We start from the raw sequence: 126,393 nt of genomic DNA on the forward strand, positions 1-126,393 counted from the left end.
ATCTCTATAGTTTTGCCTTCTCCAGAATGTCATATAGTTGGAATCCTACAGTATATAATCTTTTCAAATTGGCTTCTTTCACTTAGCAATATGCATTTAAGATTCCTCCATGTTGGGCTTCCCTGGTGGCACAGTGGTTAAGAATCCGCCTGCCAATGCTAGGGGACACGGGTTCGAGCCCTGGTCTGGGAAGATCCCACATGCCGTGGAGCAACTAAGCCCGTGTGCCACAACTACTGAAGCCCGCGTGCCTAGAGCCCATGATCTGCAACAAGAGAAGCCACGGCAATGAGAAGCCCACGCACCACAATGAAGACCTAACGCAGCCAAAAATAAATAAATTTATATATTAAAAAAAAAGATTCCTCCATGTCTTGTTGTGGCTAAGTAATTCATATCTTTTTGTAGCTAAATAATATTTTATTGTATGGATGTAGCATAGTTGTTTTTGTGTGCTCATAGGTCTTCAACACAAGTAGGTAAATATCTACTAGTCTCATTGCAGGATCATATAGTAAGATTATATTTAGTTTGAGGATATTATTTTTATGGATATTCTTATTCTAGAAAAGAAAAGCATTTCATTGATAGCCTTACTCTTTTAAGTAAGAGAATTCAGGTGCTGTTTTAGCATCTGATTGTCTTCTCTATGCCTTTTTATTCTCCATGTCATTTTACTGCATAAGCAATAAAATCTTGCCCATTTGCAAGACCCAATTTGAAATAAGAAAAACTCTGAATTAGGTATTTAAAATAGTTTCATTACTTTCACATATGTAGAGTTATGAAATTAATGGTCAAGTTTGCACTGACTAATAAAGTTCTCATTGACTAATAAAGGAATTGCTTTTCACTAATAGATATGAATTATCAAACATAGTACAATATGTGTAATTTGAAAACTGTATGAAAGCAATATTCTTACTAATATATGCCTAACATTCTTTGTATTAGGATAACAAGTTTGCCTCTATTTCTCTCCCCGACCACCGATGGGTTAAAATATGGCCTACAGCCTGCTCCCATTATTTCCCTTATGCATAATTAATGTTATATATCTCCTCCTAATTTCCTTGAAGTGGGGACCATAATCTTTTCAATCCTAATTCTTAGTCCAATCTGACATATATTGGCTACTCAATAAATGTTCATTAGGAGGATGGATGGATGATCTTGATGTTAGAAAGAACTTTATGAGCCAGGGCATCTTTCAGATAAATAATCATCATCCCAAACCTTTCCTGGACTATCATGTATTCTAAATCAGTGGAGTCTGAATCAATAAAGAAACTTGAAGAATTTGTGACTCTACACTCAGCACCTTTTACATTTTACTTTTACTCAGTATTTATTGTCTGTTATGAACTCAGCAATGTATAGTCAAACACAACCTGTACAGCATACCCCCCAACCACAAGAAAGCCACTGCACCTGTGGTAATTGACTACCTGAACATCAGATGTCTGGGCTAATGGGATTCCATAAAGATCACGCTAGCCAGAAAGACTCTTGGAAAATGGAGGAATTTTCCAAAAGCCAGAGAAATGTGAGATTAGTAGAAAGAGAGAATGTAGAAGATCCTTAAAGGCCTTGCCACTAGGACAAGGGAAAACCATGAGAGAAGAGGAAAGTTAGGCCAGAGCTCAGATGGAGATCAGCTTTCATCTCAACTGAGGTTGACCACAATGGGGGGGCTCAACCATCTGAGGAGGCAGGCTGGTTGGCCGCCTGCAGAACATTCAGCAGCTGACTTTGACAATGCACATAATAGGAAGGGAGAGACAAACACTGTATTTCAGGATTTCTCAAATTTTAATGTGCATACAAATCACCTGAGAATCTTGTTAAACTGCTGATTCTGATTTAGGGACTACTGATAAAATCTTGATCCTGATTCAGAAGATCTGGGGTTGGGGCCAAGAGTCTGCATTTCCCACAGAAAAAAAAGTCCATGGACTACACCTTGACAAGCTGTGTTTGACTGAATTGCAATGGAAATTCATAAGAACTCTCTACATTTGTCTGAGTTTATCTGGAAGTGTCTAGATTAAATTTTCTGAAATCAGGCAGAAAGGGGGGCTTGAGATAAAAGTTCAGTTTTGGGGTAAAAAACGTTCCATTTTTATACACCAGATTTTATGACTTGAGAAATCCACACTCACTTTTACTCTTTACTGTCTGATTCAAATATGCCCTCTTCCCCAAAGTCTTTCCACATATTTCCATGGTTTGGATTAACTATTCTTGAAAACTCATCTCTCATATGTTAGGGACTGAATGTTTGTGTCCCCCACCAAATCCATATGTTGAAATCTAACCCCCAATGTGATGGTATTTGGAGGTAATTAAGTTATGAGGGTGAGGCCCACATGAATGGGATTAGTGTCCTTATAAGAAGAGGCCAGAGAACGCAGCTTGCCCCTTTTTCAGCCATGTGAGGATAAAATGAGAAGTCAGCCATCTGCAACCCAGAAGAGGATCCTCACCAGAACTTGACCAAGCTGGCACCATAATCTGGGGCTTCCAACCTCAAGTACTATGAGAAACAAATTTCTGTTGTTGAAACATCATCGAATTGATGGTATTTTTTTATAGCAGCCCAAGCTGACTAAGACATCATGTTTCTTGTAAAACTCATTTTAGTATATATTCCACACATTTCATGCATCAGTGTTAGGGAGGAAGAATTTTCCTCTACCCCTCTAGGATCTTCTGGCTGGTCTAAGAATTAAATTGACATGAGACAGATTAATACGAGGAAATCAAACAATCATTTAATAACATATATACAAGGGAGGGACCCAGGGAAACTGAAGTAACTCTTCCAACTGGCTGAAACTCTCACTTTAAATACCATCTTCAGCTAAAAACAAAAGAGGATGTTGGGGGTAGTGGTTTGGGACTTCAAGGGGAGGAAGGCAATTCATGTGGAAATGAAAAAGCAAACGTTTGGTAAACAAATGTTTGCGGGCAATGCAGAGACAATGGGACACAGAAAGGAATTTTAACAAACAGACTGTGTGCTAGGTTCCACCTTGTCTACACACCTAATTCACACTGTAGTTATATCTATGGTGATACCACCCTTCTGGTCCCGTATCTACATTCTTCTAGGCAGTTAGGGGGAAAGTCAAAGGTTCTTTTGGACCTTGACTGTTTTCAGTTTGAAATAATTAATTGTTATTAATTAATGACTTAATGACAATTAATTATTATTAATTGTTGTAGGGCAACAACAAATTTTGTTCCCCTGCAACAGTTATTTAGTATAATGGCAGAGATGGGGTTATCTCCTCTCTTTTTCCCCAAGCAAAGTGATTCACAGAAAAGTAGTTGGTGATTGCTCCTTGAATTGAAAATATTGGTTTAAAATATACTAGCGATAGAATGAGAATAGTATCTCAAAAATTAAGTACTGTGTCATGAAATCAAGCATTAATCAAAAAACATTTGAAAAGACAAAAATGAAAACAGTGACTGTTGGCTGGAAATTTCTCTAAGCAACAAAAGAAAATGTTCTCACAGTTTGGGGAAAAAGGATGATTCAGCTGAAATAAGTCCATAGTTGTTTAGGTAATAAGTATTTAACCTTTAAGACAGCTAAAAGACTTTATTTTCAGTAAATCTAAAATTATCTTGTAAAGACTGTAAAGCTAATGACAGTTATCACACGTAAACTTAAAAAAATACATATTATCCAAGTTAGTTTATACCTTACAGAAAGCTGTTAAGCTTCAGTTTTCTTTCAGCAATCGTATTTCAAAAAATTAGGTATAGTAGAATTGTTCCATACATGAAAGTTAAGTTCTAATATACAAGACCAAAACTGAGGTTAATCCAAATTCCTCTTTAAAATCCTTTAAGACATCAGTAAGATATATGTATATCGTTGTAATCAATTTTCTTATTTTGTCAAGTACATGTAGTTGAATTCATATAATTTAGATTCACGCAGTAAGCTAGATCTCCACTGTATAGCATTGGGAAAATAAGAATGTTAAAAATGTATCTCATTAATATCTATTTATAATCTGTTCTGTCTTTGTTCAGAACAGCAAAGAGCTGTTAGTCATTTGGCAAGTAAATCTAGCATGGACAACAAAGAAGAAAAGCTCTTCTTGGTTAGAAAAAAATATGCCTCCATTCCCTGACATTAAGATTATGTGCATTGGGGCATGAATTAGGTAGGCCTCAAAGGATCTGAGCAATAAATTGTATACAAATTCATGTGCTCACATAGGATGGGAAGACATGAGCTATGAAATGATCATTGAAAATCTAGAACCTGTTTTGTTGACCATAAAATCCTGCCATAATGATCACAGTCCTTATAAAAAAGATAAAATATTCATTTAAATGGTTTACTATCCTTACCAAAGTCAAGAGTGAAATTTAACTCTGCTTTTAGGATTTCCTGCTGTCCACCAGGGAGCTTTTCTGAAATTGTTACTGAACAGCTGCACCTACTAGACCATAATCTAATAGCTGGAGAGAGCCATCCATGGTTAGCCCTGACGGTTAGTAAAACCAGTTTGTTTGGTTTTTTTCCCCTGGACTTTTATTTCTTTTGATCTATTTTCTAATTCTTGTGACAATATCAGTGTCTTAATTGCAGTAGAAATAGCAGTATCGTCATAGCTGATAGAGCAAGTCCTTCCTACCTATTCTTCTAGTGCCTTTGCGATATTGGGATCTTTTATTTCTATGTAAATTTTTTAAAATTTAAAAATGTTAATACCACTTTAAGGGTTATTTTCCATTTACAGTTATTACAAAATATTGGCTCTATTCCCTGTGTTGTACAATACATCCTTGAGCCTATCTTACATCTAATAGTTTGTACCTCCCACTCTTCCACCCCTATATTGTCCCCCCCAACCACTAATTTGTTCTCTATATCCGTGAGTCTGCTTCTTTTTTGTTTTAGTCGCTAGCTTGTTGTATTTTTTAGGTTCCACATATAAGTAATATCATACAGTATTTGTCTTTGACCAGTTTCAATTCACTTTCAAGTGCACGCAGGAGTATGACTGACAGTAGTCAAAGCGATACCTCTGAGAACCGGAAGGTGTTGAAATGAGAAACTGTTGGTGAGAAGGAGCGACCTCTGGGGCTCCGGATCCACGGGTCTCCTCATTCACAAAGCCCCCTAGAAGCAATCCCGGGGGGCCCCAAGGCCTTCGCCGCTCAGACAAGAAAGGATTCCTGGGCTCATATAGAAACCTTGGTCGTTTGTTCTCCGGGCCCTGGAGCCCTGCTGGCAGAAGGGAAGTGACTGGGAGTCTCCACAGCCCCGCCGCCCTCCCGCAGCATGAAAACCCTGCAGACACAGCGGCTAGAAGCACTGAGCGTCTACCAGTACGTGCGCACTTTCCCCTTCATGGGCCCTTTCTTTTCCCTTCTCCTCCTCTTCCTCCTCTTCACGCCGCTCTGGTGTTTCTCTGTTCTCTACTTGGTATGGTTATTCCTGGACCGGGACACACCCCACCAAGGCGGAAGGCGTTCCGAGTGGATGTGGAACCGGACTGTTTGGAAACACCTAAGGGATTATTATCCCATTAGGCTGGTGAAAACAGTAGAGTTGGCCCCTGACCCGAACTACGGGCTGGTCTCTCACCCACGTGGGATCAAGATCATCGGAACCTTTTGTAACTTCTCCACTGAGAGCACCGGCTTCTCCCGGCAGTTCCATGGGCTTCGGCCCTCGACAACCGCCCTCTTCTAGCTCCCAGTCTATCGAGACTGCGCTCAGTGTCTGTAACCATATAGTGGAAGTGGGAAAAGGGAACAGAAGGCATACATACACTTGTTTCTGTAGAGTTAATTCCACTCCTAAGCCACCAGCTAAATTCAGTCACGTAATCACATCTAGCCCGAGGCAGGCTGGGAAATGTAGTCTAACCGTGCCATTTAGGACGGGAAATGCATTCTCTCTGAATACCTAGTAGTTCCATCACGTCAGACAATTACAGTGATTTGGGAGACTATTTTCTAGGTTTGAGAGTTATTCAGATTAGGATTTAGGTGAGCCTTTCACTTTGTAAGATTTGAGTCTGGGACTGTGAGTTTGCTTCCACTGCTGAAACTAGGACGCATACCATGGAGAGACACGCAGACAGACGCAAAACCAGAGCTAACAAGATTGCCATTCTTTGGTAAGAGGGACTGCTGCCACCTGGAGGATGAACACCAGAGTGCAAATCCAATTCCTGGGAAGCTCAGACAGCTGTGTGAATGCATGCTCTTACGTTTTAAAATTTCAGGTGAAATGGTGCATAGGCACAAAGCCTTTTCCTTCCTAAACTCTACCCAAGCAACCAGGATTAAAACGGAAATATAATAATGAGCCAAGTCAAACTGTGAGGGAAGAGCTTTGAGTGCTAGCTCCAAGGCTTTGCTGTGGGGCTTTGAAATCTTCACATTAGGACCTGGCTCTCCCACTATCTAATTGGTCAAATTCATCTTCTTTTTTTAAGTGCATAATGAAATAGAGAGCAATAAGTTCCATTATAAACTGCTCACTTAAGAATTCCCTGAGTCAGAGACCTGTACCAGAGACCTGTACCAGGCAAGGATCCAGCTCTGATGTGCAGCTGTTGTATGCTGGTTTGGCATGTACCTGAATGTTCAGGCATCTGCCATTTACATAGTCAAACATTTTTAATATCACCCTTGCTAAGATCCCCAGTCAAGGATCATTCTCCCAGACTTAGGGGAAGAGACTCCTGGCCACAAAGGAAGGCCTCTTTAAAGTCAGAGTTTGATAGGATGCCTCTGCTATGTAAATGTTTTTCCCCACCTTGGTAAGGAATCTGTTCCTCCAGGGTTGGAAGGGCTATGTCACACTTTTGGTAAAGGAAATATGTTTCCCTTGAAAGCTATCTTTGAATAAGATAGGACGGCCCACCTTAACAGAGAATTAGCAAGTAAAGTTGTATAGTCTCAAATTCAGTGGAGCTCTTATTTTGATTGGTTCTAGACACTACCAAGTACACACTAAATCTAAAATAAGAGGTGTCAAAGACTCCCAGAAAACAAAAGTAAATAAAACAAATGAAGTCAAAATATGTATGCTTTATATGAGCGTAAGTTTGAGAAAAACTTTTCAGGATGATAGAAATAAAAGTGTGGACTTCATGAAACAACCAAGCAATAAATTATATGCTATAACCTGCCCAAATACTTTGAAGTAGATTAAAGAGATGGGTCTTTAGAGACCTAAATTTTATAATTGTTTTATACTTGGAATATATTCCTTTTCTTTTCCAAGTGAAAATCAATTACCCAGTTGAGTTATGAAACCTTTGCTTAAAGGTAAATATTGTCTTTACCAAATAAAAATGTAACTTTGGTTTATTAAAGTATTCCTCAGTACCCCTGCTACAGAATTATAAGATTAGGACCAAAGAGATACAAATTGGCGCCCTTGGCATTGGACAATCAGTAGCTGTAAAAATTCTTTAAAGAACTTTTCCTTGTACTAGGATCTTGTACTATAATTTACAGGGCTTTAATACTAGACCATAAAATTAGTTTGAAGAATTTTGTTTTGAGCATTAGTGAAATTTACTTATATCTTCTAATACTGAAAAGCTCCTAAACAAATTTATTTTTATGAATTTGAGTAAAAGGATGGATAGACATCTTCACCCTGACTTTTATCACAGTGCAAAAATGAAATGCAAACATAACATTGTAGTTTATGCAAAGTTTGAATTTGTTTTAGGCAAAAGTCTAATTAACTGTAACTTCCTAAATTTGTTACATTTATTCTTTACACCATTATTTAAAAGTACTATATAAAAGAAAACATGGATTCAATTAAACCGAATTTTTAAAACCATTGTTATACAATTGGCTCTGGTAAATTTCCAACACTGCTGAATTATGTGGACCTACAGAGATTTTCCATTTACACTATCCGGGTGATGTTTTAAGGTGTTTTATTTTTCTGATATGTTCTTAATATTAGCAGTGATTAAATGATTTAATGTCAACTTAGATTATACGTTCTAACTGGCTTTGAGATCTTGGAATAACAGTAAATTGAAGTAAATAGTGAGGATTCTTAGGTTGCCAGGAAATTTTCTAAAGGTAACATTTTAAGGGACAGAGAAGATAAATTATGTCTGTTGTGTGTGTTTTAATGAACTTTTTTAGATAACTGTAGATTCACATGCAGTTGTAGGAAAAAATAGAGGTCTCATGAACCCTTTACCCTAATGGAAACATCTTGCAAATATCAATGCAATATCCCAATTGGGATATTGACATTGATGTAGTCAAGATACAGAACAGTTCCAGCACCATGTTGCACTTTGAAAGTCACAGCCGCTTCCCTCCAGCCCTCACCCCATTCTCGACCCTGGGCAACCACTATTCTGTCCTCCCTTCCTATAATTTTGTCATTTCAAAAATGTTATATAGGGCTTCCCTGGTGGCTTAGTGGTTGGGAGTCTGCCTGCCAAATCAGGGGACACGGGTTCAAGCCCTGATCTGGGAAGATCCCACATGCCTTGGAGCAACTGAGCCTGTGCACCGCAGCTGCTGAGACTGTGCTCTAGAGCCCACGTGCCATGACTACTGAAGCCCGCACGTGTGCCTAGAGCCCGTGCTCTGCTGCAGGAGAGGCCACCGCAATGAGAGACCTGTGCACCGCAACGAAGAGTGGCCCCCGCTCACCACAACTAGAGAAAGCCCACACGCAGCAACGAAGACCCAAGGCAGCCAAAAATAAAAAATAAATTAATTAATTAAATTCAAAATTTTATATAAATGGAGTCATATGGTATGTAACTATTTTGACTTATTTCCATTCAACACAATTCTCTGGAGGTTCGTCCACATTGTTGCATGTATCAATAGTTCATTGCTTTTTATTGCTGAGTTGTATTCTGCAGTACAGATGTATCACAGTTTGTTTAACTATTCACCTCTTGAAGGACAACTGGATTGTTTCCAGTTTGCAACTATTATGGATAAACTACTATAAATATTTATGTACAGGATTATGTGCGAACATCAGTTTTCATATCTCTGGAGTAAATGCCCAGAAGTGCGAATACTAAATTGAAGGTTAGTTGCTAAATTGAAGGCTAGTTGCATTTTAAGAAACTTCCAGTTTCCCAGAGTGACTGTACCATTTTACTTTCCCACCAGCCATATCAGGTAATCTAGTTTCTCTGCATCTCCAACAGCATTTTTTATTTTAGCCATTCTGTTTAGGTGTGTGGTGATTTCTCATTGTGGTTTTTATTTTCATTTCCCTAGAGGGTAATGATGTTGAACACTTTTCAAGTACTTGTTTACCATCTGTATATGTTCTTCAGTGAAATGTCTCTATATGTCTTTTGCCCATGTTTTTATTGTATTGTTTGCTTTTTGTACTGTTGAATATGGAGAGTTCTTTATACATTCGAAATAGTATTCTTTTGTCAGATTTGTGGCTTGCAGTTGTTTTCTCCTAATGTTTTTGCATTCTTTTATCAGGGTCTCTCACAGAACAAAAGTTTTCAATTTTGATGGCGCACAATTTATCAATTTTTCCTTTTTTGGATCAAGTCTGAGAACTCCTTGCCTGGTCCTAAATCCCCAAAATTTTCTGCTATGCTTTTTTTCTAAAAGCTTTATAATTCTATATTTAAGTCTGTAATCCACTTAAATTCACTTTTATACAAGATGTGAGTCTGAAGTTGAGGTTCTTTTTTTTTTTTTGCGGTACGCGGGCTTCTCACTGCTGTGGCTTCTCCCGTTGCGGAGCACAGGCTCCTGACGCGCAGGCTCAGCGGCCATGGCTCACGGGCCCAGCCGCTCCGCGGCAAGTGGGATCTTCCCGGACCGGGGCACGAACCCGTGTCCCCTATCGGAAGGCGGACTCTCAACCACTGCGCCACCAGGGAAGCCCAAGGTTCATTTGTTTTTGCCTGTGGGTGTCTAATTACTCCAGCATCATTTGCCGAAGAAGCTATCATTCCTCCATTGAATTGCTCTTGTACTTTTGTCAAAAGTCAGTTGACGTATCTGTGTGACTCTATTTTTAGTTTCTCTGTTCTGTTCCATTCATCCATGTGTCTGTCCCTTCTCAATATCACACCATTTTTATTACTGTAGCTATATAATGTCTCGAAAACAAGTAGACTGAATCCTCCCATTTTACTCTTCTTTTTCAAAATTGTTTTAGCTAGTCTAGTTTCTTTGCTTTTTCATATACATTTTAGGATAATTTGTCTATATCCACCAAAAAAATTTGTGAGGTTTGGATAGAAATTATGTTAAACCTGTATATCAGTTTGGGAATAATTGACACATTTACTACGTGGACTCTTCCAATCCATGAACACAATATGTCTCTCAATTTGTTTAGATCCTCTTTGATTTCTCTTATCAACACTGTGTAGTTTCCAGCATATGAGTCCTGTACATTTTTGCTGAATTTACACCTAAACATTTCCCTTTTTTGAGCAATTGTAAATGGTATCGTATTTTTAATTTTGGTGTCTAGATGTTCACTGCTAGTATATAAAAATACAATTGATTTTTGTACATTTACCTTGTAATCTGAACTTGCCAAACTTACTTATTAGCTCTAGGAGTATTTTGATCAACTTTCTAAGGAGATGATCATGTCATCTGCATTAAGACAGTCTTAATTTTTTCTTTCCAAACTATGTAACTTTTATTTCCTTTTATTGCCTTAATTGTATTGGACTTACTACTTAGAAATTCCAGTACTATGCTGAATAAGAGTGATGAAAACAGACATTCTTGCCTTATTTCCCAGTCTTAGGGGAGAAAGTATTCCTTTTGATATCTGCAGGGTTTGTAGTGATATTCTCTGCTTCCTTCTTAATATTGGTAATTTATCAACTTTGTTGATCTTTTCAAAGAACCAGCTCTTCGTTTCTTTTATGTTCTTGTTTTCCTATTTTAAAATTTCATTGATTTCTGCCCTTATCTTTATTATTCCATTCCTCTGCTTTCTTTGGTTTGTTTTACTTCTTCTATATTCTTGAGGAGGGGGCTTAGGTTATTGATTTGAGACTTCCTCTTTTCTAACGTATGCATTTAGTGCTATACATTTCCCTCTCACAGCTTTAGCTATGTTTCACAAATTTGGATATTGTCATTTTCATTCAGTTCACTGCATTTTAAAATTGCTTTTGAAACCTCCTCTTTGACTCATAGACTATTTAGAAATGTGTTTAGTTTCCAAGTGTTTAGAGATTTTCCTGTTATCTATCTGGTATTCATCTCTAACTTGATTCCATTCTGGTCAGGGAATACACTCTGTGTGGAGTTTTTGTATGATTCCAACTCTTTTAAATTTGTTGATTTATGTTCCATGGACACTTGAAAAGAGGAATATATGTATTCTGCTGTTGTTTGGTGGAGTATTCTGTAAATGTTATTTAAATCCTGCTGGTTGATATGTTTTGGTGTGGATTTCTTTAGGTTTATCCTGTTTGGGATTCACTCAGATCTTGAATCTGTAGGTTGATGTGTCTTGTCAAATTTGGGAAGTTTTCAGCCCTTATTTCTTTCAGTACTTTTTCAGCCCCATCTTCTTTCTTCCCTCCCTCCAGGACTCCAATGACACAACTGTTAGATCTTTTGTCATAGTCTCACAAGTCCCTGAGATGCTGCCAACTTTGTTTCAGCCTATTTTCTCTCTGTTGTTCAGATTGAGTAACTTCTATTTTTCTATCTCCCAGTTCACTCATTCTCTCCTCTGTCCCCTCCATTCTGCTGTTCAGCACCTCTACCAAGCTTTTTACTTAGTTATTGTGTTTCCCAGTTCCAAAATTTTCCTTTAGTTCTTTATATCTTTATCTATCTTTGCTGAGATTTTCAATTTCTTTGCTGAAGCTTTCAATCTTTTCATTTGTTTCAAATGTGTGCATAATTGCTTATTGAAGCATTTTTATCATGGCTGCTTTAAAATCTTTGTCAGATAATTCTAACATCTCTGTCACATCGTGTTGGCATGTATTGATTGTCCTTTTTCATTCGGTTGAGATCTTGGTTCTTAGTATAATAAGTGATTTTTTTGAAAACTGAATGTTCTCCTATTATGCAATAAAACTCTGGATGTAAATTAACCCCTCTGTTTTGGGAGGCTTTCTTTGCCACCCCTTCAGCAGGAGAAGGGGAAGATGCTATCTTATTACTGCTGGGTAGAAGTAGATGTCCAGATTCCCCAGTTGGCCTCCATTGACACCTGAGGCGGGGCTACCTCGGTACTACTGGGCAGGTGGGAGTTACCTCACCTCACATGATCTCCCCTGACAGTCTCCCCAGTGAGGAGGGGGAAGGGTATCTTGTTACTGCCAGATGTGAGTAGAAGTCCAGACTCCTTCTGTGGTCTCCACAGGGGCAGAGGTGGAGTTTGGTTGCTGGAATGAAATTTTCAGCTCCCTACTCGGCTTTCTCTGCTACCACCCCTGCAGGGGGTTTAGGACCCTAGTCTAGGCTTTCTCCTCAGATTTTACTGGTGTGGGTGAGGGTGAGGCCACAGTTTTTTTCTATGGTATTTGGCTGGAATAGAGTGGTTATTGTCTAAAAGTTTTCCGCTTTGCCTAGCTGCCCTTTCCCTTATCCTTTGGCTAGAAAGAGCAGCCTTTGGTTGGGGCTATTTTTGTTTGTGCACATTGATGTTTCCAAGTTGCTGACTTCTTTAGCTCCAAGTCTGAGATATACGAGGCCGAAAGGAAACGCAAGGAACTTACTGCCGTGTTGTTCCTTGGACCCTGTGGCTCCTAGCTGGTCTGCCTTCTTCTCTCCACATATCAGAGTCTTCTTATGTTTATTTTATGTATAATTTTCAGGGTTTTTATTTGTACTTAGTGAGAGGGATCAAGAAAAGTATGCCTACTCCATCATCCCAGAAACACAAGCCTCTAGTCTGTGTTTTTCTTTTTTTAACCATGTATTTTTGGACAGATATAAATTTATTTCTTCTTCATAACACTTAAATTATGATGGTACAATCATTGCATTTTAATCATTATCTTATATATGCTTGGAAAGATCTATTACATTTTTTGAAAACTGAAGTTTTAAAGCTTTTTACTGTCATTTAAACATTGCTTGATATGACTATATACATGTTATTTATAAATACATATCAGGACATATAAAAATTAATGAATAAACTCAAACGTAATGCAGAAGAGACGACTGGAAGTTCAGAGGATTGCATCACTGAGTTTGCAGTCTGTTTCAACATGATTTAGTGAAAAATTCGTTTTGCCTTTTGTGCAATCTTCCCAGGTGGCAGAACTTACTGTTAGACCCATATGTATAATCTCACTTTTCAAAAATCTGTTAATATTTGTACTGACTCTAGTTATGCCTCTGGGTCCTTTGCCTTCATGTCCATATACAGTTGCCAAAAAAAAGCAAAAAACAAAACCAAAAAACCTCTAAAGATTCCTTACTTTTGGACAAGATAAAAATTCCTAATAGCATGTCACATTCTGCTGTGGTTGTTATAAAATGTTGTTACTCTCATCAATAATCCAGTCACAGCTATAGCCATTCTTTGTTCTTAAACATGTTAGCTATTCTCCAAAATCAGAAAACCGACAGGCTGTCCTTGCACCCAGATTGTCTTTGGTGCACACCGATGGCCACTTGGTAACACAAAGGTGTACTCCCTTCCCTGCTCAGAATCCAAGAGAGGGAAATGCTAGAAATAATTAGGTAAGATTGGTAGGCTCCCATCCCCAGTTTTTGTTTCTGTTTTTTGTAATCGCTCTACAGTATTGTCAAAGCTGCCCCACTTGTCCACGAACTGGGACCAGATGTCACAAAAATTTCTGAGGTAGCCTGATTTACCGGTAAACATCTTTTGGTCAGAAACTGATTAGTATTCATTTTCATCTGTCCTTACTGGGGAACTTTTACACAATGCCAAGACTGAACAAGATTATTAATCCTCTCTTTTGTATTGACAAAGATTGGAACAAAGATCATTACTGGAATTAAAAGTGTGTTTCAGTAATCCAGAGTAATCCAGTACCTTGATACTTGATCAATACTAAGCAGCATTCTACCTGGACTTTAAGTTGCAATTTTAAGATGAACAGGGTTCTCTGTCAAGAAAAGAGTAAAATTGACCTTCACTAAAAATGATGGGCCCAAACTGGTAACTGTGACTGTTTGCATGATTTGGTAGCCTAAGAATACAATAATAATACATTTTTTGATTGTCATATCAGTGTACAAAAAATGTAAGTATCTCTAATTTCTGTACCTGTTTTTACACATCATTCATCACTGTGTGAAGGATCACTAAGATGTTTTGTCTTTCACCTGGGATGATAGATGTGATGACTGAGCAGATGAAGGCAAACACGTAGCTGAATATTGAGCTGGGTATGGCAGAGTTCTAACTTTGCAGACTGGCACTTCTCTGTTTTATCCCGTTGAGAATATACTGGGTTCCTATATTGTTGCAAAATGTCAGTAGCAGCGACAGACCCTAGACTGTGCTAAAAATATGACCCTTGCATATTTCCATATTGTTCCTGTGGTGAAACTTGCAGTTTCCCCACTTGTTTGTTTTTGCTTTTGATGCCTGTGCTTTGGGTGTCAATTCCAAAAACTCATTGCCAAGATCAATGTCAAGTAGCTTTTCCCCTGTGGTTTCTTTTAGGAGTTTTATGGTTTTCGTTTTACATTTAAGTCTTTAATTCATTTTGAGTTGATTTTTGTGTACGGATAATGGTTCAGTTTGATTCTTTTGCATGTTGATATCCAGTTTTCCCAACACCATTTATTAGAGACTATCCTTTCCCATTTAATATTCTTGGGACCTTTGTTGAAAATTAGTTAACCATATATGTGTAAGTTTATTTCAGGTTCTCTATTCCATTGGTCAATGTGTCTCTTTTTATGTCAGTATCACCTTTGTAATATAGTTTAAAATCAGGGAGCATGATGCTTCCAGCTTTGTTCTTTTTGCTCAACATTGCTTTAGCTATTTGGGGTCTTTTATGGTTCCATAGAAATTTTAGGATTGTTTTTTCTATTTCTGTGAAAAATGCCATTGGGATTTTGATAGGAATTTCAACTTTAAAAAAATTACAACTCATAAAGGTACCTATTTTATATGTGGAACCTATGCTTTCCCATACTTGCCATGCATTTGGTCCATTTCTTGCCTTATAGGTTTAAGTTTGCACAGTACCATCCCAGTTTACACCTAATATTTTGGTATAATTATTAATAGCACGCCTTTATATTCTCAGAAGTATCCCAGTTTGGATGAGAAATTATATGTTCACCTTATACATACATGTTGTAATACCTCCAACATGAATTATCTCCCAACTCTCCATGTTGAAAAGGTTCACAGCTTCCATGACATAAATAAAACACTACAGTTGGATAGAATAAAATAGTACAGTTTTTACCATATGGAGTTTTACACTTTATTCAAAGATTGAGGACTAAGCTGGCCTTTTTGGAACAGGGCAGCAATCCTTGGCTACATCTAAAATCTGTTCACTACTGCTATGGTGTCCTCTGGAATTTCATGACTCCAGATTTCACCTTTGTCAACAAACGATGAGTATGTGCTATTATTTGGCAAGAAATATGAGGTCAATATTCTTGTTAATTAGAATTTGTTTAGGATTATCATGTACTCACATAGATAAAAAGAAGCTGCTACATTGCAACAGTCTGAGAGATGGGACCTAGTTACATAGACAGGTTGACTTTTGGGGAAATTTAAGGGTAAAAATTGAATATTAGCAATATTGTGAACTATGGTAAGCCTGTATATAGTGATAATAGTGAGAAAATGTTGCATATATTGTAGTCTTGAAAGAATGCATCAAAAGTTTTCTTTTAAGGATTGAAAAGTGCTCATTTTGTATTTAAGAGAAAGCAAATCTGAAGCTCAAATGTTAAGAGATCTCATGCAGATTTAAATCTGATTAAAAAAGAACAAAACTGAGAGACTGGCAAGTAAAAATGCCATAAGCTCCTTATTTTGTTGTTTTGTAGGTAATATCTTATTCATCCTTTCTCTATATCTGGAAGTAAATTCAAAACATAGGCTTTTTAAAAACATACTAATTAATTTAAATCCTCATAATTAACTAAAAGCCTATTTAAAAAATAAAAGTGATGTACCATCTCCTCTGCAGCTATAAAGAGAGAGAGAATTTTATTTTGCATCATAAATGCAAAGGATCTTATTTAATAAGATGTTAAGTTGAAACTTTCACAAAAATACCCATCTTGTTCTCCTTGTGAAATATGGAGACTTGTGTGAATTTGCATTAACATTATTTAGGTTTTGTCCTCTATGAATGTAAAGTCTTCCAGGAAATATTATTTGACCAGAGTCCTTTTGAAAAACCCACTAGAAATTATTGTCATATCCTTTGAAAATAACCTCCAAAATATTCTATATTTTTAATTATTCTTCATACTTGATAAATTGTAGCTCTGAGTGTCATGTTGACTTGAAGATGCAATGTGGCCACTTTTTTAGGAACATCTCTGTATTCCTAAAGTATAAAAATACTTGTCAGATTTCTTTATCAATGCACAAAAAGATCATTGCCAGCTTGATTCTGTTGGCACATAATTGAGAATCTGTTTTTCACTTAATTTAGCATGAGACTGGTGATTTTGAGAGGCTTTTCATTGGTAACCTACATGCATTTTATTCAATAATGTTTTATATTTAGATTTTTGTGTTATTTTTAAAATACCATTTTAGAGAATAAACTTAGTATAAGGCAATAGCTCCAAAACACCAATCTGTACACCTCTGTTTCCAGATAATCAAATTTTCACTGATTCTTGATGAAAGGAGAAAAATAACACAAATTACTGAACTTTACATAATACTGATTTATCCAATGTAAAGGATCTTCCTTTATGAGATTATGTCCTTACTGATTTTTTGTATCAGAATTCTTTCATTTATGAAATAATGATGATGGTTAACATTAATTTTTATTATTTTTTAATGTACTTGGTAAAATAAAATTTTCCAATTTTATGTTTATTATTAAGATAGAATTTTTATGTTCTGAGAAATTAAGAATTTCAAGTCCTCTGTTATCATCAAAAGTCACACATTACTACCATTTTACTGTTCATAAAGTGTTTAAAATAACATACATACAGCCAAAATACCTGCACCAAGTTAAATTTACTAATCAGAAATACTGATTTTAGTCCAGAAGTGAAGATGCTCAGTGTACCTGTAGGCTAGGCTTCTCTTCTACTTGACTAATACTGCCATTGATGATCATAAAAGCTGGACAAAATATAGAAAACATCTGCTTGAAAGCACCAGAAAGATAACGTAGTAAAGAATTGCTGGGCCAAAGAATTGCTTCCAAGAGAAGACAGGAATCTTGGCAGTTGGAGTCATTTCCTTCTGGGACATTTGTCACTTGAAAGTCTGACTGGTGCTTTTGACAGCTTTCATGTAAAAGAGGGACAAAGATTTTCACCAAGGGAAAAGTCTGATTAAATCCCCCACTTTGGGCCAATACGGTAAAAGATGGTACCATAGGAGTAATGGTGAATCAAAAGCATAACACTCCTTACTCAGAGTAGCTCCCAGTTATTTAGGTGGCCCATAAAAATCTTAGTCTCTGAAATTGGATTAAGTAATCCAAGATGGCAGTGGTCATATGCACCTGCTCAAAACAAATGAAAACCTTTTCTGGGGAAAGATAACATCCTAGGGCTCATTCAAATAAAATGTTCAGCACATACTCATAGAGAGCCAGGCACATAAAGAGACAAGGTAACATGAATGAAGACCAGTAATAATCATAAGCAACAAAACTATATCCACAGGGATTCTGGATATTGAAACTAACCATGCTTACTATAGGCAAGTAAACAAAACTTAAGATGGAAAATTCAGCCCCAAAACCCCCACAAAACCCTGAAAACTGTACCGAAATGACATAGAAGACTTTTTGAAAGAAGTATCCAGAAATTTTAGAACTGAAAAAGTACAGTAACTGAAATTAAGAATTCAATGGGTGGGTTTAACATCCGATTTCACATAGCTGAATAGAGAATTACTACAAGATAAGACAGAAGAAAAAGAAAATAACCAGAGTGAAGCATAGAGAGAAAAATAGATAAAAATTACGGAAGAGAGAATAAGAAACCCAGAGGAGATGGTGAAAAAACAAATCTAACATGCATTCCACTGGAGTTCCAGAAGAAAAGGAAAGAGGATGTGGGTCAGAAGAAGGGAATATAGTTGAGAATTTTCCAAGCCGATTGAAGACATTGTTATTACCCAGATAGCCTAGAAAACAGAGCGTGAAGCAAATGCTTATTTGTTTTAACACTTTATTGGAGAGTGTTATCCCACAGCAGCAGAAAGGAGGTAAAAGTGGTGTGAGACAAAGAAGGAAATAGTACAAATATAAGGACTGTGTTTTTACCAACGTGGCCATAAACTCACGACAAACTTATTATTTAGTCTCACAGGGCATCTTTAGAGAGGGTACATGAGCAACTATTATTACAACAGTCTGGTTGGGAGGAAGAAGGAAGAGAAGATTATCCACCAGTTCTCCTCTTACATTGGGTAGAGTCCACCACAGGGTTGATAGCTCATAAACTTCAGGATTGTGTGTGTGTGAGTGCCCAGTGGGTACAATGTTCTCTCTCACCTCGGCCACACTGGGAAAGCCCCAGGGCAGGATATGAAAGTGCATGGTGCATGCATGATGTGCGACAACTGCAGATTGTGCCCAAGTGTGACAAGGGATGGGAGTAGCCACTACAGCGGGCAGGGGTGGGGGTGGAACTGGGGGCTTTGACCTGAATCTGTGACAGAAAGGCTAGTGCATGGATCCAGGGTGACACACAAAGTAACTCTTGTACAGATATCAGTCCAATCAATTCAAGAAGTCCTACAACCCTCAAGCAGGATAAGAAAAACAAAGCCCACCTATAGGCACATTGGAGTAAAACTACCAAAACCCAGGAAAAAGAGAAAAATCTTAAAAGAAGCCAGAGGGAAAAAAAGGCAGATCACCTTAAAAATGAACAACTAAAATGATAGTTAACTTCTCAGTAGAAATAATGGAAGTCAGATGACAATGAAATGGCCTCTTCCACTGGCTGAAAGAAAATAACTGCCACAAGCCCGAAACTGCATGTTGTAATCTCTAAGACAGCCGCAAAAGAAGAGTAAAATGTGTCTAACTTCCTAGCAAATAGAGAATAAAAGTAAAATTTAAAAAAAAGCAATCAATCCAGAAGAGGTAAGAATGGAGAGAAAATAAAACATAGAGCAGATAGAAAAAATATAAATCATGTGGTAATTACACAAATCTATAATCACAAAATCAAATATATCAATAATTACAATAAATGTAAAGCGATTAAAAGCTCCAATTAAAGCACAAAGAATGACAGGCTAACTTAAAAAATAAACCCCAAGGAAGAGAGTTTAGAGTTCATCTCCTCTCAAGTTATCTATAAAATATCTATCTATCTATCTATCTATCTATCTATCTACCTATCTATCTATACATACATACAACCACTTGGCTATGGTTTGAACTTGTAAACTATAGGAATCTCACTATATCACTATGTCCTGATCCAGATAATTTTTTCTAATTCAGCTCCTTTGCCTCCAAACGTTAGAGCCCTTTCATTAATGAGCCAAAAAATTCATTCTAGTTTTACTTTATGGAATTCCATGACAGTCCTTCAAATATATAAATATTGGCTACCTATTTTTTCCTTTTACATATCCCAAATTCTTTTCAACAGCTTTTACATGATCTTCACCATCTTTTTATACTGTTTATGAAAACAGCCTCCTCTATGTTTGGCTCGCTGATTCAGCTTGCTGAGTTATTTTTGGATTCTGCTTGAGTTGCCCATCATATTGGCACTTTCTTTAGTTTCATGTCATTGGGAAATGATATGAAGCCCTGCTTTCTGTGTTTTCATCTTATTCAATGAGAAAAATATTGAATAGAACATGTCTGATGACAGTGCTTTAAAGCAGGGATTGGAGAGCTTTCTTTAAGTTGACGTTCATCCATTAATCAGCATTCTGAAAGTCTCAGCATTTAAATATTAATATCAAATATGAATCAATAATAGCAATAACAAATGTAAATCAACAAGCAGCTCACTTTTCTCCAATTTTTCTACAAAGTCAGCACAAAAGGCTCTGTTAGACATCTTGCTGAAATCCAGATACCCTAGGTCTACTTACCAGACTAGAGCTAACAATTTCCGTTGTGATGGTAAATCTCATTACCATTTGTTTATGGAGACAGATAGGCAACTATAAAATGCAGCCTGCAGGTTTAGATTATTTTGGTACAATAATCCGGCCCCTCATGCATCTAGAAGCACTGAAACTGCTGGATATTACTTTTCTAAGAAGAAGCCACATTGGAATGTACTGGATCTTTGAACCCCTGGAGAAATTCAACTGGTCTCAAAGCATGAATAATCAATAAGTAAAACCAGTCATAGCTTTCAGAGACCCCAGGGACCACTGCAAAGAAAGTCAAGCTAGACTAAGGTCTCCTACAGTCCAGAAATTACAAAGAGGTTTATCTGAGGCTCAGAGGGCACTGGTCTCAGAATCTAGGTGAAGATGCTCCATGGAGCATTTGATTTATGTGGTACCAGAACTCTGAGGTCCTTCTTAGTGAATTGGAACCATGGCAATGGACTCTTTTCCTAGGGGACCTGTATGCATTAGAATGCTTTATGCTGTGTGTAACAAAACCCTGACTCAAACTGGCTTCAACGATAGAGAAATTCAGGGACTTCCCTGGTAGCACAGTGGTTAAGAATCTGCCTGCCAATGCAGTGGACAGAGGTTCGAGCCTTGGTCAGAGAAGATCCCACATGCCGCGGAGCAAATAAGCCTGTGTGCCACAACTACTGAGCCTGTGCTCTAGAGTCCATGCTCCACAACAAAGAGAAGACACCGCAATGAGAAACCTGCGCACCGCAACAAAGAGTAGCCCCTGCTCGCTGCAACTAGAGAGAAAGACTGTGCACAGCAACGAAGACCCAACACAGCCAAAAATAAATAAATTTATTTTTTTTAAAAAAACAGTGAAGACATTCATTATTCCGACTGTTAACGGCAACCCAAGAAACTTTTCATCACTCCACTTTGGAAGAGAAATAGAACTACTGCAACTGACTTCCAACTATTTATCTGGGATTGAATGGAGGTGGATGAATCAACCAGTGCCCACGACAGTGTTTTTGAACACTGAATGTAGAATAGAACTCCTAGTTCTAACCCAGGGTTTCTTTCCTAACTTTTAAGATAGAGCAATAAAATTGAAGTTAAGGGTGTAAACTGGCTGGCCTGAGAACATCTAATAGGCTGTAACTTTACCCCCACCTACCTACCTATGTACAGTCCTATGGAGACTCTCCAACACGGCGCTGACATAGTTCTTAAATTCTAGACAGAGGCCTGGGGTGAGGTGTCGTGGGAGAGCACGAGTTCCAAAGATATGATGCTTGAGAAGAAACCTATTTATTCTTTTGGAAGCTTGTGGCAGAAAATCTACCAGAGGGGAAAGACACCTAGCTTAATTTTCATCAACCTAGCCTAATTTTAACAAATAACAAAACATAAGCTGATGGATGATTCTGTATTTCACTGGCTATTCAATAATGGACTTAGTGAAAAGAAACTGGAACTAATGAATAAGCTAAGAAATGGGCATTGACTTCATTAGTATATGCTATCCTTACCTTTGATCAAGAATATATGAGCTAGCTAGCTATATAATACGGGCAACAATACTTTTCTTTTTTCTTTTTTTGGCCATGCCATGTGGCTTGTGGGATTTGGGATTTTAGTTCCATGACCAGGAATTGAATCCGGGCCCTTAGCGGTGAGAGCATGAAGTCCTAACCACTGGACCACCAGGGAATTTCCAGCAATATTTTTCTTAATTTATTTCTTACTTATTGAGGTGTTTTGAAAAACAGGGAAGTATTTTTGACAACCCAATTTATTACATATACTAAAATTTACAATGTATACTAAAAAGAGAAACTATTAGATGAATTACTGAAAATGAAACATTGATTTTACCATAGAATGATTTCAGTGTTCTTGGACATGTACATTGGTCTCAGTCATGGGGATTGCTCTTTCAAAGAAAAGAGGATTGAAAGGAAGAGAATTTCATTTCTAGAGGAAAATGAGTGAGTAACTTCTGTTGATTAAGAATAAAAATTGCCTGAAATTGAAGCAACTCTCATTCAAGCCACATACTTTCTGTCTGGTCTCTCTACCTTTGGAGAGACTCAGCATATAAATTTCTAAGAAACAGACAGGGAGAATGCTGGATTTGCATACAAATGTTGATGCTTTTGCCAAATGTAGCTATGCAATGTAGGAAAGCCATCTCAGGAACTGACAACACGTATTTGGATAATGGCATCTTGGGATTAGAAAAGACCATGTATTTCTATCTGATGCCTGCACTGCATTCTACAAATAATTACAAGTTAATTATTTTTGGAATTTAATATTTTAAAGCAAATATTTCAATGAAACTTTGAGACTCACTCAACCTCCTATGTATAGATAATTAATTTAGCTGACTATCCTTTTGACACTTCATAATTTATTAATTTGCTCAACAAATTTGATATCTGCCAGACAGGCACTGCTCCAAGCACTGGGGACAGAGCAGAGAACAGAATGGGTACAATCCTTGTGCTTGGGGAGATTACATTCTTGCGGGGAGGCAGGATAAATAACTAAGCAAATGAAAACAGGGTCATTTCAAATAGTGATTAGGCAATGGGACAGGATGATAGGATAGAGAGTGATATAGGAAAGCAATACAAGTTGGTCAGAGAAGGCCTTTGAGGAGGGGATCATTGAGCTGAGACAGAAATGATGCAAGGGAGGCAGCTATGTGCAAAAAATCTTCTTTCACATCAACTGTCCAGATCTTTTGTCTATCTTGAAACTGAATCATTTGTCTTTTTATTATTGAGTTGTAGTAGTTCTTTATATACAAGTCCCACATTGGATATATAACTTACAAAAATTTTCTTCCATTCTTTGAGGTCTTTTTACTTTCTTCAAAGCTTCTACCACTGTTGTGGCACTCTCCTTCATTCTGGCTCATGGTTGTACTTAGTTGTTAACATGCAACTCTCTTCCTTGAAATCAGAAGCTAGTTGAGGGGCATGCCTTTATTTTGGCACACCGTCAGAAACCTAGATAATTCTTTGCCCACATTTGGGATTTGAGGACTAAATTCTAGGTCCTGTTATCTGAACTATTTCAAATAATATCACTAAAGCCAGAGATTGTTTTTCAAGCAAAGATGACCCAACTGCATTGTATCTGGATGAAATAAATAGATGAACACAGTTGATTCTATCCATTGACAATTATTCCCTTTAACAAGGAAAAATAACATTACTATGTCAGTCAACACTTTATAAATAAGTCATGTTCCAAAAATTCATTTGTATGGCTGTTATTTGTAATGCTGAACATATTTTCACCTAGTACCAATTTGATAACAATGGTTTAGTTTATGATTCTGGTGTCTGAAGCCAATTAAACTTTTGAAGAAGCATAATGCCAAGAGTGCACTAAGTACAACATAGGCAAAAAACAAACAAACAACAACAACAAAAGAAAAAAACATAATCCTCATGATCTGGACTGGTCTAGGAATTGAAGATTATTCATCATGTTATTTCTATGGGAAAGTGTGTCATAGCATTGGTCAATAGCATGAATACAAGTCTCCTTTCTGTGTGAGTCTGTTATAGACCCAGTGACCTCTGATCAACAAGTCTGAAGTTAAAAGATCATTTGGAGCTATAAGGAGCATGTCTCACAAACTCCAGGGTAGACCAGTTATTCCTAAGGATGGGATATGTGAACCTGAGGTATTACCCAATTGCCAGTGCCAAGAAATAATAAACATGTGAGCTTTATAGACTATCAAAATGATGGCCATGAGAATTATGCAGTTACATGGACACATATTCACAAGTGCAAAAATGTAGGACCTAGTATGTTAAACAACACCTCTCTCTCCCCACAGCCATTCACCCAAAAGGGAAAACAACGACAAATTCTGACAGAAGAAAAAGAAATAGAAACAAGGAGATAAAAATGCTAACAATAATTGTGTTTGGCATGAATTAGTGTTTCCTGCTTTTCTTTCTTCTCAGTTACCTCTAATTTGCTAAATTTGCTTTATAATAAAACACCAGAATAATTTAGCTTCATAAATTATAACTTCTGTGAGAGCAGGGATCTTATCTGTCTTACATACAGAGATATCACCACTGCATATAAGAGAACATGGTGCAAAAAAAGACACTTAATGAGTATTTGTGTTACATAAAGTAATCAAAAAGTTACAGAACTGAAAAAATAAGAGTTTGTAATGCAGTGATGGTAAAAGAGGTAATTTTTCTTCTTTGCACTTTTCTCATATGGAGTAAAGAGAGACCAGCACCATGTGAAGATGCAAAGAATCATATAGGTCTGTGTTGTGGAGAAAGAGTCTACAACATGAATGCAATCTGCTGTTAGCAGAACAAAAAGGATGTGCAGAAGTGAAAATTGTACACAAAAATCCTAAGAAATAGACATGTCCTATCTTGCTCAGTCTACTTTAATTTCCAGGAAGGATGAGCAAATAAGGAAAGAAGAGGAGTGCTTGCAGACATTTTAAAATTGTATCTGTTTGGTTGTAATATATGTGTGTAGAACGGTGTATCTCATACCTTAGATTCTTGAAGAACCTTGAAGTTATGATGCTCCTTTGAATCTTTTAGTACAACTCCAGGTATTCTACCACTCGTGTGTTGACATTATAATGATAACCCTAAATTTCATATATTGCCATTATCTAGTTCTTAAATGTCCCTAAGGACATTCCTAGTTCTTGAAGATCTCTAGGGAGAAAGAGAATAGAACAGTACTGCAAAATTGCCAATCTTAGTTTGTAACAGACCTTTTTTTTTCCTACACCCTTACCAGTATATTTTATCTGGATTATTTTCAAATAATTTTGGTAATAATTTTGTAAGAAAGATTGCTAGAGTAGATTTCATTTTGCATTCTTTTTGGCTACTTTGCCTTCCAGTTTTGAATGAATCATATTATTAGTATTAACTTCTTGTTTTATATTCCTACTTAATATTACCAATGAATATAAATCTCTTTTGTTTGTGCTAAAGTATACTTTAAAGATTATCTGGCACACAGTGATGGAAATATTGCTATTCTATAAATAACAACATTCTTCTCATGATTTTCTACATTTGGGTCACCCAAACATGTTTTTTTACCTTTGACAGGATTCTCCAAGGACTTCAGATGTCTAGGGACAGTGCAGGTTAAAGTACTATTTCATACTTCTTTTCTAAAAGGTAAACATGACCATTTATAGCTCTTAAAAAGTCATGTCTAGGGACTTCCCTGGTGGCGCAGTGCTTAAGAATCCACCTGCCACTGCAGGGGATACGGGTTCAAGCCCTGGTCCAGGAAGATCCCACATGCTGCAGAGCAACTAAGCCCAGGCGCCACAACTACTGAGCCTGTGTTCTAGAGCCCACGAGCCACAACTACTAAGCCCGAGCGCCGCAACTGCTGAAGCCCACGCGCCTAGAGTCCGTGCTCGGCAACAAAAGAAGCCACTGCAATGAGAAGCCCGTGCGCTGCAATGAAGAGTAGCCCCCGCTCGCCACAACTAGAGAAAGCCCGCGCGGAGCAACGAAGACCCAACGCAGCCAAAAATAAATACATAAATAAATAATTAAAAAAAATAAATATATAAAAAAAGAAAAGTCATGTCTAAAGGATAGGGAGAAATTTATATGTCTCACGTAAGCATCTACATTTTTGGTTCAATTTAGTTTAGAATAAAGGTGGTTTTACATTTTATCTCAGGGCTGATAATCATAAGAGGCTTAATATAAATCTTCAAGCTTCTGAATGGCTGCATTTTAGGCAACTAAAAAGTACTTCTGCAAAGTGCTGAAACTGAAGCATGAGTGCCTTTATAGTTTTATAAACTCAAGTCACTGAAATGTTTTTTTTTAATTAATTTATTTTATTTTATTTATTTTTGGCTGCGTTGGGTCTTCTTTGCTGTGCACGGGCTTTCTCTAGTTGAGGCGAGCAGTGGCTACTCTTCGTCGTTGTGCACCGGCTTCTCCTTGTGGTGGCTTCTCTTGTTGTGGAGCACAGGCTGTAGGCGCACGGGTTCTAGGCGTGCAGGCTTCAGTAGTTGTGGCACACAGGCTCAGTAGTTGTGGCTCACGGGCTTAGTTGCTCGGTGACATGTGGGATCTTCCCAGACCAGGGCTCGAAACCATGTCCCCTGCCTTTTCAGGCAGATTCTTAACCACTGCGCCACCAGGGAAGCCCTGAAATGGATTTTTGAACAGATGAGCATATAAAATAAAGGTCCTTTTCCTCAAAGATGTTTAAAAATGGAATAAGCAGACATGAATCTGGGTGTGACAAAAGTGAAGTCCTGGAACTTTATTTTCAGTACTAGATAAATAGCTTTCTAGACCATGTAGTCAAGTAGCACTAAATAACTGAGATACCAGAGGAATGAGAAAAAGGATTACATTATGTAATTTTACAGTTCTCTAAACTTTGATTCTCACAACTGTGTAAGCAATGTAAAGTCATTGCTTTACGAATGAGGACATTGGAATTTAGCATGTTCAAGAAACTTGCTCCAGATCCCTTCCTCAGACTTCCTGTTAAATATGGAGGACTGGACACAGGTATCAACCTCCACAAAATGAAGATGAAAAGGTGCACACTCACAAGGACAAAAGAAATGGATGAAGAAAAAACAATGCCTTTGATGATATGAAGCAGATGGATGAGGGCACTTACGTAGTGGACCCAAGAGAGTTGGATCATGAGCCAGTGATGGGGAAACCCAAGAAACCACCCATTCTGTACCACAGAAACACCTAGAATTTCCAGGAACAGATGGAACCAGCTACCTCCCAAGGTGGAGGTTAGGATGAGGCTAAAACAAGGGGAATATGTTTCAGAAGTACCAGGACCTGACATCTCCTCCCTAATGGGGAGGCTGTGACAGCCCCTCCTCAATCCCTATGGAAGACTGGAAAAGGTAAAGGAATCTCTGGCAAAGGGGGTGCTTATGAAAAAGGGAGATTAAGTGAAAATATTATAATGGATATTGATTCTCCCTCCCTCATCTCCCCGTCTTTTTCCTCCACTCCAAATGGCTACTCAGCTAGTAGATTTTTGGAGCAAAACTGCTAAGTTGCACAGCTCTGGGGGAGCCTTACATACACACAATTTATGTGAAAGACACCCCTGGTGTGCAGTGCCCAGGCTTGCACAGCCACACCTGAAGGCCCTGGATCAGAAGCACCTTTGAGAAATGAGACCAGCCTAAGACACAAGACCCAAAGTTGATGCTGTCAAAGATTCACCAACTGAATGGCCCAGCCAGGTCTTCTCATAGTGAAGACAACATTTGAAAAGCCCTTCCTGGAAGCACAAACCCTTAGAGCTACTCTTTGAAACACCATGCTTCAATATGAACTTCTAGCCAACAATCACCAGACTGAAGAAATTTCTCATATGAAAGACAGAGACTGAAAAAATTAGAAAAAAATAAGGTATGGAGGGAGAAGAGAAAATTATTATTTATGTTATCAGAAGATAATGCATATATGGAAGATAGTATTATAAGAAACATTTAGGGAACCAAAAGGACGTCTTGGAAAAGCATCTGACATTTTCTCATTATTAAATACAAAGAATGAAAATTAAAGGAACCAACTACTCATCTTATTTTTAAAATTTATTTTATTGAAGTACAGTTGCTATTGAAGTTCAATGCTGTGTTAGTTTCTGCTGTACAGCAAGGTGATTCAGTTATACATATATATATAATTTTTCATATTACTTTCCATTATGGTTTATCACAGGATATTGAACATAGTTCCCTGTGCTACATAGTAGGACCTTGTTTTTTATCCATTCCATATATAATAGTTTTCATCTGCCAATCCCACAATTCCAATCCATCCCTCCCCACCCCCCTCCCCCTTGGTAACCACAACTCTGTTCTCTATGTCTGAGTCTGTTTCTGTTTTGTGGATAAGTTCTTTTGTGTCATATTTTAAATTCCATATATAAGTGATATCATATGATATTTGTCTTCGACTTACTTAGTATGATAATCTCTAGGTCCATCTATGTTGCTGCAAATGGCATTATTTCATTCTTTTTTTATGGCTGAGTAATAGTCCATTGTGTGTATATACCACATCTCCTTTATCCATTCATCTGTCGATGGACATTTAGGTTGCTTCCAACCTAAATGTAAATAGTGCTGCTATGAAACTTATCTTATGAAACTAGAAAAGGACTACCAACAGAGCCTGAGATGGCATTAATGAGGAAAAATAAGAAATTAATTAGTTAGAAAACGTACAAAAAGGACAAAACTTTAAAAGCTGTTTTTTTTGGGGAAAAACCTACAAACAGAAAAATTATATGAGTTAAACTTCTTACTAACCTGAAAAGGAAAAAAAAATGTTCAAGATCAGAAAATCACAAAGGAGAAATAACACAGATATGAGTAAGATTTAAAAGAATCCTATGAGGGGAAAAAATACTTGTGTGTCTGAATGTTCCACAATACTTTTTATTAATGTGAAAGATATAACTCATTTGGAAGTTAAATAGAATACAAAGCAATATGTACAATGAGAATCCACTTTTAATAAACAAAACAAAATAAAAGCATATATATGCCTGAAAAATGAATGAACAGTATAAACAAAGGTCATCTTTCAGTCTGGGATTATGGGCGATTTTTATATGCTAGCTTACATGCATGAGTAATTTTTTATATTGGTTTTATAACAAGAAAAATACCCAATGGTTATGGTAGTAAAATTTAAAAAAACATTAAAGAATTTAGGTCACTGAACAGTAACTGTTTAGTGTAACATTTAAGGGAAGACAATTTTAAATTTCCCAATTTACTTTGCAGTTTCCACACCAACATGTTTTATTTGGTAGCAACATACTTGTTGCAATGTTTCATGTTACTCATATTGCTAGGACTATGGTAATAAAGAAGAATAAAGACCATTTTGTCCTTCAATGAGATGAAGCCGTTAGGGACAGATATTTGGCTACTAATTTCTTTCTTCAAGAAAACTTTTATTATGAAAAAACTAAACATACACAAAAGTAGAGAGAATAGTATAATGAACTGTTATGTCCATCAATATCTTCCATAATTATCAACAAATCTTATTCTCTCAATCCATTTACCTCCAAACCCACTGGATGATTTTGAAGCAAATACAAGGCGTCAAATATTTTCACTTATAAATATTTCAGTATGCATCTCTTAAAAATATTAAGACTGATGTTTTTAAAAGATTACTACAATACCACTATACTACCTAAATTTTTAAAAATGTAATATCAAATATCCAGTCAGTCATCAGATTTGCTCAATAGAGTCAAATTGTTTACACTATTTTAAATAGCATCTAAAGTTTATCTAATTCATACTTTTTCACTATTTCTTCTCTCATTTTCTCTTCTAATTCATTAATTTCATATTCTATCTGCAACTGGTTGATATGTCTTCTATGCTCATTTCCCATTTTGATAGAAGTTTCAATATTTATGCATTAGACAACTATTGATGGCCTTGTAAGTAACCTATCTATGTAGTTAATCTTTTTTTTTGTAAAAAATTGACTTGATAGGTCCCAGGAAACTGCTTGAGAATCATCCATAAAAAGGAATTTTGAAAAGATTTTCTTATAAAGAAAGCAGTGTTATAAGTTATGTATGTGTGCTGTTATTAAAGGGATAATTCAGCGTTAACATCTCTTTCAGATTCAGTGAACCACTCCCCTGGTTTTTCTCCTGCTTCAGCCTTTGTTCTCAGAGTCCTGGATCCTCTTCCTCTACTTGATCTCTAAATGTTGAGGTTCCTCAGACTCAATTTTGAGCCTACTTCCCTCTTGATAGCATCTTCTTATGTGATCTCAATAATTCCCATGTTCTAAATGACATCTTTATTAATAACTTTGACTAAAAAATATTTTCAAATAGCAAATAAAAAAATAAACAAAAACTAAACAACCAAAAACAAAGTAAAAAGACAAAAGACACATTGGTTTAAAAAATTTCAACTTAAATAGAAAGTGAATATATAGAGCATCTTAAAAGAAAAAGAAAATAATCAATCCTATAGACAAATGGGCTAGAGATGAGGACAGACAGATCACAGAGAAAGGTGCAAATTGTCCTTAAAAAGATAAAAAGATTTTCTACCTCACTCATGATAAGAGAATACAAATTAAAACTATACTGAGATAGCATTTTTATCACTTAGCAGTTTGGAAAAATTCCAAAAGTTTGGCACCTACTGTATTGATGAGGTTATAGAAAAGGGAGCACTCTCATATGTTGCTAATTGCAGGGAGGGGACACTTAATGGGGGGAATTTGGCGATAGCAAAATTACATGTGCACGTATTCTTAGACCCCAAATGCTGCTTACGGGAATTTATCCCAAAGATACACTGGCAATATTATAAAAAGGCATACGTACACTGCTATTCATGGTAGCACTATTTATAATGGAAAAACCCTGCAAACAACCTAAATGTCCATCAACAGAGAACTGGTTGAATAAATTATGGTGTATTCACTCAGTGAAGTGGGGTGACTATCTTTTTAGATTGTCAATCCAGGACACAGACACATAGGAAAAAAGATGTATAATAAATATACACATATGTCTTAAACATAAATTTATGAAAAATAGATATTTGAAATTGTATATTCTGTATTTAATTTTCTGTTACTTAAATGCCGTTTTAAAAACAAAATAGGACTAATTAACAGTGGTGATCAGTAGTAATTGGTAGTAGGAACAACTATTTAATGTGTGAGAAAAATATAACTAGAAACATCATACAGAGGATACTTATACATTATCCCTTAACACAGAAGTTTACTTTAACTTTTTTATAACTCTTTATTGGATTACTGTATCTTTCCCTTCTCAGGGAAAATGGTTTCTAAAGCAGAGAGATAATTAGAAGTTGTGAAAATAAATTTGAATTTCAAATAAATTACAGTTTTAGTAAAGAAATAAAGAAAATCCTGTTTCACTTGGCTACTCTGTTCTGGTGACTTTTCTTTTTCTTTTCTTTCTTTTATTTTTCAGTTATTTTGGATGCAGTCTTATTTCAAAAATTTGGTGTTTTGCTTTGTTTTTTTGTGTGCTGTATTGGTTTTTGTCACAATCTACACATAATACTGAATAACTCAGATGCAGTCAGTTCATCCTTTTCTAGATTTCTTATGGCCTCTGAAAAGATCATCAAATGCTTTTGGAGAAACAATATAAATTTCTGTTTTACTGTCATTCTTTTCTATATTCTTATCTTCAGTGTATTTAGTGAGTACCTACTATAGGTCAACCACTGCTTTTTATGGTAGGGATACAACTTTGATCAAAATAGTTAAAGCTCCTGCCCTTAGGAAACATTATTCTATATGAGACATGAAGATGTATATTTTTCTGTTTTTAAAATCAACTTTACTGAGGTTTGATTTGCACACAGTAAAATGCATACGTTGTGTGTACTTCAATGAACTTTTACAAATGAATTCGGCCATATAACCACCACCATAATCAAGATACAGAACGTCTCCATCCCCTCAAATTACCTAGCCCTATTCCAATTAATCCTTCCTTGACACCCACCTCGTCTCCTGGCAGTCACTGTTCGGTTTTGTCATGAGAGATTAGTCTTTTTTAGAATTTCATATAAATGGAATCATAATCTTTTGCTCATACTCTGATTTCCTTTGCTCAGAATAATGTTTTATGAGATTCATATTTTTGCATGTCAAGAAGTCATCCCTGTTTGCCGAAAATTACTATTCATTATATGAATAATTACATATCATTGTATGGATATGCCACCAGATGATGAAGATTATGGTTGTTTCCAGTTTTTGATCATTAAAAATAAAGCTATAAAGAGGCAAAAACCAGAGCCGATCAGTGGAAAGTTAACTATGTGGAAACATCTGCTAAAACACGAGCTAATGTTGACAAGGTATTTTTTCATTTAATGAGGGAAATTCGAGCCAGAAAGATGGAAGACAGCAAAGAAAAGAATGGAAAAAATAAAAGTTTAGCCAAGAGAATCAGAGAAAGACGCTGCATTTTATAATCAAAGCCCAAACTCCTTTCTTATCTTGACCATACTAATAAATATAATTTATAAGCTTTGCCATTGAAGGCTCAATTGACTGAAATTACTTTAACATTTTGGAGATCATGTATGTCTAAAAGCATGAATTGGAACTGCACTGAAAGTCAAATTCACTTAAAAAAGAAATTAATGTGGCTTCACCAAGAGAAAAAAAAAAGCTTTTGTGTGTGCACATTTTCATTCCTAAGTAAATACCTAGGAGTGTGATTGCTGGATCATGTAAATGCATGATTAATTTTATAGTAAAAGACAAACTGTTTACCAAAGTGGTTGGACCATTTTGGATTCCCATCAGGAACATATGAGATGTCCAGCTGCTCCATGTTGTCAACATTTGATACCGTCTTTTAAATTCAGGCTATCTTAATGGCTATGTAGTGATAAGCATGCGTTTCGTTTCCTACCCATACTAGTCTACTTATGTAACCCCACTTGAAAACTGATCATTAATTTCAGGAAAAATCTAAACCATGTAAAGGATCTAAAAGAAAATAACTGGCTTGATTCTGCTTATATTTTGTTTCAATTTTTCCGCATGAAATCCCCAGGCTCTCTAGGAAACATAAAACCGGTGTCAGGCAGCACCAGCTCGATGGAGCTCTCGTAACTGGGCTCTTCATGCAAGGCCCCAACAACTAACCCCTGCGCGTACTTCCATCGCTTCCTCGCGCCTCCCCGGCACCTTTCTAAGAATTTCCCAGAGAACCGCGCGACGCGAAGCGGGACGGGCTCTGGGCCCTCAGGCTCCGCCCCTTACCGGCACTCACCCACTACCCAGGACAAGGCCGCAGCCTGGAGAAGGAAGGTAGCTTCCGGTCTCGCGATTGGCTCTAATCCCGCGAGAAGAGAATATAGCCGCCCCGGCCTAAGGCTGTCGGTAGCGAGGAAGGGGGTGTGGCCGGGGAGCGCGAAGTCCCAAGGCGTGAGAGAGAGGAGGCGGGGTCGCGCGCACCGGGCGTACGCATGCGCGCACGCGGCCGGTCGGGCTGGGCTGAGAGGGGAGGGGTTGGCTGCGGCGGCCCAGGCGGCGTCGTTATTTCCGCGAGCTGGGCGGTGCGTGGCAGCGCGGGTGGCCACGGGAGAAGTAGATAGGGACCGCTGTTCGGAGCCATTGAGACTTCTTCCCTCCCGTGTCAGAGAGCCGCAGCACCCCGCGCGCGTGGCGGACCCTGGGGACGCCAGGTCACCCTGCGGCCCCTGCCCTCCCGCCGCGCTTCAGGTAGGAGCTGCGGGCTTCCCCGTGCCCACTGCCCGCCGGGGCCCTGGCCTTACTCGGTGTTAGGGCGACGACCTGGCACCGGGCGTGCCAGTTCTCCCGCGCGACGACAGCCCTGTCCTTGCCTCCGTGCCCGTGGGCTGGGGCCGGGCCGGGCAGACCCGGGTGGGGCGGTCCCCTCCTCAGGTGCGCCCCCGCCCTGGGCCTGGCGACTGGGGCCCGGCGGTGCGCTCCCTCACGCTATGCCCCCCGGACAGGCTGTGTAGGGGTCCGGCCGGGACGGGAGAGGTTGGCCCGGCGAGCTCCGGGCAGGTGAAGGACCACCTTGACTTGTGTAGTTGCTGAGGTCTTGGGCTTCGAGAGGGGACCCTGAAGAGTGCCTTGGTTATTTGTGGCCAGTGTTGAAAGTAGGAAGCTCTGGAGTTGGTTCTCTTTGGGCCAGCTGTGGGATGGTTTGTGATTTTTTCTTCCTAAATAGGCAGAGCAGCAGCAGTGTTAATTGACGTGGGATTTAATTGCAGTAAGGTAGGTTTTTACAGTGCGGTCCTCAAACTCAGAAGAGCTCTGCTTAAAGAGTTTAGTAAGACTTTCATCCAATACTTAAACGCACATGGTTTGCAAATACTCTTGCCCTGAAAGCTACATTCTCTCTTTTACACCAATATTAATTTTATAGGAATAATGGTTATGAAAGCTTCTGTAGACGATGATGATTCAGGATGGGAGCTCAGTATACCAGAAAAGATGGAAAAAAGCAATACAAACTGGGTGGACATAACTCAAGATTTTGAAGAAGCTTGTCGAGGTGAGTTTGAATTTTTGAATTAGAAGTTCAAAATTTGGGAAAGGGTGCAATAAAAATGTGGATTGTGATTTCTAAACTATCTCAATAAATGGAAAAAATCAACATGTGTGGTTTATCGAGTTTGTTAACCACACTTATTCATTCTCCTCTGATTTTAACTTTCATTTAAAGCCAGTTTATGTAGGTTATAGCATTAAATACAGATGTTCAGGCAGTTTCTTGGGTTAAAATTTTCTAACTTTTAAAAAACAGGTTAGAGAGCACATAGCAGTAATTTCAAACTGTGGAAATACGAATTCTGTCGCCCTAAAGACGGGAGTATTATTGTATATTTGAGGTTTGAAAATAATCGGATCATGTCATTCCCTGCTTAAGATCCTCCAGTGGCTTCCTGTTACATGTAGAATAAAATTCAAACTTCTTCCCTTTGGCCTATGTGATCTAGTGTCTGCCTCAGACTTTTTTTGTACCACTGCTTCACTAGACTCATTATGTTTGGTCATGAGATCCTTATCTCATTAAACACACTAAGGTCGTGTCCCCAGGTCTTTACATAGCTGGCTCCTTCCTGACCACTTAAATGTTACTGTTCCAGGGACTTCTCTGGTGGTCCAGCGGTTAAGACTCCGTGCTCCCAATGCAGGGGGCCCAGGTTCCATCCCTAGTGAGGGAACTAGATCCCGCATGCCGCAACTAAGACCCGATACAGCCAAATAAATAAATAAATATTAAAAAAAAAATGTTACCGTCCCAAGTGAGGTCTCAACAGCCAATCTAAACAGATTTATCCCCTCATTCTCTTCTATCCAGCTCCACCTCAGTTGAATCACCCTGCTTTATTTTTTTCATAGTACTTATCTACTGTGAGAAACCATCATTTTCAATTATCTTTTATTGTTAGCCTCACCCACTGAAATATAAGCTCTGTGAGTGCAGAAATCCTGTCGATAACGCAAAACGGGAGAGGCCACGGCCGTGGGAGGCCCACATACCGCAAAAAAAAAAAAAAAAAATGTTTGTTATTCATAGGCCACCCAATTTATGGTATTTTAGTTATAGCTGCCTGAGTGGACTAAGATTCTCAATTTAATTTTTCTTTTCTGCTGTAATGTGTTTTGGTGTTTTTTTTTGCGGTATGCGGGCCTCTTACTGTTGTGGCCTCTCCCGTTGCGGAGCACAGGCTCCGGACGCGCAGGCTCAGTGGCCATGGCTCACGGGCCCAGCCGCTCCGCGGAATGTGGGATCCTCCCAGACCGGGGCACGAACCCGTGTCCCCTGCATCGGCAGGTGGACTCTCAACCACTGCGCCACCAGGGAAGCCCCTGCTGTAATGTTTTTAATTTCTAAGATTTTTTCCCTCTGAATGTTTCTTTTTTTAATAAAAGTAGAGTGTTTTTGTTTCAGGGTTGCACTATTTTTTCTAAGATTAATAATAGTTGTTTTGAAATTTTGTTTCCCAACTTAGTGTCTTTCCTCCAACTTGCCTTTTTTAGTTTGTTTTCTTTGGTTTCTATCTTTCTTGTTAGGGGATTACTTCAGATATCTAAGAATCCTTTGTTACCTGTTGAAGGTGGGGGGAGGCTGGCTAAAAGCCAGCTGGAAGCTCCGAATTTTTGAGCAGGACTCCTCTGCTATGAACGCCAGTATCAGGTGATCTGACTTGGCTTTTGTGTTGGAGAACCTCTGGTGTCAGTTATTTAGCTCCTTCTTCTTGGAAAGATTATATTCTGTAGAGAAAAATTTATCTAATCTCCTGCTTGAGGTTGAAGATTTGACTGTTTGCCTGTGATTTAACAGTTAAGTGGGGGAAGAGGTCTGGAATTTTTACATATTCACTTAATGCCCCCTCTTTCCAGTACTGAATCCTACCCTTCAAATAACCTTCTGTCCCTGGAGATTTTTTGTTTTGCCCTTTTCAAAGAAAGCCTTCAGTATTATCCAGGGTGAGGGAGGGGTAGTTATCTTGTTCTGTAAATTAGGGCAGGGCTCTGGGCTGTCTGATGGCTCAGTTTTCTATATTTTAGCCCATCTTTATATCCTCACTTTCAGAGGTAAGTGGTAAATCGGGTTGGTTTTGGCTTTCTCCACTGCTGGTTTTATTTTTCTTGGGTTTGCTAGGAAACGACTTGTCTTTCTGTTTCCAAGTTTCCCTAATTTTGTTGTATTATTTCTGCACCAATTTTTCCTCTTCCTTTAGGTTCATAGCTTTCTTTAAAAAAAAAAAATTTTTTTTTCCTTTAATTGTTTAAATGAGATTTCAGGAGGGAGTTAAAGGTTGTTGCATGTGTTCAGTTGGCCACCTTTACCCAGGGGTAAACTTTAATTCATCTGTTTATCACTGTACAACGGTACTGGATTCCAGCTATATCATAGATTCAGTAGGGTCTTCATAGCGACCCTAGCAGTGAACTTAACCATGATTTACAATGTTATGTGTAGAAATATATTCAAAGATCTGTAACACCAGTTCTCAAATTATCTTCTCATTTATAAGAGGGTAAAATGTATTTGCGTTGTCAAATAGTTACATGTTTTTCTCATCCCGTTAGATTACTTTTCTTCAGGGGAATGATAGTATGCTTCAAGTGCTTAGCGCTGCTGCAAACCCAAACTCCAGCTACAAGTTATAGTTCATTGTTCATTTCCAAGGCAAAAGGGAGGATGTCCTAAGGAACTTTAACAGAACCATCTAGTACAGGCCTTCATTTTACAGATGATAAAATCAGGGCCCAGAGTGATCGACTTGCTTCTAGGTCTGTGGAGTGTTCAGTGAAGCTATTTGGTACCCAAATCTACCCTAAGTATGTGGTAAATTATTACAGCAGTTCTCAACTTTTTGGTATCAGAACCCCATTATACTCTTAAAAATACCCTCTTATGCTTTTAAAAAGTATTGTTTATGTGTATTATATGTATATTGATATTTACGGTATTAGAATTTAAAACAAATTTTAAAAATACTTGTTCATTTGAAAATGGTAATAAACCCATTGCATGTCAACATAACATTTTTAAAATGAAAAATGTATTTTCCAAAACAAAGAACAACTTTGAAGAGTGGCATTGTTTTATACTTTTGAAAATCTCTTTGATATCGGCATAATAGAGGACACCTGAATTCCCTATCTGCTTCTGTGTTCAGTCTGTTGCCACATGTCGTTTTGGTAGAAGTATAGGAAGTATATCAGGCCTCACCAAATATGTAGTTAAAAGATGGTGGAACCTTTTCAGGTAATTGTGGATATTCTTTGCTACTATACCAAAACTTGGCAGGTGGTAATTTCTTAAAGATTAAGATTGCAGTGTGGAATCTGAAAGCATATCAGTGGACCTTTCATGCTGTGTTACATAAAGTATATTGGTCTGTCTAGAACATTGAAGGGATCTTTTATCCATGCCTAATTTTGTAACATGCATTGCTATTTGCAAAATATTGGTTTAGTGAGTTAAGCACATTTTCCAAGTGTTGACACACTTCATTATTCAGTATTAAAAAGCACATTTGTTAATATCACCACAGTATCCTCAGGAAAGCCTTTTTAAGTATTGGGACACTGTCAAGTTCACAGTGGCAGATATATGCTTTCCAAAATTCCGATTTTTCCTTGAAAGCTCAAATTTTATCACTGGCAATAAACCTTGTCAGTTATTTTCCTAAAGCGACAAACTCATTTATTTTCAAGCAAATGCCATATTGTCAAGTCTGAATAACTATAATTTGTCACTGTTCTTTCAAGTAAAAGTGGTGTTTCATGATAGTTGTGCAAGAGCTTTTCCTTGAGACAGTCTCTTACTTTGGTAAGCAGAGGAAGTGTTTATGTATACTTCCCATTTGTCAAATAGAATATTAAAAAGGTGTATTCAAAGACTGAAATTTAATTAGGTATATCAGGACCAGCCCTAGGATGAAGTGAGTGAGGCAATTAGGGTACAGAATTTAAGAAGGCACTACTTGAAAGTGCCTTCTTAAATTTTGCAACCTACATGCCTTACTTGCACTCTGGTCCTGGCCCTGAGATTAATAATTTTTACTGTTCCATCAAGGACTTCTTAAGTGAAAGTGCATGGAAGTGAAGAATACACTGTTTAGCTTGGGGCCACTGTCTTGATTTGTGCTGAAGATAGAGTTTTGCCCTTTTCCTCTTTACACCATTGCTTTTGCATCATCATTGTAAATGTCAACACAATGAAAAAAAGTTTAGTATTATTTACAAAATGTATTAGTATTATTTTAGTAATTTAGTATTATAACAAAATGACTTTAACATCACAGGCTCCTGGGTTCTCAAACCATCTTTGAGAACCACTGTATGTTCTATTATGCTTCATTACAGTATTTTGATAAATGCTTCTCATTGATTTATCTGTTTTGGTACATGGAACTTTAAAAAATGAATGTCATTTAACTTATTAGCTAGGGAGATTAGTAATATTCTGAGAACTGCTTCTTTATGTCTTCCACAGGAGTTGACCATCAACATTTAAGCTACTTTACTTGCACATTGAAATCATCTGGAGTACTTTAAAACCACTCTATGGGTCCCACTCCTAGAATTTGATTGGTTTGGGGTGCTGATTGGACATTGGGGTTTTCAAAAGCTCCCCAGTTGATACTGATATGCAGCCAAGGTTGAGAACTGCTGCTTTATGGAGGATTAACACTCTTTTGATCAGCTGTTTATGCAAGTGTTTTCTACATTATTTAAATAAAATGTAATAAAAAAAATAGTTTCAACACTGTTCCTGGGACAAAAGGAGATTAGATTATGATGCCAAGTAGTTTAAAAACAACTTGAGAGGGCTTCCCTGGTGGCGCAGTGGTTGAGAGTCCGCCTGCTGATGCAGGGGACACGGGTTCATACCCCGGTCCGGGAAGATCCCACATGCCGCGCAGAGGCTGGGCCTGTGAGCCATGGCCGCTGATCCTGCGCATCCGGAGCCTGTGCTCCGCAACGGGAGAGGCCACAACAGTGAGAGGCCCGCATACCACAAAAAAAAAAAAAAACAACTTGAGAAATAGCATACAGTTCTGTGAAAAAGTTTACTTAGGGAGAAATGTATTACTGGTTTTTTAAAAATGGGCCTGATAATTCTGGTTGTATTATTGTTGCCTGTGATGGGTCACTTGTTAATCCTCAGAAGTTCAATTTATAGTTAGTGTTTAAATATTCACTGTGTAGAAGACATTATATTAGTAATTGAGTAAAAATAATATGACCATTTCTTAGAAAATGAAGTTTAAAGGACTGCAAGCACATTTTTCAGGTGCTAATATTTTGTTTCATTTTTTTTTTTAGAATTAACAGTTAAATATAAATATGGTATTATTCAAAAGATTTTTCTCTTTGTTTCTTTTAGAATTAAAGTTGGGAGAACTGCTTCATGATAAGCTGTAAGTATTTGTGTCCTTTGAAATAGTGTAGTGTAATATTTCCATCTATTTTGTCTCCTGTGCAATAGTATTCCTTGAAGTCTGAGTAATTTTACATTTCAAAGCTGTAAGAATAACACTAATTATATATTTTTAACCTTGGTCAGCTGTTTTGGGGCAGCTGACCTTAGTCGTGATAGGAAGTGGTTGTACCTAGTGAAACTGTGACTTATGGTCATTTCTTGAGGGTAGGTATACAGGATGTGGAATTTCTTGAGAAAAGGTATTGGTTGCATGTTGTATGTGATATGCTGGTTGATGACCAGAGGTAGGTGATTAAATGCCTAGATGAAAGTAGATTGAGAATCCCTAGAAAGGTAAATGAAAGGAAATTCTTGATTATATTTATATTCCCATAGATAGCCTCAGTTCCTATACTGCTGTGGCCAGACTCAATTTTCAAGGTTGGGAGTATGAAATTTTAAATTAGTAAGTAGACAAGATTGGACGTTTGTTAGGGGAAGTAGAAACTTGAAATTTAGTTCTTCTCAGACTTTAGTGACATCAGAATCATCAGAAGGGTTTTAAAACACACATTTCTGGAACCCACCCCCAGAGTTCCTTATTTAGTAGGTCTAGTGTGGGGTCACAGAAGTTGAATTTCTCAAGTTCTCAGGTGAGATTGATGCTGCTGATCTAGGGACCACACTTTGAGAACCACTGTAGGTCATCATTTTGATGTCACAGGCAATGATAGGAAGGATATAATGAAATCAAACCATAAGCTAATGCAGGAAAGAATGTGGCTCCTGACTATGGAATAACATTTGAGAGAGGGCCGCTAGAGGGACATAGCCCTCTTCATTTCCCCAAGGTTTTAGACACTGAGCCCAGGGATCATGATTGCCAGCAGCCTACACTGGCCATCTATTAAATTTGTATCCTTTTAATCCATATCTTCTTTAACTGTCATTTTTTTCCCCCTAGCATGTACGGTGTTCTAGCCTTCTGTGTCATTTCCTTATCTTTATTGTTTGTTTCCTTCCACTAGAACGTAAGCCCCATGAGACAGGCAGATTTGTTTTGCTCACTCATGTATCTCAAGTGCCTAGAACAGTGCCTAGCACATAAGCAGGCACTCAGTATTTGTTGAATGTGTGGAATAGCTAACTTACTGCTACTCTGGTTTCTATAGCAATTTTACTAGTGAAGCAAATACCTTATTTTTTAAAAAATTTTTTTATTGGCGTATAACTGCTTTACATTGTTGTGTTAGTTTCTGCTGTACAATGAAGTACAATGAATCAGCTATATGTATACTTATATCCCCTCCCTCTTGAGCCTCCCTCCCACCCCCCACCCCACCTTTCTAGGTCATCACAGAGTACCGAGCTGAGCTTCCTGTGCTTTATGGCATGTTCCTGCTAGCTATTTTATTATGCATGGTAGTGTATATATGTCAATCCTAATCTCCCAATTTGTCCCACCCTTCTCTTCCCTGCCACCTGTGTCCACGTGTCCGTTCTGTACATCTGTGTCTCTGTTCCTGCCTTGCAAATAGGTTCACCTGTACCATTTTTCTAGATTCCACATATATGCATTAATATACGGTATTTGTTTGTCTCTTTCTGCCTTACTTCACTCTGTATGACAGACTCTAGGTCCATCCACATCTCTACAAATGACCCAATTTCGTTCCTTTTTATGACTGAGTAATATTCCATTGTATATATGTACCACATCTTCTTTATCCATTCATCTGTTGTTGGACATTTAGGTTGTTTCCACGTCCTGGCTATTGTAAATAGTGCTGCAGTGAACATTGGGGTACATGTGTCCTTTTGAATGGTTTTCTCAGGGTATATGCCGAGTAGTGGGATTGCTGGGTCATATGGTAGACTTTATTGATCTAGGGTTTTAATTGTGCCATTAACAACTTTTCTTTAGTTGTTTTCATATAAGTAATAAACGGATACTTTGTTTTTAACAAATTTAAACATTAGAGATGAAGCAGAACTTCTCCTGACACCATCTCTCCAATACAATCTCTGTTCTTTGCTTGGAGATAGTCATTGTTATAAGTCATCAGATTGTTACATGTCCTGGACCTATAAAGATATATATTCTTATATACGTGAATGAAATCTGTAAAACTAGTTAACTGTAAGTGGGGATATATAGTACAGTATTCAGCTTTGCCATTCTTTATGTAAGGGACTTGAGCATCTGTGGAGGCTCCTGGAGCTAACCCCCTGTGGATAGCGAGGGTCGACTGTGTGTATTCTGCAAATTCCCCACCCCCACTTTCAGTATATCTTGGAGATCTTTCCATGTTAACTCCACCTTGTTCATTTTAACTGCTGCTTTTTATTTTATAAAATGACTGTACCATAATTTGTTCTATGGTATCCCTATTGATGGACATTCAGATGGCAACATATTTTGGTAACGTGGGAAAATTCAAAACATTTAATTTATACAAGCCTGTTTATACATATACACGTGCAAATGAATTTTAGAAGCCTAGAAATCAAATGACTGGATTTTAATGTATTCAGCCAAATTTTTTCCCTCACAAAAGTCTTTATCAGTTTACACTAACACCAACAGCATATGAGGGTACAAATTAAAAAAAAAAAGGGCTTCTCTGGTGGCGCAGTGGTTGAGAGTCCGCCTGCCGATGCAGGGGACACGGGTTCGTGCCCCGGTCCGGGAAGATACACATGCCGCGGAGCGGCTGTGCCCGTGAGCCATGGCCGCTGAACCTGCGCGTCCGGAGCCTGTTGCTCCGCAACGGGAGAGGCCACAACAGTGAGAGGCCCGCGTACCGCAAAAAACAAGAAAAACAAAAACAAAACAAAAAAAAAAGTTTCCTTACTCCCCCCCACCCCTGCCAAAAACCAGCATCATTTTGTTTTGCATTACTTGATTACATTAGAATTTGAATAGCTTTTTACTTTTTTATTAATAGTTTATATTTTCTCTTCTGTTAATTATCCATTCATGTCCTTTGCCTACTTTTCTTTGGATTATTTGCCTTTTTCTATTTGTATGAGTTATATATTATGGATATTAACTTTTTCAAAATTACCTATATTAAAAATATTTCCCCTGGGCTTCCCTGGTGGCGCAGTGGTTGAGAGTCCGCCTGCCGATGCAGGGGACACGGGTTCGTGCCCCGGTCTGGGAGGATCCCACATGCCGTGCAGCGGCTAGACCCGTGAGCCATCGCCCTTGAGCCTGCGGGTCAGGAGCCTGTGCTCTGCAACGGGAGAGGCCACAACAGTGAGAGGCCCAAATACCGAAAAAAAAAAAAAAAAAAAAAAAAAAAAAAATATTTCCCCTAGATAATTGTCAGTGTTTTAACTGACTGGTTTATTGCTACATATAAATTTTTAATATTTTACACAGTTGGAGTTACCAGCTTTTTTCTTTGTGGCTTTGTAAATTATTAAAAGAGTTTTTGTTCGTTTGCTTATTTTAGGTTTAGAACTTAGATCTGCCTGGGGTTTGTTTTATTAAATTGCATAAATCAAAGATTTCACTTTTTCAGGATGGTTAGCCATTTGTCTTAATAGTATTTATTGACTAATACACTGTTTTTCCACTAATTTGAAATTCCACCTTTATCTTATGTACTTCCTACAAAAACATGGCTTTGGATTGTTTTTTCTTCATCTGTGTATGCTAGAATGCTTTTAATTACTACAGGTTTATAGTATCTTTGATATTTGGTGAATCCCTGTTCTTTTATTGAAAAGGTTCTTTTCCATTTTTGCATATTTTCTCTTTCGACTTGACAAGCTCATTGAAAAATACCATTTGGGTTTTGATTCACAACATTGCATCAAATTTATAGATGAGAGTTTTCTTCAGTATGCTCATATTGTCAGAGTATCTTAAATTGAAGCATTAAGAGGTTTGATGGATTTCAGGGCGTGTCTCCTTAAAGCTCTTCTTTTTTTTTTTTAATTGAATTATAGTTGATTTACAATGTCATGTTAATTTCTGCTGTACAGCAAAATGATTGTTATACGTATGTATATATATATTTTTTATGTATCCTTTTCCATTATGGTTCATCATAGGACATCGAATATAGTTCTCTGTGCTATACAGTAGGACCTTGTTGTTTATCTATTCTCTATATAATAGTTTACATCTGCTAACCCCAACCTCCCACTGCATCCTTCCCCCAACCCCCTCCCCCTTGACAACCACAAGTGTGTTCTCTATGTCCATGAGTCTGTTTCTGTTTTGTAGATAGGTTCATTTGTGTCATATTTTAGATTCCACATATAAGTGATATCATACGGTTTTTGTCTTTTTCTGTCTGACTTCACTTAGTATGGTAATGTCTAGGTCCATCCATCTTGCTGCAAATGGCATTATTTCATTCTTTTTTTATGGATGAGTAGTATTCCATTTCATTTATGTACCACACCTTCTTTACCCATTCATCTGTCAGTGGACTTTTAGGCTGTTTCCATGTCTTGGCTGTTGTGTAATAGTGCTGCTGTGAACATAGGGGTACGTGTATCTTTTTGAATTAAAGTTTTGTCTGTATATGCCCAGGAGTGGGATTGCTGGATCATGTGGTAATTCTATTTTTAGTTTTCTCAGGAACCTCCATACTCTTTTCCATAGTGGCTGTACCAACTTACATTCCCACCAACAGTGCAGGAGGGTTCTGTTCTCTCCACATTGTCTCTGGCATTTGTTATTTGTAGAGTTTTTAATGATGGGCATTCTGAGCAGTGTGAGGTGGTACCTCATTGTGGTTTTGATTTGCATTTCTTTAATAATTAGAGATGTTGAGCATCTTTTCATGTGCCTGCTGGCCCTTTGTATTTCTTCTTTGGAGAAACATCTGTGTAGGTCTTCTGCCCATTTTTCAATTGGGTTGTTTTTTGTTGTTGTTGAGTTGTATGAGCTGTTTATGTATTTTGGAAATTAAGCCCTTGTTGGTTGCATCATTTACAAATATTTTCTCCCATTCTGTAAGTTGTCTTTTCATTTTGTTTATGGTTTATTTTGCTGTGCAAAAGCTTCTAAGTTTGATTAGGTCCGATTTGTTTATTTTTCTTGATGTCTTACTGCTGCTGCTTTTCTGAGAGAAATGATTTAATGTAACAAGGTAGGTGCCTTTATTTTCCTGGTAATCTAATGGCTTAGACTAAGCAAAATAGGAAGTCAGTAGCTTGATGGACAATCACTTTCTTTTAGGCTTTTCTTTTCTCATATCTCAAAGATATACTAACTAATCAGTCCACACTACATCACAACTATCTGCTTCTGTGGCTAATAAGCCACAAACACCAGACCATCAAAATTTCTGGATTTTATTTTTTTCTTATGTAATTGCCAAAACTTTGGGCATTATAGATGGTAACATGGCAGGTTTTTAGACTTTCAAGATGTAAAGAAAATGAAAAAAATCTAAAAGTTACATTTGATAATGATTATTCCAAACATAACTTTCTAAGTGTTAAATAGTTAGAGAAAATTATTTAAAGAAGGCAAAATGAAATCCATTGTAGATCAGTTGATCTCTTTTTTTTCAAAAACTTCTAACTTTTTGAAGGAAGAACTAAAACAACTTTGGTTTTAATTCTTTTCTTGCCTCATAGTACATGTAAAATAATTTGAGTGACAAGTACATGGAAGAATTTTTATGTTAAAGGAAGATTATCTAATTGAAGTAGAAGTGATAGCAAGTTGGAAAGACCAAATACATAAAATAGGGTAGTTATTTAAAGTACTGTAATAATTTTTGTACCATTGTAGGAATCTAGGTAAGCTTATTAGTTCATAAACAATTTGTAGAGTCAATTTTTTTATTTGCAGATTTGGTCTTTTTGAAGCTATGTCTGCCATTGAAATGATGGATCCCAAGATGGATGCTGGCATGATTGGAAACCAAGTTAATCGAAAAGTTCTCAATTTTGAACAATCTATCAAGGTAGTCACCATTGTGCCGTTTGTGTTTTCTTTTATTGTTTGTTATTCATATGTTAAAACATTTTGATTAATAATGGAAATTAAACTTAGTATGTTAAAGTGTAATTTTCTTAAATGTCTCTCAGGTATGTAAACAAGCGTTGGTTATCTTTCTCTTTCCATTGAAATTTTTATTGTTTAATGTCTCCATTAAAAGCTTGCTCTAAATTTGTGTCTGTGCGCACTTTTTAAGTTAATTTTTGAAAGCATTTGAGTATGTATTCACATACCTGGGTAATTGGCTTAGGGATTAAATTTTATGTATTAATATATTAAGTAAAATGCTTGTGGTAGTGAACTAGCTGTTTAACTCAATGAGAATTGATTTAGAAGTTCATTCATAGTTGCCTCAGTTTAATTTTTGCATATTTTGTGAAGAAAGATTTGCTAAGTAAGTGGATAGTGTTAAAAAAAATTATGAGTAGTATAGTTAATTAGTTTAAGGGAAATGTTTAAAACATTTTTTTTCTTTGTAAGTAGTTTTATTTTCTTTGTGAGTAGTTTCAGTTTATTAAAATGCTTCATACTTATTAATGTTTAAAACTAATTTGAACTGTGCTTTTAAAATGCTTGTTGGTTTGACTCTATTTATTTATTTATTTATTTCTGGTGGTACGTGGGCCTCTCACTGTTGGGGCCTCTCACTGTTGTGGCCTCTCCCGTCGAGGAGCACAGGCTCCAGACGCGCAGGCCCAGCGGCCATGGCTCACAGGCCCAGCTGCTCCGCGGCATGTGGGATCTTCCCGGACCGGGGCACGAACCCGTGTCCCCTGCATCAGCAGGCAGACTCTCAACCACTGAGCCACCAGGGAAGCCCTGACTCTCCTTTTTTATAAAGGCCTTTATTCTGTTTCAAATTCGAGAGGCTTTGATTTTTCATATTGAAGACCCATTAAGATACATTATTTTTAAGAATACAGAGTTAATTTGGCACCTTAGTTTTATCAGATGATAAGATAGTTTCCTTAGAATTGATATTTTAAAATATTTACTGTACATAGTAGCCATACATATTTTAAAAATTTATATGTCATATTTCTCCTTCTTTTTAGGATGGCACCATTAAAATTAAAGACCTCACCTTGCCTGAATTGATAGGGATAATGGATACATGTTTTTGCTGTTTGGTAAGAGTTAAGATAACATGTTGGTTAATTTAAAAACTGTGACTTACTTGAATTTCAGTTTGAAAGTATATACAACAACATTGAATATGAAATATATGTAATGCTTGGCCTAGTAAGATGTGCATAAGATTAGTAGGCCAAGTTATGCTGTAGGAAACAGCATTTTATCTTTTCATCTGGGTGGTTTTAGGTTCTCATTTTCTGGAAGGATATTTTCTTTCCAAGGAAGATAATAATATATAGGCATTATCCAAAGTACCCTTTTTATTCTCAAGCTACCCAGGGAAACAAATCTGAAATTGGGAGGTTCCATTAATAAGCATGAAATTAAACCAAAGAGAATTTTGGATTGGCTTTGGATACGTTTTTTTCCTAATCTAAGGTATATTGAAGTAAACTGACCATTTTCTACTATGAAGAAAATTTTTTAGTGATTTATATATATATATGCTGAATAGGTTGTCTTCCCTGGATCATGTGGTTTAATTGTGGGAAAATTCTCATTTGTACAGCCCTTTTTTCTGCCCCCTTCTTTCTTTTTTTTTTTTTTTTTTTTTTTGCGGTATACGGGCCTCTCACTGTTGTGGCCTCTCCCGTTGCGGAGCACAGGCTCCAGACGGGCAGGTTCAGCGGCCACGGCTCACGGGCCTAGCCGCTCCACGGCATATGGGATCTTCCCAGACCGGGGCACGAACCCATGTCCCCTGCATCAGCAGGCGGACTCTCAACCACTGCGCCACCAGGGAAGCCCCTGCCCCCTTCTTTCTGACTGTCCCTTTCTTTTTTAAACTTGATATTAAATCATTGTCCTTAGAAATAATATAAAATTTCTTCATTTGTGCATCTAGTAAAATACTCATTGATTGCCCGTGTGTATGAAATACTTTTGTTATGTATTTTTTGTGTGTATTTTTCACTTAGGTCTTTTTTTTAAAAAATAAGTTTATTTATTTATTTTTGGCTGCATTGGGTCTTCTTTACTGCGTGCGGGCTTTCTCTAGTTATGGCGAGCGGGGGCTGTTCTTCATTGCAGTGCATGGTCTTCTCATCGTGGTGGCTTCTCTTGTTGCAGAACACGGGCTCTAGGCGTGTGGGCGTCAGTAGTTGTGGCATGTGTGCTCAGTAGTTGTGGCTCGCAGGCTCTAGAAGGCAGGCTCAGTAGTTGTGGCTCACGGGCTCTAGAGGGCAGGCTCAGTAGTTGTGACGCATGGGCTTAGTTGCTCCGCAGCATGTGGGATCTTCCTGGACCAGGGCTTGAACCCGTGTCCCCTGCATTGGCAGGCGGATTCTTAACCACTGTGCCACCAGGGAAGTCCCTCACTTAGGTCTTACATCAGCTCTGCGAGCTATCTGGTACCACTCTTTATCTATTTGCCTAGGGTTACTTTGCTAGTAGGGGGCATAACCAGAATCCTGATCCTGATTCTTCTTCCTCCAAAGCTGTCTGTTTCTCTCAGAGATGTTTTTTTACTCTTTAGCCATTTACTGTCCTAGTGGAATAGAATAAAAGGAGGCAAGGAGGAGAATTTTTGTCAAAGTTGAGGAACAATTCTATGAGACTCGGGGCTGTATCTAAGTTTGAACTTTAATAGGCAGATGGTTTTCAGTCTGGAAAGTCTTCTGCACACTAGTAACGCAAAATACACATCTTAATTGGAGCAGTTTTCATGTGCTTTTCTCATTTTGTAATGTAGCATTTTTTATTTTGCTCTATTGCAGAATTCTTGGACTTAGTGTAAGTTATAACTAAATAAACTTGGACAAATTATTTACACTCTCTGACTATTTCTTTATATGTAAGATGAGAAAAATACCGCCTTCCTCAAAGTGTTAGGAAAAAATGAGATAAGATATATGAAAATACCTAGCATAGTACTTAGATGTCATGATTACTCAGTTTTGGCTGCTGTTCTTCTAGCTTCTAGCACATGGCACTTGCCTCATGGTAGTCACTCAAAATAGTGTTGCCTGATTATTTTTGTGTTTTAGAAAGATCCCTCTGAGTGGGGGTACTGAAGTAGAGGGGGGAGGCAGGGAAATAGTTGCATAGTTTCTTGTAGTAATCTAGGTGAGATGTGATGCACTTGACTGGGTTAGTAATAGTTGGGATGAAAAAGAAGAGTTGAATGAGTGGCTAAGAACCGGGTTAGCTATAAAGTTGTGAATTCCTTAATTTCATAGGTTTTTATTGACTGCTTTGTAGAACTGATAGCTTTTGGATGTGATGTAAGGAGGCCCTGTAATTTCATTAATCTCCGAATATTTGCAACAATTATATAAAAGAATGCTTCCCATATCTATTACTTTAAGGTAATCATGTTTTTAATTCTTGAAAGACTTTAGTTAATGAAAGTGAATTCTAACTGTACTTTGTCTTTTCTGACCTTCCTTTTAATCATCTTTTAAATCTTGTGATTAATCATATTTATTTGGGCCTGTGGCACTCTGGCCTTTGACTGTTGGATCAGACTTTTCAGACTCTGTGTATCACCTTAAACATGTGTGTTCTTTTATTTCTTTATAGATAACATGGTTAGAAGGCCATTCCTTGGCACAGACAGTATTTACGTGCCTTTACATTCATAATCCAGACTTTATAGAAGATCCTGCCATGAAAGCTTTTGCTCTGGGTATCTTGAAAATCTGTGACATTGCAAGGGAAAAAGTAAATAAAGCTGCTGTTTTTGAAGAGGTAAGATTTTGTAATACAAAAATTCCTGAAGCTCATTGACTGCCTTATTCACTGTGAAGTATTTAAATGATTGTGTGATATGTATTTTTTTGTCAACATTTATAGTTAAAAATAGTTTTTTAAAGTAATATGCTGTTGATGTTTACAAATATATTGGCTAAAACAATCCAGTTTTCTCCAAGAAAGAGAAATCTTCATCTTAATGTGTGTTCATCTTAATGTGTGTTCCTTTTGTCAGTACCATTTATTGAATATCCGTTACGTACAGACGTACTTTATTTTGGATGTTGTGGGGATTCACAAAGAAAATAGAAGAGATAGCCTCGTCCCTCAGGTCTCTTATAAATTATAACACGGAAGTTAATCTCAGTCTTTGGATAAGAGGGAGCTAAGGAAAACAAAGTTATGAAGATTCTATAATTTAGAATATAAACGTTTTCTTCCACTTAGTAATAAGTACCTCAGCCTGAGGAAGTGTTGTGCATTTTAGACATAGAAAGATTTTTTCTCCTTATCATAAAAAAAAGATTTCAGATACTGATCTTTTAAGGGGAGATGTGATAGCATTTGAAACTATTGATAAGTAATTATTTTTGTTTAATTCTTTCCTTTGTTGAAACTGGTTTTATTTTTCACACTGTTACTGATACAGAATAAATATCTTAGGCTTCAGCAATGGTTCAGTGTAAAGCTTTTCTAAATTTATATTATGTATATGAGAATAATGAAATATATGCCTAATGTGATTTTCACATTTGAATGTGTAGCTTATGAGTTGTTTTTGAAATACTGTGTCCTTCTTATATACTCATTGGTTATTTAGCTACATATTTGAATTGATATGGATATCATGGAAAGTCTTATCCATTTGGATGGAATTTTTTAAAAGATTAGTTTGAGTTAAAAAGTGAGAAGAGTCATACAAATTATTTTAAGTACATTCTCAAAGTATACCCAAAAAGACATAAAAAATCAGTGGGACAGAAAAAGGATTTTTTTTACCAAATAGTACTGGAACAATTAGTTAGTACCCTTGAAAATTACTTCATCAGCATTTTACATCTGCCTTAGTCCATTTAGGCTGCCATGACAGCATACCATAGACTGGGTAGCTTATAAACAATAATTTATTTCCCATAGTCTGGAAGCTAAGAAGTGTAAGATCAAGGCAACAGCAGATTTGGTGCCTGGTGAGGGCCTGCTTCCTGGTTCATCTTTGCACTGTGGCCTCACATGGCAGAAGGAGGGGTGGGGAGCTCTCTGGAGTCTCTTTTATAAGAACACTAATGCCATGTATGAGGGCCCCAGCCTCATGACCTGATCACCTCCTAAAGGCTCCATCTCCCAGTACCATCACATTGAAGGTTAGGTTTCAACATATAAAATTTGATGGAACACATTCAGTCTGTTTATTGCAGTTGATTGATATGTCTTAAGTCTCAATCTATAGGTTCCCCCTCTTTTTTATTTTTTTTTAAGCCTTGTGACTTTTTGTTAAACAACTCTGTGCGTTCCTTCCAAAGGCCTCACCTCCAAATAACTATCACATTGGGCATTAGAATTTCACATATGAATTTGGGAGTTGGGGGGACACAAACATTCAGTTTATAACAACATCAAAGTAAATTGTAGATAGAAAAAATATTTCAGGTGTAAAAAGTTGTTTAAAAATCGGAAGACAGTTTACGGAAATCAAATGACCATTAAACATAAGATGCTTAACCTCACTTTAGAAATGCAAATTAAAACTGTGAGACACCATGTTCTACCTGTAACAGGCACTCACATGCTCTGTGTGTGTGTGTAGGATATGAATAGTCATTGTTTCCCTCTTTTTAATCTTTAAAAAAAAGTTTATTTGGAAATATTTTCCAAATAATAGCAGTTACAGTAACTGCACAAAGAACACCCAGATTCACCTGCTATTAACCTATTATCTCATTTGTTTTTTCAGTTTTTCTCTCATGCATGTATGTATATATGTATTTTTTTTCTGAATCATTGCAGAGTAAGTTGTGTACATTATGATCTTCTTCCCTGAGACACATCAGTATGCACCTTGTAAGGAAAACGGCACTCTCATACACAACTACAGCACAATTATCAACCTCAGTAAATCTATAATACCAATCCATTACCCATGTTCCATTTCTATCAGTTGACTCAGTAATGTCCTTATCTTTCCCTACGGTATGGGATCCATTCTAGGATCATGTCCTTCATTTAGCTGCATATCTCTTTAGTGTCCTTTAATCTACAACAGTTCCTTATCCTTTTGTCTCTAATGACAGTGATATTTTTGGAAAATGCAGCCCTCTCCTACTTTCCCTTTTTTAATAGAATGTTCCTCACTTGGGGTTTGTCTGTTCTTTCTTCACGATTAGATTTGTATTATGCAGTCCTGGCTGGCATATGATGTGAGTGATGTTGTATCCTTCTTATGGTATCACATCTGAGGCATACAGTGTCCATCTGCCCCTCAATGGTGATGTGATTTTATCACCCCATCAAAGCGTTTTCTGATTGCTATATGGTTACTTTAAAAAAATTTTTATTTTACTGAAGTATAGTTGATTTACATTGTTTTTGTTTTTGTTTTGCGGTACGTGGGCCTCTCACTGTTGTGGCCTCTCCCATTGCGGAGCACAGGCTCCGGACGCGCAGGCCCAGCGGCCATGGCCCATGGGCCCAGCTGCTCCGCGGCACGTGGGATCCTCCCGGACCGGGGCACGAACCCGTGTCCCCTGCATCGGCAGGTGGACTCTCAACCACTGTGCCACCAGGGAAGCCCGCAACTCTAGTTTTTTGAGGAACCTCCGTACTGTTTTCCATAGTGGCTGTACCAGTTTACATTCCCATATGGTTACTATATCTAACCTTGCATACATAATAAGCAATCTGTAGGGAAACACTTTAAGATCATATAAATACCCTGCTCATTAAAGTCTCTCCCTGTATATTTAGTATCCATTCATGGTACTTGCTTGGATTAATCTTGACTGTGTTGGCTGCAAAATGATGATTTTGAACTCTAGCACTTCCTCCACATTTATTAGTTAGGACAGGATTCCATTATAAGCAAGATTCGTACATTTTTTGATGGGAGTGTAAATTCATACAACTTTTTAAAAGAGCAGTTTGGTAATATCTGTGACTTAAAATGCATGTCTTGTTTCAGCAGTTTCACTTTTAGGAATTTAGCCTATAAATATATTTGTGCTTATCCCCAAAGGTCTACGTACAAGGACATTAATTGTAGTAACTAAAGTCTGGAAGCTAATGTCCATCAGTAGGAGACTCATTAAATGACACTACATTCATGCAGCCAAGTAAGCGCTGTGTAACCTTTACAAAGGAGGAGGTAGGCTTACTTACACAGATGAGATTAGATCTCCAAATTAATGTAAAATAAGTCAGGTGTAGAAAAGCATGAGTAGCTTGCTACTGTTTTTGTTTTCTTTTTTCTAAAGAGATAGGTAGTTAAATCTTCATACACAAGAAGATAACTAGGGTATTTGAGGGTCAGGGTATATACTTGTTTTTACTATTGGAATTTTTATTATATGCATGTATTACTTTCTTTTTAAATAAACTAAAAAAATTTTTTTATGATAGAAGTAATCAATCAAATTTCTGTATAGTCTCTGGATGAAGAACTTACTAAGAGATGGGAGAAATCCTAAAGGAAAGGACTAATAGGAAGAAAACTGATAGAAAAAAGTCCTAGGAAAAATATAGACAACAAAATAATCAATTTTTATGTATTAAGATCCCATTCAAATAAAGCATAACACTAATACCCGAATGAATAAATGTGCAGTAAAATAAATAGCCCATTCATAGAGGAAGGTTATCAAATGGCCATAATATTTTAAAAATTTAGGCTCAGTGTAATCCAAGAAAAACAAAGTAATAATCAGTTCACTTTTCATCTACAAAGTTTTTAAAATGAGAATATTCAATGTTGGTAAGGATGCAATATGTTGGAACATTTTTTTTTTTAATAGTGGGGGGTATGCATTAGCATAGCTGTTTAGGAAAACAGTTTAGCAGTGTATATATCAAGAGTCTTAAACATATTGACACCATTTAAACTACTTAGTTCACCTTTAGAACTCAGCCTTAAAGAAATTATTAGAAATGTGGACGCTTTATACCCAAATACATTAATCAGTGTTTTTAACAGTGAAAATTGGTATCAATCAAAATGCCACCATTAGTGTTAATGGTTGAAATAAATTATGGTTAATTTATTACACATAATTGATTACGTGTAATGAATATATAGTGATGACAAAGTAATATCATGGAAAAAGGCATACTTTAAAAGATTAAGAAGGCAGCACACAATGTAATCAATTATGTAAAAATAAAGAAAACTGAAAAGAAACATAAGTTAGCTCCTAGGCTGGAAAGATGATATTTTTCCTGTTTTGCTAACCTTTTCAGATTTTCCAGATAAATTTGTCTCAGTTTTAATAATTAAAAAAAAAATTGATCTAGTAAAATCCTTAAGAGGCCTGGTGATGAATAAATAAGAGCAACTTAAATAATTTGCTTGTTTGAAATGGATGCTTCAGAAGTTCCTAAATGATTATGTATTTTGTCTCTGCTTTGTTTTTACTCCTGAACTGGAGACGTTTTCAGTTGCCTAAAGATGTTTCTTTCTCGATATCTTGCTCACGTGCAAATGGGGACCACAGTTCCCCCATCAGGTGGCTTTTCCTCTTGGATTCTGTATCTTGTAAAATGGTGTCTTTAGTGTTATCTTTGATTACTTTTTTTAACCTCCAACATCCAGATCCTTTTACCTTGCAAGTGTCTTGAATCTGGGCACTGTTTTTCCTTCCCTCTCATTGTTCCTGCTTTAGTTCATGCCTCTGTCAGCTTTAGGTTAGGGTCCTGTGAGAGTTTCTGAACTCTACTTTCTGGCCTAGTCTTTTCCCTCTAGTCCATTCTCCACTTGACCATCAGTTATCTTCTTAAAGGTAATCTGGTCATGTTCAGTTTTGCTATTTGAAAGTTTTCACTAGGGTGTGTATTTTAATAAAAGTAATAATACTTGTACATAGTATACAAAATCGAATAGCCCACAAGACTTACAATGAAAAAATAATAGTGCTCTGCTCTTTCCTTATCCATTCATAATAATATTCAATTATTTTACCCTTTTTCTACTATCTGCTTCTGTGTTTCTGTGTAATAGGCTTGTATTCTAGTTTCTGGGTTTAAGGGTTTATCAGTTTTTAACTATAGTATAGCAGCACATTTTTAGCATATGTTTAGCATTCATACATTACCTCCTCCTCACTTCAAATAGTAATTCACTTTGTGGTTAAATCATTCAATTCTAACATTATTGTGATTGTATATATATTAATGACAGATGAGCCAGAGTAGTGTATGCTTTTTTTTCCTCATACAAATTTTTTTTTCTTGATGGTAATAACTACCTCTTCTTTTTGGTTTGCTTAGTTTTATGTGTACTTTTCCTTAATTCTTCCTTTCCCATTATTATTAAACACATCAGGTAATCCGTATATTTCATCGTGTAATAAACATCTATATCTATATATATCAGGTAATTTATAATTTTTGTTTTGAAATGCTCTTCTTGAAGTTCTTTGTTCTCTAGCTTCAGGCTGGGTCAGTTGCTTTCTAGGCCCACTGCACAGCTGTCATCCCAGGTTTCTCTGCACCATTCTCCTGGGAATTCCATTTCCCTCTCTTTTTGTTAGATCCCTAGTTACCTGGATCTCGTGCCTTTATTGTTCTTAGTTTATTACTTTGTGCAGTGTTGTCAGTTTCTTCGGGGAGACAGGGAGGGAATTTTTCTTTGAGACCTTGCATGTCTGAAAATGTCTTCCCTGCCCTCACACCTGATTGATAGTTTGGCTGTAATGGATTTCTAGGCTGGAAAATAACATCCTCAGCATTTTGAAGGCATTGTTCCACTGATTTGTAATCCCAGTGTTACCATCCTGATTCTTAATATGCGACTCATTTTTCTCTTTAGAAGCATTTAGGATTTCTCTTTTTAATGACCATACCTTAGATTAGTCTTTGAAACCCCTTAATGATCTTTGAAGTTTGAAGCATCCCGTTCTTAGACCACCACCTCTGTTTCTAAATTACTTGTGTTCTGATTCCTAGAGTTCTTCACTCCTATTTGGACTTCAGTTTATTTATATCATTGCTTCATTGTTATTAACCTCTTGACCCTCTTTTCCAAATTTAAGTATCATCATCCTTTATTACAGTCATTCCCTTGCATATACTTTCAGCTCCCTTCCTCTCTTGCCTTGTTATACCTCAATTCTAGTTGAATCTAACCCTTTGCCTACCTGCACATCTCAGTGTGACTGGAAAAAAATGCATTTCCACTGATTGGTCCTACTACCATTTCATCACCAGTAACTGCATGTAGGCCCTCAGTGCTCCCTAGCAATCATTACATCTCCCTAGTTCATTCACTCCACTCCCCTCAAACTTCTAGCACTTTGACCATCCTCACTTGAAGCAAATGACCTGCCTTTCTATTGCACTGAATAAACGGAAGCAGTCTTCCCACCTACCTGCATATGTGACCTCTTCTCTGCTGCCCTTCTGTTATGTAGATGAACTTTCTCTGCTCCTAAGAGTGATCCCTTCTGCTTGCGCCTTAGATTCCATACTCAGTCTTATATTCAAAGACATTGGTCTACCAATTCTCACCTTTATCCCTTGAGTAATGAATTTGCTGCTCTACTGGATCATTCCTATCAGCATACAAACATGCTTTATTCATGTTACTCAATCTCAGAAATACCATTTCATGGCATAGTCTTGTCCTTCAGCTTCTGCCCATACCTCAGTTCTTCTTTTCAGCCAGTATCCTTAAGAGGTGTTCATACCCACTGTCCTCTTTTCTCTGTTGAATCCACTCCAGTCAGGCTTTGAACACGTGTTCCACCAAAATTGTGACATTATGGTCATCAAACATCTCAGTGTTGGTAAACCCAGTGGTTAATGTTTGGTCTTAAACTCGACCTATCAGAAGATTTTGACATAGTTGATCACTCCATCTTTGAAACAAATTATTTTCTGGTTTCTCATCTTACTGGTTGTTCTTGTTTGTCATCTCATTCTCTAAACCAGCAGTATCCAATAGGAATATAATGCAAGCCACATACATAATTTAAAATGTTCTAGTAACCATGGGTAAAGTTAATTTTAATAACATTTACTTAGCCCAATATATCTTAAATAATACTTCAATATATAATCAGTTTAAAAATATTAATGACCCTAGCTGCATAGGGTATCCTGTGTGGAGGATACCAATCCATAGTACTATCACATCTTTTTTATTTAATATTACTACCCACTTCTATGGAAAGCTGGGCAAGACACTAATTGTAGGGTATTATCTGCCTGCCACTGGACCTTAGAAGTGGGGGAAGAGACAATTTACAAAACAGGAAATGCATATGGCTTACAAAATTGTGGGAAAAGAATTTTTTTAAACAACTCACTAATGATCCAAAAATGCATGTTAAAACTAGATATCATTTTTTTGGCCTGTGAAATAAATGGGTATAAATTTGAGACAACCTGAAGCTTGCAACAGAGCAATAAAATGGACAGTTCTTTTTTTTTTTTTTTTAATCTTTATTTATTTATTTGGCTGTGCCGGGTCTTAGTTGTGGCACGCAGGATCTTTTAGTTGTGACATGCGGGATCTAGTTCCCTGACCAGGGATCAAACCCGGTCTCCCTGCATTGGGAGCACGGAGTCTTAGTCACTGGACCACCAGGGAAGTCCCAAAATGGATACTTTTTTTCACTGTTGGAGAGAGAATAAATTGGTCCAGATATTTTGGGGAAAAAATATTAATGAAATATTTTGAATTCTTTTTTTTCTACTGAATATTCTCAATCTGGTATGTATTTTACACTTACAGCACATCCTAGTTTGAACTAGTCTCATTTCAAGTGCTCGGTAGTTATGTGGCGCACAGCTCTAAACATTGGTGTGACTCAGGCTCAGTTTTTACACTTCTTTATCTATACTCTTGATGATCTCATGCAGTTTCATACTTTTAAATTCTGTCTCTGCTAATGAGGCCAAATTTATATTCTTAACCTAGGCTTGTTCCCTAAATGTCATATTCATATATGCTGCTGCCTATTCTACATTCTCACTAGGATGTCATACATAACATTTCCAAAATGAAGCTGCTGGTTTTCCCCTTGCTTCCAACTTCTTTCTTCTGTAGTCTTTTCAATCTTAGCAAATGGAACTCCATTCTTCTAGTTGCGCAGACCAAAAACCTGGGCATCATCCTTAACTCTTCTCTTTCTCCCGTACCCTGCATCTAAACCCTCAGAAAGTCCTTGGCAAACTACAGCCTGCAGACCAGCCCTGCTGCCTGTGTCTTTTATGGTCCTTGAGCTAAGAATATTTTCTTTCCTTTTAAATGGTTACATTTATATAGTTATGTAAGTGCCTACTCAGTATTCTCTGTTTTGCCACTTGGTCTGCAAAGCATAAAATATATATAACCTGGCCCTTTAAGAAAAAATTTGCCTATCCTTAATCTGTACTATCTGTTTATTGATTTCATTAGCATACGCTGAACATTGTGGCAAGTGCTGGGAATAAAATGATAGGCATATCACTTTGCTGTGCACAGTGAGGATGGGAGTCTAAGAGCTCCTTTCTTAGACATCCAGCTTCTTATTCCTCTAGCCCCACATCTTCTTTTTTTTTTTTAATTTATTTTATATTTGGCTGTGTTGGGTCTTTGTTGCTGCGCGCGGGCTTTCTCTAGTTGCAGCGAGCAGGGGCTACTTTTCGTTGCTGTGTGCAGGCTTCTCATTGCAGTGGCTTCTCTTTTTGTCCAATTACTTGGCATCTTCCAAAAATTGCCTTATGTGTCTTGAATGTTGTCTTCCATTCTGTCTTCCTTGTTCTTTGGAATTCAAAATTTTCATTCCTTTACTGATGATTTCAAGAGGAAATACCACATTTAACCAAAAGTCCATTGTTTCTACTGCCTACATGATAAAATTCAAAACCCTTAGAGTATCTCTTTTTATCATCTGGCCCCAATTTTATTACTCATTTTTTATTACTTCTTAATTTTTTTACTGAGTTATATGGCATATGACATTGTATAAGTTTAAGCAGTATGGCATATTAATTTGATTCATTTATATTGCAAAATGATTGCCATAGTAGCCTTAGCTAACACCTCTATTGTGTTACATAATTGTCATTTCTTCTAGTGTTGGGAACAATTAAAATGGAGTCTCTTAGCAAGTTTAATGTTTATAATAGTTTTGTTGTCTGTAATCACTGTACTGTATATTAGGTTTCTAGGACTTACTAATCTACTAGTTGCAAGTCTGTACCCTTAAACAACATCTCCCCAATTCCCCCACACCTAGCCCCTGGTAAACACCATTTTACTGTTTGCTTTTACGATTTTGGTTTTTTTAGATTCCACATATGAGAGAGATCATACAGTGTTTGTCTTTCTCTGTCTTACTTAGCATAATGTCCTCAGGGTCCATTAATGTTGCTGCAAATGGCAGAATTTCCTTTTTTTCTTATGGCTGCATATTATTCATTGTATAAATATACATCTTCTTTATCCATTCATTCATTGATGGACACTTAGGTTGTTTCCATACCTTGGCTTTTGTGAATAATGCTGCAATAAACATTAGAGTGCATGTCTCTTTGGTTACCTGTTTTCATTTCCTTTGGATATACATATACCCATTAATGGGATTGCTGGATTGGATGGTAGTTCTAATTTTAATTTTTTGGGTAACCTCCATACTGTTCTCTGCAGTGATTGAACCAGTTTACAGTCCCACTAACAGTGCACAAGGGTTACTTTTTCTCCACATCCTAGCCAGCATTTGTTATCCCTTGCCTTTTTGATGATCACCATTCTTATGGGTGTGAGGTGATACTTCATTGTGGTATTTATTACAGGCGTACCTTGGAGATATTGTAGGTATGGTTCCAGGCCACCACAATAAAGCAAATATTGGGATAAAATGAGTCACACGAATTTTTTGGTTTCCCAGTGCATGTTAAAGTTATATTTACTATAGTGTAGTCTATTAAGTGAAACAGCATTGTCTAAAAAAACAATGTACATACCTTAATTAAAAAATACCTTATTGCTAAAAAATGCTAACCATCATCTGACAATGCAGGGTTGCTACAAACCTTCAATTTGTTTTTTAAAAAATGCAGTATCTGCAAAGTGAAATAAAGTAAAATACAGTAAAATAAGGTATGCCTGTATACCTTTTTCTTCTCCCCTGGCATTTTATTCTTCAGCTGGTCCTATATGTTATTCTCTTTCATTATCCCATGCTTGTGCACAGGATGTTGCTTCTGACCCCTTGGCCTTTTCTCTTCTCCTTACCCTTTTAGGGCAGAGTCTTACTTATCTATAAACTTGTATCCCAAGCTCCTGACTTCCCCAGACTTCAGTTTTGTTCTCTGTTGTTCTTTAGCATGTTCTTCTGTCATAGCTAGTGTCTGTACATGCTGGTTTGCATAGAGCAGTCCTGCCCGACACCTTTTGTCCTGGTGTAATTACTATAGCATTCCCTCTTACTCTTAGTAGTATACTGCTTGAGTATGGATGTGATGTTTGGAGGTACTGCTTCATTTTGTGAACATGAAGTGACAGATGTAAAAATCTAAAAGCTTAGGATAGTGGAGCCAAAAGAAAGATTACTTTCTAATATTCTAATGTTCATGTTATTTGGCATGCTGTAAATCTGTATCACTTAAGTCACTTAAGTTGGATTTTTCTCTTACTTGCAGCCGAGCATATTTCTAATACAACAGTAAATAAATGAAACTATAAAAGTTCTTGGCTTGTCTGGCAAAGAGTAAACACTATTATCCATTTGATGTATATCTTTCCAAGTGTTTTTTATGATATGTACCCGTGTGTATTTTACTTAACATGATGGAATTATGTAGACTGTTTGCAACTTGCATTTTCCCACAGAGTATAGAGAACAGATTTTTGCACATACCAGCACATGTAGGTAGATCTACCTCATTGTTTTTATTTGCATTGCATCGTGTTGAGAATACAGATTTTGAAGAACTATTTCTGGCATGAATCATCAAAGGATGCTCAAACTAGTAGACAAAAGTGTAATGAGACACAGGATTTGTACCTAGCCTCAATGTATCATCCCACAAGACATTTATTAATTACAAAAGGGAAAATGATAAGTTTACAGTGTAGACACTTAGTATCTTAGCCAAGTGGCCAGAATTAACCACCAGTAATGGGATAAGTCAACACCATGTGTCTCCAGATTCAGTGATCTAAGAAGGACATAACATCACTTCTGTGGTATTCAGGTCAAATATCCTATCAAATATTAAATTGATTTGAATTTCGGAAAAATATAAGACAAACCCATATTGAGGGACATACACAAAATAACTTTGGCTTGTACTGTTCTAAAATGTCAGGGCATGAAAGACAAGGACAAAAGAAATGTTCCAGGTTAAAGAGACGTCAGTTTCCTGATTTGATAATTGTACTGTGGTTTTGTAAGAGAATGATTTTTGTTTTTATAAAATCACACTGACATTTACAGATAAAGGTGTATCATAGTCTGCAACCTAGTCTCAAAGGTTTCAGGGAAGAAAAATAGAGAATTATAATGTAAATGTGGTTTAATGTTATCATTTGGGTGAAGGCAATATGGGACTTCTCTTTACTATTTTTGTAATCTGAATTTTTTTCAGAATAAAAGTTAGAAAAGCCTCTGGGGAGTGAGACCACATAAGTTTGTGTTCTTACTCTGTCGCTTACTAGCTCTGTGGTTTTTCAGAATTTAAACGTCCTATGCCTCAGTTTCCTCATTTATAAAATGTAGTTTATAAAAGTACCCACCTTAGAGCATTATTGTGAGGATTAACAAATTAACAAGTAAAATGTTTAGAACAGTGCCTGGCACCTGACAAGCACTTAATAACATTAGCTGCTATTAGTAGTTGTAGGAGTAGCAGCAGCAGCAGTAGTATTCCACTGTATGTACAATAAATTACAAGCCACTTACTAGTGGACATTTAAATTGTTTCAAGTCCTAATTTGAATTATCTGTGCTCATGTTTTACCCTTACTTGTACCCTTACTAGGTTACCCAGTATCTGGTCTGTGGTAGGTACTCAAATTTTAGTTGAATGAATCAGATTATTTTAGGAGACCCTGAAATATTTATGCAAAGTATTTTATCTGTGAAATGAATGTTTAAAGCAGTAATAAATCACAACTAATACATTGTGACTATTAAGTTTTAGAAGGGATTGAAACAGTTTTACTTATTTAGAATATTAGTACAATCAAGATTACTGCTTTGGTGAAATCACATTCAATTCTGATATTGGGTGTTCTGTTACAGTTATGATTGTAAGTATTTACTATTCTAAATTTCTTTGCAAGGCTGCATTGTTTTAAATGCTGTGTTTTATAGAATGCTAAATATCCTTTATAATTTTCTGCAGTTATATCTTGGTAGTATTGTAAAGATATTGTAGAGTACAAGTGAAGAACATGGGCTTTATCTGTCAAAATATCTTCTGTCCCTGGGATAATAAGCTCTGTATTTGCAGTGATAGTATTTTACCATTGTATCCCTGGTGTTTAGCCTATACCAGCCATCATAGGGTGCTCAGAAAATGATTTGTCCATTGCTCAGAAATGGACAAAATTTTTTCCCTACTAATTACTCACCTCTAAAATCTTGATATCAAGCTATCAAACTATATCAAAGGATACCAAACTATCCTTTGATCCATACCACTTACTTGGATTCCCCTATTCCTTCTGTCCTTTAGTGCCACAGAGACCTCCAATTCATAGGTGCTGTCGCTTTAGTTTTCTCTGTTACTTTCCTCACGTTCTCATTTCCATGGCCCAGTTAGTGCTAAAATTGCTTTCTTGCACCCAAACAACAGAAGGCAGCTGGGGAAAATTCACATCTGTGTGTCTGTTCTCACTTTAATTTTAGGACTGCAAGTCTCAGATGGGCACTCAACACTAGAGACAATCCTATCCTACAACACTTCCGTAGCAAACTTGCTTTTCTAGTCTCTAAGGTAACTTTTCCCCATCTGTTACTTCTCAGACCTCCAGTGCCAACTCTCACTGTCAGCTTGCTTTCTACCATAATGGGATATTAGATACAGTCAGATGTAATTAGAAGTATCCCATCTTCTTATTATCACAAATGCTAACCTGTTATGGTATCCACACACTCTGTTGTTGTTAAAACGAAAGTATCCCTGTGACATTCTAAGCTCTCAGCCCCTCCACTGTGTTCTAGATTCCCTCCCCTCTAGCCTACTGCAGTTAGTATCCCTTTCTTTGTATTGTGTTGCTGCTGCATCCTTCGCTACTAGATTATTCTTACTGGCATATAAACATGTTTTTACATGACTTAATTTAAAACCAAAACACCGCAGTTCCCTTGATGCCATGGCTCCTTATATCTACAGTCTCATTTCTCTGCTGCCCTATATGTACCAAAAACTCCTTGAATGAGCTGTTAATATTATTTTACTTTCTCTTTCATTCTCTTCTCACCCACACCAATTGGACATTCTTCTACCACTACAGAAACTGCTTTTAGCAAGCTCCTTAATGATATCCGTCTTGCTAAATCCAGTGTTCTCACTCCTCCCTCTTCAGCCTGTCGGCTTCATTAGACTCAACTGACCACTTTTTGAAATACTTTCTTCTTATCTTCCTATTATGACAATCTGTTGGATTTCTTTCTTTCTCACTGGTTAGTCCATTTCCTGTGCTTGCTCCTGTAGATCTCCAGTTCTCTTGGGCTCTCTCTGGGTTGATTTCCTCTAGTTCTGTGGCTTTTAATACCAACTATAAGCTGATGAAGTCCAAATTGATATCTCTAATCCTGATTTCCTCCTCTGACTTTCAGACTCAAGCAAGTGCCTTCCTGAAATCTTCCCTTGGATGACCAGAGGAATTACAAACTTAATATAGTTAAAATTGTATTCCATTTCTGCCCTTAAACCTGCTCCTCCCAAACTGCCCCATCTGAGTAAATGGCATCATAATTTACCACTTGCTCAGACCGAAAACCCTTGATTATACTACAGTTTACCTCATATTCAGTTCTTCAGCACATCATGTTGGCTTTACCTTTTAAATATATCCTGATTTCAACAACTTCTCATCATTTCTGGTTATGGTGTCAGTCCCGTTCACCATCAGCTCCTGCTTGGACTGTTGGGTGGTATCCAGTATCTGGTCTCTCTGGGTTTACTTTGATTTTTGTCCTCCTTAAGTCCACAGAGTTTCAGTAGTGATATTTTAATGGCAGCATCTGTTGACATAACTCTTCTGCTTCAGACCTCCAATGACTTAGATTAAGTTCTTGTTACTGAGGTTTGTATTTATTACACAGACCTGTGATAATCTCCCAGATGAATGCTTTTCCTTAGAGTCTTCTTGGCAAACTTAAGGGTCCACAGATAGGGCTTACAGGTTGCTTTTTTTTTTTTCCCCTGTTTTGTTTTTTCTACACAGTGTTGGGCTACTTAATTTTTAAAAACTTGGTAACATTAAAAAGTCTGATGATTTTACATTAAATTAGGTTTTTGTTCTGAAAACCTAGGAGACTGTACCAAACTAGTGCTGTATTCATTCATGACCATAAGAGGGTAAGCAGCGGCCTACTTCCTTTAGATGACATGTATGTTCTCTCATTTGCCACAGTCTCCACCACTCCTCAGTGTAACTTGTAACCAGCCTGATGTTCTTAGTAAGGTTAACAGCCAAATGGCCCCTGCCCTGAAGTAGCTCATCATTCCTTCAACAAATAGGTTTGAATAGTACTCTGTGCCAAGCACTATTCTAAGCCCTAGAGATAAAGCATGAATACAACAAAGCCCTGAGCTCAGAGATTATGCATTCCTTGGGACAAATAGTCAGTGTGTAAGTAAACAAATTACATATATAATGTCAGGTGGTGACAAGTTCTGTGAAGAAAAGTAAAGTAGGGAAAGGGGATATAAAATGGTGGAGGGTGCTATTTTAGAGAGAATGCACAGGGTATACCCTCGTATGAGAAATTGACATTGAAACAGAGGCTGGAATATAGTAAGGGATGGAGCTTTGTAAATCTTTTGAAGAAAATCAGTTTGGGGAGGGGGTTTCAGTGGGTACAGAGGTCCTGAGAAGAGTATGTGTTTGATATGCTTGAAGGACAACAAGAAGGCCTGTGTGATTGCAGTGCAGTGAACATGGAGATGAGTGGTAGGTAGGAAATGGGGTTGGAGAGGGAGACCAGGGCCACATGGTGGAGGGCCTTAGAGGCCATGGGGGAATTTGGGATTTTACTGTGAGGAAGAAAATTCCTGAAAAGTTTTGAGTAGAAAGTGACATGAAATGGCTTATCTTAAAACAATCCCTTTGGCCTTTGGTGGTGAATAAATTATATAGCAGACAGTTGTGGAAGGTGGGGGACCTGTCTGGAGACAGTTATAGAAGTGAGAGATGGTGGATCCTTGAACTGGAGATAGCTGTGAAAGGAGTCGGACTTGGTGATTAGAATTTGAAGATAGATCCTACAGTGTTTTCTGATGGATCTGATACGGGTTTCAGGAAAACAAGATGACTTGAAATGCAGGTTTTCAGCCTGAGTAATGGGATGGGGGTGCCTTTTAGCAATGTGGTAAACACTATGAGAGTTCCTATTTAGACATGTATAATTTGAGAATCCTGTTTGATGTCCAAGTAGAGATAGAGTATAAACTTCATCTGGAGCGTAAGTTTATAGCTCTGTATTACAGCCTGAGACTTTTGAAAGACCCAGTCCTGTGAGGCATACAATTCTCCTGAGTTCTTTCAGACTAGAGACATTGTTTGTACTTCTTTCTGTTTGTCAGATATAGTACCTGACGTGAATTGCATGCTTACTGAATGTTTTTGTTAAGAGTCCAGAAATTTCACTATAGTTCTGGCCACTGCTGTGAATATCTGTTATTTCATTATATTAGGCTTTTATATACATTTTTATAAGAATCGTAATATGGCAGAAACACTCCTTTAGTAGAACTTCTAACTTCTTAGCTGAAATCAGCCAGATATTATTAAACTCTTCATAGTGAATCCAGCAAACCACTTAATTTGCTAATATCCCAGCAGTGTTTTAAATGATTTTGGGAGTGGGAATCCATGTATGAATCATTTGTTTTCTTTACAATGGGCAGAAGCGGGAATGTGGTTTTGCTGTCACTGAGTAATTCTGTTTGAGAAGACTTAACCTTTTAGCCTAACAGTGTGTAAAATGACATATAATAAGTTTTGAAGAGTCTTGTTTAAATTTTGCAAATAGTAATTATTACATATTTATTGTTCACCTGTGAATGTGAGAATTCTTTGTAAGTGGGAATTATTTGTGATATTATCATAAGCATTATTTTGCAAATGAACATATTAAATGCAAGTATGTTTAAATAGCCTAAGGACAGCAATTGAAATTAAGGGGACAGAGACAACATTAGAATGTGGTGTTTTAATGGTATGCCTGTAAAGATAGCTTGGATGTATGATAGCAATATTTAGGGTGACATTCCATTACTGTTTTCTTATTAGCAAATAGTGATTTTGTAAGAGAAATATAATGAAAGGTTTTGCTACTGTTCAAGGGCCTAATTATTGCTTTTCTGTATAGGAAGATTTTCAGTCAATGACTTATGGATTTAAAATGGCCAACAGTGTGACAGATCTTCGAGTTACAGGTAAAACCATTTATAAATATAATTCACAAATTTTACATTTGGATTTGTTTCCTTTTAAAATCATTGTCTCTCTTTCTAGGCATGCTAAAAGATGTGGAGGATGACATGCAAAGAAGAGTAAAGGTATATATTTTTTTCTCTTTTCTTTGGTGTAGGATATTTATATTCTTCTAAATGTCAGGTTAACTTTAGCTAATTACAAATAGCTAGTGTAGGTAGGACCACCAACTTTCTTTATATATGCTGTACCGTTTTTTGGTAATGAATTAGAACACTGCTAGAGGGGTTTCTGGTGAAGTAGTGTTACTTTCAAGTGTTGAAAATTTAACCCTTTCAAATTTTTTCAATTTTTTGCCAATGTTTTAAAATTTTAGTATGCTATTTTAAGAATAGCATAAGATTCTAGAATTTTAAATTCCTCAAAGGTAAGGACTACCTTCTTCACCTTTGTATCATTAATAGTTAGGGCAGTATCTAGAACATAGCAGAAGAGCTCAGTAAATGGAAGCTCCTCAAATCTGATTAAAAGCCTTCTATGAATGACATCCTTTGACCAGATGATCCTGATGATTTTGTTCTCATAGAAATTAAAAATGAAAAAAAGTTACATTTCTTCTATTTTTTTATACCTGTATAACACAGCATGGTTGTCAAAACAATTTTGCATTATTGTCTTACCAGATATTTACAGTTATTCAGTGCATTAGGCAATAAAATGTACTTTTACATGAAGAAAATACAGCTGAAAAGAGTTAAGTAACCTGTCTTGAGTCTTATTAAGGGCATGCCATTAGTAAGTGACAGCTCCAGGGCTAGAACCCCAATCTACCAGATCTTCCTGTGGGTACTGCCTTGGAATTTTGTCAGAATAGTCAACCATATGTAACACATGTATTAACAAGATGTTTTGCATTTTAGTATAGAACTTATCAGTATTTACCATGTGACTTTATGATGTGATTTTGTATAGGTTACTTTTTTTTTCTAACAGGGTTAGTTTGGAGAGCATCAGGAATTTCAGTTAATAGATTTTTTAAAAGCAGGAAGTACTATGTACCATGTGCTTCTGCTTTTCATTGTTTTGCTTTTGCTGTTTTTAATACCTTATTCTTTTGTGTGATCTTTATAATTTATATCAAAATGAACTTTCTGTACATAGTATTAATAGGAAAATAAATAATTGATACAGATTTTTTCTTCCAAATATTTTTCTTCAAATAGATTCTTGCATATATTCAATAAATTAATTTATTGCTTTACCTTGTATAATTGTAATCTAATGCTTTTACAGGTTTGTGTGTGTTTTAATATACCTTTTTTAAAATTTTAGAGTACTCGAAGTCGACAGGGAGAAGAAAGAGATCCAGAAGTTGAACTAGAAGTAATTGAACTTATTTTCTGGTAGATAATATCAGAGAAGTTAATGTTGTAGTTTTATGAACTACGTTATAATTTATGGAAGCCCTTTTTAAGGTATTTCTTTACAAATTGGACATTGCAAGGGAGTTTATTTCCCTTGTATTTATTTTGATAGAATTATAATATAACTCTTTCAAATACATGATTTCAAAGCTCTTCAATATTCCTGTGAGGTAGGAAGAAAAACATGATTTTTTTTTTAACAGATGATCCACCAAAAGTTGGCAGAATTCAAGAACTTACACAGTATCAAAAGTTGTCAAACCTTTGTTAAGATCCTAAATTTTCTGACTCTGCTTAAAGCACCTTTTTATCAGTCCTTTTAAAAATGCTAATTAAATCAGTTTTGAAATAATAGTGTAACTCCTGACTTAGGGAAAAATCAGTGCTCTTGAGACATAAGCTTTATTATGTATTTCTATTTCAATAAAATAGGCTTTGTTTCATTATGTTTTCTGCAGCTCATTTTTCAGACATTTAAAAGACTATAAGTGAAGGTGTTTGTAATATATTCAATAGTAAGTTATTAACACTGAGATTTAGGACTTAAAATACTATATTTTAAAATGAAATTTCTTTGACAGACTTTGCATCTTTTAACTTTTAGTCCTTTCTTGTTTTTTAGCACCAACAGTGTTTAGCAGTATTCAGCAGAGTGAAATTTACTCGAGTGTTACTGACAGTGCTTATAGCTTTTACTAAGAAAGAGGTAAGGGTATTTACTATAATCTAAATTTTAGTGTTTTTGTTTTCGATGGAATGTTTTATTTTGGTAGTTCTGAGACTTTTCCATTGAAATGTATATGCACACATATACAGTACTCAGCATTTGTTGTGTTTACATCAGAGTATCCCTGATTTTCTCCAAAAGTCACATGAATTTTACATTCTGCTCCATAACATGTCCATGTCTGTTGTTGATATAAAAATAACATATTACGTATTAGTTGGTAAAATAATGGAAGCTGAAATTGCTTCTGGGTAGTTATTGTGAATTGGAGAAATTAAAAATGAGAATTTTAGGCAGGCGTCTTTCATTCAGTTAAATAATTAACTTAGATTTGTGTGGAATAAATGGTGAATATTTTTGTGTGTATATTGCATTAACTCTAAGTAAATTACAGACTAATTTGTGAATAGTTAATAAGTGGTAAGTAGAGATCCAACCTTTACTAACTTCTGTAATTCTGTTCTTTTTTTGAAATTTCACCTTGATGAATGATTTAGTAGGAATGTTGCAATTTCCCATTTTCTAGTTGATTGCATCTCTCTTTTTTTTTTTAAACATGAGATTAGTAGAATAAACCAGAAATGTTTCCTATTGTTCTTTAATGGCTCCTACAATGTATAGATATGGGTAAAAAAATTATTTCTATCCTAACAGGATCTGGGCATCCTATATTAAGTGAATAGTTTGTGAAAACCAATGTCATTACAGCAAGCATTTAATTTCATTATTGTTTATAGGATTTTCCTATTTAATGTATATCTTTCAGTGAAAGAATATGTAAGAATGTTTTTGGTGATTTATTTGCTAGACCAGTGCTGTTGCAGAAGCTCAAAAATTGATGGTTCAAGCAGCAGATCTTCTTTCTGCCATTCATAATTCATTGCATCATGGCATCCAGGCCCAGAATGATACTACAAAAGGAGGTAATTGTCTGTTTTGCTCCTACTCTTTTTTTGTTCTTTCCCATCCAGCATATATAGTGTTTGATTTGTTCTAAAATATCCGTTAAGTCAGTCTATGCAGACTTTGGAATGTTTTGCTCCATAGACTTATATAGAGTGTTTATGGTACCTTCTTTTTAAATTTTTTCTAGACCAGTTTGCCATCTCCTGTATCTTACTGTTTGGGTTCTGAATCTTTACCCTGTCTCGTGATCAGGCTGTGATGTCAGCAGTAAATCGTTCTTTTTTAATCACGTCTCCCCTTTTACTCCTTTGAGAGATCATCAGCTCCGTTACACAGTCTTCCCTGACTCCACCAGGCAGGCCTAGGTATTCCGTCTGTGGCCTCATTGCCTTCATACATGCCTTTGTTACATTTTTTTAGTATATCATATTATAGTTTACCTTTTGTCTTTCCATGAGATTTTTAGTACTATTAGGCCAGAGTCTCTTCTTTGCGTGTCTCTACAGTGCTTGGTACGTTGTTGACAGGCAGTAGATTTTATGAATTAGGCCTTAAAAATAAAAGGAATATTGTACCTTTATTGTAAAAGCTCCAACTGAGTTAGCATTTTAGTAGTGTGTAGCAATTTTGGTTATCCTTAAAACCATTAAAATGAGATGATATTTGTATTTTAAAATTAGTTTTTCACAGTTGTTAGTCCTCTGACCAGGAAGTCCAGTTTTATTGATTCACACTCTTTTCCTTTTTCATCCTTTCCCCTCCTTTTAGGGACAGAAGTTGTGGTATTCCCCTTCCCATGAATTTTTTTTCTTAATCAAAGGTTAGGTAGTGGAGCAGTCCAAAAGGTAATTTAGTTTAGGAAATCAGTATTATCTTTATGGATAATAATTATACTGAACTTATAAATTCATTATTAATTCATTACCATTTTCTCCAGGAGAGGGGAAGATAAGTGACTATTAGATGATTGACTAGGTGACATTCTATAACCAAGGGACCTTAAAAAGAAAAAGGTTTTTATGCATAGCAAGCTATCTAGTACATGTTTACAGAGAGGTAAACATATCTACAACTCTTCAATACTTTGAAATCTAGTGCAAGAATACTTCATGAAAACCACTGTAAAATACATTGCTTCCAGATAATTTGGTTGGTTGGTTGGTTATCTATCAGTAGGGTATTATGATGCAAAACAAGAGTCTTTCAAATGACTCTATTCTGATGCTCCTTTTGCCATATCCTGACTACTGTGGGCTGTTCTGGTCTATAACTGAGAATAATAATTGCCATGGGAGCATTAGTTGCCCATGTGGTCTGTGGCTTCCCTGTAGTTCAGATCAGTCAGCACTTAAAAACAAACAAACAAACAAACAAACCTGTGTGTATATTCTCAACTGTTTCTCTGGTTTTATGGGCTGTTCATGAGTAAGCTTTAGGAAGATGGCTTGCATAAAGTTGGTTTGAATAAACTAAGCAAGTGAAGTTTTAAATTTAGGGAGTATTCACTCTGTGCTTAGTTAAACACTGTTTAAGCTCACTTAATTTAACTTTGTAATTATCCAACTGAAGCATGAAGCTAAACAGTTCTATAATAAAAAAAAAAGTGAATGCCTTCCCAGCAATGTTTATTCTAAGAAAATGGTGATAAAGCCATAGTGGAGATTAGTTTTGGTCTCAGGTTATTCATTTTGCCTTCTTAATATTAGTACAACTCCAGCTAGTGACAAAGTGACTGTGTAAAGCTTGAAATTGCTGAACATTAATTTTAGCTTCTCATTGAAAAGCTACTTAATCAGTGGGAACTGGGAAACAGCGGTGTAAAGGGAGAAAGTAGGAAGAATCAAACTTGATTCAAGGATTACTTGCTGGTGGATTTACTCAGTGGATGTGATGTGTTGAAGATGAAGGAGGCAGAAATGGTTTGGGAACAAGAGATGCTTAAGGAAGGCAGCTCAGGTAGGACGAATGGGAGTTTTTGACGCGGTGACATGGAACAGTCCACCGGCAAAGTAAATATTTTGCTCTGGAAAATGGATGGAAGAGCAGGTTTTGGAGTTATTTTCATGTTAAGTGCTAATTAAAGTTGAAGGAGTGGATATGGTTCTTCAGTGCTTGCTGAGTTCAGGACCTTGAGTTAGAACTTTGTTGAAAAAACAAGAAGAGGATCCAGTGAAGCACATGTTGCTCCTTGTGTTTGTTTATGCAGTTGTATTGCTTGTGAATTCTATACTTCTTTTTATATGTCTGTGGAATTCTTCAAAATAATGTTCAGATAATTTCTTTCAATGAGATTTTCCATGTTCTACTTGTCAAAATTTATTTCTCTTTCCCATATTCTTTTATAGTTATCTGTGGTTGAGGCTTGGTTTACTCTTTAGAATGCAAGCATCTTTAACAGTTGCTAATGGAAATGAAAAATTTAATTAAACTTATGTTGCCTGAAATTGGTAGGTACTTTTGAAGTGTATCTCCAAATCTGACGTTCAGTTTCAAGAGGCCTTGGAGAATTCCCTGGTGGTCCAGTGGTTAGGACTCTGTGCTTTCACTGCTTCAAGGCACGGGTTCAGTCCCTGGTTGGGGGACCTAAGATCCCACAAGCTGCGCGGCACGGGCAAAACAACAAAAACAAAAAGAGGCCTGTCATTCTTTTGAAAAAAATTAAAAGGCGTCTGATTCAAGTGGTAGATTAAAGACATGCATTTACCTTCTGAAACCTTAATGAAGCAATGGTAAGTGTTTGGATATTTTTAAAAAATAGGTATAATCAATAACGAGAAAAAGGAAAAGAAGACAATAGCAACAGAATTTTAGAAGCTAGAAAACAGAAGGACATTGAGCTGTCTGTCCACAAGTAACTGAGTTCTTAGCCACTGACAGGGAAAGTCAAGATACAGTCCAGTTTATACTGCAGATCCTCTGAAGGGCCTCATTTTTAGTATACCAGGTACCTCTAAAAATGAGGATGAGAATTAATGGTGATGAGAACTGGTTGAAAACTGTTTAGAAACAGAGATTTCCTCCCCATTTTCTCCATGGTAACATTCCTGAGCCTCAGAATACTAAGTTTATTCTTTGGAATAGGGGAGCAGAGAGATTCTGAACTGAGAAGATACCAGACACTGTTGAATGGTACACATTATGGGGAGCTAAGTGGTAATTTAAATACTTATTGTAACCACCTGTTCTCCCCTTTCGCGCACACCACGTCAAGCTCTAGCTGTTTTTCCCGCCTACTCAGCTTCCAAAACAGTGCAGCCTGGCTATTGCACTTCACCTAAGAATTTGGAAGACTCTTAGGGAAATCTGGCAAACCCAAGAGATGGAGAAAAACATCAGCAAAATCTAAATTTATTGGTATTAGCAGTTCTCCTGATAAAATGGTTTGGTAGAAAAGCCTAACCTAATTCACAGAGCTCTTAATGAGGTTTTGGTCCTTTAGTTTCAAGCCCGAGTATATAGTCATGGGTGGAAATGTCTAGCCTATAAAAGAGACCAAAACACGCAAGCAAACAAAAACCTTTAAAAAAAATGAAAAAAAAATAATGCATATGTAAAACAAAAATAGGATGTTATTTAAAAAAAGGGAAAAAAGTATATTTGAGCAGAAATCATTAAAAAATAGAAAATATAGAACATAAAGTCGAGGAAATCTTAGAGAAAGTAGAATAAAAATGAACAGGTTGAAAATAAGGAGGAAAAAAGTAAAAATACTATAGGATCAGTCCAGAAGGTCCATTGTCTAATAAAGATAAATAATAAATAAACAAGATAAATGAAGGATAAATTGATAAAAGTTTTTCCAGAAATAGAGATCAGAAAATAGAAGCAAAAAAAAATATCACTTGATCATTTAAGAAGATTTCCTGGAAGGAAATGAAGCAAATACCCAGGTTAAGAGGGCCAGTAAAGAGTTACCCAGCACAATTAGGATGAAAGTAGACTTCTATCAAGGCATATCATCATGAAATGTCAGAATAGTGGGGAAAAGTAGAAGATCCTAAGAGGTTTGAAAGGGAAAAGCAAGTTGCACACACAGAATCAAGACAATGTAATCAAACTTCAACAACAGGAATGGAAGCTAGAAGTTAGTGGAGCAAAGAACAAAGTTGAAGTAGTCACACTTCTTGATTTTAAAACTTACTGCAGTGCTACATTAATCAAGAGAGTTTGGAACTAGCATAAAGATAGACATAGATTAGTGGACTAAAATTGGAAATCCAAAAATGATCCCTCATGTTTGTGGTCAGATGATATTTGACATGAGTGCCAAGACAATTCAATGGGGAAAGAAAAGTATTTTCAACAAATGACACTGGGACAATTGGATAACCACATGCAAAAGAATAAAGTTTGGTACCCTCCCCCACCCCCTCTTCACATCATAAACAAAAATTAACTCAAAATGGATCAGTGACATAAATGTAAGAACTAAAAATATGAAACTCTAAAACCTAGACATAAACCTTAAGAATCAATAAAAAGAAAAATTAAGTCAATGAAAAAATAGGCAAGGGATCTATATATAAATTAGACATTTCTCTGAATAAGATTTACAGGTGGCCAATAAGCATGTGAAAAAATAGATGTGCCATGGGAAATGCAAATCAAAACGAAAAGATACCACTTCCCAACCACTAGATGGCTGTAATCAAAAAGACAGGTAGTAACAAGTGTTTGTGAGATTATGGAGAAACTGGAACCTTCATACACTGCTGGTGGAAGTATAAAATAATGCAACTACTTTGGAAAACAATCTTGCAGTGTCTCAAAATGTATAATGTAGATTTATCACATGACCCAGCCATTCTAATATTAGGAGTATATATACACTCAAGAGAAATGGAAACATATGTCTACACAAAAAGTTGTACATTAATGCTCACAACACTATTATTCATGATAGCCAAAAGGTGGAAACAACCCAGATGTCCATCAGCAGATGAGCAGATAAATGTTGTGCATCCATGCAGTGGAGTAGCATTTGGCAATTAAATGAAGTACTAATATCTGCTACAACATGGAGGGACCTTGAAAACATGCTAAGTAGAAAAAGCCACTCACAAAAGATCGTATATGATTTTCATTTATATAAAACATCCAGAGTAGGCAAATCCAGGGAGACAGAAAGTAGATCAGTGGTTGCCTAGGGCTGGAGGAGGGTGGGAAGAAGGAGGACTGCTAATGTATATGGAGTTTTTTCTTAGGGTGATGAAAATGTTCTGTTTTTCATGGTGGTGGTGGTTTTATAACTCTGAATATACTAAAAAACTATTGTACACTTTTAATAGATGAATTATATGGTATGTTAATTATATCTCAGTAGAATTGTGATTAAAAGAAAAGCAGTGGACCAGTGTTTTCAGAATTTGGGGGGGAAATGGTTTCTAATCATTGAATCCTTTTCCAAAATTATCATTTAATTGTGAAGAAAGATAATTTCAGGTATTTAAAATCTTACAAAATTAATCTCCCCAAAAGTTTTTCAAGGCTACTAGAATGTGCTCCATTAAAACAAGGGAGTAAATCAAGGTAAAGGAAAGTATGGAGTTTAAGGAATATAAGAATCCAGCATAAGAGAATAATGAAGGAAATCGTAGGGTGATAGTGCAGCAAGATCACAAGATACTATATATCTGAGCATAATACATGGAGGACAAGTCCAGACTGAACAAAGTCACAAGGCTTGAGGGTAGATGGCTCAAAGTAGATACAAGATCTGTTGTCACCAATGAAATTGATACAATAGCTGTTCTCTTTAATGTAGAAAAAAGAGATTTAGAGAATTGGCAAAGGATTTGGGGTTGAATTAAAGTGTTAAGTACAGGGCTTCCCTGGTGGTGCAGTGGTTGGGAGTCCGCCTGCTGGTGCAGGGGGCGCGGGTTCGTGCCCCGGTCCGGGAGGATACCACATGCCGCGGAGTGGCTGGGCCCGTGAGCCGTGGCCGCTGGGCCTGCGTGTCCGGAGCCTGTGCTCTGCAGCGGGAGGGGCCGCAGCAGTGAGAGGCCCGCGTACCGCAAAAAAAAAAAAAAAAAAAGTGTTAAGTACATACAAACAAAGCAAACAAAAAGTAAGAAGTGATTAACTTCAGAATATATATGAAAGTAAAACTTATTTCCATGTTTGCGAAAGTTATCCATGGCCCAAATATGAATGTAATTTACTTAATCATAATGGTGCTGAACATTGATTATAATCAAAATTTTGATCTGTGTTGGAGGTGAGGGGACAGAAGTGTATATATGCGTATAATTTATATGTGCTTATAGCTGCTACTTCATATCTTTTTCATTATCTCTTTTTTACACATATCATCTCCTTTTGAAGCTGGAGTAAGTCAGATAACGTGTAAAACAAAAAATATGAAGTAAGTAGCACTATAAATTTGGTGATATGGAGGTAAATACCAAAAGAGCTAAAAAGAAGTGGAAGACATTGCCTCTGGGAAGAGAGGAAATAATGGAATTGGCAGGAGAGGGTGGGCAGAAGATTGTTAGTTTTAATAAAAACCTTGTTGGGCTCTTTGATTCTCAAGTGGTATGCATTTATGACTGAGTAAAAGAAACTAAATTAAAAGTTAATGTGAATTAAAAGTAGATTAAAATATAGTTTAGAATTATGATGGTTTATTGTCTGGTAGACAATAGGGTTAAATAACAAAAGGGTTAAATAACCCTTTAACCTCCTGAGGGCTGTACTTGGTGCTAAAGCAGAAATTATGCTGCCTCAACCCAGTCAACTTCATATGCTGGTTTGGCAGTGCACAGGAGAGGTGGGAACTGACTTCATTTTAAAATCACCACCCATTAGAGAGGCCTATGTCATGAGGTACTAGTGCCAGGAACTTGAGATGGTTTTACTCTTTTAAAACATTTTATTTTTACAAAAAATAAACATACCTCCTCACACATGTGAGGGATATGTGTAATCTAGAGGACTTCTGGTTTTTGGAGTTAAAGATGTTTCTGCTGCTTGCTTCTCTTGTCTACAACCAATTGAAAACTATAAGGAATATGAGAAACAGAATCCTCTCAACTTCTTAAAAAACAGGAAACCTTTATAACCTTAAAAAAAAAAAAAAAAGGAAAAAAACTAACAAACACTGTAACAGTAGGACCCAGATGAGGGAGAACAAAACCCCACCCCTGACATAGCACCACACAATTGGGAGAGGCCCCCAATACTCAGGTTCTATCTGAGGAGTGAAGCATTTGGAGCCTACATCTAGCACCCCAACTTTGACTCCTTCCTGAGGGATAGGCTCCCAAAACACCTAGCTCTGAAAGCCAGTGGGGCTTGTGTCCATGAGACCTATAAGACTATGCCAACCAGAGGAGCAGTTCCTATTGGGAATGCAGTCACTTGCTATGACTGTCCCCACAGGGATCAGCTCAGAGGAAGCAGGCAAAATTACCCATCTCCTAGTCTTTCCTTGAAAGAGGTTTATCTGTATACATTAAAAGCTGCTGTCTGAGGGCCAAGCATCTAATATAGCAGACACTAGGGGCCGGCTGCCTGGCTTCTGCCTCAGCCCACTCCAAGTCACTGGAATCTGCCTGGAAAAGTTTGTACATATATTTGCACCCCAGCTTTTGTGGCTTCTGCCTAAAGCATGGGACCCAGACCTGGCGGTGATAGCCAAAGAGGCTTCCACTCATGAGTTCCAGAAGACTATAGCAAAGAAGCATTTTTTAACTGACTCTACACCCTAAGGTTCAGCACAGAGAGCAAAGGAAATAACCCGTCTTCCAGTCTTTCCCTGAAATAGGTTTAACTCTGTACTTTAAAAGCCACTGCCTGCATGCTGGGCTTCTAATTTAGCGGGCATCTAAGGGCTACCTGAAATCTTCCCCAGAGACAGGGGAAGCCAGCAGGCATCTCTCCCACCTTCTCCCCATTAGCCTGCTTCAATAATAAAACCCAGTTGACAGCGTCTCCCAAGAAAAAGCTTGTACACACATCTGGTGCCCAAGCTTTTGCAGCTGCCATCTGAAGGATGAGCCCCCAGGTCATCTGGCTCTAATGGCCAATGGGGTTTGTATTCAAGAGTCTTACAGTGCTTTATCAAACAAATAGTTGTTAATGAGTACAGGAGAACCCTTCCCCATGGCCATGTACCAAGGTCCAGCAAAGAAGGATTAGGCAAAAACAACCTTCTCCCACTTTCTCCCTGGAAGAAGTTTAACTACATACTCATCCAGCTGCTCCCTGAGGGTCCAGCTTCTAAGCAGCGTACATCTAGGTTCTGATTGTGATCCTTCCCTTTTGGACACTGATGGGTCTTGGCACACCCTCAACTACTGGGAGCCACTAAGAGCAAAGGAGGAGGCTTGGACGGTCACAAAACTTTGAGAGAAAACTAAGGCCTTGGTCTGGGCTGATTGACGAGGTCCATCTCTTATATGACAGTATTCGTCTCCTACATGAGACCACTCTGTCAAGACTGGAAGATATGACTGTTTTATCTAATGCACGGAAACCAACAGAGAGTCAAGAAAAATGAAGAAACAGTGGAATATATTCCAAACAAAGGAATAAGGTAAATATCCAGAAACAGATCTTAATGACATGGAGATAAGTGGTTTACCTGATTGAGAGTTTAAGACAAAAGTTATAAAGATGCTTACCAAGGTTAGGAAGCAATGCATGAACAAAATAAGAGTTTCAACAAGGAGATAGTAAATATTAAAAAGTACACAAGAGAAATCACAGAGCCAAAGAATTCAAAAAATGAACTGAAAAATCGGGAGGCTCAACAGCAGACTAGATCAAGTGGAAGAAAGAGTCAGCAAACTTGACAGGGCAGTGGAATTTATTCAAACAGAGTAGGAAAAAAAGAGATAGATTATGGGATTTGTGGGACAACATCAAGAAGACCAATATATGCATGATAGGGGTTCCAGAAGGAGAAGAGAGAGGAACAGGGCAGAAAGCATATTCAAAGAAATAATGGCTGAAAACTTCCCTAACCTGGGGAAAGAAACAGATATCCAGATCCAGGATGCTCAGAGAGTTCGAAAGAAGTTGAATCCTAAGAGACCCACACTCAAACACATTATAATTAGTCAGAAGTTAGAGACAAAAGCTTTTGACAATTGTCAAAAGTTAGAATCTTAAGAGCAGCAAAAGAAAAGCAACTGGTTGTGTGCAAGGGAACCCCCCATAAGACTATCAGTAGCTATTTCTGCAAAAACCTTGCAGACCGGAAGGGAGAGGGATCATATACTCAAAGCACTGAGGGAAAACAAACCAAAAAGCTGCTAACCAAGAATATTCAGCAGTTGTCCTTAAGAATTAAGGAAGAGAGAAAAAATTTCCAGACAAGCTAAAGGAGTTCATCACCACTAGACTGACCTCACAAGAAGTGTTAAAGGAAGTTCTTCATTTGAAACAAAAGGACACTAGTTAGTAACAGGAAAACATGCAAGTATAAAACTCACTGGTAAAGGTAAATTTATAGTTAAATTCAAAATAATTCTAATATTGTAATGGTGGCAGGTAGACCATTTATATCTCTGGTATGAATGTTGAAAGACAAAAAGTATTTAAAAAACTATAACTGCAGTCATTTGTTATTGGATACACAGCATAAAAAGATGCAAATGGTGAAGTCAAAACCATAAAATGTGGGGAGAGGGAGCTTTTGTATGCATTTGAAGTTATTATCAACTTCAGATAGACTGTTCTAAATATGTTTTATGCAAGGCTCATGGCAACCACAAAGCAGAAGCCTATAGTAGATATGCAAAAGGTAAAAGGGAAAGGAAGCATACCAGTACAGAAAATCATCAAATAATAAAGGAAGAGAGCAAGAGAAGGAAAAATGGAACAAAGGAATTGCAAAACAACCAGAAAACAATTAACAGACAGGAAATGGTAAATCCATACCTATCAATATTTATGTTAATTGTAAATGGGCTAAATTCTCCAATCAAAAGACATAAAGTGTAGATAAAGGTTTGTCAATTTTATCTTTTCAAAAAATTAGCTCTTAGTTTTGTTGCTCTTCTATTCTTTTTCTTTCTTATTTATTTCTACTCTGATCTTTTATTTCCTTCCTTCTGCTAACTTGAGCTTAATTTGTTCTTTTTCTAGTTCATTGAGGTGTAAAGTTAGGTTGTTATTTGAGATCTAATTTCTTAATATATGCATTTATCACTATAAACTTGCCTCTCAGAACTGCATTTGTAGTATCCTATAGCTTTTTGTATGTTGTTTTTTTTAAATTTTCATTTCTTTCAAGATTTAAGAAAATTTTCTCCTTTGTTTTCTTCTTTGACCCATTGGTTGTTCAGGAGTGTGTTGTTTAGTTTCCACATATTTGTAGATATTCCAGCTTTCCTCTTCTTGTGTTCTAGTTTCATACTATTGTGGTCAGAAGGGGTAGTTGGTGTGCTTTCAGTCTTAAATTTGTTAAGAGTTGTTTTGTGTCATATCATATGTTCTATCATGGAGAATGTTCAATGTGCCTTTTTAAAAAAATTATTCTTTGGCTGCGTTGGGTCTTCGTTGCTGCGCATGGGCTTTCTCTAGTTGCGGTGAGCGGGGGCTACTCTTCATCGTGGTGCACGGGCTTCTCATTGCAGTGGCTTCTCTTGTTGCGGAGCACGGGCTCTAGCATGCAGGCTCCAGTAGTTGTGGCTCATGGGCTCTAGAGTGCAGGCTCAGTAGTTGTGGCACATGGGCTTAGTTGCTCCACGGCGTGTGGGATCTTCCTGGACCAGGGCTTGAACCCGTGCCCCCTGCATTGGCAGGCAGATTCTTAATCACTGCGCCACCAGGGAAGTCCCTCAGTGTGCCTTTGAGAAGAATGTGTATTCTGTTGCTCTTGGATGAAACATTCCATATATGTCTGTTAGCTCCATCTGGTATAATGTGTAGTTTAATTCCAATTTTTTTTTTTTTTTTTTTTTTTTTTTTTTTTTTTTTACTGATTTTCTGTCTGGGTGATCTATCCATTGTTGAAAATGGGATATTGAAGTCTCCTGGTATTATTGAATTATTATTTCCCTTTTTAGAGCTCTGAATATTGGCTTTATTTTTGTGCTCCTGTGTTGGATGCATAAATATTTACGTTTGTTATATCCTCTTGATGAATTGACTGCTTTATTATGTAATAACTTTCTTTGTCTTTTGTTATATTGTTTGGCTTAAAGTCTATTTAGTCTGGTATAAGTTTAGCTACTTCTATGCTTCTTTTGGTTTCCATTAGCATGCTTTTTCAATTAACGCTTTTTCTAGCTTTATTCACTATAGCTAAGGTACGGAAACAAACTAAGTGTCTATTGATGGATGAATGGATAACAAAAATACAATATATATATAATAGAATATTAATCAGCCTTAAAACAGAGGGAAATCCTCTTGTTTGTGACAACATGGATGAACCTGGAGGGCATTGTGCTAAGTGAAATAAGCCAGACAGAGGAAAACAAATACTGCATGGTATCACTTATATGTGGAATTTAAAAGAGATAAAGTTTAACTCATAGAAGCAGTAGAAACATGGTTGCCAGAGGCTGAGGGAAATAAGGAGAGGTTGGTAAAAGGGTACAAACCTTCAGTTAGAAGATGAATAAGGTCTGATGATATGATGTATGAAATGGTGACTATAGTTGATAACACTGAACTGTATAATTGAAATTTGCTCAAAGAGTAAAATTTAAATGTTCTCATCAAAGGAAAAAAATAAATATGTGAGGTGATGGATGTGTTAAATTAACTCAGTGGAGGGAATCCTTTCAGAATTATACATATATCAAATCATCACATTGTACACTTTAAATATCTTACAATTTTATGGTCAATTATACCTCAATAAAACTGGAAAAAATATAAAAAATAAAAGGAACTAGTACATCTTGGAGGAATGGGTGATTCCAGGGCTAGGGCAGGGAAAGAACAAGATGAGCCTGGAATGTCTTATTAGCTGGAAGTGAGTAAATGTTCAGAGAATGATGGGCCAGGTCAATTAAACACAGAAAACAGCTTGAACGGGCATTCACACAGTCCAGGTTGGGGACAACTTGAGCATCAAAATAAATAATTATGATAGATCATAACCCATTGAATAAAAGAAGCAGCCATGGTTCCATACTGATATAAATAAATGAATTAATGAGTAGATAGTTTGATGATAATGAGCATACTTAGGTGTCCTTCCCCTGCACCCCAAATATTTATTAACTAGAAAGGGAAAAGGTAACAATAGTGAAGAAGCCTGGCAGACACCAACTTAATCAAGTGATCAAAGTTAACACCACTAGTAGTTAAAATCTCCACTTTGCTGATGGGTTGCAATGAGAACAATATAATGTCACTTCTTTTATAATCCAAAGGTTAACAATTTGAATCTAATCACAAGGAAACAGGAAAACCACATTGAAGGGCAGTATACAAAATTATTGGCGTGTTATTCTTCGGAGTTGTCAAAGTTATCCATAGAAGCCAAGCAGAAGAACTGCTCCAGATTGAAGGAGACTAAGAGACAATGAAAATAAATACAACTTGTGATTCTGATGTCGATTTGAAGCATATTATTGGTACAGTGTGCAAAACTTGAATGAGGTCTGAGCATTAGATGGTAGTAATTGGTCATTGTTAGTTCGCTAATTCTGATTGTTTAATCGTGAATATATAAGGGTATGTCTTTATAGGAATAACACTCCCATTGTATTTGAGAGTGATTCGGTATTGACTGCACTTGCAACTTTACTATAAGTTTGAAATTGTTTCAAAAGAAAAATCCACCTTAAAAAATAATGCAGAAAAGTAGATTAGCGTGTATAAAATGTTGATGTTTTGTTTACAAAAGTAACGTTTGAATGGGCAAACAGTGGTATATCCATACAATGAAATGGTTTTCAGCAGTAGAAAAGATTAAATGTTGACGCACACAACATAATGGATAAATCATTGAAACATTATGCTGAAAGGAGTTAGATATAAAAGAGTACAAATTGTGTGACTCTTTTTGTATCAAAGTAGGAACAACTGATTTATTCATGGAGGAAACAGTGCCATGGTTTCTGGGCATGGGAGTGACTGGCTCCCTTTTGGGGAGATGAAAGGGAACCTTCTGGGGAGATGAAAATGTTGTATACGTTGATTGGGGTGGTAGTTACATGGTTGTATATATTTTTCAAAACAATGAACTATAAGCTTAATATTTGTATTGTATAATATGTATAGTATACCTCAATAAAGTTGAAAAAAATATATATAAATAACCACATGTGAAAGAAGCTTGTAGTAGTGTTTAGTTCTCAAGAGATTAACTAGTCACAAGTGAGCAGGAGATTTGCTTTTCTTTGTACCTCCTTTTGTTGCATTTGCAACTTTTTAAATCTGTTGCATGAATACCTATTCAAAAATACACACCAAAGAAACTCCAAAATTTGTAGATGTGTCTGTAATATCATTTATATGCATATTATATTGCTTATATAACTTACTCTGACCAGTGATTAGGATACAATATTCATTGAGACTATGCTTTTTGAGGTTAACAGTTGTGGTTAAATACCTTTTTATAACGTGTGTGTGTGTGTTGAAATATTTATAACATGAAATTTGCCATTTTAACCATTTTTAAATGTAGAATTCAGTGGCATCAAGTACATTGTTGTGAAACAGTCACCACTGTCCATATCCAGAAATTTTCATCTTACCAAACTGAAACTCTGTACTCACTAAATAATAACTCCCCATTTCCCCCTCCTCCAGTCCCAGACAATCACCATTCTACTTTCTGTCTCTATGAGTTTGACTACTCTAGGTACCTCATATAAGCAGGATCATAAAATATTTGTCCTTTTGTGTCTGGCTTCTTTCACGTAGCATAACTTTATAACATTTTATAAAGGGAAATCAAGTAGCCAAGAAGTGTAGTATAATATAACAAAACCTCAGCAGCTTCTGCATTGTTTTCTAGAATTCCTTCCAACTTAAGGGCATCTAAAACTTATTTCAATAAGTCTAACTATAAATTGCCTAACTTGGGAGAGATGTATTATCCAAAAACGATATAATGTCTCTATCTCTTTTGACTTACACACTTCCAAATCTTTAATTTTGGCATCTAATTAATTTTAGAATAACTTACTTTGTTAAGTTAAATCAAAGCACATTGTTACTATAAATCTTTTATCCAAGGACCTTGTGCTGTTTGTAATACTTTTCTGCTATTGATAATGAAGGTCAGTTATCTAGCAAGGACTTTAGTAACTAAAACACTCTAAACCAATGTGCCATAATATTTTGAATATAGTAATTATATGTTATTATTGTATACTTAAAAGAATGCTAGTGTGAAGGGAAAATCATTTTATTTGGCATTGAAGAATTTTATGTATTTTTAACTGGAAAACCAAGATAATTTTTGTACACCTATAGACTTGTAAAGTCAGAAGAGAGTCTAGAAGTTGTCTGATCTGTATCCAGTTTAATTCAGGAAATCTTTACTGAGCGTAGCACACAATGGGTAGAAAGTGATGTGAATTAGCATCTTTTCTAGGCTCATTTAGTAAGGGCTATTCAGGTTATTTTAATATAAGACAGTCTTGAGATAAATTGTGTGATAGAGATGTATGAAATTTAGTGGGAATATGTTAGACCGGTTTATTCTGGGAGGGCTTGTGTGGTAAAGCTGTCTTTAACTTTTTGTAGTTTGTGTTGCCATGAAATCAGATGCAAACTCCTGCCTGGCTTTTATCCCCACTCCTCCTTAACTCTTCTATATCCTGAATAACGGCTTTGATCTCTTATTATATCTCAGTTCTTATGCTCTTTTCTAGTTAGGCAAGTTACTATGTCTTGTATAGTATGGTTACAGAGTCCTTAGGCATGAGATTCAAGAACAGCTGAGACTTAAAAATAGCTACTAGGATGAGACTTAAAAATAGCTACTAGGAACCACTTTAGCACTTAACCATTTACAAGGACTATGTCCAGAAAAATGTAGGGGGAAATTTAAATGTGTGTAGAAAATAGAGGGAAACATGTAGATGACTTCTAACTTTTGTGCCTAGGGATTTTGTCCCCACTCTATTTATATGCATCTATTTTTACTTTTGAGTTCAGAGAAATTATGACTTGGAAAATTGCAGCTCCCTAAGGGAAAAAGAAAAACAGCCATATTATCTGTCTTCCAGGCCTTTGATATGCTTGGAATACTTTGTCCTGACTAATATTTTATTCTTTAACTAAGTTATCGTGTAGGTCTTTTTTAAAAAAAATTTTATTTATTATTTTTGGCTGCATTGGGTCTTTGTTGCTGTGTGCTGGCTTTCTCTAGTTGCGGCGAGCAGGGGCTACTCTTCATTACAGTGTGTGGCCTTCTCATTGCAGTGGCTTCTCCTGTTGCGGAGCACGGGCTCTAGGCACACGGGTTTCAGTAGTTGCAAGCACATGGGCTCAGTAGTTGCAGCACATGGGCCCTAGAGCGCATGGTCTTCAGTAGTTGTGGCATATGGGCTCAGTAGTTGTGGCACACGGGCTGTAGGGCGCATGGGCTTCAGTAGTTGTGGCGCACAGCCTCAGTAGTTGTGGCACACGGGTTTAGCTGCTCCGAGGCATGTGGGATCTTCCAGGACCAGGGATTGAACCTGTGTCCCCTGCATTGGCAGGTGGATTCTTAACCACTGTGCCATCAGGGGAGTCCCCATTTAGGTCTTTTCTTAGACTTCACTTCTGTGAAGTCTTTCATCTAATTTTTACATGGATAAGACGCTCCTCTGACATCCTGAGGATGAATTATACTTGCATGAATTATACTTGCATCTTGCGTTCATCTAGACCAGTGTTTCTCAACTGGGGCTTCCCAGGGACATCTGGCAATGTCTGGATCCATTTTACAGTTAGGAGGTTGCTACTGGTATGTAGTGGGTCGAGGTCAAGGATGTTGCTAAACATCAGCTGTGCAGAACAGCTGAGTTTCAAAAGTTAATATTGTTTTATATTGCACTTTTTTGTTTGTATAAAATTGAAGTCAGAATATATTGTGTTTGTTATCCATTTCCCATTAATATTTACTTCTTTCCATGGTAATATAAATTTTCATGAGTGTATTATTATGTATTTATCTTCTACTTGTGGTTTAAAGCCTAAAAATAGATGTATTAAGAGTAAATGCATATTCCTGGGTAATAATTTTCCGTGCATATTAGAATACTTTCAGAGAAAATCAGTGTAATGGACTATTTAAGTATCTGGATTCTGTGCGTTTATCATTAAAGTCTGAAATGTATTCATGTTAATATGGTAAAGAAGCTTCTTACAGCATCGTTACTACTACTTTTACCTTAGTTCTAAATGAAGTATTATAAATCAGAAATTCAAATTATTATAGTGGTGGCAGTCTTTCATTTTATTTTGAGCATGCATATCTTATCATTCAGCAAACAAGTATCCAGTGCATGTTATGAGCTAGGAATTTGGTGTTTGGGATCCAACCCTGTTCTTGCTTTCGAAAGAACTCAGAGAGAGAGACAAATGATGTTATCCCACACAGACAGTATAGTAGTATATATACAAAGAACATTGTATATACATCATTGGGAGGAACAATGATGAGAGAGAATTCAAGCTATATCAAGTTCAGACTAAGAACAAGGGGGTAGGTTTTACAGGTAGAGACAATAGTTTGTATAAGCAAAGAGGCATAAAAGGACATGATACTTGTAAGTCACTGTGCTTGCTTATATCTTATAGTACTTAGGGAATAGGAAGTATTAAAAGATGATTTTCAGACAAAGGTAAAACCATGACTCTTATACAGATATAAAAGTGAACATGTGTTAAACTCATTCAGTGACACAACCAGACATGAAAAGTTTTAAAACACACATTTATATGGAGTAGTGGAGTATTGAAATAAATTATAAATGGAGGCAAGACATTTTTCTATAGAGTATAGAAGAAGTCGGTTGAATCTCTACCACACAGAACAGAATTTCATGTTTATCAGTTACCTACAATCTCTAGATTTGTAAAATAGCTCTCATAGAGTCAGTCTGACAATGCATACTCCATTGGAGTACAGAATTTTTTTCTATAAAAGTGGCAGGAAATTTCAAGTTGAGAAAGACTTAGTTTGGAGCTTTGTACTATTGTGAAAAGTGAGATCACCAGAGGACAAAGAATGGAAGAGAGGAACTCACCCTCAGGTCTCTTGTGATATGTTATTTTCATTGTGAATTTCTGGAATTACATCTCAGTGCAAAATGCATTCCAAACTCATGGGATTGGGATGAGGACTGTTTTCCTCTGCCACTTTACATTACTATGTAGTTGAGTGTGAGTTGATTCTGCAGTTCAGAAAATGAAGGGAAGACAAGCCTATGTTTGTGTTCCCGTTTGAAACATTTCTTCACAGTCTCATGGTTAATACAGCATTGCCCTTTTATTTATTCTGAGAGAATATGTTAACTCTGTTTTATCCCATTCTTGGCTTGGAGTTAATTTTGAGGTAGAAACCTCTCTCTGTCACCACTACCACCACAATGTTGGGAGGAAGTACGATTTTAGGTTATTAAATCTGCTTATCTCATTTTAAAAATGTGTGTGTGTAGATACATTAATTGTAAATTATAAAATCCATTTAGAGAATATTGTGATTAGAATTCAGAGATGCTTTTGAAACTGGCCTTTTTCTTTTTATATTTAGTAGTATTTGAGGTTTAAAATTCAGAGAAATGTTGAAAATGTTACCTTTGTTTCTTTTTAGATCATCCCATTATGATGGGTTTTGAGCCTCTTGTTAACCAGAGACTACTTCCACCCACCTTCCCTCGATACGCAAAAATAATAAAGAGGGAAGAAATGGTCAACTATTTTGCAAGATTAATAGATAGAATAAAAACTGTCTGTGAGGTGGTCAATTTAACAAATTTACATTGTATCCTGGTAAGTACAAATCTCTATTCTGGAATGTAACTTTGATTTAACAACAGAATAGTTTATTACTTTTTGGAGACTGACCATCCCAAGGGTAAATAATGCTGCTCACCTCTTATCTGTGATATCTGGAGAGTTAAGTCATGTGTGTGTGTGTGTGTGTGTGTGTGTGTGTACTTTTTGTATTTAATCCTCATAAGGATTTTATACTATCCATTCTAGAGATTAAGAACGTAAAGTGTGGAGAAGTTAGATAATTCACCCAAGTTTTAAGAATGGGGCTTTGAATCGTCAATTCTGTGTTCAGAACCTTTTATATAAATAAATGTTTGTGTTTATGCATGCATGTATACATATACACATACTATATATGTGCATATGTATAAATTTTTTTCATATAAAAATTGGATCATGGTATTTGGTAACTTGCTTTTTCATCACTAGTCTCTATACCACAAACATCTTTTCGTGTCAACAAATATACATATTTCTGCATTATTTTAATGGCTACATGGTATTGCATTGTGAGTATATACCACAGATTTTTTTAGTCCATTCACGTTGAATTACATTTAGGTCATTTTCAGTGTTTTACACTTATAAACAATACTAAGATGAACATCTTTGTAGGTAAATCTTTATATCATGTGCTTCCTTACCCCTTAAGATAAATTGCTAAACAGTGAAGTTATTGGGTAAAAGAGTATGTACATTTTTAAACTAGCATATTTTGGATTAATCTTTTTTATGGGTTAAAATATAGAAACACAAGATTTATTTGGGGAATGTTAAAACATTCAGAGATGGAGTTTTATTAATTGGTAAGGCTATAATGACATATACTTCAATTAGGAAGGTAAAAAACGGTCAAAAAAATAGTGTTATTTAGACATAAGTACACTGATTAATTTTGCATGACTATACATATATATGCATTTGACTGTTGCTCCCCCTCAGTGTTGAGGTACATAATTTCTAGCCCCATGTCATTTCCTCTGTGAAGTCTTCCCTTTTGGTTTCAGGTTGCTTCTGTACCTGTGTTACTTGAGATGACAGATTATCTAGTTTATATTCCTAGAATTTAGCAGCAGCCTCTGGGGTATAATTGATAAATGGTCAATAAAGATTTGTGCTTCTGTTACGCTCTTTCTTATAGTAACTTTTCCTTTTTAAAAAAAATTTTTTTCTTTTTTACATTTATTTTTTTTTTATTCATTTATTTTTGGCTGTGTTGGGTCTTTTGCTGCACGTGGGCTTTCTCTAGTTGTGGTGAGCAGGGGATACTCTTCATTGCAGTGTGCGGGTTTCTCATTGCTGTGGCTTCTCTTGTTGTGGAGCACGGGGTCTAGGTGCACGGGCTTGAATAGTTGTGGCACGTGGGCTTCAGTAGTTGTGGCTTGCAGGCTCTAGAGTGCAGGCTCAGTAGTTGTGGCGCATGGGCTTAGTTGCTCCGCGGCATGTGGGATCTTCGTGGACCAGGGCTCGAACCCGTGTCCCCTGCATTGGCAGGCGGATTCTTAACCACTGCGCCACCAGGGAAGCCTTCCACTAATTCTTTATCATTAAAGCTCAGCTTAAGTCTTTGTTCCTTAGTGAAACTTTCACTGATTATGCCTTTATTCCCTCCTTTTGTGTTTCCTTTCTTTTTAGTAGTTTTTCCTTATTCTGTCATAAGAATCGTAGAGTCTTAAAAGTAAAAAAGATTATACACACAAGCCAGTTCATTTTGCAGTTTATTGTACAGCTAAACAAACTAAGGTTTACAGGGCTTTATAACCCAATTAGATGGTTAGTTAGTGTTATAAGAGAATTAGAATAGAGATTTTATTGTTCTTCTCCATCTGCTTTTCTAATCATTAATTGATACATGAATATATATTTGTGTTCACTAGATTAATTGTAGGATTTTAGAAAAGGAGATCAGTGTGAATTGGAATAAGAAAGTATAATGCAATGGTTGGAACTTGATATTCTGGCAAAAGATTATGGATTGCCTTGTCAGGGGCGGGGTGAATGCATAATGACACGTCATAATAGAGGGGAGCTGGCGGAGCCAGGCCTGGACTGCTGTCACTGGACATGAAGAAGGCACAGTAATGGAATAATTTGGATCTCTGAAAGACTTGAGACAGAGTGGTAGTGGGGGGAGTGCAGCAGGGGCCACGAGTAGAGAAAAAGATTAAAGTTATGGAAGATAAGGGACCAAATAGTCTGGTGGATCTGCATAGGAAACCTGTTATTATTAGGATAAAGTGCCAGGTTCTAGAGAGCGCTTCTACATATCAGTAAGATAAAAATAAACATCCCAATGAAAAATTGGGAAAGGACACGAGCATACATATATAAAAAGAAATAAACATGAAAGATGCTTAACCTTACTAGTAATTAAAGAAATGCAATTTATAACAGCTAGATTGAAAAGTATAATAATATTTAATGTTGGTAAAGGGAAGTACTCATTCTCTTATACTCCAGTGGCTCTCTCTCAAAAGTCTTAAAAATGTGTATACTTGGACCAGAAACTCTCCTTCTAGACATTTAGAATAAGAAAAAAGGTGTTTGTTGCATCATCCTTTGTAATGTTCAGAAACTAGTAACAGTTTAAATACTGAATGGTGACAATATCCATTCTGTGGTATGTTTACAATATATGTCACAGAGCCATTAAAAAATGTTATAGAAAACTATTGACATGGGAAGTATTGACATTGGGAAATGTTCGTGAATGTCAAGTTATGTTTAATGTTCTTTTTTTAATATACATTTATTTATTTATTTATTTATTTATTTATTTATTTATTTATGTGTCTTCATTGCTGCATGCGGGCTTTCTCTAGTTGTGGCGAGCAGGGGCTACTCTTTGTTACAGTGCATAGGCTTCTCATTGCTGTGGCTTCTCTTGTTGTGTGGAGCACAGGATCTAGGTGTGCAGGCTTCAGTAGTTGTGGCACGCGGGCTCAGTAGTTGTGGCTCATGGACTCGAGAGCTCAGACTCAGTAGTTGTGGCGCATGGGCTTAGTTGCTCTGCGGCATGTGGGATCTTCCCGGACCAAGGCTTGAACCCATGTCCCCTGCATTGGCAGGCGGATTCTTAACCACTGTGCCACCAGGGAAGTCCCTGTTGAAAGTTTTAAAATATATTTTTTATATATGTTGTTGCACACAGAAAAGATATTCAGAGACAAAGTCAACTTCAACCAAATTCTTTCTCAAAAGATTAGAATAACAAATACCAAAATATTAATTATGACTATTTATAGATAGTGGAATGCTATATGATAGTTTTGTTTTTTGCGTCTTTCTTCATTTTCAAAGTTTTTGGTATTTTGCATATAGGGCAAAAACCAGTGGTAAGGGGGAAGATAGTGACACTAGTAAAGGGAAACTCATAGTTTAGGAACCCATAAGATGATACTTTCGACAGCTGTGGATTAATTAAGAAGATATACCTAGTTTAAATGAGGTAAATAGTGGACTTTATAGACTGTATCCTGTTAGGGATGTATACTAGCAATAAGAAATTGAGTACAGATGAACTGTGATAGCAAGTACAGTATATGTACATTCATCATTCAGCCAACATGCTTGTTTTGTGCTAGGTGCTGTGCTATGGCTGGTATACAGTGATGAGCAAAAGCATATCATCTATCCTGTCATAAGGCTTACAGTGTAGTATGAGATAGAAATTGATCAAATAATCATAAAAATGATTATAGAATTACAAACCAGTGTAGGGAGTATGAAGCAAAGGAACTAGAACATATAGCATATGATGAAGGAACTGACCTAAATGATCAGAGAAGTCTTTCTTAAAGAAGTGAAGGTAAAGCTAAGATCTAACAGTTAGGTGAACATCATTTGGGACAGTAGGGGGACAGTTCCAGGTGCAGGAAGCTGAATCCTCCTCCATGTGATGGGAAAGAACATGATACATTTGAGAAACTAAAAGAAAAGTAGCAGAATGGAGCATTGAGTGATGGGGATGGGGGATTTGGTGAGGCTAGAGAGGTAGGCAGACCAGACAAGGCCATTTAAGCAACATTAAGGATTTCTATCTTTTCACAGAGCAAAGGAAAACCATTAGTTTTATCAAGAAAGATCAGTGTGTGGGGGGGACAGTGACATAATAGGATCAAGAATGTGCAAAGATGTGGCTGCATTGTAAAGAAATGATTGGAAGGGACTAGAGTAAACACAGTGTGATAAATTAGGAAACCAGTACTGCAGTCCAAGGGAGGAGAAGATGGTGACTTGGACTAAAAGGATGGCAGGGAGATGGTGAGGTTGTCAGTGTTAGAGCTATGTGTGAGCTAAAATTGATAGAATATTGGTGATGTATTAAATATGGGGCATGAGAGAGCTCTGAGGAAGGTCTCTAGGCTTCTGTCTTGTAAGTCTACATGCACGTTTGGTGCTGTACACTCAAAGGGGGATATTCTCAAAGGACCTTAGAGGGTTTTAGTGAAGTAAAGTTTGAGGTACCTTTAATATATTTAAGTAGAGATATTGGATAGTATTGGCTATATGGATAGAGTTTAGAGGTCTGTGCTTAGAGTTAAAATTTTAGAATTATTACAGTATAGATAGTAATCGAAGCATGAGTGTTTATGCTTCAAAATTTACGAGGAAAAAATATATAGGTTAAGAAAAGAAGGTTTTCTGGAACTAAACTTTGAACCTACAGAACAAACTGAGAAGTAGCCAGAGGAAGAAACATATGAAAGTCATTTAAAAGGTTTTTCAAGAAGGATGTCACACTGCTGAGAGGTCAAGTGAAAGAGATGAATAAGGTCCAAAATCAATGTCCATTGGATTTAGTAATGGGGAACAAGTGGTGGCTAGAGCAAAGAGCCAGGTTACATGTGTTGAAGGTGGATGAGAGTTGAGTTGAGTGAGTAGAGACAGTGGGTGCAGCCAACTTCTTCAGAAAGTTTGGCTGAGAAGGCAGCAGTTGAGAGGAAAATGTGACATCATGTGATGATCTTCTTTTCTTTTTAAAGTTGAGAGAAACCTGACTGTTTAAATGAAAATGGGAACGATCTGGTAGAGAGGACGAATTTTAATATCTAGGAGAGCAAAGTATGGATAATTGAAAGTGTGTAATGTTTGTGAAAAAGCCAGAAGGAATGGAGTCTTTAATATATCTGTTGTTAAAGTAGGCAAGGAAAGGATCTGTGTACAGATGTGGATACAACTAGAGGTTTAGAGGCTGAAGTTGAGGGATTTTCTGTGGGGTAAATTGTTTTAATTTTCTTTGTAATGTGGAATAGTAGAATCTCTCTCTGGTGGAGAATATTCACTTTGAGGAGTGTGTGCAAGGTGTAGAAATTAATTATGAAAAAAGAGAATGTGAATTCAGTTAGCCTGGTTACTTGGTATTTATTTCTGTGAAGTAGGAAGTAAATCTCTGTCATTAGTTAGTAAATTATTATTGATACTGTTATTTTCATGATGTACAAATTTAATATCGGTATCCACATAATACTGTTACTGGTAAGTTTGTTAAAAATAAATTTTAGGCTCCAAAATTATCCATTTTTCCATTCATACAATTAGACAATTCTTACAGAAATGATCTTTAGCTATCTTTCTTATTTTAACTTTGGTAGTGTATCATTCCCACAAGGTCTGGTAAAAATTACTCTCTGTATACAAACATTTTCAGCTTTTATTTAATCTATTAATGACACTTTTTTTCTGTGTATCTATTAGGATTTTTTCTGTGAATTTAGTGAACAATCACCTTGTGTTCTTTCAAGATCTCTATTACAAGTAAGTTCCACTTAGTATCAAAATATGTCTTTAAACATCAAATACTGTGTATTGACATTGTTTTATTGATGGATGGAACAAAAGGTAGATGCTTTTAAAGGCTATTCCACAGTTAGTGGTATATTTTTGTAACAGAAGTATTGACTTACAGTGTTAGATATTCATCAAGACCATATTCTGGGCCATAAAATAAACCTTAATAATTAAAAAAAATTGAAATCATACAAACTATGCTCTCTGACTATTTTGGAATTAAATTAGGAATCAGTAACAGAAGTATCTGGAAAATTCTCCAGATATTTGGAAATTAACACACTTCTAAAGAACCCATGGTCAAAGAGGAAGTATTGAGGGTAATTGGAAAATATTTTGAACTGAATGAAAATGAAAATATCAGAATTTGTGGGATACAATTTAAGCAGTGTTTAGAGAGGAATTTATAGTACTAAATGTTCATATGAAAAAAAGGAAGAAAGGTCTGAAATTATAATTTAAGCTTCTATTTTAAGAAAAAGAAGAGCAAATCAAACTAGAAGGAAGCAGAAGGAAATAACAAAGATAAAAGCAAAAATGAGTAAAATAGGAAAGAGACAAACAATAGAGAAAATCATTGCAGCCAAAAGCAGGTTCTAAAATTGATGAACCTCTAACTAGGTGGAACAAGAAAAAAAGAAGATACAGATGAATAATATCAGGAATTGCTACAGACCCTAAACAAATTAAAATTGTAATATGGGAATATTCTAAACAACTGTATGTCCATAAATGCAAAAATTTAAATGAGATGGACCAATTCCGTGAGGGACACTACCAAAACTCACTCAAAAAGAAATAGAAAATTTGAATAATCCTGTATCTATCAAAGAAATTGTGTTCATAGTTAAAAGCCTTCCAACAAAACTCCAGGAGAATTCTATACACAGTCTCTTTCAGAAAATAGAAGAGACAGGGCACTCATCATATGAAGCCTGCATTACCTCTGTACCAAAACCAAACAAAGACATTTCAAGCTTAGAAAACTATAGACCTATATTCCTGATGAACATAGACATAAAAATCTTAAAGTATTATCAGATCAAATCCAGCAATATGTAAAGAAAGAATACATCATGACCAAGTGGGTTTTATCCCAGGATTGCAAGGTTGGTTCAGTGTTTAAAGTGTAATTTACCATATAATCTAACGTCTCAATAGATTGAGGAAAACCATTTGACAAAACCAACGTCCATTCATGATAAAAACTCTCAGCAAAACAAGGAATAGAAGGTAACTTCCTTAATCTGATAAAGGGCATGTGCCAAACACCTATAGCTAACATCATACTTAATGACGAAAGATTAAATTCTTTCCTCCTGCTGGGAGGAAAGCAAGGATGTCCACTCTTTTCACTCAACATAGTACTGGAAATCTTAGCCAGTGGAAAAGGCAGGAAAAGTAATAAAAGGCATACAGTTGAGAAACTGAGAAATAATGTTTCTTTACAGACAACATGATTATCTACGCAGAGTACCAAGGAATCTGCAAAGAAGTTCCTAGACCTGGTGGATGAGTTTAATAATATCACAGGATATGAGACCAATTTACAAAAAGCAATTGTATTTCTATATACTTGGAATGAACAATGCAAATCAAAAAATTTAAAGCAGTACTATTTACAATAACATCAAGAATGGAATATGTAGGTATAAATCTAACACCTATTTGGAGAACCTGTATACTGAAAAACTACAAAGTACTGATGAAAGACATCAAAGGAGACTTAAATAAATGGAGAGATACATCTTGTTTGTGGATTGGAAGAATTGATATTTTTTTAAGATGTCAGTTCTCCCCAAAACTGATCTACAGATTCAGAGCAATCCCAAAATCATAGCAGAAATTTTTGTAGATGTCAACAAGCTGCTTCTAAAATTTATATGGAAAGGAATAGGAACTAGTACAGCCAAAACAAATTTGTAAAAAAAAATAAAGTTGGGGAACTCAGTACTACCTATGAGACAGGTGTGCTGTTGGCAAAATGATGGACATGTGATCAACGGAACCAAGGGGAAAGTCCAGAGAAGTTCTGATCCTTAATTAGTCCTTTATTATGTAGTACTATATGTGAAACCATAAAACTGTTAGAAGAAAGGATAGGAGAAAATTTTCGTGACTTTAGGAAAGGTAGAGAATTCTTAGGTATGACATCAAAAGCACAGTCCATTAAAAAAAATGACAAGTTGATAAATTTGAAACTTTAATTCTGTGGAAGACACTTAAGAAAATGAAAAGAGACTCTACAGAGTAGGAGAAAATATTTGCAGATCATGTCTGACAAGGGACTTGTATCGAGAACATAAAAAGAATTCTATAAATGTAACAGTAAGAAAACAGTTAGGGAAATGCAAATTAACACCACAATGGAATACCACTATCCACCTATCAGAATATCTTTAAAATAAAGCAAGAAAAAAGAACAAAACTGAAAATATCAAGCACTGGAGAGGATGCATTACTGATAGGAATATGAAGTGCTATAGCCACTTTGGAAAATGATGGCAGATTGTTGCAAAAACAAATATACAAATTTTACTCTTGCTTATTTACCCAAGAGAAGTGGAATCTGACATTCTCCTAGAAACCTGTATGCATGCCTGTGTTTAAAGCTGTTTGGTTCGTGATCACCAAAAACTGGAAACAACTCAAATGTGTTAGGAAATCAAGTAAGGTATAGTATAGTAAATATTCAGATACATTGAGATTGTTAAGGGCAGAAAATTAAATGTAAATTATTATTAAATAGTAGTGTATTTCAATTTAATAATTTATTATTTTAACTATATTTTTTCCAATTTCAGAAAGTTTGTATGTATTCCAAGGTGTTTATTAGAGATATGGTTATCGACTGACTTGATGTTTGTAACCATTAAATATTTTATAATTTATGAAACCCTTTCTTGTATATTAGCTCATTTGACATATTCAGACCCACCAGTTCACTTTCACTAGTTCAATATTACTACTCTTGACCTGAGAGATTTTTTTCTGCACATTTTTTGTTCTCCTGCATCAGAATACACCTTAAATAGGGATTAATAAGTAGTACCCATTGTGGAGGCATTGTGGAAAAGGAAATTTTCCACCAACTTTTTACATTTTAATCTCTTTTGTATTCTGTGGCATTTATAAGAAGTATGTTCATGTCACAGTAATGACAACTACATGTACAATATGTCAAGATTGTGACAGCATTACTAATATATATAACATTTGTTTTAAGACCACTTTCCTGGTGGATAACAAAAAGGTCTTTGGAACCCATCTCATGCAAGACATGGTGAAAGATGCACTTCGGTCTTTTGTCAGTCCTCCGGTGCTCTCCCCAAAGTAAGTGTCATAAGACATTGTATAGCATGTGTGTGTCTTAAAAGCCCAAGTTCTCTGTGCTCCTTTATAGCAAAGACATAAAAACTGTTGGAATCAAGTCTCCACATGAAAAAATAACTCAATCATGTTAAAATTAATTGATTTCTGCCACATATTATTTAGATTTTTTAAAAATTTTATTTAAATTTATTTAGTTTTGGCTGCATTGGGTCTTCGTTGCTGTGCGCAGACTTTCTCTAGTTATGGTGAGCGGGGGCTACTCTTTGTTGCGGTGCACGGGCTTCTTACCGTGGTGGCTTCTTTTGTCGTGGGGCACTGGCTCTAGGTGGTGGGCTTCAGTAGTTGTGGCTTGCGGGCTCTAGAGCACAAGCTTAGTAGTAGTTGTGGTGCACGGGCTTAGCTGCTCTGCTGCATGTGGGATCTTCCTGGACCAGGGCTTGAACCCGTGTCCCCTGCACTGGCAGGCAGATTCTTAACTACCGTGCCACCAGGAAAGTCCCAATTTAGATTTAAATTGAGGCTTTTGTGAAGTTGATATTGGGTCCAGTACGAGAAGAAAAGCTTACAAGGAGTGATCAGAAATTCAGCAAGTTGTATTCACCCTTACTGTGTGCAAAGCACTGTGCTAAGTAGGCACTTCGGGGAAATAATTACGATGATAAGATTTCTTCTCAATAATCTGATCTAGATAGAAATAGAAAATGCAGATAATCGATCCTTAAATTATATTCTGGTAGAGTCACCTCCCCAAAAACATGCTGCCATAAAATGCTGGAAAGGATCGTTTGAGTTGGCATTTTGGAAAACAGTGCCAACTTTATTGGCATTTGCCTCAGGAAAGGAAGAAAGGAGATGTTATTTCTTAGGAAAGAAACCAGGATGTGTGAAGACATGGTGTTTGAAATTACATATTTTAAGAAAAGTTAGTGGTTCAGCTTTCAATTTGTTGAATAAATCATGCCACATTTCACATAAAACTCTGGTAGCTTCCTGTCTTAGGTTGGTTCTCCAGAAGCTGACCCTGATACAAAGATTCATGTAAACATAATTTAGAAAGTAATTCCAGGAAAACTTGCAGGGTTGCAGGCAGGTGGGACATAAAAAGGAAGAAAGCCACTTGAAGGTGTGCTTCACAGTTGGTAACTTTGGTTTGGTCCTGTCAGGGAGCCCTGGAGACTTGTGTGGATTATACCTCACAGTTGTCCTGTCAGGGACAAGGGAACCTGAGAATTTACACATCTGTCAGTTAAGGACTGCCGCTGGGAGGCATCCTCAGTGTTGGTTACATTTCCAGTTTCATTGACAGTAAAGGCCAAAGTCCTTATTGTTGAACCCATGAGGCCCCATGTGCTCTGGGTTAGACCCCTGTCTTGGTGCCTCTCTGACCTCATCTCTTACCATTGTCCCCTTACCTTCTTTGCTTCAGCCACACTGGCCTCCTTGCTATTCTTGTAACTTAACTGTCCCTCTCTCACCTTACAGCGTTCACATACAATCTGGGGTAGAGGGTATTTTCCTCAAAACTCCCCAGGTTGACTCTCTCACTGCCTTAAGTCTATTCAGTGTCACCTCAGTGAGGGCTGCCCTGATCAGTCAATTTAAAAAGTATAAACCTTCCCCATTCTCCCAACCTGCCCAGCACTCCATTTCTCTCTCTCGTAACAATTATCCTCTTACATACTATATGTAGAGGGGTTCCCAGACCCAAGCCCAGTGTGCGTGCATGCGTGTGTGTGTGTGTGTGTGTGTGTGTGTGTGTGTGTGTATAGACTTGCCTACAACAAGCAATTCTCAGATGCCAGCAGGGTGCCCAAGAATTCAATTCAATTCTGACACTTGTCTACCTGGAGATAGAATCAGATTCCATAGGTAAAGGGCTTGGTCCCATAAGACCACCCTCCACTTCCCAGGTTGTTACTTGTGCTTCTGACTGACCGACTGGCTACAAATTAGAGGTTCTGACCAACCCCTCCTCTGGTACAGTTAATTTGCTAAAATGACTCAGCTCAGGAAAAGCCATTTGCTCACTAGATTACCAATTTATTATAAAAAGATATTAAAGGATACAGATGAACAGCCAGATGAAGAGATGCATAGAGTCTGAATGGTGGCACATGGAAGCATGTTCCCCAATGTGGAAGCTCTTGGAAAAGGGCCCAAAAGCTTTCCTTTTCTGGTTTTTATGGAGGTTTCATTAGATAGGCATGATTACTAAATCATTGGTGAGTGGTGATTGATTGAACCTCAAGCCCCTCTCCCCTTCCAGAAATCAGGGAGTGGGACCAAAAGTTCCAAGCCTCTAATCTCAAGGTTCTGATAACCAGCCCCCATTCTTAGGTGCACTCCAATCACCTCATTAACATAAGGAAAGACACCTTTATCACTCTCAACCCTTAGGAAATTCCAAGAGTTTCAGTAGCTGTGAGCCAGGAACTGTGATAAAGACCCAAATATATCTGAGAAATATATATCTGAATGACAAAATACATATTTATTATAAATCATATTGCACTATATAATTTGCTTGTTCATTACGATTACTTCTATAAGAGCCTGTATAATTCTTCATTATGTTTATTTCCACCCCCCATATATATAGAACTATATAAATTCCACAAGGTCAGCACCTGTAGTTTTGGCTGTTTGTTCACTGTTGTGTAGTAGGTGCTGGAACAGTGTCTGTCACACAGTAAGCACACTTTGTTGAATGAATGAATAAACAAAGAAATAAAAGTTGAACAGTTAGGATAGTTTGGAGTTAGAGTCCAGAAAGTTTTGAATCGTTTGGTAAAGTTTGGTCTTTATTTTATGCTCAGTGAAGAACTGATTGAGTTTTAGGAGGGAATTGGCATAGTAAAATATGTATTTTTTACTTGGAGGCAAATTGGTAGTAATTGATGGAGGCAAAATGTTTAGCTAGGCTAATTCCGTTGTACAGGTGAGAGATGAGGAAGGATTAAACTCTGGGAATATAAAGGAGGAGACAGGTTTGAGAAACATTTCAGTAGTAAAATTTAACAGGAAGCTGATTTAATAGGGGAAGGAAAGCAGGGGGAAAGTAAGTTGATTTCAAACAAGAAACAGAAGCTGATTATATAAATAATACATGGCCACACTTGAAAATTTAAACATGGTAGAAAAATATGTGGAAAACAGTAAAAATCAGCCGAAATCTTACCTCTGAGATAACTACATTTCGATGACCATCACCGTGGATATCTTTGTGTATAAAGACACACACATCTATGACTTTATATATATTTGGGATCACATTAAACAGTTTGTTTTTATCAGGAACTTTAAAATTATTTTTTATGGATTGCTTTTTTAAATAAAGAAATTTTAAAATAAAAAATTTTAATCTTTTTTCCATTCAAAAATACATCATGATTTTGTGTCTCAGAGTACCTAGTTAATTCTTTTTAATGGCTGCCAAATGTTTCATAATATGAATGTATTTTATAGGGTAGGGTTACTGCGTGGGAGGACATGTGTAGTTTTAATTTTAATATAAGCAGATTGTATTCTGAAAGATTTCAACAATTTATATTTCTATTAACAGTATAAGAGAGTACACTTTCCCTGCATCCTGACCAGCAGTAGGGGTTATCATTCTTTAATTTTTTCCAGTATGTTGAGTGAGAAGTGATATCTCATTGTTAGTTTAATTTTAGCACTTAATATGATATTTATTGGACATTTAGAATGGTTTTTCTATAAATTGCTTGTTTATATCCTTTGCCCATTGACTTTTTTTTTTGAGGGAATAGTATAGTATTATAGAACATTTTAAATAGAAGATCTAATGAGCATAGTCTTTTTCTCTTTTGTTTACAAAAAAAGTTTTCCAGTTTTAAAGTATTCTTGTTTTTGAAATAAGAAAGTATAAATGGAAGACCCCTTTGCTTGATAAACTACCACTTCAAGTATTTCAAGATGCAACTTGTTTCCCTTTCCCTTGACTTTCCCCTCTCCTACTCCTGTAGGATTTTTTTTTTCCACACACACACACACTGTATTTTATTTTTACAAGAGATAAACTGACACCAAGCATTGCAAATGGATGACCACAACAAAAGCAACAACGATTGCAATTACCAAACACGAAACACACTCATACTATGTCATAATATTGACATTCAGTCCAGTAATCCTCCACTGTAACAGCTCCTTTACTTTGCAGTGAAAATTGATTTGTGTATTTTTGGCCTCTGAGTCCTTGTGGGATTTTTTTTTTTTTAATTCAAACAGAAAGTCAAAAAATTATAATCATCCTCATCAGTTCACTCAGTCCCATGTAATTAATTTTTTTTTTTCATCTTGATCTTGATCTTCTGTTAGCACTTTTGTGAATTCATCAGTTTTCCATTAGGGTTCTGAAAATGCGTATTCATTCAGTTCAGCAGTATAGTTAGTTACCAGAAACCTGTACTTGTCAGAGTCTTTTCCATGAATTCCTTGAAGATGAAACCCTTTTATAGGAACATTTTTGCAAAAGCATCAGAGTACACCCAGAACTGTCTGTAAATGACAAAAGACTTAAAAATGACCACAGTTAGGGCTTCCCTGGTGGCGCAGTGGTTGAGAGTCTGCCTGCCGATGCAGGGGACACAGGTTCCTGGCCTGGTCTGGGAGGATCCCACATGCCGCGGAGCGGCTGGGCCCATGAGCCATGGCCGCTGAGCCTGCGCGTCCGGAGCCTGTGCTCCGCAACGGGAGAGGCCACAACAGTGAGAGGCCCGCGTACCGCAAAAAAAAAAAAATGACCACAGTTAAAGATTTGATGAAAGTTCATAATAATGCAATTGACAAGGAAATTTAGTTATTTCTGAGATATTCATTTTAAAGTAATAACTAGAATTATGACCTATAACATTATACCAGAACATGTAAGATTTTTAGAAATTTCATGTAATGTCTGAAACATTTATATTAACATATTTCCATACAAATAACCCAAAGAAAGTTTAGTATTAGTTGTTCTTTTGGTTTTTTTATACTGCAGGTTCTTATTAGTCATCAATTTCATACACATCAGTGTATACATGTCAATCCCAATCACCCAATTCAGCACACCACCATCCCCACCCCACCGTGGTTCCCCCTTTGGTGTCTGTACGTTTGTTCTCTACATCTGTGTCTCAACTTCTGCCCTGCAAACTGGTTCATCTGTACCATTTTACTAGGTTCCACATACATGCGTTAATATACGATATTTGTTTTTCTCCTTCTGACTTCACTCTGTATGACAGTCTCTAGGTCCATCCACATCTCAACAAATGACTCAATTTTGTTGTTTTTATGGCTGAGTAATAGTCCATTGTATATATGTACCACAACTTCTTTATCTATTTGTCTGTGCCCATTGACTTTTATTAAGTGGTTTACTTTTTTCAGAAAATTTGTAGTAACTCTTTGTATATTATGAGAGTTAATCCTTTATCTGTGATAGGCATTGCAGATTTATTTTTTTCCCTAATCTTTTGTCACATCAAAATGTGAAAAATGCTATTTGAATTTTGATATGGATTACACTGAATCTGTAGATCACTTTAAGTAGTATGGACATTTTAACAATATTAATTCTTCCAATCTGTGTGCCTGGAATATCTTTCCATTTATTTGTATCTTCTTCAGTGTCTTTCATTAATGTCTTACAATTTTCAGTGTACAGATCTTTCACCTCCTTGGTTAAATTTATTCCTAGGTTGTTTACTCTGTTTGATGCTATTGTAAATGGGATTGTTTTCTTAGTTTCTCTTTCTAATAGTTCAGTGTGACAGTTTTTTATATTGAGTTTGTATCCTACAACTTTACTGAATTCATTTATTAGTTCTAACAGTTTTGGTGGAATCTTTAGGGTTTTCAATACATAATACCGTGTAATCTGCAAATAGAGATCATTATAAATTAATTTTAAATTTCTGTGATTAAATATATCATATATTCAGATGTATGAACTGACAGACACCTGTACTGCCATCCATTTTAAGCAAAGTTTTTATTTTGCTTTTATAAATTCCATTACTGGTAAGGAAATTGATAAAATTTTATAAATACTAAATATATTGTTAAATATGAATTAATAATTTTTATTAATTCCCTTATTTAATAAATATAATAAATTGGTATCTACAATTGCCAGATACCTTTCTGGGTTCTGGAGAAAAGATACTCCTGCTGACAAGGAGCTTGCCTTGCAGTGAGAGAGACTAAACAGTAGACAAATATATAATGTCAGGTCATAGTAATGTATAGAAAGATAAGGTAAGATAAGTTGGTTCTTTTAGATGGGAGGCCTCTTGGAAGTGGTGATACATGTAAATAAACAGAGAGTGAGCTATGCAAAATCAGGGGATGGAGCTTCCTGACAGTAAGTAATAACTGAAAGGTCTCAAGAGTAGGGCTGAGCTTAGGTTTCAAGGAGTGGGCTAATTTTAATGAATTCATTCTTAAAAGATATTAAAGACCCAAATAGCTTTTGTTTATATGGGTCCTGTTTATTGATACCTACTATTTTAGAAATTAAAACAATACTTTAAAAATATTTATTCTTTTTGAAAAACAGTAAATCTGTTACATGTTAATATACATACATAACATTCATAAATTGCATATTAACATAAAATTTTTATGGAAAATAACTTAAGAAAAATTAGTAAGGAAAGTGGAATTGTTTTACCTTTTTGCAGATCTCTTTCATGTCTGTTTTAGTAGAAGATAGCTGGATTATTTTAACCTGCTTCTACTTTCAATCTATTGTAATATTACACACCATGTAGCCTCTGGAAAAGCCAACTGTACACTTGTGAGAGAATGAGAGCAAAAGGCAAATAACATCTTAATGTTATTATGAAAATAGTTTTGACCTTGTGTTCTCCCCAAAAGCATCTCAAGGGCCACCCCTACCATCGCCACCAGGTGAACCTAGGGCACATTTTGAGAACTGCTGACTATAACTTCAAATCTTCCTCCCTCACCTCATCCTTTTCTCTTACTTTAGTCCTAGAGGTAACCACTACGTTACAGTTTATGTGTTTCACTTTTATGAATGCTTGTATACTTTACCCAAATATATGTGTCCATAAATAATATCAGTTTATTTTATGTTTTTAAACTTTGCATAAATTTTGTCACACTATATATACATCCTTTTGCCACATGATTTTTTCCTTCAACATTAGCGTTTTGAAATTGACCAAGTTTATCCAGCAAATTTATTTTATTCGTTAAAATCTGTCCTTCAACTGTACTGCAGTTTATTTTGCTTTTCTCTACAATTGGATATTTACCTTGTTTCTAATTTATCACTGTTGAAATCAGTGCTGTAGTGAACATCTTTGAATTATGTCTCCTTTTGCACATAGACTATATACTTTAAAATATAATTAATTGCCAGTCATAGGCATGTGCATCTTCAGCTTTACTAGTTTTGCCAAATTGCTTTCCAAAATAATCGAACCAATTGGTATGCCAGCCAACAGTGTATAAGGATTCCAGTTTCCCCATAGTCTAGGCATTATCAGACTCTTCAGTTTTTGACAATATGACGTATATGAAATAGTGTCTACATCCTCTTAATTTGCATTTTGTCTTTTCTATTTAACAATCTTTAACACTTAGATTCCACAGTGTCACACTTATCATTATCCATTTAGATTTAACTACAGTTTGATCCTCATTACTTGCAGATTCTGTATTTGTTAATTTGCCTACTTGCTAAAATGTATTTGTTAACCCTCAAACCAATATTCACTCTGCTCCTGCTGTATTCATGGACACGTGCAGAGTGGCAAAATATTCAAGTCGCCCAACGCTGAGGTCAAACAAGGCAACTCTGTCTTCTTGTGCCTTATACTGTAAACTCTATTAGATACCCCTGTTTTTGTGCTTTTTGTTGGTGATTTTGTAGTTTAATGGCCTCCAAGTGTAGTGATGTGCTGTCTAGTGTTCCTGGCACAAGAAGGCTGTGGTGTGCCTTACAGAAAGATTATATGTGTGTTAGATAAGGTTTGCTCAGGCCTGAGTTCATTGCTAATCAATTAACAATGTACATTACGTATAGTGTCTTTAAAAAGAAATACAGGTAAACCAAGGTTATACATTGATCAGTTGATTAAAATGTTGGGACCAGAGGCTGGCAGGAACCTAACCCTGTATTTTACCCTAGCAGCAGTGTTTCAGTATTCTCTATTCAGGGTCCACAGCAAGTTTATAGACCATAACTATCACAAATACCAAGAATCGACTGTGTGTATAGGAAAGTTCATTGCATGGTAGCCTATTGATGTTATCCTGCTGTTTTAAAAATTCCAATGTTACAGATGTTACAATGTTTTTTTTCCTTTGTGCGTGACTTGACACTTTCTTCTGGAGGACTGTAGAGTTTCTCTTTATTTTAGGAGTTCAAGAGTTTTACCAGAATGTTCATGTGTGATTTTCAACTATTCCTATCTGGAAATCAGTCATTAAAGCCTCAAGTCTTCAAATCAGATCATTTTTCCTATTTTATTATTTATTTAATTATTGCCTCACCTTCATCTGTTTCTTTTTCTTTTTTTTTTAAAGAGCTCCTTATATACTCTATCTTGTAGATTTCCCCCCCTGTATTCCTCATGCATTTATCTCTTACTTCTGCTGTGTTGTAAAAAAGTTGTTCCCTAGATCTTCAAGGCTACTACTATGAGCATCTTTCACCTACTAAATTTTTTAATTTGAAAATCCTAATTTTCAGATCCAGAAAGTCTTTTTTTTAAGGGCTTTACTTTTGTCATCTTAAGTAATTTTCTTACTTTGGGCCTTCCAGCCCAAAGTAAGTGGCCTTCCACTTCTGTTTTGCTGCCACCTGTTCCAGGTGTCCTGCCGTTTCTTTCTCCTGGCTGCTGCATGCTTTATCATTATCTGTTGCATGAACATGACTGTTTATCTTTGAGGTTCTGGTCACATTGCTCAGTTATGGCAAACACTTAGGAGTAGCAAGTTGTCAGCTCCTTTCAGTGCACCAGGAAAAGTGTTTACTTTTTCCCATCTCCTTAGGTGCAAAGGCTACTGTCAGTCCCACCTCAGGGAAAGAAAAAAAAATCTTTCCAACTATTCAGCCCTGTATTTCCTCCAGGGCCAGGCAGGTAGCAGATCCTCCCAGACTGTAATGTTAGCAGTCTTCAACTTAGTAATGTATTTGGTTCCATTTTCTCATTTTTCCACTTTCCCTATGTGTTGGTAGCACCTGCAATAATCACCACTTCTATTTGTAGGCCAAATAGTTTAATTTTAATAACAAGAATATTATATTATCTTACAGGTGCTGCCTATATAATAATCACCAGGCTAAGGACTGTATTGATTCCTTTGTTACTCACTGTGTTCGGGTAAGAACTACAATTTGGGTCATTATGGTGGACACTTAAAAATCGTGGTGTGCAGTATCTTCAGTAGCATTAATTTGTGCTATTTTTTCATCTGACATTTCTTATTCATCTTCCCTGAAATTCGTAGGAAATTTCTGTCTCTTCTTACACTCAAGTGGATAGCTTCATAACCTGTAGTCTTCCTGGAACGTTGTTAGATACTGAGGGCACCTTTTGATGTCCTTTCACTGTATCCTTTGGGGACCACAGAAACAGAATAAGCTATGACCTCCGTCTGGGAAGAAAGGAGTTCACTTTTTTTTTTTAAATGGACACAAAAACTTTATTTATTTTTGACCTTATAAACAAAGAATATGGGTAACATCCCCAGGCACTTATCTTTGTACTGCCTTAATGAGAACAGGATTATAGTAAAATTAAAATTATCACTTTTAGATGAGAGCATGAACTTTTTTCAAATCTCAAATAATTTGGAAAAATAAAAACCTTGTAGGTGATTAATTATAAATCATTCTTATTTAATTACAAGCTCTTTATAGACAGCTCTTTCTCGCCTAATTCCAGTTACTAAATATATATGTGTGTGTGTGTGTGTGTGTGTATATATATATATATATATATATGTATATAATCTGTATAGATATAAAGGCAGCATGGTTTGATGAAAGGAAAACCAACAAAAGACCAGATTTTATTTTTATTACTAACATTTTATTGTTATTAGGCAGATCACTTTACTTTTCTGTAAACTTCTCAATCTTTAAAAAGTGAAACGTTAATACTGCCTCTATACCTCTTATCGGCTACTTATCAATTAAATGAGATAATATCTGTCAAAGTATGCAAATGTAAAACATTATTATCCTTAAAGAATCTTAAAATGCATACTTCTTAAATCAGAACAAACTTCTGATCCTGTCTGTTGTCTGATGCATGAAATGTTACAATATTTTATATGAGAATACTGTGTAGGTAAGAATAGGAATAAAGAACCTTAGTCAGGGTTTGTAGGTATTAGCCATTATCTAATTATTAGGCATTCTGGTATATTTAAAGCAGCAGAGAAGTGTCAGCCTTGAACATTGACTTTTGGCTTGACATAAGCAAAAAAGAAACTGTCCTTTTTAATTTGTGGGAAAATATCTAAAGATTGAAGGAAGATATTTTTGCCATATGAAAACAAGTTTCATAAACAGCCATTCCTCTAGCTATTGATAAATTCCAGTATTGTTTCTTAAAAAGAAACAGCTATGTAAAAAGTATGCATAGCATGATTCTTATAGACATTTTTTTCCCTTAAACAAGATTTTGAAAACTTGTTAACTTTTGAATGTTAATTTTCTTTAGTATAAGCCTATTTCATATTGACGGTTAACAAACTGTTTGTGTATTGCAGCCATTCTGTAGTCTCATTCAGATCCATGGACATAACAGGGCTCGACAGAGAGATAAGCTTGGTCATATTCTTGAGGAATTTGCCACCTTGCAGGATGAGGTAAGAGCCAACAAGTTGCCCTCCCTTCCAAAATTAAGCAATTCATATACCAGAATTTGACCAGATTTTCAAAAACAATTCTTTGGAACAGTAATTTGGCTATTTAATTTTTCAATATGGTGAATTAACTTAAAATGTAACAGTTATGTATGCCAAAGAAAGGGTTTACAGAACAAAACAAAACAATAATCCAAACCTTGAAACATCTTATTTTTTTTGATAATCGGGATGAATTGTAAAATATGTGTAGAGCTGTAGTTATACATTAGAGCAAGTTTACATTATAATAAAAATGTATTAATCTTCAAGTAAATTTGTGAGCAGAACCATATTAATAATATAACTAGAGTTATGAAGTCAGTTATTTTTACTTTTGTACTATAAAATGGATATCTTTTTAATTTAGGAAATGTTTAGATAAATGTTATGCTTTGAGAAATGAGAAGTTTGAATGTAGACCTAACCGAAGGTGCATTCGAAAGTACGAATTCTTGAGGTGGTGAGATTTACATTTTCTGCTCATGTGCTATTTTTAGCTGTATGTTTTTGTAATTCTCTCATTACGTTAAAAAGAAAGTTAATGTTATGATGTTTTGTTGTGATAGGCAGAGAAGGTTGATGCAGCCCTTCACACTATGCTGTTGAAACAGGAGCCCCAAAGGCAACATTTGGCCTGTTTAGGTACCTGGGTCCTTTACCATAACCTTCGAATTATGATACAGTATCTTCTAAGTGGCTTTGAATTGGAACTCTACAGCATGCACGAGTACTATTACATATATTGGTAAGAGAGCAGTTGGAGTTAAAATTGGTGGTGGGTGGGATACGTAACATCTGAGAGAGTATCTGTAAAGTAGAGTGTAACTTTAAGGTACTTTTTTATTTACTGTATTTGAAATTTAGTTGTGGGACAATTGAAAAATATCTGTTGAAAATTAGAGCTAGATCATCTTAAACATCTTAAGTGTCATAACAATGTACAAATATATTTTTTCTAGCCATTGTAATATTTATTTAAAATTCACTAATAAAAGTGGCTTCAAAGTAAATAGATTAAGTGACGAGCTTTTGTGGTTTCCAAAGAGAAAGATTAACATACATTTTGCACTGACTGCAGTGATGCTATGTACTAGCTGTGGAATGTACTTAACTGAATTAAAGTTTCAAAATTTGAACCAGATCTTTCTTCTGAGAAGAAATTATGGCTAAGATTATCATTGGGAGTATAACTTGCAAACTGTGGCCCTGAGGATTTGTCTCAGGAGCTTTGAAGGAGTTGATAATAGGTGATCTTCAGCAGAGTAGTTCTTTGCTTTCAGTTGGAGATGAGATAAACCTGGTAAGAGGATGCTTGAGAATATTTTAGGTGTGAAATAGCTGTCACAGAAATAAAATAAGAAAATTGAGAGCTAATGAATTCAGTTATCTTGCATCTTTTTCTTAGTCTAGTAAAATATGGTAATTTAGTTGTGGTAATTTTAAAATAGTAATGACCTATTATTGCCCATCACAGACAGCTAAGTTTAATATATTAGATCTTAATATATCTAAGATATACCTAATATAACTAATTAGATCTTAGTTCATCTTTTTAATTCATATTTAAATTGGTATTTAAGATATTGTATATTCCCTGGAGTCACTGCTGGTCGAGGCAGGAAAGTCATTATTTTCTACACTGTTAACATGGTTTTGTGGTCATGGCTGCTAGGGCTCTTCACAGGTAATTCTTGGTTATGAAAAACAGATAACAACTCTTACCAACAGGTGTTGTTATAGCTACTTGGGATTTTTTAATTATTAATTCATACTAGACACCCCTATTCAAACGAGGCATTTTATAGGGGAACATGCTCAAGTATTGTGGTTTGAGGCAGCTAATTGGAAGCTTTTGTGCTCTTGATTTCTCAAGATACAATTTTTATATGTCTTTTTGCACAATGGATTGGCAAATGATATTCAGATAAATACTCCATTAGAAATTTACCTGAATACTTGAGCAGATTCATTTCTTCTCTTGTTAAAGAAATTTTAGTTCTGCTTGTAAGTACCCTTCTGGTCTACTTTCATGTTAGTTTTAACTGCTTTTTAGTTTCAAAATTACAGATTGGGCTCCAATATTTTCACAAGGTATATATACACTGTTGTTGTTCTTCATGAATGTGATTCCTAAAGCATGTGGACCCTTCTAAAATCAGTAGAAAACAGTGATTCTTAAATTTAGTGTGCATCATAATCACTTGGAAAGCAACTTGCTGGGGCTCTGTTCCTAGAGTTCCTGGTTTACTAGGTCTAGTGTAGGACCCACCGAATCATTTGCATTTCTAACTGCTTTCCTGGTAAGACTGCTGCTGGTCCTGAGATCACAACTGAGAATTGGTATAGAGTATTAGCACACTTACTCTCCTTAGGTATAATTAGATATAATTATAACTCTCCTTAGATATAATTGTGTATTAATTTTGATAAAGCACTTTAATAAAAGCTCATTGAAATATCTGATATTTGAAAGGAAAGTCCTGAATTGTGCCAGCTATCCCCTTTACTCGTCTGTCCTTCGGTTAGATAGTTAAAAGGTAAAAGGTATCATTAGTTCCCTATAGAAATCTTCTCAGGACTTCCCTGGTGGTCCAGTGGTTAAGACTCTGCGCTTCCATTGCAGGGGGCAATGCCTTTGATCCCTGGTCAGGGAACTAAGGTCCGCACGGCAGAAAAAAAAAAAGTCTTCTCATTGAGTTAAGAGAGGTTACAAACCCTCATTTTGTAGTGTGATGGGGGAAAAAATTCATTTGTATCCTATAAAAGTATACTATATTGAATGCTTTTCTTAAATTCATTGCCAGGAATGATTTTCTCTCCATGTGAAATTATATACTTTAAAATATATATATATACTGGTTTGCTTTAACTGCCAGGAAGCGTAGTGCTGTTTAGCTTTAAGATACAGTATCTAAGTCATTCCAGGTGTATCTTTTCATTTGTTTTTGTTTTTTTCCCGTGCCACATGACTTGCAGAATCTTAGTCCCTGACCAGGGATTGAACCTGGGCCACTGCAGTGAATGCGCAGGTCCTAACCACTGGACTCCCAGGGAATTCCCTTGTTTTGCTTTAAAATGTTCTTTTTTATGTTTTTTTTAATGTGTTTTAATATTATAACCTGCCTTATAACTGTTTGAAAAATTGGGGGAATAGGTGTCATACACTCAAACTTGATTATAATAAAATTTCTTATAAATCTTTGATTTTCATTAATGTAGTAGTGGTCCTTAATTTTATTTAAAGAATATATATTCATATCCTAGATTTAAACTGCTTTTCTGGCTTAAGAGAAAGTATTGTTTGTTAGTTTAAACTTATGAAAATTTAGTATCTGGTGGAATAATCTGTATCACATTTCCTTATTGAATAAACTCAAGTAAATTATATGCTAGCATGTTTATAATTTTTTCTGTATTTGTTTCCTTTTGTAATTAATAACAAAATAAGACATTTACTTAATAGGTTTTGGAGAAATGTGACCTATATTGATATAGTAAAAACAATTGAATGGCCATTCATTTGATTTACATATATATACATAATTATCAAGAAATCTCTTTTTAATTGAAGTATAGTTGATTTACAATATCGTGTTAGTTTCTGGTGTACAGCAAAATGATTCAGTACTTTTGCAGATTCTGTTCCATTATAGGTTATTACAAGATAATGAGTATAATTCCCTGTGCTGTGTAGTAAATCCTTGTTGCTTATCTTACTTTATATATAGTAGTTTGTATCTGTTAATCCTATACGACTAATTTGTCCCTCCCCACCAGAAATCTTTAGAAAAATTGTAAAACTCATATCATTGTAGGAAATTAAACAAAATTTTCCGTATTGTGTGGCAACAAGTAAGGGAAAGTTAATCATTTGTAATGCCCATTTCTTGTAAGATCTAATCTGTCAATTATCTAATGGAATAATTTTGTTTTTGAAAAAAACTTTTAAAGCATTATAAAAAATATCTCTTTATTAATACTGGTACTTGCGTTGACCAAGCTATCTCATTTAGACATCTGCCATTAACTAACATTTTCTTTCCATTAAGGTATCTCTCTGAATTCCTTTATGCATGGTTGATGTCAACATTAAGTCGTGCCGATGGCTCTCAGATGGCAGAGGAAAGGATAATGGAAGAGCAGCAGAAAGGCCGTAGTAGTAAAAAAACAAAAAAAAAGAAGAAAGGTAAAAAAAAAAAAAAAAAGAAAGGTGTTGTGAATTTTATTTATTTTTATACAGCAGCAGGTCCTTATTAGTTATCTATTTTATACATATTGGTGTATATATGTCAATCCCAATCTCCCAGTTCATCTTACCCACCCCTACCCACCCCGTTTCTCCCCTTGGTGTCCATATGTTTGTTCTCTACATCTGTGTCTATGTTTCTGCCTTGCAAACCAGTTCATCTGTACCATTTTTCTAGATTCCATAAATATGTGTTAATATATGATATTTGTTTTTCTCTTTCTGACTTACTTCACTCTGTATGACAGTCTCTAGGTCCATCCACTTCTCTACAAATGACCCAGTTTTGTTCCTTTTTATGGCTGAGTAGTATTCCATTGAATATATGTACCACATCTTCTTTATCCATTCATCTGTCGATGGGCATTTAGGTTGCTTCCGTGACCTGGCTATTGTAAATAGTGCTGCAATGAACATTGGGGTGCATGTGTCTTTTTGAATTATGGTTTTCACTGGGTATATGCCCAGTAGTGGGATTGCTGGGTCATATGGTAATTCTATTTTTAGTTTTTTAAGGAACCTGCATACTGTTCTCCATAGTGGCTGTATCAATTTACATTCCCACCAACAGTGCAAGAGGGTTCCCTTTTCTCCACACCCTCTCCAACATTTGTTGTTTGTAGATTTTCTGATGATGCACATTCTAACTGGTGTGAGGTGATACCTCATTGTAGTTTTGATTTGCTTTTCTCTAATAATTAGTGATGTTGAGCAGCTTATCATGTGCCTCTTGGCCATCTGTATGTCTTCTTTGGAGAAATGTCTATTTTGGTCTTCTGCCCATTTTTTGATTGGGTTGTTTCTTTTTTTAATATTGAGCTGCATGAGACTGTGAATTATTTTTAAACTTAAGAAATAAGTAACATTGGAGTGAGCTACCTGTGCATTTTAATGGGTGAATTAGTCATTATATTTTAATTCTCACCTATCTTCTCTTCAGAAGGTATAAGGGTACAAACTGAGTCACAATATTGGTACAAACCTTTTGGTTCCTTTTCTTGCTTTTCTTTTACTGCTTTGCTATTTCATGTGTCAAAGGACCTTAGGACAAGAAGAAGTAGCCACATGGAATAAGATAGGTTAAGGAACAAGACAGCAGGAGACTTTTGATACTCTTTTGACAGAAGGCTGACAGTTCAGGAAGGAAGGAAATCTGGAGTTGTGCTGTTACAGTCAGCACAGAAGGATGATCACAGAGCACTTCAGCATACTGCCCAAGGACCATGAGGAGAAAGAAATGTTTCAGAGGGACTCCCCTGTTAATCACTCATGGGAGGGTACAGATAGGCTACAATTGTTACAAAATAATGCTTTGTGTTCCCTTCAGATTTCAACACTTTGGGTGGGTCATTAAATGACTTGTATCCATGGCTTTCCTATAAAAGAAGTCCCTGTATTGTGACTTGAGAAGAAATTACAATTAATTCATACTAAAATCTTGTGGTTTTAACTATTTGGGAACACAGTTATTGTTTAAACTTTCTGCTATATTTTATTATTTGTAGATTTGGGCCATAAAATAAAATTTAGCCTGTAGGAACAAACTTTGAAATTTTAATTTAGTAAACAAGGTAGAAAGAAGGTTTTTTTAAAATTTAGATTTCTCCTGCAGTAATGCAAGAGGAAGAGGGAAAGAGTTTGGATGATTTTCTTTCTAATTACAGTTCGCCCATTGAGCCGAGAGATCACAATGAGCCAGGCATATCAGAATATGTGTGCTGGAATGTTTAAAGTAAGTTGCTACATTGCTATTACATTGTTTAATTCTTGGGTTGGCCAAAAAGTTCGTTCAGTTTTTTCTGTAAGATGGCTCTGGTAGCACTTAGTTGTCTTTAACTTCATTCGAAACAATTTTGTTAGATTGTATGTGACAGCTGTCATATTCAGTGTGCATTTAAAAAAAGACATCAAAATTGGTGAATTTTTGTGTAGCCATTTTAATATTGAAATGGAAGAAAAGCAACATTTTTGGTATATTATGCTTTATTATTTCAAGAAAGGTAAAAACACAATCGAAACGCAAAAAAAGATTTGTGCAGTGTATGGAGAAGGTGCTGTGACTGATCAAACGTGTCAAAAGTGGTTTGCGAAGTTTTGTGCTGGAGATTTCTCGCTGAACGATGCTCCATGGTTGGGTAGACCAGTTGGAGTTGATAGCGATAAAATTGAGACATTAATTGAGAACAGTCAATGTTATCCTACGCGGGAGATAGACGACATACTCAAAATAGCCAAATCAAGCGCTGAAAATCATTTGCAGCAGCTTGGTTATGTGAATCGCTTTGATGTTTGGGTTCCACATAAGTTTAGCGAAAAAAACCTTCTTGACCGTATTTGTGCATGGGATTCTCTACTTAAACATAATGAAAACGTTCCGTTTTTAAAACAAATGGTGACGGACAGTGAGGAGTGGATACTGTACAATAATGTGGAACGGAAGAGATTGTGGGGCAAGTGAAATGAACCACCACCAACCACACCAAAGGCTGGTCTTCATCCAAAGAAGGTGATGTTGTGTATTCGGTGGGATTGGAAGGGAGTCCTCTATTATGAGCTCCTTCGGGAAAACCAAACGATTAATTTCAACAAGTACTGTTTCCAGTTAGACCAACTGAAAGCAGCACTCGACAAAAAGCATCCAGAATTAGTCAACAGAAAACGCATCATCTTCCATCAGGATAACGCAAGACTGCCTGTTTCTTTGATGATCAGGCAAAAACTGTTACAGCTTGGCTGGGAAGTTCTGATTCATCCACCATATTCACCAGACATTGCACCTTCGGATTTCTATTTATTTCGGTCTTTACAAAATTCTGTTAATGGAAAAAATTTCAATTCCCTGGAAGACTGTGAAAGGCACCTGGAACAGTTCTTTGCTCAAAAAGATAAAAAGTTTTGGGAAGATGGAATTATGAAGTTGCCTGAAAAATGCAGAAGGTAGTGGAACAGAAAGGGTAAATATGTTGTTCAATGTAGTTCTTGGTGAAAATGAAAAATGTGTCTTTTATTTTTTCTTGAAAACCGAAGGCCCTTTTTGGCCAGCCCAATAAAATGAACCCTCTTCTGTGATTCTTTCCAGGTTCTAATTTCACCTTTATTTTTACTATCTGCTTGAAAATTACCTTTTTTCAAAGTCTAGTGGTTTACTAATTTGTTTAACAAATATTGAACCCTTGTCATGTGTCAGATATCTTGTACTGGCTACATTGCAGCATACCAAGTCTAATCAGATGTGATCCTTGTGTCACGTGCCTAGTTAATGACAGGCCAGGTGACATATATGTGGCATAGGTACTAAGAGAAGGAAGAGTTTACTTCTGATTGATGATCAGGAAAGGTTTCTTAGAAGAGATGGGGTCTGGATTTTTTTTAGAAGTGTATTAGGAATGGGGCAAGCTCCACAGTAAATGGCTTAAGCAAAGCAGCCATTTTCAGGAGTTAGTAACTCTTAAGTTGTGCTTGGCAGTTCAAGAAATTATTTAAGGCAACTTATTAAAATACATAAAACAATATGGACTTCTGTTTGAAAAACAGGACCAATGCTTTTCTTATAAAAATTATATTCTACTTTCTCTTCAGGAGCTTTTACTTGAAGGTTTCAAAGCTATTATAAAAGCATTAGGAAGAATAATGTGCATGTGGCATCATTTCACTAGGAAAATTAGTAATATAGTAGATATTGGAACTTGAACATTTTTTGTATAAAAGGTGGCTCAGGATATCAAAATGAATACTAAAGTCAGTTTTTCTCTCCCTGTTTCTGATTTCTGAGCCTTTTTTTGATTAACTATGTGTAAATAGCTGTTTCTTGTTTTCTATTCTGTATTAATGAGGATGTTCACATTTTCATATTAATACCATCTGTTTTTCTCTCTTTTTTTTTACTGTAGACCATGGTAGCATTTGACATGGATGGCAAAGTACGAAAACCCAAGTTTGAGCTCGATAGTGAACAAGTTCGATACGAGCACAGATTTGCTCCATTCAACAGTGTAATGACACCACCGCCAGTGCACTATCTGCAGTTCAAGGTGAACCTGCTCCTTAAAATAATTGTAAAGTAGTTAGTCTTAGACCTCCTTGGATATGGGCTGTTCGTACCTAGCCATTTTGTTAAAATAGTCAAGTCAAACTAGTATTGGATCAATGGGATAAAGTAATAAAATAGCAGTTTTAAATAGTAGGAAAATTATTTGATTTTGGATATACTAATCACATTAACAGTTATTTAAATATGAGAATAATATGAGGTGTGGTATATGAAGGTTGAAAATTGAATAGGGGGCTTCCCTGTTGGCGCAGTGGTTGAGAGTCCACCTGCCGATGCAGGGGACACGGGTTCGTGCCCTGGTCCGGGAAGATCCCACATGCCGCGGAGCGGCTGGGCCCGTGAGCCATGGCCACTGAGCCTGCGTGTCCGGAGCCTGTGCTCTGCAACGGGAGAGGCCACAACAGTGAGAGGCTCGTGTACCGCAAAAAAAAAAAAAAAAAAAAAAAATAGGGACATGCCAAATGTTTGCTTTAGTGTCTGTATGTGAATGGATAATCAATGTAGAATTCTTTAATTAAAAAAAGGTATTTTAGAGTTTTTTCATATTAAGCATGTTTTAAATAATAGTATTTCTTTTTTTTAGGAAATGTCTGACCTTAATAAATATAGCCCTCCTCCTCAGTCTCCAGAACTGTATGTGGCAGCTAGTAAGCACTTTCAGCAGGCAAAAATGATATTGGAAAATATCCCAAACCCAGACCATGAGGTAAGACTGCAGTCACAGTAATTCTAGAGGAAAAGCTTGGCAGGAAGTACCTATCTTACTACTGGATGACAGTACAGTTTAATTATAAAAGGAACCTTATAGTATTAATAAATGAAGCCTGTCAGTGTTTCTGCTAAGGATTTCAAATAGCTTTGCTAACCTAACCTTGTCAGACTTAAAATTATTTGATGAAAGAAGTGATGTAAATATCTCCTTTGTGTACATTTAGAAATCAATGCAAAGAGAAATGAAGACTTAGAACCGTAAAGTAAGCAGAAGGAATAGAAATAAGATCCAGATTGATGCACAGTTCAGTTGTTAAGATTTAAAATTTTTGATTTATAGTTTACTGTATTAAAATATAATTATATAAATCTTAAGTCTAAAAAATGATCTGGTCAATTATCACAGGAAGTAAAAATAACTGTATTCCACTTGACCATTTAAAATAAAGACTTGTTTTTGAAGACTATTTTGAGTATCATTCTACAGAGTTTAGAACTTGTAAAATATAAAATACTGTTTCAGCCTTTTGTTAGTTTCATAATTTATACCTGATTTTATTGAAATGCATTTATTCTGTAAATGAGAGTTACCTGTAACACAGACCATTTTGTGGAGTATATCTTGGTACAGCCTCCATGGAAGGGTATTTTAGCAATCTGTCAAAAATCACATGTCCTTAGGCCCAGAAATTCTGCTTCTTGGGATTTAGCTTATAGATACATGTGCACATGTGGGAAATGATGAATATACAAGAGTATTTATTACAGCAGGATTTGTAATAGTAAAAAAATGAGGAAACTTTAGTGTCCATCAGAGGGAACTGTTACATGACTTTTCATCGTGCAGTAGAGTACCGTGCAGCCCTAAAAAGGACAAGGAAGATATTTATTTACTGTAATGGAATGTTCTTCAGAATATAAGACGTTTAAAAAGCAAGCTTAAAATCTGTATGTATAGTATGCTGCCCTTTCAGTCAAGGGGAAGAAAGGAAGACTACATGTATGTGTGGCAATATTATATGAATATAACATATCTCTGGAAAGATACATAAGAATTAATAACAGTGTTTGCTTCTTAGGAGGGTTGCTAAGTGCCTTAGGGAAGAGGGGTAGGAGAGAGATGACTTTTTTAAAAAATCATATATAGTCACGTAATGAAAGAAAATAAAAGGGGGGAGTATAAAAATTAGAGGAAGGTGCCTGTAATAGATGGAATATTTCTTTTAGTGGACTTCATTTATTTAACTCAACAAATATTGTTGAGTGCCTACTAGGTCCTAAGCACTCTGGTAGGTTCCAGCAGGGGAAAAAACACAGAAATCTGGGCCCTCCTGGGGGCAGGGGAGGCAAGCAGTAAATAAATAAATGTTATATAGTGTATTAGAAGATCATAAGTACTATGAAGAAAGATCAAGCTGGGAATAGGGATAGTGAATGCTACAAGGAGGCAGGTGGAGGGGATTAGACATTTTTAAATAAGTTGGCCGCTGAGCAAGCCCTGGAAGAAGGTGAAGAAGCAAGTCACGTGGCCCTCTGGGGATGGAGCCTTCTAGGCAGAGGGATCCACTATGTGTAAAGGTGCAGAGGTAGGAGTGTGCCCTGTTGTATTTGAGGAACAGCCAAGGGCTTTTTTTTTTTGGTGGTACGCGGGCCTCTCACTGTTGTGGCCTCTCCTGTTGCGGAGCACAGGCTCCGGACGCGCAGGCTCAGCGGCCATGGCTCACGGGCCCAGCCGCTCCGCGGCATGTGGGATCTTCCCAGACCGGGGCACGAACCCGTGTCCCCTGCATCGGCAGGTGGACTCTCAACCACTGCGCCACCAGAGAAGCCCGCCAAGGGCTTTGTGTTGGAGTGAGGTGAACAAGGGGGTGAGCTGTTGGAGAGTTTTGAGCAGAGATGTGACCAGATCTGATTTTTGTTCTAAAGGATCACTCTGGCCACTGTGCTGAAAATAGACTGTGGTGGGACCAAGGGTGGAAGCAGGAGAGCCAGTTAGAGGCCATAGCTATGATCCAGTTGAAAGGTGGTGGTGCTAGTGGATCCGAAGTGATTGCGTCCTCTGTGAATTTTAAGGCCTAGTCAATGGGATTGATTGATGGTGATGGATTGGATGTGGGGTAAGAGAAAAAGAGTCAAGGATGGTTTTGAGGTTTTTGGCCTGAGCACCACCAGGGTAGATTGAGTCATGTAGGGAAGACTGTAGGCTGGAGCATGGGGTAGACAGGGCTGGGAAGGTCTGGAGCTCAGTTTTGGACATGGCTTTTGGATGTCCCAATGGAGTAGTCGTGTAGGTAAGTGGATGTGTGATCTGGAGCTGAGGAGGAGCAGTTACTGAACTCGTGGTGATGTGTCAAGTGAGGTCACTAAGAGGGCAATGGGAACTTATTTTCCTTCAAGCTGCCCATTACTTCCTCTTAAGAGAAGTGAATATTTCATTCCATTGTTATTCATGTGTTCAGAAGTCTTTTAGACAAATGGTTGTCAGAAGTAACAGTTAACACTTAAAGGACACTTATTACCTGCCAGGTGTGGGTCTCAGCTCATAATATATATTAACTCACTTAATCCTCAGAACAAATCTTTGTGGGAAAGGTAAATTATTATCCCTATTTTTACAGATGAAGAAACTAAGAAACAGAGAGGTTAGAAAACTTCCAGAGGTTTCATAGCTAGTTAGTGGCAAAGCTGGAATTTGAAAACGGACAGCTTAACTTCAGAGTCCATGCCCCAAACACTACATTGTATTGTCTTTGTAGGACTTTGCAGTGTAATATCTTTCATTTTAATGAAAAAGAGATACAGTAGCCCTTTCAAGTCTTCATGGTTGACTACTAGAGTTCTGTGTTACTAAAAGACGTATGATGGTGTTCATGTTTTTAAATTGCCTTTTAATAAAATATTTTAATAAAATAGCAACACGTACATCGTGCCAATTTCCTATTATCTATAAATCAATAAATTTTGACTATGAATTTTATGTTTTGATAGCTTAATGTTGCTCATTGTTTAGGTCAATAGAATTTTAAAGGTTGCCAAACCCAACTTTGTGGTTGTGAAGTTATTGGCAGGAGGACACAAAAAGGAATCTAAGGTAAGTATATTGTAGGGAAAATAAGTGGTCTTAATTTATTGTAAAACTTCATTTTTTTTTTCAGTAAGATGAATAAATATTACAAAAAAGTCAAAACGCTCATAAAAACTATTCTAAAAGAGATTCAGTGGCAGAAAATAGATCAGAGCTTGCTGTTTTTCCTTGAAACTTAAAGATTTTATTGACTTAAAATCTCTAAAGTCTTCGCTTCCATGTAAATTACTGAATGACTTAAGGTAATAAAAGAAAATGTGTGTAAACAAATTTATGGGAGAGTTATTTAAAAAGTCATCTGCCTTTAGAAAAGTGAATGCTTCAATAATTAGAGCCTTTAATGGCTCAGGCCATGGAAGATTCTGTAAGCTTCCATTGGTAATGCTGTTGTATCATTAGTGCTGTATCAACATTCAGTGCAGAAGAGGCCAACCACCGAGGCATTTTTGGTGGCATTTGCCCATTATATGCGTAACGTCTGTTTGTTTACTCCCATTACTTTTCTGTGATCTCTCTTATCTCCTGCTCTGCTTTAGCAGTGATTCATTTCATTGCTCAGGAGTATCAGCGACCCTGGAACTAAAAAAAGAATTGCTGGCCCATGACCTTTTCCTGTAATTTAAGTCCATTTTCCTTTGTTAACTATTCTCTGAAGTTAGAAAACCGCTGCTCAGCATGTTTTCTAATGACCTTCATAAACCAGAGATAAGCTACATCATTTTCTTTTAAATCTCTTTTGTGCTGCCTTGTCTCTAAAAACATGAGAAACTCTAAAATTATAGTAGTCTTTATTTTGTTTACTGTCTGAATATGTATAAGATACATAAATTGACTTTGTTTTCTTTACAGGTTCCTCCTGAATTTGATTTCTCTGCTCACAAATATTTTCCTGTTGTGAAACTTGTTTGAAAGAGAGACTGAAAAGGTGACCAAAGAGGTGAAGTCTACTTACAGATTCTACTCTTAGAGGATCTATCCATCAGTCTTACATGAAGTGAAATGGATTTCTTGGGTAACAACCCATTATAAGGAATACTTTTAATTTGACAGCCTTACATGACGTGAATGAAAACTGCTGTTTTAAAGTGGTTTATTATGTTCCATGGATGAAACTGGTCTTATTGAATGCATTGATGAACATTATATGGTTTTATTACAGATTTACTCAGAAATCATTTTTTATGAATGATTGAGTGAAAATAGTGTTTGTAAAGGTTAATAAATTTCTTGACAAAAAATGCACTACTGGAGATGAAAAACAATAGCACTGTGTTGATACATGTTAAGAATTGAAGGTGTTTATTACTCTTAATGTTTGAGTAGTTCAAACATTATCCAAAAGAAGTTTCAAATTAAGGGATTTTTTAAACACATGGGATTTGGGCAAAATACATTTTAAAGGGATTTTGGGGGGCCTCCTAGCTATATAGGGAGACTAAATTACACGGGGATTGTGATTTTATGTGTCATGGTATCTTAAATTATATACCTGTCAGAATATAGATTTTTTTTTTAATCCTTTAACTGTTACTTTTGGCACTTTTAAAAGATTACACATCATGTTTGCTAGTGACATTCAGAAGATAAGACTGTATAGATTTGTTCATTTTTAGAGTTAGGTTTCAACACGGCATACTCCTTTCTGTTTACTACTTCACAGTTTAACCCATCAGACATTTTCAATCAGGGTCTTTCCAGCATCCTCTGGCTTTGAAAATTGACTTAAATCACCTATACCTACAAATGCCCAGTGCCAGTGGCTTCACACTTCTTCCTTTGCTGCCAGTTCCTCTTCCTGTCTCTGGTCTGCTGTTCTGTGTCAAGCTGCCATGGCCTCTGGGGGCCTTTCCTTCTCCTCCACAGGAAGCAATACTATTAGCAGAATGAGCTACCCTGCGCCTAACTTAAATTGACTTTTGGCTTGGCTTAAGACTAGCAACCATTTTATATTTGCTCTGTGGTTTCTGAGTTTCAAATATCCTAATTCTTATTTGACACCTTTCTTGCAAATGTGATTATTGAAACTTTATTTCTGGAAATATTTGCAAGCAGCTAACCTGAGCCGATCTTGTCGGCTATAGAGTAAGAACTTTCCTGACCCCCTCCTTCGTGGCTGTTGAAGTAGACTGGCGACACGTGTGTCATCCAGGAACAGCCAGTAGGCATCTGGAAATCTCAGAATCCAGAAGTCTTTAAAAATAAAGTAGGCTGTACAGTAGAAACTTGAGCTATGAAGAGATAAAGAATATACCTGTTGTTAGCTATTTGGTTAGTTTTTTGAGAAGGAACACTGTTTCTGGCTGGTAATTTCTGAACACTTCAAACAAAAAAGACAAATGGTAGAAAAGAGGCAGTAGAAGAAAGAATTAAAAGAAAATGCATAGAGGATAAAAAACAGCAAGATTTTGCAGACCACCAAGAAGAGCCTGAGGCAAGCTAGAAGAATGCGGGGTCAGGGCCACCAGGGACTGTTGGATTAAGAGGGCACTCTGGCATTTTTTAAATGATGTCTAATTAGGTCAGCTAATGTAAATGAAGGTTACTGAGCAAGTGTTCTGCCTAATTAGAGAGCACCTAAGGCTGTTTTTTCAGGAGTGGGTCTTCTTAAGAGCAGATTATTCCTAAGTTTTAACTGCAGGTTTCTAATCAGAAAAGCTGAAAGTTACATTTTTTAGAACTTTTAAAATATCTGCCATTCGAGGTGCTAAAAAAAATGATGGGGTAAATAAGACCGCCTCTCCCCTCACAGATCTAACAACCTTAAGAATGCAGAAAAGCAGACAGGTGTTTATCCTGGGGAAACGCAGTATGCTGGTGTAGGAGAACCACCTTACATAAAAGATTTACAGAGAAGGTCTCCATCTCATCTGGGTCCCAAAGGTTAAGAGGCATTAGCTGTTAAAGGGGTCCTAGACTGGGACACAGATGTGCACAAGCCTGAGATGAGAAGGTGGCAGTTTGACTAAAGTATAGAGCAGGACAAGGGACTGGAGGGATGTGCTTGAGAAGTAAGGGGAGGCCAGGTCCTCCAGAACCTGGGAAGCCAGGTGAATGAATTTGACTGTCTGATGTTGGTGGATACCACTAAAAGGTTTGATTCGGGGAAACAAAAGGATCAAATCAGATCTGCTTGCTCAAGACTGCTGGTTCAAAAGGGGACAAGGCTGTAGGCAGGGAAGCTCCTTTGGTGAGAGGAAATGATGGCTGGTCTTAATTAAGGTAGTGGCAGAGGGAATAGAGGAAAGTGAATAGAATCAAAAGATAAAGGAGGTACAGGACTTGGTAATGATTGGGTGAGTCTGTGGGAATCAAGGGTGATGATTTGTAGGTTTTATGGCTTTGATAACTGGAGTGGTGCCACTGCTTATATAGGCAAAATAGGAGACAAGGTTTGGGGATGAAGATTGTTTTAGATGCTGAGATGTCTTTTTTTTTTTTTCTTCCGGCTGCGTGGCTTGCGATATTTTAGTTCCCCAACCAGGGGTTAAACCCAGGCCCCCCAGCAGTAGAAGCGTGGAGTCCTAACCACTGGACCACCAGGGAATTCCCTGTTGAGATGTCGTTGAAAGACATCCTAGTGAAGACAGCAAGTAGTCTGGTGTGGAGCTGAAAGGTGCATTCTTGGGTAGACATGAACTGAGGACTAAGTGGCTGCAAAGATGTAAACTAAAGCCTGGACTGGGGGTTGCAATTGCTCAGGGAGCCTGTAGAAGAGCCTGAGATTGGTCCCAAGGAATAGAGTTGGGACAGCCAAGTTCTAAGAGTGGGCCAGGGAACAGAGGTGGGGGGAGCAGGTCGATGAAACATAACTGAGCACCTTAAAATCATGCCCTGCCACCTTCTGGCAAAGTTTTTATGTCACTATTTTCAAGACTCTGACTTTTCTAAAACATTACCTCAGTTATTGGTCAAAGAGCACCCTGTTTAGAAAAGTTTAGGAGAGTTCCGCTCCGGCTACGCAAAAGCATGCAAAGGAGATTTAGCCAGAAAATAAACAATGCAGGGCCACAAACAACTGGAAGGCCTAAGATAAGGACCAAAATGGGCCCATTGGATCTGACAAAAGGTTGCTGGCGACAACAGGGAGACCTTTCTTGAAGAGGTGGGGCAGAATCTGGAGAGTCAGCTGAGGTGTGAGTGAGTGGGGTGAAGTAACGGAGACAGTCATTGCCTCGGAGGAGCTGGTATGACCGTAAAACATCCACTGTCCTCTGGTTAGTGATATAGGCTTCACCCACCGCCGCCCAATTTGGCCACTTCATTTCTGCCCTCTCCCCTTGGCTTCTCAAGCTGCAGCTCTGTTGCTTTTCCTCTGACCAGCAAGCCTCTTCTCTTGGATAGCTTCCCTTTATCCTTCGAGTTTCAGCTGAAATGTGACATCTTCAGAGAAGGCATTTCCATCTCCTGGTTTAGGCCAAACCCTTTAAAAGTGCTTAGCATTTTCAGTTGTAATTTAAATAGTTAATTGTTTCTGTCTTCCCAGCTGTAGTATAAACTTGAGAAAAAGGCCTTCATTGTTCCAGAACCTGCTCGCTCAATTAACGGGATGTGGATCTTTTAAAAATGTAAAAGACATCCTGGAGGCAATTTGTTGGAAAACTGAATAGAGGAGGTAAAACAAGGCCTCCGGGGTTCCCTTTAATAGCAGAGACACTTGATGGTGAGAACACAGGACACTAAGAGTGCAGAGGAATTTGAAAGTAGGAACTTGGAGGTGGCAAGTTGGGAGTCTGGTAGCTTTACCCCTAAACAGTTTGCTTCCAGTGAAGTGAAGAAGTTGCATTCACTTACACTATAAGACTTTTTTCTGTTTTTTCTTTTTTCAGACTTTTTTCTGCTAACATTGCCTTCTATTTAAAAAGAGAATGTATCAGCTTTTCCAGGATCACATAAAGTTATGTAAAACTCTGAATTTCTAAACTACTGCAAAGATAAAATACCTGCAACCTCTGTTTGGAATTCAAACATTAAGCCAAGTTTAAAGGAAAGTGTGGTGCTCTGTTTTGACCACAGATGTGTCATCTGTCGACTTCCCGAATAACTTCTGAATGAACCCATCTCAAAAAACAAGAGTAAGGATGTTATTATACCAAGATATCCTTCACAGGGAAAAAACTGGCAGTTGTAGACTGCTGGTTAAGGTCACAGAACTACTCTTTTAAATGATGCTCAGATGTTAAATGTTGATAATGCAGCAGCTTTTTTGGACTGAGTTAAAACATTCAGGTGAAGGTTTGATTTCTGGATAAAGCAGACATGTTACATTACACTGGAGGTTCCATTGCACTTCATTACAGCTTTAAGAGAGACAAGTTAGTAAAAAGCAAGCTCTAACATCAGGAGCTCTTCCACAAAGACTCCGGCTTACCTCTTAATAAGCCTTGAGTTTTTTATCCTAATTCCCATGTGTTTATTAACATTCATTCTAAAAAGGCACTTGTTTATCTAAATCTGTTTATAAAGATTCTAAAAGGCAAAACACTGGTCAGTCACAGTCATTTACTTGGACTTTAAATAGTCAAATATTTACCAAGCACTCCCACAGTATTAGAATCTCTGTAGGGGTATGAAGTATTAAGCCTATGTCACTTGACTCAGGATTTTTGTTCTACTTTAGAACTTTTTTTCTTTTTAAGATTTTTTTTTTTTTTGATGTGGACCATTTTTAAAGTCTTTATTGAATTTGTTACAATACTGCTTCTGTTTATGTTTTGGTTTTTTGGCTGCGAGGCGTGTGGGATCTTAGCTCCCTGACCAGGGATTGAACCCGTACCCCCTAAACTGGAAGGCAAAGTCTTAACCACTGGACCAGCAGGCAAGTCCCTAGAACATTTAATTTTATTCTAAGGAGTAAGGATAAAAAATAGGCATTTGTGGATTAAAAATAGGCATTTTGTCTTGGTTAGGGTCCTGGTTTATAAGAATGTCACCTTAAGTTTATATATAGTTTACAGATGAGAATATTTCAAGTCATGTAACTTCCCCAGAGATGTGTTTCACAGGCGCACCAACAAGAACAGAAGCATTTTAGTTTAGTATTTTTGTTTCTTTGTTTTTTTTTAAGTGCATGGCAAGATAACTACTTCTGCGTAATCCTTCAGTGTATATGTTACCAGAATTTTACAAACCAGCTGTTACGGAACAGTGGCTTAGTTAGTACATTTTCAGTGTTGCCCTCTGAGCTGAAATAGTACACAAACATACAAACATTTAAATACACGAGATAAGCCATTTCCCCAACTTTCTAACACTAATGAACATTTTCAGTCTAAGCTAACTATGTGAAAAAATGTTAATATAACCCACAGTTAATGGAAACTTTAAAATGTATATATTTGTTTTCAAACTTATTTCAAAGACAAGTGTTAGAAGTTGTTGAGTGTCCTATAAATTATCATTTATTTGTAATATTCTTTTAGGCTAAAATACATAGTGGGAATAGACCAATTCCCCCTGGACCTTAAAGGACCCTGAAATCACAATTTTCTTTCACCATTCCAAGTTCTACTATGAATAGATAGCCACCTATTACCAATTAAAACTATCAGGCTAGTTATCAATCTAGTTATTTAATGACAGCATACTGACTTAACAGATAATGGTTTGTTTCTCAAATTCTATCACACGAAGGTATATACTGTGTGTGGTGATTAAGATAATTCATGAAATCTAATCCAAAATTGCTTTAGGGAATCTTCATCTGCAGTCCTACCTGCAGGAAAAAAGATCAAATGAATCATCACTCCTGTGTGCTCACCATCTGAGAGTATAGAGGAGGGTTGTGAATCAAATAGAGTTTATATAAACCTATTAAAAATTGGACTACCTGCTGGTTTAATTTTGGATGAACCCAAAAGACCAAGGTTGGGGGTCTGATATCTATTTGATGCTTATTACACAGGTTTTGTTTGTTTTTTAAATAACTGTGACACCTCTAGATTATTCCTTGGAAGAGGTGTCTGTGAT

At 36.6% G+C, this 126,393-nt stretch overlaps 1 protein-coding gene across 1 annotated transcript; it reads left to right on the forward strand.

The window, feature by feature from the left end:
• The first annotated feature begins 33,422 nt into the window (after positions 1-33,422).
• NAA35 (N-alpha-acetyltransferase 35, NatC auxiliary subunit) lies at positions 33,423-121,150 on the forward strand. Its single transcript, XM_082656558.1, has 23 exons — positions 33,423-33,546; positions 34,220-34,348; positions 39,707-39,740; positions 45,567-45,681; positions 46,772-46,846; positions 49,371-49,538; positions 66,281-66,347; positions 66,427-66,470; positions 67,678-67,728; positions 68,392-68,475; positions 69,305-69,419; positions 87,125-87,303; positions 93,007-93,066; positions 96,326-96,432; positions 105,734-105,800; positions 107,197-107,295; positions 107,901-108,079; positions 111,384-111,520; positions 113,245-113,312; positions 115,471-115,611; positions 116,215-116,337; positions 119,353-119,433; positions 120,277-121,150. The coding sequence occupies exons 2-23, from the start codon at positions 34,225-34,227 to the stop codon at positions 120,334-120,336; spliced, it is 2,178 nt and encodes a 725-aa protein (XP_082512684.1). The 5' UTR covers positions 33,423-33,546; positions 34,220-34,224; the 3' UTR covers positions 120,337-121,150.
• The last annotated feature ends 5,243 nt before the right edge of the window (positions 121,151-126,393 follow it).

Source organism: Grampus griseus (genome assembly GCF_964374135.1).
Source record: "Grampus griseus genome assembly, chromosome: 6".
Taxonomy (NCBI): domain Eukaryota; kingdom Metazoa; phylum Chordata; class Mammalia; order Artiodactyla; family Delphinidae; genus Grampus; species Grampus griseus.

Bases quoted from the DNA above. Each gene is read 5' to 3' on its own strand.
- NAA35 (XM_082656558.1), top strand. From the start codon at position 34,225: ATGGTTATGAAAGCTTCTGTAGACGATGATGATTCAGGATGGGAGCTC. The intron at 45,682-46,771 runs GTAGTCACCATT...CCTTCTTTTTAG, and splicing joins ATTTTGAACAATCTATCAAG to GATGGCACCATTAAAATTAA. The intron at 69,420-87,124 runs GTAATTGTCTGT...GTTTCTTTTTAG, and splicing joins GAATGATACTACAAAAGGAG to ATCATCCCATTATGATGGGT.